Consider the following 144,179-nt stretch of genomic DNA (forward strand, 5'->3'; position numbering starts at 1 on the left):
AGTATTCTTGACATAGCCACAGACACCGGTATGAAATCTGATTTTAAGTAACGATGATACATTTTCTCAGAAGAGCACCGTATATCTTATAAATTTAATCGTTTTGTTTTGTAGTTATATTCTGCAAGTCTCAGTACTCCTCATAGTTAACGATCTAGTCTGAGAGTGGATACGGCTACACTATCCCCACATAGTAAAAATAAAAAAATAAAAAATAAAAAAATACGGAAATGGCAGAATGTAAGTTTTCGGATTGCCGATAAAATCGATCTCAATCAATAATTAATTACTTAGCTTCATTGACTGCTGGCAGATACCAACATACACACATTTTTTCAGTCAAGTCTTTTCCCTATTATGTACGAAGTTAATATAAAAGCGTCAGTAATAATATGGGAAACGCTTTTAAATGCAACGAATTTAATTACTACTCCGGGTTTTTCCTGTATTATCGTGTGGCGTTATGACTGTCACTAAGAAGCTTTGACTGTAAAACAGCAGACAATTACCTAGTTAAACGACGTTGCCGCCTTCTGTTTGCGTGTTGCACGGTGAGTCCGAAACAAGAGGAGGGATGAAAATGGAGGGAATGCAAACAAACTGAATGTGGGGGAACGAAATGGAGTTTATCACGCAAATCCAGCAGGCGGTTTACACCGCAGCGGTGCTGAAATAAGCAAGACAGCATTTCTGGATGCTTTGGGCTTTGTATTTACAAAGAAATGATTTAGTCCTACATTGCCAAACTTTTTCCGCATTCGTAGGCGCAGACTATTTTCCCAGAACCACAAGTTAAAAATTAACAGTAACTTTAACTTTCTCTTGTTGTGCTCTTTGGGTACTATGCGATCGCTATATTTTTTTGCACTTGACATCGATGTGATGGCATGATTTCGTTGTTAATTACTCCGCTATGATTGGTGGCGTAGACGGAAGTACTCTAGTGTACTATTACACATAAATTGTACTTCACTTGAGGAACTATTCGACGTCGGGAAACTACCACCACGGCCTGATATTTAAAAATAACACTAATAAACGTTTACTACGTGAAACTGGCGATGATTCGACTAAGGTCCTATCTGGTAAAGTTATTTTGATACTAATTTTGCTCAGTACAAAGTGAAAGGAAGGCTAGGAGCAAATTTAGAATGTTATTAAAACTATCTTCGTTTAGCGGAGTGACAAAAATGTACTTTGCTGTTAAGTTATATACATTTACTTTATACACATTTATTTTAAGCTTTTCTGAATGACTTGGATACCCGTTAAACTACCCCGAGAGAAAGAAATAGAGAAAACGGAAAATGAGGTTCAAATGGTTCAAATGGCTCTGAGGACTATGGGACTTAACTTCTGAGGTCATCAGTCCGCTAGAACTTAGAACTACTTAAACCTAACTAACTTAAGGACATCACACACATCCATGCCCGAGGCAGGATTCGAACCTGCGACCTTAGCGGTCGCGCGGTTCCAGACTGTAGCGCCTAGAACCGCTCGGCCGCCCCGGCCGGAGGAAAATGATGAAGGGAGATGCAAGAAGGGAATTAAAAATTAAAGTAAAAGAACAGAAAGAGGGAATACATGCGTACTGAGAAATATCCTCCCACAACTGTTAAAGAAGAGAGATAATGCTAAAATCTAGAGGTCTTCTTTTGATTAAAACACAGAAAAAAAGCTCTCCTGGTGCGACTAAGGACACCGATATCGATGTGTACAGTCTCGTCACCAGCAATGCAGGAGAAACTAATAAAATACGTTCCATACAAGTGAAACACAAGAATACTACCACTTTGGTGTCTGAGACTGATGAGATTATATCGGTTTCTGTCAGTGGGCTAGTTCTCCATGTCGATTCTATTCTATATTCTAATAATATTCTACGACTAACAGAACCATTACTGGGAATATATTTTCCCGTGTGTCAATTCAGAGATTACTCCGTGATAGGATCCTCTACAGGCAGAGAACTTACGGTCGTATGTTCAAGAACGTTTAGATCTCTGCTGAGAGAATAAATAATACACACCATATATTAAGGAACAGAAGAGTGTTCAGAATCCAAAAAAGACGAACAGTTTCACATCTGGTGCGAGGAAAACTGAATGATTATTGAGGATACATAATCTGTTGCTGCAAACTTCAAAATAAAATATTTTCAAATAATACGAGGGGCGTTAAGTAATTAATACAACAATTCCTTCTGGAAGAAGATTGGTTTTATTCAGGGTTTCAATACACCATACTAAGCCGACTCTTTTGGCTACTAAACCCTATTTTTCAAAATAATCTCCGTTTACTGCGAAAGCCTTAGGTCACCTATTGGTCGACGTCGGAGCCAACGTCTTCCTGCATCAATAACCTCCCCGTCAAGCTATGCACTGCTTCCGCCTTCTTTTGGAGGAACAGATGGAAGTCGGGAGGTGAGAGATACGGGCTGTAGAATGGATGAGAAAGTACAGCCCAGTGAAATTCTGTGAAATTCTGTGAAATGCTCTCGGGTGCGCAGACTTGTGTAAGACCTTGCGTCGTCATCGGGAAGGAGAAGTTCGTTTGCGTTTTTGTGGAGACGAACACGCTGAAGTTGTTTCTTCAATTTCCTTAAGATAGCGCAATACACTTCCGAGTTGATCGCTTCACTATCTACATCGATATCTACATGGATACTCTGCAAACCACATTTAAGTGCCTAGCAGAGGGTTCATCGAACCCCCTTCACAATTCTCTATTATTCCTATCTCGTATAGCGCGCGGAAAGAACAGACACCTATATCTTTCCATAAGAGCTCTGATTTCCCTTATTTTGCCGTGCTAATAGTTTCTCCCTATGTAGATCAGGATCGACAAAATATTTTCGCATTCGAAGGAGAAAGGAGGTGGTTAGAATTTCGTGAGAAGATTTCGTTGCAACGAAACACGCCTTTCTTTTAATGATGTACAGCGCAAATCCTGTATCATTACTGTGACACTCTCTCCCATACTTCGAGATAATACAAAACGTATTGCCTTTCTTTGAACTTTTTCGATGCACTCCGTCAGTCCCATATGTTAAGGATCCCACATCGCGCAGCAGTATTCTAAAAGAGGACGGACAAGCGTAGTGTAGGCAGTCTCTTTAGTAGGTCTGTTACATTTTCTAAGTGTCCTGCCAATAAAACGCAGTCTTTGGTTAGCCTTCCCCACAATATTTTCTGTGTGTTCCTTCCAATTTAAGTTGTTCGTAATTGTAATATCTAGGTATTTAGTTGATTTTACGGCTTTTAGACTAAACTGATTTATCGCGTAACCGAGTTTAACGAATTCCTGTTAGCACTCATGTGGATGACCTCATACTTTTCGTTATTAAGGGTCAACTGACAATTTTAGCACCATTCAGATATCTTTTCTAAATCGTTTTGCAGTTTGTTTTGATCTTATGATGACTTTATTAGTCGATAGACGATAGCGTCATCTGCAAACAACCGAAAACGTCTGCTCAGATTGTCTCTAAAATCGTTTAAATAGATAAGGAACAGCAAAGGGCCTACAACACTACCTTGGGGAACGCCAGAAATCACTTCTGTTTTATTCGATGACTTTCCGTCAATTGCTAAGAACTGTGACCTTTCTGACAGGAAATCACAAATCCAGTAACATAACTGAGACGATATTCTATAAGCATGCAATTTCACTGCAAGCCGCTTGTGTGGTACAGAGTCAAATGCCTTCCGGAAATCCAGAAATACGGAATCGATCTGAAATCCCTTGTCAATAGTACTCAACAATTCATATGAATAAAGAGCTAGTTGTGTTTCACAGGAACGATGTTTTCTAAAGCCGTGCTAACTGTGGGTCAGTAGACAGTTTTCTTCGAGGTAATTCATAATGTTTGAACACAATGTATGTTCCAAAATCCTGCTGCATATCGACGTTAACGATATGGGCCTGTAATTTAGTGGATTACTCCTACTACCTTTCTTGGATGTTTGTGTGACCTCTGCAACTTTCCAGTCTTTGGGTACGGATCTTTCATCGAGCGAAAGGTTGTATATGGTTGTTAAGTATGGAGCTAATGCATCAGCATACTCCGAAAGGAAGATAATTGGTATACAGTCTGGACCAGAAGACTTGCTTTTATTAAGTGATTCAAGTTGCTTCACTACTCGGAAGCCGGCAGATGTGACCGAACGGTTCTAGGCGCTTCAGTCTGGAACCGCGCGACCGCTACGGTCGCAAGTTCGAATCCTGCCTCGGACATGGATGTGTGTGACGTCCTTAGGTTGGTTAGGTTTAAGTAGTTCTTAGTTCTAGGGGACTGATGACCTCAGATGTTAAGTCCCACAGTGCTCAGAGCCATATTTTGAACTACTCGGAGGATATTTACTTCTACGTTACCCATGTTGGTAGCTGTTCTCGATTATAATTCTGTAATATTTACTTCGTCTTCTATTTTGAAGGCATATAGGATGGTTGTGTTTAGTAACTTTAGTTTGGCAGCAATGTCTGCGATAGTATCTCCATTGCTATCGCGCAGAGAAGGCATTGCACCCCCCATTGACTGTTTCTTGCCGCTAACGTACTTGAGGACAAGCATGAGGGAGGACAAGCAGAAAAGCCCATTCAGAGTCCCAGAAGATCATTGCCATTTTATCGGCTGAGAGTGCAGCCTTGAACTTTTTCTTCGGGCGAGAGGTGGTGCGGCGTCGGTCACGAATTGCCGTTTCGTCTCCGTTTCGTAGCGATGAACTGATGTTTCATCACCTGTGACAATATTCAGTAAAAACTTGTCACAATGAGCTTCGTAACGTACAAGCAATTCCTCACAGATGGTCCTTCGTTGCTCTTAATGGTCTTCTGTTAGGAGGCGGGGACACCAGATCACACACTGCCTCGAGTATCCCCAACTGGCAGACGAGTGTGTCAGCACTACCAACAGAGAAATCCAGTCGTGCAGCGCGGGGTTGACTGATCCGTAGATCATCTCGAATGAGAGTGTCCGCAGATTCGAACATTGCAGGGGTCTCATCCGTGTGTTGCCGGCTGGCCCGGCAGGACAGGTTTGCACGACCGTGTTGCGATGATTACAAATGTCTCGCCCAACGACTCACCGTGCTTTTGTTCACTGCAAAGTCTCCGTGAACATTTTGCAGGCGCCTATAGGTATCTCCAAAGCTCTGGATTTCCGCCAACAGAAAATGAATGGTAGCTCTCCGCGTGTAGCGCACCTACTTTTCAGACGCCATTTTAAAGGCTACTATAGGGCCGCCACCTATTCGCACTTCATAAACCTGAAGAGGTTGAAGCGGGAATATTCCACAAGGTTCCACAACAAATTCTGCATTTTTTAACCGAAAGTGGCCCAGAAAAAAAAGATGGTGTATTACTTGTTGAACGCCCCTTATATTCTTTCCAAACTCCAGAAAAACAAAAGTACAGCAAGTGTGTTGTCAGTTGCTGATAAGAAACGCACTATACAACCACATAACGGCATTTTTGGCCGATGGGTTGTCTAATTTAATTTTATATGATGAAGCGGATCATGTGATCAGAAGCTACCACTCTCAAGTTTCGGAAACTACGCACTTCTATATTTCTCTACGTAGTCAACATTACAAGATAGTAGTGAAGATACTTGCATCAGCCTGATATTTCTTCATAGGTATCTGTCTCACCTTAGAAACATTCGAAATAGTATCTTATATTCACTGTTAAGTCATCAATGTATTACATGAACAGTCATGGTTCTGTACATCTATTAAGGACGCACCAGCTATTACGTCAGAGTCTGCAGATGACTGTCTTTTCAGGATATAGTGCCACTGTCTTTTCGTTAAATTTTGAATCTAGCCACCAACCTGGTTGGATGTACCACAGGAAAATAGTTTATCCAGAGTTCCTCAATGTATAACAAATTTTAGAAGGTCTAAAAGCGACGTATCAACCTGGGTACCACTACTCCTAGCATTGACGATGTCTGAGAAAGTATGAGCTGGGTTTCACATTACTACGTTTCCCGAATGAATACCGACTTGCATACAGTTCAATTTACTCCTGTTAGGGCATAATGTTTGGTCTAGGATTATTCTACAAACAGAAGTGAGTGTTACAGGGCGGTTCTGCTGACTTTTCGTAGCTACGTTTTCAGATCACCGGGAATATTTTTCTGCTCATATAACGTACGGTAAATTATGACAAGAAATCCATGGGGTGCCGTGGCCTTGCTGAGTTTTAGTGATTTAAGTCCTTCAAACGCGCGTCCGGCCATCCTGATTTAGGTTTTCCGTGATTTCCCTACATCACTTGTGGCAAATGCCGCCATGGTTCCTTTGAAAGGACACTGCCGATTTCCTTCTCCATCCTTCCCTAATCCAATGGGACCGATGACTTCGCTGTTTGGTCCCCTCCTCCAGATCAACCAATCACTGATTACTATGGCGCGCATCTGTCCAGCAGGACGTATGTTGAAACAGTGTAACACTCCTTGATTTTTCTTTGTGAAAGAACATTCGAAGATAAATTTCAACATTTTTTTTATTTTTATTTGCTATTTCATTTTTAAATTTTCGGCCTTGTCTATTCTGCAAACCATTTGAGCAAAACATCTTTACATTTTTTGAGAGGTTCTGCAATAATATTTGGTCAGGATAATTACTGATGGCTACACACATTGCTCTTATTTTAAAGTCACATTAACCTATTATGTTATGTTTCGTATCTGTTGCATATTAGGCGTTTCATACTACATATTTACGGCGTGACTCAAAAGTTTTACTGAATCACCATAGATAAAAAAGACAGATGAGAGAGAATTCTTTCCCTATTGTTAGGAATACTTCAAACTTAAGTTATATCACGTGTTTTTTAAGTATATCTACAGTAGAAGAATACAGTACAATACCAGCAGCAAAAGACGATTTAGATATGTTCCATTAACGTGCATATGTTCTTCGTCTTATTCAGTTGAGTATCTCAGTACTTGTCCTAGGAATGCAGAGCCGGCCGCTGGTGGCCGAGCGGTTCTGGCGCTACAGTCTGGAACCGCGCGACCGCTACGGTCGCAGGTTCGAATCCTGCCTCGGGCGTGGATGTGTGTGTTGTCTTTAGGTTAGTTAGGTTTAAGTAGTTCTAAGTTCTAGGGGACTTATGACCTCAGCAGTTGAGTCCCATAGTGCTCAGAGCCATTTGAACCATTTATTTTAGGAATGCAGAGAAAATTTTTAGAGATAAATGATCTCTTTCCCCGCTCTTCTTGCACTAAACTGTTCGTTATATTCTAAAATTTTCACTGTTTTAATGAAATCTAATGGAATTCTTAGCATTCTTCTGCATGTTTACGGAGGTAGAATCGATGCTTTATTCTTTTAAGATTGTTAGTACAGATTAGCTGAAACCGAATGAGAAGCTTTGTCAGAAAAATAGAACACACTGCTCCGCTCTATAAATTCGGTGGTGAATTGCAAATGGCAAAATGCACTGAAACGAGCTGGATTAAGAAGAGGAACTGATCGTTGAGGGGATACGGAACAAAACGTCTAATGAACTTGTCCGAAAATGCATAGTTTGCATGCTAGAGACAATTTATTCAATCACACTTTTTACGAAGACTACGGTCTAATTCGCGTTTTACCATGCAGTCACAGTTACAGTATGCATGATTTCCTGTGAGAGGGTGGTTCTGTGCCTCATACGTCATGCCCTGGCGCCCTCTCCTACCATAGCTTAGGTAAATGTGTCCGATTCACTTCTCTTTCTGACTCACCTTTTAATAGATGTGGTACAGCGTTTTACACAATGGCTCCGTATTCGAAACGAGACCTTGTCGACATGGTGTTTACTTACGGAAACTCAAATGGCAACGGGTGGCGGGCAGCAAGGAGACCTGTCCCCGCCGACAAAAACCGCAGCATTCAATGATTGCAACAATGTTTCGCCGTTTGTCTGAGACAGGGTCGTTTCAGGACGCAAGGAAATAATGAAGGACGTACGAGAATTGATCAGACACCAGACTTGCAAGAAAATGTGATAACACTGTGGAAGGTGACAGCCGTGTCAGTACCAGGCAGTTGGCCCGCCAGTACAAGATAAACCAGATGACCGTGTGGCTCAAATGGCTCTGAGCACTATGGGACTTAACATCTGTGGTCATCAGTCCCCTAGACCTTAGAACTACTTAAACCTAACTAACCTAAGGACATCACACACATCCATGCCCGAGTCAGGATTCGAACCTGCGCCCGTAGCAGTCGCGCGGTTCCGGACTGAGTGCCTAGAACCGCTAGACCACCGCGGCCGGCAGATGACCGTGTGGAACATTCTTCATTACAATTGTTACCACCATTATCACCCTTACCAGCGTGTGCAGGGCGTACTAGCGACAGACTTTCTACACCGGGAGCAGTTTTCTCATTGGTTTCTTCATCAGGCAACCACGATTCCGGGATTTGTTTCATCTATCCTATTCACTGGTGAGGCAACCTTTACGCGGAGTGGTATCTTCAACTTTCATAACAGTCATCTGTGGGATAGTATGCAGCCGGTATGTGTGGGGCCGCGCCGGATTAGCCGAGCGGTCTTGGGCGCTGCAGTCGTGGATTGTGCGGCTGATCCCGACGGAGGTTCGAGTCCTCCCTCGGGCATGGGTGTGTGTGTTTGTCCTTAGGATAATTTAAGTTAAGTAGTGTGTAAGCTTAGGGACTGATGACCTTAGCAGTTAAGTCCCATAAGATTTCACACAAATTTGAATTTATTTATTTATTTTCTGTATGTGTGGGCCGGGATAATTGGCGACCGTATTTTGGGACCAGTCTTCGTTCCACGTCGTCTAACAGGCCGGAACTATCGGCGTTTGTTGCGGGTGACATTGCCTCCCATTCTGGTAGAAGTGCCATTGATGATTCGAATGGTTATGTGGCTGCTACATGATGGTACTCCAGCCCACTTCGCCGTTAACGTCTGGGCGCATCTCAATCGTGTCTTCCCTCGTCGATGGATCCGGACGAGGGGGGTCCAGTTGCAAGGATTGCTCGTTCACCGGTTCTCAACCAGTGCTATTTCTGGTTATGGGGCTATCTCAAAAGTACCGTGTATGCAAACGTGGAGACACTGCAGCGGCGTATTCGTGCTGCCCTTGACACCGTTCAAATAGAACCTGGCCGTTGTGAAAGTTCCCGGGTTCGATTCCCGGCGGGGTCAGGGATTTTCTCTGCCTCGTGATGACTGGGTGTTGTGTTCTGTCCTTAGGTTAGTTAGGTTTAAGTAGTTCTAAGTTCTAGGGGACTGATGACCATAGATGTTAAGTCCCATAGTGCTCAGAGCCATTTGAACGTTGTGAAAGCTTGAGACAGAACACGCTACGGCGCGTACACGCAATCGTTGAGGCACATGGAACCGTTTTCAACACATGCAGTAACCGTAGCTGCACGGTACAGTGCGTATTAGACCGCAGTCTCTGTGACAATGAACGACTGAATAAATGGTCTCTTAGCATGTAAACTATTCATTTCCGGACACAAGTTCACAGGACCTTTTTGTCCTTTATCCTCTCATCGATCAATTCCAAAAGTTTTTACACAGTGGAAACATATATATAACCAGCTTGTTTCTATTACAGAATAAAAGCCAATTCATTGTGGACGAAGAAACAACTGCGATTTAAATTTGTGTAGGCATGTTACGTCATCAGTCGTTTTTGGAATTTGGTGCACTACACTGTAACAAATTCCGAAAGTGTGTGGTTGCGTATCATACTCACGTAAACAACCAATTGAAATCCAATGTTTATTCTACACTCTTAGTCGTAATTTTAGCGAATACCGCGTACTCTAAACTAAATGGCTTCCGTAGCCAACGCACCTTTCAATAAAATAATTCTGATATTAGGCCACGTCATTATGAAACACTAAATCAACTAAAATTCTGTCGTTCTACCAACTTTGCACAGTTTCCTCCTGGGCGACTAACCCCAATCGCCACTTCACTTGTAGTGTTTGATAATGACACGTGCCACTAACCACAATGATTTTATTCAGGCTCTCTACTCTAGTTTTCCCTTTTTTAAGTGCGACTAGTTTCCCACGAAGTCGTCAAGCAGTCAGAATGATGTGTCGGATACAAAATGAGATGAATTAAATGCAGTGAAATGATATAAGTGGATCGATGGGAATGGAATTACTGAAGATGCAAAAAATGAAATTTTATCAGTGTAACGCTTTCAGATAACATGAAGAAGCAACGCAATGAATTTGTTGAACCCCTGTACACGATAACTCACGGTCCTCCACAAACCCCGTTTCCCCATTGGTGCCAGTCCAACATACTCCGTATGGGAACGTTTTCGGAAACCATAGTTGAAAATTTCAGTGACCAAGTTTGAGTAATGGCTGTAGGCGCTCTTTCGTAGAGGCTAATGCTCGGGATAAGCAAGAAATCCCTGTTCATAACCTCGTATGGCACAAATTCCCATTTGCCAGTACACGTTGAGATACTGTTAAAAATAAATTCGTTGCGGCTTTGGTGTACTCGAACCATCCTATTACGGAGACACTCTCCCGTCGGTCGTAGCATAAGGTTGGTCTCTGCTGGCAGTATTAAAGTGCATTTATGCCTCAACTATGCGCCGCTCCACTATGCTGAATGTGTCGCGTTTTAAGATAGAATTGCGAGCAGTCGTAAGTATTAAAACTATCAAATCCACCTCTGAATCTTGTTGCTCTTTATTTATTTACAAAGCCACCATCATTTCCCGTAACGGTGTAATATTTTAAGTGAAAAATATATAATGTTTAAAATGTAATAAAGAGTAAGAAGATAAGCATAAAATTCTAAGGTGCTCAAGCAAGTAAAAGGATAAAAAAGTCCCGGCAGTCAGTTATTTTACCTTGACGAAGGTGGCGATGGCACGTTTTTAAAGCTCGGCATGAAAAACCAAAGTGACACAACTTAGCAACCTAATGGAACTAAGAACAGTTAGGGTTTAACGTGATGAATTTTTATACGGTTGTTGAAGCATGCGTTGAGAAGCCTGTCCACTCCATGTGATATTTCATTTACTGGATATTTATTTTGTCAAAAAGATAATTTTGCCTGCGTACTTTAACACTGACACCTTTGTCTGATCCACTATCCTATTTACGCTTAGAATTTTGAATAGTTACCTGATAGATTTTAAAAGCCAAGCTTGTATCGAGTATACTTCCTTTCTTCCGCATTTTTGTTGTATTGTAGCGTTCGTTATAGACAAGTCTTACAGGTCCAGCAAAGAATTTCAGCCTGCCACGAAAGTTCAGTATTTGTTTCAGCGTGCAGTATTGGAGCAGATGTGACATCCTTTGAACGTCGTTTCCTGTTTATAGTGACCCATTCATGAATAGATTGAAATGACTAAGTTTTTAATTTATTTTGTGTTATTCTCATCTGCTGTGATCCGCACGTGATGAGCAGTCGCTCTCCTTGCATGTGACTATATTTTATTGCTCTGATGGCATGCTCCTTGTAAGAACACATAATCATCTTAACTGAAGACAGAAGCAGTATTCACGTATTGCATCTGCCTAAAAAAAAATCCTGTAAAGTTTTCGATGTAAATTTCAGTTGTTTAGATGGATATAGAGAATGAGTCTAGTATTCGATTCTCAGGAACTACCTAAAACCACTTAATCACTGACCGCTGATTGTATGTGCACTCTGTCACTGCCTGCCCCAAGCACGGAAGAGAAAGGTGTAGATGGGAGACTCCTTTTGCTTAGAGGTATGGCACTAACAATATCAAAACAGTACAAGTTATAAAGTCTTTCAATTGAACTGCGACAGATTAATCATCGAAAAGGTAAAAGGTTCTTAAGGGTTTTATCTTTGGGGAAGATATCATTCATAAAGGCAGGGGAACTTGTATGACTGCATAAAACGCGACATAAAACGGACGAAGCAGGCAATGTGCAATAGGAAAGTGTGGGAAAATGCAACAGTTCTTCACTATCAGTGTGGCTCACAAAAAAGACAAACTTTCAGACAAGGAAATTAATTATGAGTAGTCGGCTTTTACCTTTCCTCTTTACATAACTACAGCATATTAGTATTTAATTACACAACTCAAGTTATGGAAATTGACAGTAATAATTCCCAAATCTTGAAGTGTCACTTTTTAAAAAAATACGTGATTGTGGCCGATGAACGTAAGTGTAATATATATATATATATATATATATATATATATATATATATATATATATATATATACAGGGTGAGTCACCTAACATTACCGCCGGATATATTTCGTAAACTACATCAAATACTGACGAATCGATTCCACAGACCGAACGTGAGGAGAGGGGCTAGTGTAATTGGTTAATACAAACCATAAAAAATGTACAGAAGTATGTTTTTTAACGCAAACCTACGTTTTTTTAAAATGGAACCCCGTTAGTTTTGTTAGCATATCTGAACATATAAAGAAATACGTAATCAGTGCCGTTTGTTGCATTGTAAAATGTTAATTACCTCCGGTGATATTGTAACCTAAAGCTGACGCTTGAGTACCACTCCTCCGCTGGTTCAAATGGCTCTGAGCACTATGGGACTTAACATCTCAGGTCATCAGTCCCCTAGAACTTAGAACTACTTAAACCTAACTAACCTAAGGACATCACACACATCCATGTCCGAGGCAGGACTCGAACCTGCGACCGTAGCGGTCGTGCGGTTCCAGACTGTAGCGCCTTTAACCGCTCGGTCACTCCGGCCGGCGACATCACACACATCCATGCCAGAGGCAGGATTCTAACCTGCGACCGTAGCTGTCTCGCGGTTCCAGACCGAAGCGCCTAGAACCGCTCGGCCACCAGCTGCCGGCACTCCTCCGCTGTTCGATCGTGTGTATCGGAGAGCACCGAATTACGAAGGGATCCAAAGGGAACGGTGATGGACCTTAGGTACAGAAGAGACTGGAACAGCGCATTACGTCCACATGCTAACACCTTTTTATTGGTCTTTTTCACTGACGCACATGTACATTACCATGAGGGGTGAGGTACACGTACACACGTGATTTCCGTTATCAATTACGGAGTGGAATAGAGTGTGTCCCGACATGTCAGGCCAACAGATGTTCAATATGGTGGCAATCATTTGCTGCACACAATTGCAATCTATGGCGTAATGAATGTCGTACACGCCGCAGTACATCTGGTGTAATGTCGCCGCAGGCTGCCACAATACGTTGTTTCATATCCTCTGGGGTTGTAGGCACATCACGGTACACATTCTCCTTTAATGTACCCCACAGAAAGAAGTCCAGAGGTGTAAATCAGGAGAACGGGATGGCCAATTTATGCGTCCTCCACGTCATGGTAATGTACAGTCTTAGACACAGAGACTAAGTCCGAGTCGTTTACTTAAGGTGGCAAATAAAACTGACCGCCCCTGACAACTCCAAGTCCGGCCATCTGCACAATCTGGCAACACTGTAATATGCGGAAGTGTTAGGAGGAAGTGTTGTCTACTTCCGAGTTGATATGGATGGAGTGAGCCCGTGGTCTTGCGGTAATCGTCGTGCATTCTAAACTTAGAGTCGCATGTTCGCGTCCAACTGTTTTTTTTGTTTTTTTAACACATATCGGTCGAAAGTTATGAGTCTGATTGAACATCTAAGACAATTCGCTTAACATTCTACCCACCCGCAATAACAAGTATTCCAGAAACAATTCCGCAGGACAGCTCGTGGCTGCGTCGCGATCATAACAGCTTACGCTCCAGCGTTTCCTCGCGCTGCAGAGGATACCGGCCACTGGCCAGACGCCACCCGCCGCCTGAAATCCGGCGCCGCCCATGTGAAGGCGGCGCCACGCTGTCAGTGTATGTATCAATGCAATTTTCGAATTTGAAGTTCTAGTTATCATCTTGCAGTTAAGCTTTGAATTTTGCATACTTGAAAATCATGAAATACAGTTAAGCATTGTAAAATTGAGTCGCAAGTGGAAAAAGGTGTAACATCTGCAACAACGTTTACTTTTGGTATAGCAGAGGGGTGAATGTAGAGGAGCGAGTGCTTTTGGGAAAAATACGCCAGAAAAAGATATTCTTGTTTCAACAAAGACCGTTTTGGCATGAATGAATTTCAACATTAAGGAAGTCTCAACTACTGATATATGTGACATTTTACCATTTTACCATCATGCGACATTTGCATTCAACAGGCAAAGTTCAGAAGTGTGCTGTAGCAGTACTGCATGCTCTAATTCGAAACAACAAAAATCAACGGAGTGACTATTATTGAACGTCATTAGGTCGCTCATTGAGCATTCCTTTGGATTACTGTTACGGGTGACGTGTTATGATGCCTTTATCGCTGCCTTCCTAAGAAGAAATGAAAGGCTGAGCCCCACCGAAAGACGTAGACTAGAGCAAAGAGTAGTGTGAACATAATATTTTACATTTGATAGCTCCATAAGTGTGTTGTGGACTACGAATTCTGCCCCAAGGAGTGTGTGTAACACAGCTGGAATTTGTCGTCAACAACTGAGACACCTTTCGGTCGCAGTGTAAGAAAGTCGAGCAACAAAACTACATCACCTGTGCTACTGCATGATAACTCACTCTGTTGATCTGAGAAACAAAACTATCCAGGAGTTTGATAGGAAAGTCATCTCTCGGACACTTGTGTTGATAGGGAAGTCCTCTCTCAAGCACTTGTCCCTCTCGTCATATATTCGTAAAATTTTACCTTTCCCACTCTTGATTGATCAACCGTCAAGGCAATTCACTTCGAGAGGAAAGTACTCATAAAACTACACTGGTTTAATGACATCGTTAGAACCAGTGCTTTTCTACAAACGTAGAATTTGCTAACGACTTTAGCATAATTAGATTGTTGTAGACATCATGAAAGAAAATTCAGCTGATGATTAATTTCTCTTTAATGATCAATGTTGCGATTAGAAAACTAATGGAAAATGCAATTAAAATATTCACTGTGCCAATACAAATTAAATTCAGCTTACTACAGAAACATCACGACGGCAATCTATCTTAATAAAGCATTAAGTTCAAAAATGGTTCAAAGGTCTCTGAGAAGTATGGGACATAACTTCTGAGGTCATCAGTCCCCTAGAACTTAGAACTAGTTAAACCTAACTAACCTAAAGGCATCACACTCATCCAAGCCTGAGGCAGGATTCGAACCTGCAACCGTAGTGGTCGCACGATTCCAGACTGTAGCGAAGCATTAAGTGTCTGTAAGGCGATTGATCCTATTTTAACACGAATTAGTAGGATGTTACCGATTTTTGAGTTCGAAAAGATCTGTATGTACTTCATTTCCTGTATCACTCGCAAGTATTATGAAAATGTGGCATTTCATAGATAAAATTATGTATTCACAACAACAAAAAATATGTCGGCAGACAACAAAAGTGGTATTATGAAATTGGCAGTACCGTAAGGTTTCCGATCTGACACTAAGTATTACTGTAAGTAGCAAGCCGAATTTTGCTCGAGCGTTATCTTCCGATTTCCTTATTGAGTTTGTATCTGCCTGATTGTAGCTCTACTACAAAAGAATAAAAAATCTAGAAAGGCTTGCACCTGATAGCCAAGCATGTTGCCTGAGAAATGGTATTTTCCTATAGTGGGAACACATTCTTTTGTGGTTGAATTGTTGCCAATATCAGTCAGACGTGTGCCATTGGTCTAAGCGTTACGGTGTTGAATTTGTACCAATGATTTTTCTACAGGTTTTTTCTGTTCCAAATAGAGAGTTGAAGTCTCCCTTTAGTTTTATTACCTCATCTTGGTGAATTTTGCTCATAGTATTTTCGAGTGTGTTCCAGAATTTTTCGACATTTTTGGTGTTTTTCTTATTTTCGATCTTGGTGGGGCCATGTGCATTTATGAGTGTATTTTTTACTGGTGCTCTGAATGATCATAGTCATAAGTCGATTGTTGACGGGTGTGATTTCTTTGACAGAACTTATGACAGATCTGTGTTCGAGAAATGCCATGGCAAAGATTGTTACGCCTTTTGCTACCTTATGTTTCATTTCGCTCTTGAAGATGCAATGGTTTCCGTAATGCAAGGTTTCATTGTCAGTCGTGGTTCTTGAAGAGCAATGATGAGAATTTTTTTCGGTGTGAGATTATTTATTATGTGAGATTAATTAGGTTTCATATTTGGATCAATGTATCGATGTTTTGTTATAAAAAAAATTCTTATGTGTGTGAAATCATATGGGACTTAACTGCTAAGATCATCAGTCCCTAAGCTTACACCCTAGTTAACGTAAATTATCCTAAGGACAAACACACACACCCATGCCCTAGGGAGTACTCGAACCTCCGATGGGACCAGCCGAACAGTGCATCGCTCCTGCGCCTTAGACCACTCGGCTAATCCCGCGCGGCATGTAGTTTTCAAATGCATGTTTTCTGCTTGTAGGGAAATTTACAAGAGATCTTCAGTATCCTCTGCCGTGCTAACCTGGACTCCCCAGAATCCAAAATTCCAAACGCCGCCTGTCGACAGTTTGCACAGTTCATGTTTGCTTGTGTTTAATTGGTTTGGCCTCGGTGATTCCAGGACCGGACAGGACCAGAGGGTGTTGAAGCCTTTGGAAGCAAATAATTTCAGCCGAGCTAATTGAGCTAATAGACGGTGACCAGAGTAGCGGTAATTTTCACTCAGACGTGTGGATTTTGTGTTCAATTGATTGAGTAGACGTTGCGGATTGTGTTAGTATTTGGTTCACCCCAAGTACTTGATTTCCTCGGTACCACCCATATGGGGGAGGGTTTCCCCTATCGGCCCCACGGGATTATTATTATTATTATTGTCATTATGTCATCAGAAAATCCGATATGGTGCAGCTTCCCACCACTGAAATAGATGTGCATTGTTCGACTCAGTATTTCCATCACATAAATATGTGTTATAATTACGTTACATTGCTGCTAGTACCCATATATCTCACTTTTTCTTGGGCAGTTGCTACCTGTTACTCCATCATAGGAATTTATGTGCGCAGCATTGTTGCAATACAGAAGTTCAAATTATCCGATTTCTGTAATTTCATTTCGATACCAGATCGTTCTAATCGGATTCAGCCAGTCACGCTTAATGTGGATATCCGAATACGACTCTCATCATTTGATAGACTGGGTAAACCACATTCTTAATCGGACGGTTTAATCTAGATCACTTATTTATGACAGGGCATAAATTCTTAACCACTGTAGAAAATAGTAATACAATGTGCTTATCACTAAAATGTTATTTAAATATAAATATATGAACGAACGAGATAACAGTTTATTTACAGGAGCAGAGCCCCTGGGCTTCGAACCTGGACGTCCTGCTTACTAGACAGACATGCTGATCACTGCACTATTATTTTTTTTAAAGTTTGAGAAGACTTTCAGCACCAGGTAGGCGGAGGCGAAGAGGGCAGGGGTCGAAGATCCGAGGCCTGACAATGTCTCCCCCATACCTGTCACTGAGCAGCTGCATTATTCCCATGTATTCCATGTTTGCACCCATACATACCTTTAAATTGTGGAACAAAACTGAAGTAGAAATTAAGGTAAAATAAATTACAGATTACCGCCTCCAATGGCGTGCGTTCCATGTAGAACATAGCTTATAACAGTGAAAAGGGTGACGGAAAAATACATAACAAACATTCATTCAGAAATATATTCACAATTTAAGTTAATATGCTCTTAACCACAATCCGAGTTGGAGTCTCTCTTCAGTTACAGCTAACCAGTGCGCACCTATTGCGCTATTATAAGAACCGAGCTGCAGTATTTTGGATTTAAAATTTTGTAAATTGGTTTTCAGAACTTACGAGACCAAGCTGCTTAGGTCGTCGGTCTATAAGCTTACACACTACTTAATCTAACAAACTAAATTACGCTCTGGACAATACACACACGCATGCCGGAGGGAGGACTCGAACCTCGCCGGCCGGTGTGGTCGTGCGGTTAAAGGCGCTTCAGTCTGGAACCGCGTGACCGCTACGGTCGCAGGTTCGAATCCTGCCTCGGGCATGGATGTGTGTGATGTCCTTAGGTTATTTAGGTTTAAGTAGTTCTAAGTTCTAGGGGACTGATGACCACAGAAGTTAAGTCCCATAGTGCTCAGAGCCATTTTTTTGATTCGAACCTCCAACGGTGGGCACTGTCGGCACACAGCAGCGAACCTCTTTTCAGCACCTATCTACACACGCTCCTCGTCAGACGCGAATTCCCATCTTTGCCGCATACCACATGCGCGGTTCTTTCGGGAATGTCTGAAAGGGAAGACACTACGAATCCGGTTTAGAAGCTGGTCAGGCACAAATTTTCATCTGACGCCGTTGTTGTATTTTAATGCGCATGACAGCCTGGACATCTGTCCTTCAATCTTTAATTGATTAACAAGGCTGTCTATTTCGATTCTTAGTGTCTGTTCTTTTGGACATTCACACACACACACACACACACACACACACACACACACACACACACACACACATTTTTATCGTAAGTGCTATTCGGAAAATGTTTGGCAACTCAGTGATAGTGCTGGACTGGAGCTGCATCAACCTACTCATTTCACTAGATATTGTTGTAATTTTCTGAACAATTCCTGTTTAATAAGTGACAGCGACAGTGTCTCTCATCGTTTACTTTGTCGGAAACCTGCTTCTCTCTGCCCTAGCCTATACTATAGCAATGAGTGATTGCTCACATTCTTGATACCTCACTGGACGTGCTACTGCAACTGTAGCTAAAGATTCAAATCCCGCTGGAAAGGTATGTTTCAAGTCAGATGGTTTTGCTCCTCCCGTACTGTCATTGAAAAAGATCACAACGAAATTAAGTATAGGTATCCTATGAAACCCTTGAGTTCGTACTGTGGTGCTGTGAAGATGAAAAAGTAGTTTTTCACAATTATCAGATGACAGATGGAATTTGTCAGATTCCACTAATTATGATTGCATTATTAACTGTTGATTCACTGGCGCTTTTCTGCCGCTTATTGTAACTGTTATTTGAATGTCAGACCTGGAAGAATAGAAACATCAAATTTTCGCCATATGGAATGTTCGAATTCACCCTAAGTCTTCACGTTTCGAACAAAGGCACAATATCCGTCAGGAAAGCTGACATCAATAAGCCAGGCCATGCCTGTCTTCTGGTGGATGTGCCAATGACAGTGATCTCAATAACAATATTGTACAGCAGATATACATTGCCAACTCAACCACTGGAGAAGTTCCAAAACTGTGAATCGCGTCTGGTGAACACGCTTTCAAGGTTTCTGTCCGATTAAGTCAGTAAAACACAAATAAATACCGCAGTTATTTTTTATGCCATTTAGTTTGCATTCAGTGCAGCGATATATTACAAGTAATTGCACTCTAGCCCCTAAACCTAGCTACAGAAATGCGAATAAGACTCATTGACGTATAATGAGGATCTTGCGGCCCTTGCCACCCGCAACTTTGAAACGAAGCTGTAGCCAATTCCGAGGTCACTCACAGAACACATCAGTTGGTATTCTTCCTGGCGGTATAACTGAAACTTGGCAACAGCGCAGAATATGTTTGGCTACTCTGTGACCGACGAGTTACTTCCTTGATGGCACAGAACTATCCTGCTAAATTCACTTGATATTATCGTGCCATTTCAATTTAATACTGAGTGCTTCTCGCTTGAGACGTGACATAAGGATATCAGTTAATCCTTTTGAGTCTACGAAAGTCGTTCCACATGAGAAATAAAACTACTGTCGCCTCGTATGTTGCGGTTTATCTGCCATAGCGCTTACTGGGTCAATAAGTAAGTGGAAGACACCGCGCCTATTCGCTAGTTCGTAGGTAACGTGCTTGCCTGTCAGGTGCATGCTGCCTCTGTTCGCCTTTCGAGCCTCGCCGACAGCTAGATTTTTAATTGTTTTGTGGCAGAGCTACAAGCAGGCAGATACATATTCAATGAGGGAATCGTAAGACAATGCTCTAGCAAAATTCGTCTTGCTTCTTTTAATAACCCTTCGTGTCAAAGCGAAAACCTTGAGGTACTGCTAAATTCATAATGCCACGTTTTTGTTTTCTGCCGACACAATTTTATCTATGAACTGCCACATTTTCATAATACTTGCGAAGCAAATCATGTGAAGTAACACTTCACCAACTTCTTGGTAAAGTGGAAAAAGCAGTACCCTTTCTGGATGCTCTCTGTCTCTTCCTGGATGTCGAGTAATACGACCTTCGAGTAAATGGTTAGAGATGAAGAACCTAGTGGTGAATGAACTCATAGATGAGCTGAATGTGGGAGACAACTCTTGAAAAGAATAAGTAGGCGATCTATTCACAGTAAGACTCAGAAAATTTGCTAGTACTGTTAAACCTATGTGCACTGAACATTGTGAAAAAGTATTTAAAGACGAGCCCCACGAAAATTGGTGTAGTATTATTTATGGGGAAGCATGTCCAGCACACATACTGAAAAATTATGTTTCTCGATGAAACTTTAGATAGGGTTGTAGTGTATCTAGAGGTAGCCCTGGATGGAAAAGTATTATGAACACCTCACATAAAGAATATGTTCCACTGCGAAAGATAATCTTATAAGCACTAGAAGCTACTGTAGGGTGAACTGGGGTCGAAACCCAGTACGTACTGGATATACATCCCTGCAAAAAGACCAATGATAATTTATTGACCTATAATATGAACAAAGTCGAACAGAAGGTGGCTGCTAGGGAGCCTGGCAGAGTGCAGAGACTGGCCTGCTTTCACAAACAGATGCAATTAGCAGGACATCCACTCTTGGAATGGATATTATGCTAGACATGCCCGCCTTACATCTGTGGCTTAAAATGGAGGCATCGGCAGGGACATAAAGGCTAAAAATTGGCAATAACTGGATCTAGATAGAATATACGGAATCCCAAATCAGTAAGGCGATGGGTGGGGAAATTCCGAATAACTACACAATAACTTCCAGCTGTTTCAATAAACTTTGCCATGTAACAGTTGGAAGCAGGGAGCAGTGGAAAAACGAACCACAACACAGTGCAGGAGACATAATATAGTGGTTTACTGACAGGTCGAAAACAGATGAAAGTACCAGGTCTGGTGTACTGCCTAGAATCTCTTTAGGGAAGATGGCCACAGTATTACGTTTTATTTCTGTCCGCATGTGCACGGAGGAAAATTAGAGTAGACCCTACAAAAATCGTAGCATCTACTTTTATTCAGACAGCCAAGCAGCTCTGAAATCTGTATCAGCCCCTGCAACTAGATCGAAGGTCGTTGCAGAATGCCATGAAGCATTTTCTTTCGGGCATGTCCGAAAGAACAGACACCACACATATATCCATATACAGGGTGTTTCAGGAGGAATAGTACATATTTTAGCAGGTGGTAGTACAGACGAAAAAAATTCCATATAAATGCGACCACTTTTTATTGAGTACAGAGATACAGCTGTTAGTACGTAACGCTAACAAACTCAAGGCAAAGGCAAATGAGGACATTCAAAGCTGATTTTCAAAAATTCAACCAACCAACTTCAATGCACATTTGACTACTCTTGATAACACAACGTGTAGCCTTACTGAGGTCGTCTTTGCATTCTTTTATGAGGGCTGCGCTATTCATAACCCGAAAGATCAAATCGGCTCTTGGGTTTACTTTTTATTTGTAGACTTCGCCTTTAACCATTCCCGCAGGCAAAAATCCAAAGAGGTAAGGTCCGAGGACCTTGAAGGCCAAGAAAAGTGCCCGTATCTAATGATCCGCCTTTCGGGAAATGTTAGGTTTGGATAATCTGTCACCTGACGACTACAATGTGCAGGAGCCCCGTCATGCTGGAGGAACATACGCATTCTTGTAGCCAAATGAACATGCATCTCGGTTCTTACAATAGTGCAACAGATGCGCGCTGGTTGGATGTAACTGAAGAGAGACTCCGACTCGGCTTGAGGTTAAGGGCGAATCCCACGCGCATGGCCACGAGCAATTGGGAGCGGAAACTTAATGTTATCGGAACCTTGTTGAAGGACCATGACATGCGATTGTTAGACCAACTGCAGAAAGTTCACTTTATAAATACATACATACTTAGCAAAATATATCATGTCGCAGCAGTCTTACCGATACTGCAGGTCACTGCACATAAAATATTAGCTGTAGCCTTTTGGTATGTGGTGAAACAAAATATCTTAAAAGTATCCCTCCACACGGCGACTTTGCAGAGGCAAAATGGAGTACTTTGAATTAAAGACGCGCTTTTAAACTAATACATGTCACTAAGACAGGCATCAAGAAACTTCTGTTCCTCTCGTTAGATCCTGGGGATAGGAACGCTGCGGTCGCAGGTTCGAATCCTGCCTCGGGCATGGATGTGTTTGATGTCCTTGGGTTAGTTAGGTTTAAGTAGTTCTAAGTTCTAGGGGACTGATGACCACAGTAGTTAAGTCCCATAGTGCTCAGAGCCATTTTTTGATAGGAACGCTCCTGATAATGTAGCATGCCAGCCTAGATTACGTCCGAAAGCACAATGGCGATTGGAGCTGTATAAGACTTCCACCAACAATAGAACCGTCTATGATTATATTACCACACATAGTCTTTACAAAGCAATTCCGGTAAATTAACCTACAAAAAACTGGAGGAACGTCTGGAAAAATATCAACAATAAAATTCTACCAACTAGAGTCAGTGCCGTATGGCGCGACGTTGTAAACGAAACCATACCCTCAGCGGAACGATTATGGAAATTCAAAGTGAGACCAGCTCCATACTGCGACAAATGTCGGCTTGTAGAAACTGTAGCGCACATCTTCTTATGTGAAAATAGAATCAGAATTTGGAACTGGACTAGGAAGAAATTAGCACTATCAACAGAATCGCAGAAAGTCATATACCGATAACTGAAGCTTTACAACCCGACTGGAAATGTTACCCGTCCGTAAAGAATGACAGTTGATCGTGGCTTCTGGGACTGTGTGTTTTACGTCGTAACAAACAGAACTTACAAGAGTACATGTTTTATATTACAGAAGAACGTTTTACGCTGAAGAAGAATAACAAATATAAGGAATACTTTCAAATTTTTTTATCTATTGCTTTATGTGGACTACGAAGAGGTGGACAGTTTTTTTTATTAGAAGCAGAAAACTGTTCATTCACTTTCTTTTATCCTGGAATATTCTTTTACGTTGGTTCTAAAATCAGAACTGTTCTAATTTGGCAAAACCCCTCCGGCTCCAAAATTTTTTTCGTTTGTGGAAAAATATATGGCTTCCTTACAGACCTCACATGCATCCAGTACAAAATACCTTAAATTGTGAATATATTTCTGAATGAATGTTTGTTATGTATTTTTCCGTCACCCTTTTCTCTGTTATAAACCATGTTCTACAAGATACGCACGCCATTGGATGCGGTAATCTGTAATTTATTTTACCTTAATTACTACTTCATTTTTGTTCCACAATTTAAAGGTATATATGGGTGCAAACATGGAATGCATGGGAATAATGCAGCTGCTCAGTGACAGGTATGGTGGAGACATTGAGGCCAGGCCTCGGATCTTCGACCCCTGCCCTCTTTGCCTCCGCCTACCTGGTGCTGAAAGTCTTCTCAAACATAAAAAAAAATGATAGTGCAATGATCAGCATGTCTGTCTAGTAAGTAGGAGGTCCAGGTTCGAAGCCCAGTCGGTCACAAATATTCATCTGCCGTCTTAGCTGTATTTCAACGTGCTGTGACAGTGTGGACGTCCGTCCTTCGATATTTAAGATGCAATTGTTTTTTTTTAGGCAATAGAGGTGATTTGCGAACATTTGTCTTGCCATCAGTGTAAGGGGACTTCAACGGCATCCAACCCTTAGTCATTGCTTTGTGCCGTCGCTAACCCATGTCATATATATGCGAATCAGATTGTAGTTAATATTTAGTCAAATAACGAATGTACAGTATGCCGGCCGGGGTGGCCGAGCTGTTCTAGGCGCTACAGTCTAGAACCGCGCGACCACTACGGACGCAGGTTCGAATCTTGTCTCGGACATGGATGTGTCTGATGTCATTAGGTTAGTTAGGTTTAAGTAGTTCTAAGTTCTAGTGGACTGATGACCTCAGAAGTTAAGTCCCATGGTGCTCAGAGCCATTTGAACCTTTCATGAAGTATACAAGTATGCTTCACAACCTTAAACTGTTTGTTTTTTTTACTTCACACTTCATACTAAAATAAAAGTTATGATATGAGAAGAGGAAATGACTGATATGCTTTTCAGGAACTTAAGTTTTTCGTGTTTTTTTCTCACTTCATACCAAAACAAGAGCGCTACTTTGAGCAGAGAAAATGAAATATACGCTTCCAAGACATAATATTTCCTTGTGTGCTACTACTGCATACATGAAAGCCCTGCAGTTAATTTTTGTATGTTGGATAAATTTTGATTTCACCTCACATTCCTTTGTGAAAAGGTTCCTATTTTCTTGGGATTCAAATAGAGTGGACATTTCAGCGCTGGTTATATTCTGATGACTGATGACATGATACCCGTTACAATTGCTCCATGGCACCTGTGAGTGGAGTCTCACGTTGATTACTATAAGAACACGCAGGCAGTGATATCCGCTCACTGCAGTCAGAGCCAAGGTGATTTCTTTCTGTTTATGGCGAAGCGTCTGCTGCAGTGTCCACGCTCAGCCAACATAAACAGATCGCGGCGGCATTGGGCACTGCTAATCGCTGCACTTGTCGCGAGCCTCGACAACAAGAGCGCACTGTCTCTGCTAATGATACTATGGAGTTAATACATCTTACTTAACGTAACGTAATATGCAGGTCGTGGGTTGGGTAAAAATTCCGTTTGTAACTTCCCATCGTATTAAAATACTTTACAGTCATATTTGATGCAATATTTATTCTTGGTTGTCTCTCTAATGTTAATAGTATTGAATAAGATTGTGCGTGAACACACACACACACACACACACACACACACACACACACACACACAGTTATTTATTCCAGTGAGGGTGACAACTACTGTGTGTTGAACAATACATGCAGCAGTCAATTCCTCAGTTGGTGTCGAGTGGATGGGGTTTTTCAATTACCTTGCATAGCAAGAATTGTAAGGCGGAGACTGAAAGTAAATGGACTTGTATCTAAACAGCTGCGACAAAGCAAAGCTTGACCGACTATCAGATAATTGTCCACATGGGTTTTGTGGACGAGTATACTTTTAGCAACCAACCCACCCACGATCATTACGTAAGATTTCGCGAAGTCGTAGGGGCATTGATTTCATTAAGTCGTCGACAGTGTAGCGTGATGGTTTACTTCACACCATACGTTTTCTATATTCATCCAAAGGTCGCTTGCATTTGTAGGTCCACATGACAATGACCTTTTTACCTCTTCCCACATATTCTCTATCTGGTTGATGTAAGGTGGTCGTGGAACAAACGGCAACAGCTTTATGCTCTCTTGGCCCTGAAACCGATGTCGCACTGCTCTGCTATGTTGGATGGGGCTCTGCTCCTGTAAATAAACTGTTATCTCGTTCGTTCATATATTTATATTTAAATAACATATTAGTGATAAGCACATTGTATTACTATTTTCTACAGTGGTTAAGAATTTAGGCCCTGTCATAAATAAGTGATCTAGATTAAACCGTCCGATTAAGAATGTGGTTTACCCAGTCTATCAAATGATGAGAGTCGTATTCGGATATCCACATTAAGCATGACTGGCTGAATCCGATTAGAACGATCTGGTATCGAAATGAAATTACAGAAATCGGATAATTTGAACTTCTGTATTGCAACAATGCTGCGCACATAAATTCCTATGATGGAGTAACAGGTAGCAACTGCCCAAGAAAAAGTGAGATATATGGGTACTAGCAGCAATGTAACGTAATTATAACACATATTTATGTGATGGAAATACTGAGTCGAACAATGCACGTCTATTTCAGTGGTGGGAAGCTGCACCATATCGGATTTCCTGATGACATAATGACAATAATAATAATAATAATAATAATAATAATAATTCCCGTGGAGGCCCGGGAAAAGAATAGGCCTCCGGTATGTTCTGCCAGTCGTAAAAGGCGACGAAAAGAACAAACCACTAATAGGGCTAACCCCCCTTTTAGTGTGATTAGTTGGTTCAGGACAGAACTAATGAAGCCTCGGACAAGCGCCGTCATGGTCGGGGACGACGCTTGAACCCTATGCCCGCCCACAATGGTAACGACACTGCTAGCCAACTGGAAAATGATTTAAATCCAAATAGAGGTGTTTTGCAGGATATGCTTCCTGCAACCACCCTAGAAGGAAAACAAAGACAGAGAATGAGATGGTAAGATGAAGTTAATCGACACCTCATGTTCTGTTATTACCAAGCAACAAACCTAGGAACCAACACAACTGGATACAGATCACAAGTATACACAACATTTATTACCAGATACCCAGAATTAAAATTTTTAACAGAACAACGACTAGCTGATCAGATCCGTGTAATAATAAAAAATAACAGGATACCCCAGTCAGAATTAGATAACATCAAACAACAAGTACAACAAATACTGGAACAAAATAATGTGCAATCAGAAGAAGAAGAAAATACAGTAATGGACTCAAACATCCCAGAGCAAACAAACAAAGAACAACACGCACCAATTAAACAATCAGAGGAAAACGAAATCTTAAGGCAGCCACCAGAACAAGCACAAATAGAACACAAAGTGACACAGATATTAGATATAGAAGAAAAATTTCAGCTAACATATATAGAATACAAAGACACAAATACAGACATTAGACCATTCTTGCATAGACCACCAAATAACCCACAAGTCGAAACAACAATAAAAACTATCAACACAATCATACACAACAAAATAAATGAAAACACAACTATGGAAGAGTTACAACTACTGGTATATATAGGAGCACTCACTACACTAAATATACACACTAGGCAGAGATCAGAACCAACCAACACACAGAAGAAACCCACAAAACCAGCATGGCAACACAGGCTACAGATAAAAATAGAAAAACTGAGAAAAGACATCGGACAGCTAACAATTTATAAGAAATGAAATCTCGGGAAAAAAACGAAAAAGGTTAGGTAAAATCTCACAACAAGAAGCGACAGAGCAATTAGACGAAAAGAAGCAGAAATTACAAGCATTCGCCAAACGACTCAGAAGATACAAAAAAAGTGAAAATAGAAGGAAACAAAACCAAACATTCAACACAAACCAAAAGAAATTTTACCAGACAATAGATAACACACACATTGAAATAAACAATCCACCAAACATAACAGACATGGAACACTTCTGCAGCAACATATGGTCAAACCCGGTACAACATAACAGGCATGCACGGTGGATACAAGCAGAAACAGACACATACAAGATGATACCACAAATGCCTGAAGTGACAATTTTGCAACATGAAGCCACCCAAGCAATTAATTCTACTCACAATTGGAAAGCCCCTGGAAATGATAAAATAGCAAATTTCTGGTTAAAGAAGTTCACCTCAACACATTTACATCTAACTAAATTATTTAACAGTTACATTGCAGACCCATACACATTCCCTGATACACTTACACATGGAATAACTTATCTGAAACCTAAAGATCAAGCAGACACAGCGAACCCAGCTAAATATCGCCCCATAACATGCCTACCAACAATATACAAAATATTAACTTCAGTCATTAAACAGAAACTAGTGACACATACAACACAGAACAAAATTATAAATGAAGAACAAAAAGGCTGTTGCAAAGGAGCACGAGGATGTAAAGAGCAACTGATAATAGATGCAGAGGTGACATATTAAGCTAAAACTAAACAAAGGTCGCTACACTACTCATACATCGATTACCAAAAAGCTTTTGATAGTGTACCCCACTCATGGTTACTACAAATATTGGAAATATATAAAGTAGATCCTAAATTGATACAGTTCCTAAACATAGTAATGAAAAACTGGAAAACCACACTTAATATCCAAACAAATTCAAATAATATCACATCACAGCCAATACAGATTAAGCGTGGAATATACCAAGGAGACTCATTAAGTCCTTTCTGGTTCTGCCTTGCTCGGAACCCACTATCCAACATGCTAAATAATACAAATTATGGTTACAATATTACTGGAACATACCCACACAAAATCACACATTTGCTATACATGGATGATCTAAAACTACTGGCAGCAACAAATCAACAACTCAACCAATTACTAAAGATAACAGAAGTATTTAGCAATGATATAAATATGGCTTTTGGAACAGACAAATGTAAGAAAAATAGCATAGTCAAGGGAAAACACACTAAACAAGAAGATTACATATTGGATAACCACAGCAACTGCATAGAAGCGATGGAAAAAACAGATGCCTATAAATATCTAGGATACAGACAAAAAATAGGAATAGATGATAGAAATATTAAGGAAGAGCTAAAAGAAAAATATAGACAAAGACTAACAAAAATACTGAAAACAGAATTGACAGCAAGAAACAAGACAAAAGCTATAAATACCTATGCTATACCAATATTGACCTACTCATTTGGAGTAGTGAAACGGAGTAACACAGACCTAGAAGCACTCAATACACTTACACAATCACAATGCCACAAATATAGAATACATCACATACATTCAGCAACAGAAAGATTCACATTAAGCAGAAAGGAAGGAGGAAGGGGATTTATCGACATAAAAAACCTACATTATGGACAGGTAGACAATTTAAGAAAATTCTTTCTAGAACGAGCAGAAACTAGCAAAATACACAAAGCAATCACCCACATAAATACATCGGCTACACCACTACAATTTGATAACCACCTCTACAACCCTTTAGATCACATAACATCAACAGATACAAAGAAAGTAAATTGGAAAAAGAAAACACTACATGGCAAGCACCCGTATCATCTAACACAGCCACACATCGATTAAGACGCATCCAACACATGGCTAAGAAGAGGCAATATATACAGTGAGACAGAAGGATTCATGATTGCAATACAGGATCAAACAATAAACACCAGATATTACAGCAAGCATATTATTAAAGATCCCAATACCACAACAGGTAAATGCAGACTTTGCAAACAACAAATAGAAACAGTAGATCACATCACAAGCGGATGTACAATACTAGCAAATACAGAATACCCCAGAAGACATGACAACGTCGCAAAAATAATACATCAACAGCTTGCCTTACAACATAAACCTTTAAAAAAACACGTTCCTACATACAAGTATACACCACAAAATGTACTGGAGAATGATGAATACAAATTATACTGGAACAGAACCATTATAACAGATAAAACAACGCCACATAACAAACCTGACATCATACTCACCAATAAAAAGAAGTAATTAACACAACTAATCGAAATATCCATACCCAATACAGCAAATATACAGAAGAAAACAGGAGAAAAAATTGAAAAATACATCCAACTGGCTGAGGAAGTCAAGGACATGTGGCATCCGGATAAAGTTGACATTATACCAATTATACTTTCAGCTACAGGAGTCATACCACGCAATATCCACCAGTACATCAATGCAATACAGCTACATCCAAACTTATATATACAACTTCAGAAATCCGTAATTATTGATACATGTTCAATTACCCGAAAGTTCCTAAACGCAATGTAACATATACCGTACAGTTAAAAGGAAGTGACGCTTGATCAAGGTCCGCGTCACTTTCATTCCGAACCAGACCTAAGGTCTGAGAAAGGAAAGATAATAATAATAATAATCCCGTGGGGCCGATAGGGGAAACCCTCCCCCATATGGGTGGTACCGAGGAAATCAAATACCTGGGGTGAACCAAAATCTAACACAATCCTTAATGGTTACTCAATCCGTTGAACCCAAATTCCACGCACGTCTGAGTGAAAATCACCGCTACTCTGGTCACCGTCTGTTAGCTCAATGAGCTCTCCTGAAAATATTTGCTTCCAAAGGCTTCAACACCCTCTGGTCCTGTACGGTCCTGGTATCACGCAAGCCAAACCAACGAAACACAAGGAAACATGAACTGTGCAAGCAAAGTCAACTTTACCCCAGGTGGTACACAACCCGGCTGTCGACAGGCGGCAGTTGGATTTTCGGATTTTGGGGGGTCTAGGTTAGCACGGCAGAGAATATCGAAGATCTCTGGTAAATTTCCCTACAAGCAGAAATCATGCACGTGAAAACTAAACATCGGTACATTGATCCAAGCACGAAAACTAAATAACCACACAAAAGAAATCGACCAACAAAAAATTCTCATCCTTGCCCTTAAAGAACCACGACTAACTGACACTGAAACCTTGCATTATGGAAACCATTGCACCTTCAAGAGCAAAATACAGCAAAAGGTAGCGAAAGGCGTACCAATCTTCGGCATTGCTTTTCTCGAACACGGATCTATCATCAACTCTGTCAAAGAAATCACACACATCAACAATCGACTTATGACTGTGCTCATTGAGAGCACTAGTAAAAAATATACACTCATCAATGCACATGCCCCCACCAACATCGAAAATAAGATAAACACCAAAAATGTCAAATTCTGGAACACACTCGAAAATACTATGAGCAAAATTCACCAAGATGACGTGAAAATACTAATGGGAGACTTCAACTCTCTATTTGGAACAGAAAAAACCTGTAGAAAAATCATTGGTACAAATTCAACATACCGAAACGCTTAGACCAACGGCACACGTCTGACTGACTTTCACTAATAATTCAACTACAAAAGGATGTCTTCCCACTTTAGAACAAACCAGTTCCCAGGTAACATGCTTGGCTACCAGGTGCAAGCTGCTTTCGTTCGCCTTTCGAGACTCACTGAAAGCAAGATTTTTAATACTTCTGTAGGTGAGCTACAAGCAGGCAGATACAAACTCGAGAAAAAATTCGGCTTGCTACTTACAGTAATACTTAGTGTCAGATCGGAAACCTTACGGTACTGCCAATTTCATAATACCACTTTTGTTGTCTGCCGACATATTTTTTGTTGTTGTGAATACATAATTTTATCTATGAAATGCCACATTTTCATAATACTTGCGAGTGATACAGGAAATGAAGTACATACAGATCTTTTCGAACTCAAAAATCGGTAACATCCTACTAATTCGTGTTAAAATAGGATCAATCGTCTTACAGACACTTAATGCTTCGCTACAGTCTGGAATCGTGCGACCACTACGGTTGCAGGTTCGAATCCTGCCTCAGGCTTGGATGAGTGTGATGCCTTTAGGTTAGTTAGGTTTAACTAGTTCTAAGTTCTAGGGGACTGATGACCTCAGAAGTTATGTCCCATACTTCTCAGAGACCTTTGAACCATTTTTGAACTTAATGCTTTATTAAGATAGGTTGCCGTCGTGATGTTTCTGTAGTAAGCTGAATTTAATTTGTATTGGCACAGTGAATATTTTAATTGCATTTTCCATTAGTTTTCTAATCGCAACATTGATCATTAAAGAGAAATTAATCATCAGCTGAATTTTCTTTCATGATGTCTACAACAATCTAATTATGCTAAAGTTGTTAGCAAATTCTACGTTTGTAGAAAAGCACTGGTTCTAACGATGTCGTTAAACCAGTGTAGTTTTATGAGTACTTTCCTCTCGAAGTGAATTGCCTTGACGGTTGATCAATCAAGAGTGGGAAAGGTAAAATTTTACGAATATATGACGAGAGGGACAAGTGCTTGAGAGAGGACTTCCCTCTCAACACAAGTGTCCGAGAGACGACTTTCCTATCAAACTCCTGTATAGTTTTGTTTCTCAGATCAACAGAGTGAGTTATCATGCAGTAGCACAGGTGATGTAGTTTTGTTGCTCGACTTTCTTACACTGCGACCGAAAGGTGTCTCAGATGTTGACAACAAATTCCAGCTGTGTTACACACACTCCTTGGGGCAGAATTCGTAGTCCACAACACACTTATGGAGCTATCAAATGTAAAATATTATGTTCACACTACTCTTTGCTCTAGTCTACGTCTTTCGGTGGTAGTTAGCGATAAAGGCATCATAACACGTCACCAGTACAGTACTGCAAAGGAATGCTCAATGAGCGACCTAATGGCGTTCAATAATAGTCACTCCGTTGATTTTTGTTGTTTCGAATTAGAGCATGCAGTACTGCTACAGCACACTTCTGAACTTTGCCTGTTGAATGCAAATGTCGCATGATGGTAAAATGGTAAAATGTCACATATATCAGTAGTTGAGACTTCCTTAATGTTGAAATTCATTCATGCCAAAACGGTCTTTGTTGAAACAAGAATATCTTTTTCTGGCGTATTTTTCCCAAAAGCACTCGCTCCTCTACATTCACCCCTCTGCTATACCAAAAGTAAACGTTGTTGCAGATGTTACACCTTTTTCCACTTGCGACTCAATTTTACAATGCTTAACTGTATTTCATGATTTTCAAGTATGCAAAATTCAAAGCTTAACTGCAAGATGATAACTAGAACTTCAAATTCGAAAATTGCATTGATACATACACTGACAGCGTGGCGCCGCCTTCACATGGGCGGCGCCGGATTTCAGGCGGCGGGTGGCGTCTGGCCAGTGGCCGGTATCCTCTGCAGCGCGAGGAAACGCTGGAGCGTAAGCTGTTATGATCGCGACGCAGCCACGAGCTGTCCTGCGGAATTGTTTCTGGAATACTTGTTATTGCGGGTGGGTAGAATGTTAAGCGAATTGTCTTAGATGTTCAATCAGACTCATAACTTTCGACCGATATGTGTTAAAAAAACAAAAAAAACAGTTGGACGCGAACATGCGACTCTAAGTTTAGAATGCACGACGATTACCGCAAGACCACGGGCTCACTCCATCCATATCAACTCGGAAGTAGACAACACTTCCTCCTAACACTTCCGCATATTACAGTGTTGCCAGATTGTGCAGATGGCCGGACTTGGAGTTGTCAGGGGCGGTCAGTTTTATTTGCCACCTTAAGTGAACGACTCGGACTTAGTCCCTGTAGCGGCCGGCCAGCGGTCAGTTTTTATGTCTAAGACTGTACTTGTACGTCAGTGAAAAGAGCAATAAAAAGGTGTTAGCATGTGGACGTAATGTGCTGTTCCAGTCTCTTCTGTACCTAAGGTCCATCACCGTTCCCTTTGGATCCCTACGTAATTCGGTCCTCTGCGATACACACGATCGAACAGCGGAGGAGTGGTACTCAAGCGTCAACTTTAGGTTACAATGTCTCCGGATGTAATTAACATTTTACAATGCAACAAACGGCACTGATTATGTATTTGTTTATATGTTCAGATGTGCTAACAAAACTAACGTGGTTCCATTTAAAGAACGTGGTTTGTGTTAAAAAACACACTTCCGTGCATTTTTGTATGGTTTTTATTAAACAATTACACTAGTCCCTCGCCTCACGTTCGGTCTGTGGAATCGGTTCGTCAGTATTTGATGTGGTTTAGGAAATATATCCAGCGGTAACGTTAGATGACTCACCCTGTATATATAATATATATATATATATATATATATATATATATATATATATATATATATATATCAACAACTTGAAAAAATGAGAAATTTCTGAAAACTGGGTAAAAAGAGCTTTTAACTAAGAAGACGACCACGTTACAGCCCCCTGTCAAATCCAGACGTTCACGCCATGCGGCTTTTAGTACACAAAGTAACAATCGTAAGGATCACTGTTTTTCATAGGTATTCAGATTACCAGGTCCATCACTGCAATAATCTAGACAATTCTTGCTTTGTTTACATGCAAGGAAGCTATCATGTCAGTTTATTACCTTCACAAGATCACAATGGAAATGACAAAGCGGTGGTTAGCAACTGGACTGACTCGGCATACCAATTTGCAGAAGTGAAACCATTCATATATGCCGGAAGCAAGATTAGTTGGCCATCCATCGCCATTTATATTCATAGTGGTCATGGGTGAACACTGAAGCGGCGCCTCAAGAAGTCCCGGTCCTCTATTGTATGTTTTCATATGCCTCGCCACTAATAACCACGCATCACGAAACAGAAAGAAATGAAGGCCCTTAAAATTGTACAGGTATCTGTTGCAGACGGTTTCGAATCACTTTAGTTTGATCTCTTAATAGATATCAGATCTGTGGAGAGTACAATACGAAGTATGTGGAATGCAGAAGTAGATACAGCAAAGAGCTTGTAGATGCTCTATAGCATCTCACAGTGTTTGACTTTCGTACTACGAGTGTAATACATTTTAAACCATGAAATGAATTATTCATTTTTTAAAAGAATTCCTTCAGTAGTCAAATAACACCATTGTGAGAAGTCGTCTCGGAAACTGTAGATTACCATGTGTCACTTATCACTTAAGTGAACGTAGACTACGGTTTAATACATTGGGACAGCTCACCACTCAAAAAAGACTTGTATAACAGTTTAGCGAACATTTCAATGTGTGGGGTACAAAAGCAGACACACGTTGTCTGCACACGTTCTGTTGAAGGTGCATCAACTGAACGGGCAATAATTCGAAACTGCCAGGCACGTTAAAATTGTTTGCGTGACTGGGACGAAGCTTTAATTACCAGTTATACTTGGCGTATCATCGAACATTAGCTAAGAACGCGAAATACAGTAGCTCGGAGCATAGAAGTTTTTAGTGATTTCGGTATGCATATCTAGTCGCATCCACCAACAGCCACACGTCAAGAATCAAGGAATTAGGAATTACGCCACGACCAAATATAATTGTTTATTTGGCTGAGAAAGGGTCAGTGATGCTCTTGCAGATCAATGTGACAGACACTGCGCTGCACATATATAAAAAATGCAAACTGCGGTAATGGTGCGCGCACCAAGTGGACATGTACAATGGTTGGAAATAAATACTATTGAAGATAGAGCAAAATTCTGTTCCGACAAGAGTTTAATCAGAATCGTTTGAAATGCAGTGTTGAAAGACACTGTTGAAGATCAGATAAACTGTAGTGTACGAGAAACAAAGGGACTAATCAAGTATGTAAAGAACTGAAGAGACAACGTTTCGTAATATTTTAAGATACATTATCCGGATATCCTATACAATGCGTAACTGACCACTAGATGTCACTATAGGCGGATCTGCCAGCGTAGGAGGCAGGAAGTATTGTGTTGGTAGTAGGATTGTAGTAATAGCGGAATGGGTCTATCAGGAGAGTTCAGTGACCTCGAATGTGGACTAATCATTGGAGGTCACCTGAGTGACTTATCCATCAGGGACATTTCAACCCTTATAAAACTGCACAGGTTGGTGATGTGACTAAAGTGGAAACTCTACGGAATTTTTTTTGGTCATCAGTCTACTGACTGGTTTGATGCGGCCCGCCACGAATTCCTTTCCTGTGCTAACCTCTTCATCTCAGAGTAGCACTTGCAACCTACGTCCTCAATTATTTGCTTGACATATTCCAATCTCTGTCTTCCTCTACAGTTTTTGCCCTCTACAGCTCCCTCTAGTACCATGGAAGTCATTCCCTCATGTCTTAGCAGATGTCCTATCATCCTGTCCCTTCTCCATATCAGTGTTTTCCACATATTCCTTTCCTCTCCGATTCTGCGTAGAACCTCCTCATTCCTTATCTTATCAGTCCATCTAATTTTCAACAATCGTCTATAGCACCACATCTCAAATGCTTCGATTCTCTTCTGTTCCGTTTTTCCCACAGTCCATGCTGTACTCCAGACGTACATCCTCAGAAATTTCTTCCTCAAATTAAGGCCGGTATTTGATATTAGTAGACTTCTCTTGGCCAGAAATGCCTTTTTGCCATAGCGAGTCTACTTTTGATGTCCTCCTTGCTCCGTCCGTCATTGGTTATTTTACTGCCTAGGTAGCAGAATTCATTGACTTCGTGACCATCAATCCTGATGTTAGGTTTCACGCTGTTCTCATTTCTACTACTTCTCATTACCTTCGTCTTTCTCCGATTTACTCTCAAACCATACTGTGTACTCATTAGACTGTTCATTCCGTTCAGCAGATCATTTAATTCTTCTTCGCTTTCACTCAGGATAGCAATGTCATCAGCGAATCGTATCATTGATATTCTTTCGCCTTGTATTTTAATTCCACTCCTGAACCTTTCTTTTATTTCCATCATTGCTTCCTCGATGTACAGATTGAAGAGTAGGGGCGAAAGGCTACAGCCTTGTCTTACACCCTTCTTAATACGAGCACTTCGTTCTTGATCGTCCACTCTTATTATTCCCTCTTTGTTGTTGTACATATTGTATATGACCCGTCTCTCCCTGTAGCTTACCCCTACTTTTTTCAGAATCTCGAACAGCTTGCACCATTTTATATTGTCGAACGCTTTTTCCAGGTCGACAAATCCTACGAAGATGTCTTCATTTTTTCTTTAGCCTTGCTTCCATAATTAGCCGTAACGTCAGAATTGCCTCTCTCGTCCCTTTACTTTTCCTTAAACCAAACTGATCGTCACCTAGCGCATTCTCAATTTTCTTTTCCACTCTACGGAATAACAACAGCTAAACAAAGACCAGGCAGACGTAATGTAATGACGATCAGGGACTGTCGAGCATTGCGAAGGATGGTTGTAAAAAAGTCGCATGAAATCAGCGGAAGAAAGCACCAGTGAGTTAAAAAATACTACCAGCAGTCCAGATAGTACAATGACTGTGCTTAAGGAGTTAAATAGAATTGCTCGTAACTGTCGAGCAGCTCGTCATAAGCCATACGTTTTTGTATTCAATGGTAAGCACGGCTTGAAGCGCTGTAAATAGAGGCACACATGCGCAATGGATGGAAATGAGCGTTTGGAGTCACTGGCCGTAAGGCCCCATACGGTGCAGGTCCGGCCGCCTTGGTGCAGGTCTTATTGCATTCGACGCGACATTGGGCGACCAGCGCGCCGGATGGGGATGAAATGATGAGGAAGACAACACAACACCCAGTCCCTGAACGCGGAAAATCCCCGACCCAGCCGAGAATCGAACCCGGGCCCGTAGGACAGCATCCGTCACGCTGACTACTCATCTATCGGGGCGGACTGCACAGTGGATGATGACTGGAAACGAGTGATTTGGAGTGATGAGTCATGCTGTACCCTGTGGCAACCTGGTGGAGTGGTTTAGGCCTGGCAAATGGCTGGAGAACGTCACCTGTCGTGTAAAGAGCCACCAGTGTAGTCCGGAGGAGATGGTGTTAAGATATTGGTTGTTTTTCATGGTTAAGGTGTGGTCTTATTGCGCTTAAGGCAACGCTAAACGTGGAAGGCTATAAATTCATTTTACTTCATCGTGTACTGTCTACGCAGAGGAACACCTTGGAGACGATGACGGTTTGTGCGACAATCCTGTCAAAGCAGCATCTGTGAGGCAATCTTGCATAGGAGAATACGGTTCTTGAAATGGTCTGGCCTCAGAGCCCCGATCTGAACTCAATGGAACGCGTTCTGGATGAGTTAGAACGACGACTTCCCTCAAGAGCCCAGCGTCCAAAATCAGAAACTACTCTGGTTTTGGCTCTTGAATGCGCTGCCACTACTCTACGGGCATTCAGAGACGTCATTGAAAGTGTCCCCAACAGAGTTCAACACGTCATAAGGGCGAAGGGTAGGCCTCATGGGATAAAGGACGTCTATGAAACTATCCTTTTGCTTTGGACGTTGATTCTCACACATATTGTCGTTGAAAATGATGGTACGCTGTGATGTGGAAAAAAGATGCTCTTGAGAACTGTTGCCACTTTTGCCACCTCCTGGGCGATTCAACAACCCCACTGGATGGACATATGAGGCTGCAAACTCATTGAACATGGTCTCATTTATATGGAGTGCAGTGCGACAATTTTTTCTCTGGTACTAGGGACCGCTAAAAACCATTCGACGAAATTTTAACGTGATTAGAAGCAGCAAAGAGTCTTTATGAAACTTCCTGGCAGATTAAAACTGTGTGCTGGACCGAGACTCGAACTCGGGACCTTTGCCTTTCGCGGGCAAGTGCTCTACCATCTGAGCTACAGAAGCACGACTCAAAAGCCGTCCTCGCAGCTTCAATTCTGCCAGTACCTCGTTTCACACAGTTTTAATGTGCCAGGAAGTTTCGTATCAGCGCACACTCCGCTGCAGAGTGAAAATTTCATTCTGAAAGGGTCTTTCTACTTTTCCAGCGGTCCTGTTTCACGTCTTCTTGTGGCGTAATCTGAGGAACAGCCTACGAAAGTGACATGTGAGAAGACCCTTCCCCTCTTCAGTTTTCAAAACCCTCAGTAACACAGACTCACATTTATTAAGAATTTTAAAAATATACCTTTACAGAGAAAACCTGTAAAGTAGCCCAAGATGCCTGCAACCATTTTATACACCTCCGAGGCCAGCTGCCCGCCTGCAGGCACCTATGACTAGTTCACACCTTTTCTCAGTAAAGACATTTTTAGAATTTCCAATAAATATGGACGGGTACTACCGGAGGTAGTGCCAAAAAGGGGCAGACTTAGAGGGACCCTTTGCCATTGCGTTCAGACGTGTCAATCTGATTCCCTTCGTCACAAGAGAGCATGAAACAGAGACACTGGAAACTAAGGAGCCTTTGCTGCTTCAGATCACTTTCAAATTTCGTTGAATACTTCTGAACGCTCCATAGTAGTACTACAAAATACACCAGAGCAAAAATTGTGCTCGTACTGCACTTCAAAGGGGTGATATCACGTTCAATGGGGTTGCAGCTCCGTGATGCCGAGAAGTTGTCAACAGCGCCGAAGTTGTCAATAACATCTTCCTGTTGCTCATCGCTCGCGATCGTTTCTGAAAGTGGCGATTTGATTGACACGATTTAAACCACTCCATGAGGCCTTTTTGATTCTGAGGGGCGATGTGTACTAAACGTTTTCGACAGTCACTCTTAAGAACCCTTTGTGATTTCCAGACTGGGCGTCGCAGTTCTGACCTCTAGCACAGAGGCTTCGAAAGGAGTGGAATATGGGTAGAGAGGCTATGACGACTTTCCTATCACGTGACACGCCCTTAGTCGTGTTGGGCGGAATTCTAAAATTTGGTGCCAATTTGACAATACTAACCAACTTTACACGTCACTTGAACTTCTGGGCTGTAGCCATTTTTTTACATGTGGCGACACCTTGCCGTCTGAAGCGTCGTCGAGCATGAGGGTGGCGTCATAGGGAGCCACGCATTTGCAGCGTTACAGAGGTTTGTATGCCTTTAAGGCAAATTTCAAACATATGCGTCGGAATGGAAGACAATTATGGTTCTAGAATGAAATTTTCACTCTACAGCGGAGAGTGCGCTGATATGAAACTTCCTGGCAGATTAAAACTGTGTGCCGGACCGAAACTCGAACTCGGAACCTTTGCCTTTCGCGGGAAAGTGCTCTACCAACTGACCTACCCAAGCACGACTCACGCCCCGTCCTCACAGCTCTAATTCCGCCAGTACCTCGTCTCCTACCTTCCAAACTTCACAGAAGCTCTCGTGCGAACCTTGCGGAACTAGCACTCCTGGAAGAAAGGGTATTGTGGAGACATGGCTTAGCCACAGCCTAGGAGATGTTTCTAGAATGAAATTTTCACTCTACAGCGCCTCGAGTTCGAGTCTCGGTCCGGCACACAGTTTTAATTTGCCAGGAAGTTTCGACAAATATGGAGTTCCGCAAAATGTATTCTGTAATTCTGTTGCACATACTGGCATCAAATTCGGTGTTTCTCATGGAAATAGAATAATCTTAGGTACTAGTATCGTAGACCTGAAACAGACGAATAGAAAGAACTCCAGCACCCTAACAATTTTGCCCCCAACAGGCACGGTACCTTACAGACTGTCACTGTAGCCTGTGGCCTAGCGTTTGTGAGAGGTGGCAGCTAGAATGAAAGCAGTCGTCCAGCCGCCAGCCCTGGCCGCCGCCGTCGCTTCCGCCGCCCCCTCACCGCTCTCCGCCGCCAGCCCTGCCTGCAGCGACTGCTCGCGCCGCCTGGCACCGCCGCCTGGCTGTGGCGGCGACGGTCAAGGGCGCGCGCCCTGCGGCTCATCACGTGCCGCGACGCCTGCAGCCCGTCTGCGCGTCTGTACCTCCGCAAGCCGTCGTCACACGTGACGAGTTAGCTAACGCTGACGTGGCGCTCTACGAGTTTTGTGACGTCACATTCTACTACTTCACGTTCAGCAGCGATTCCGAAACGTTAAACGAGATAAATTCTACGATATTTCGGAAACGTATCACGTAATGTGGAACCAATAAGGTGCAGGGACGTTCTCTGTGTCACAAGCAGAAGTTCTCAGACGCTATATTGTTCACTGAGGTGGCTAAAGTCATGGGATATCTCCTAATATCGTGTCTGACCTCGTTTTGCCTGGCGTAGGATCTACGTGCAATGGACTCAACAAGTCGTTGGAAGTCCCCCGCAGAAATATTCAGCCATGCTGCCTCTGTAGCCGTCCATAACTGTGAAAGTGTTGCCAGAACAGGATTTTGTGCACGAACAGGCTTCTCGATCATGTCCCACGAATGTTCGATGTGATTCATGTCGGGCAAAGTGGGTGGCCAAATCATTCGCTCAAACCGTCCGGAATGTTTTTCAGACCAATCGCAAAGAGCTGCAGCCCCATGAAAAGCCACATTGTCATCCATAAAAATTCCATCGTTGTTTGGGAACATTGAGTCCATAAATGGCTGCCAAACGTCTCCAAGTAACCGAACATAGCCAAATGCAATCGATACAATCAATGGTCGGTTCAAATATCCCACACCATTATGGGGCTACCATCAGATTACTCAGTATCTTGTTACCAACTTGGATCCGTGAGCTCTGCGCCACTCTCGGCCCCTACCATCAGCTCTTACCACGCGAAATCTGAACTCCCCTGATCAGACCACGGTTTTCCAGCCGTCTAGGGTCAAACCGATGTAGTCATGAACCCAGGAGACGACTTGCGTCGGTCATCTGTTGTCATAGCCCGTTAACGCAAAATTTCGCCGCACTGTCCTAATGAATACGTTAGTCGTAGTCCCACATTGATATTTTCCGTTATTTCACGCAGTTTTACTTGTCTGTTAGCATTGACAATTATATGCAAGCGCTGCTGCTCTTGGTCGTTAAGTGAAGACTGTCTGCCACTGCGTTATCCGTCGTGAAAAGAAATGCCTGAAATTTGGTATTCTCGGCACTCTCTTCAAACTGTGGATTTCGGAATACTGAATTCCCTCACGATTTTCGAAACTGAATGTCCCATGCGTCTAGTTGAAACTACAATTTCACGTACAAAGTCCATCATAATCACGTTGCAAACATTTTTGATAGGTGATTGCAGAGCAGATAACTGCGGGAGTAGGAGGACCAGACCCATTTCAGGATACAATATGACAAACTACTTCCATTATTTACCACAACATAATAGGATAACAGCATGGCTCATTGGCATCAGCACAGGTATTTGAACTACAATAAACGGTTCTTAGGCGGTAAAAATAGGCCCGAGAAATACAATATACAATAATTAAAAGTGTAAATTCTTAAGGAAAATATATTTCTATAGGAATGCCTCAATCTAAAACAAAATCATTCTTGTAACGTCAACAAATAGGCATAGCTAGTGAAATTATACCGCAACTGAATTTGAATTACAGTTCCCTGAAAAAAAAAATGATCACAAGGATACAACCAGTTTCTTGTCAAGAGGACTTTATGCATGATAATTTCACAGAATTTAAATCAACTTATCTTAGAGAAATAGAAAAACAACCTTCAAACAGCAATTTTAGCTTGTCTACTCTGCAGCTTGATGAGCCCAGTAGAATCAGTGCCCTGTACTTCCCCTTTCTGAAAACTGCACGATTTAAGTAAAACCTTTGCTTAAGGGAGGCGCTTTCTCATCAACATTGTGTCGTTGCACTACAATCCTTGTAGAGCGAAGGCCCAACTGACTGTGCCCGACGGCAGCAGCAAAACCTAAGGCAGCCTCGAACATGACACAGACAAAGAAGCTGCACTCTACAACATATGGAAGACCCATAAATTTATGGGTCTTGTGAAGCCGTCAGACTTTTACTCAACGCTAATCTAAGACAGTAAACATTCAATGAACATATTTGTTTCGGTAAATACCACACACACATTGTGGCTCACACAGACAAACTTTCAGACACGGAGGTGAAAATTAATTGTGACTAGACGGTTCCTGCCTTTCGCCTTTACACAACCACAGTGAAAAATGGACAGAATGTTAGTATTTAATTAGAAAGCTCAAGTTACAGAAGCAATGGGCGACTAAGAGGTTTAACTGAACTAAGTAACAGCCAATACCAGTAACGTGCAGCAAACAGATTTGAAATTTACAGTTTTTATAATGACACTTCCCAGATTGACTGTAGTTCAGCAATCACTAACAGTAGGAGCTTAGCGTTTTTATCTGGCTTGACGTTAAAACATTTTAAATGGTACATGCCTGGCGTGACCATAGAAAACTCATTTTAAAGGCACACCAACCTGATATGAATACACATAGCAGGATAGAAAGGGTAGAACTCGGGCACTGCTCAGCCAGAAAGTAAATTAGCGCAATCACAACATGGAACGCTTACCTGCAGAACAATAACTGCCAATAACATGGTATTTCGGAGCACAGAACATAAAACGGGTCACCCGCTAGAAAGGTCGCCGTTTGTTGGCAGCAGCATGGGGATTGGAGACACTGCGAGATGCCACAGGACAGGACACAGCCGCACGCAGACCCAACCGCCCACGGACAGCAACGGCTTCCACTGCGGATGCCGACAACCCCAGTTCCGCTACGCCGAAATGGCCTCGCCGTGCCAACTCAGTGGTGGCGCTCCAAACCAACAGCGGCGCCGCACTGCTCCGGGGCTGACTGCTCGCTGCGACCGCCGTAGCCGCACCTCGCTCGGTACTCGGGAGTACTGCCCTCCCTCGAATGTGTTCATACCTGCCTTCAACCTCGCGGGAAACCGACCTGTCAGCCCGTCTTAGACTGCTCCTTTTAAACTTCACGTGGCCAATCACGACACGGAAAAAAAAAACTGAGGCTGAGAGCCGACACACGACTCGCGCCAAAGAGACGGAGAAGGCGCCACGGTCCACTTTTCGCATTAACCACTTGAGTACAAATAACGGGTCCGCCAACGCACTCTGTCCTTTTATACCTGTTTCTGTGCATATCGCTATCCCATGACTTGGCAACTCAGTGTATTTGCTCTGTTCAGTTGAAATACGTATTCGCTTTTTACGCCCTATGAATATACAGGGTGTTACAAAAAGATAAGGCCAAACTTTCAGGAAACATTCCTCACACACAAATAAAGAAAAGATGTTATGCGGACATGTGTCCGGAAACGCTTAATTTCCATGTTAGAGCTCATTTTAGTTTCGTCAGTATGTACTGCACTTCCTCGATTCACCGCCAGTTGGCCCAATTGAAGGAAGGTAATGGTGACTTCGGTGCTTGTGTTGACGTGCGACTCATTGCTATACAGATTTTCTGTGAACGTTTGGGCAGGCATTGTTGGTGATGTCTTGATTTGGCCCCATGTTCTTCCACCTACGCTCAATGGACCACGTTATCATGATTTCATACGGGATACTCTACCTGTGCTGCTAGAACATGTGCCTTTACAAGTACGACACAACATGTGGTTCATGCACGATGGAGCTCCTGCACATTTCAGTCGAAGTCTTCGTACGCTTCTCAACAACAGATTCGGTGACCGATGGATTGGTAGAGGCGGACCAATTCCATGGCCTCCACGCTCTCCTGACCTCAACCCTCTTGACTTTCATTTATGGGGGCATTTGAAAGCTCTTGTCTACGCAACCCCGCTAACAAATGTAAAGACTTTTCGTGCTCGTATTGTGGACAGCTGTGATACAATACCCCAAGACTCTTCGTGCTCGTATTGTGGACGGCTGTGATACAATACCCCAAGACTTTTCGTGCTCGTATTGTGGACGGCTGTGATACAATACGCCATTCTCCAGGGCTGCACCAGGGATTCCATGCGACAGAGGGTGGATGCATGTATCCTCGCTAACGGAGGACATTTTGAACATTTCCTGTAACAAAGTGTTTGAAGTCACGCTGGTACGTTCTTTTGCTGTGTGTTTCCATTCCATGATTAATGTGATTTGAAGAGAAGTAATAAAATGAGCTCTAACATGCAAAGTAAGCGTTTCCGGACACATAACATATTTTCTTTCTTTGTGTGTGAGGAATGTTTCCTGAAAGTTTGGCCGTACCTTTTTGTAACACCCTGTATGCTGTTTCTAAGCATCAGCACACTGAATCTCTCAAGAAAGCGTCGTTATAGGTACGATTTGTAGCAGTAATTTGGCGGGAAACTCGTATTGGTGGTCATGGAATTTCGTATTAAGTTCTCGTTTTAGCCCGCATGTTATGAAAGTACGACGTTTTCGGGTAATACGCCGTTTGAAGGCAACGACACATCGAATATTCGTCAAAAACGTGTCGTTCTTGGTAGGATCTGTTATCATTAAACGCCAATTAATATTTCCGATCCCGGCGGAGGTTCGAGTCCTCCCTCGGGCATGGGTGTGTGTGTTTGTCCTTCGGATAATTTAGGTTAAGTGGAGTGTAAGCTTAGGGACTGATGACAATGGCAGCTAAGTCCCATAAGACTTCACAAACATTCGAACATTTGAATATTTCGGAGATTAAAGTCTTCAGAACACTGTAGCATAAAAGGTCGCTCACTGCAGAATTTCAGCGTAGCGTAGTTGACAGGGGCGCCTCGTTACAAAATTAGTCGCGGGTTACCATTTCATTGTATCCATTTTTTTCACCTCTGCGTTTTATAAAAAAGGTTGTGGAATTTCCTCATACAATAAATAGAAATAACTTCTGTAATATTTGATGTTTTGTAAATGTGTGTGAGTTTGTCCGAGTTTTTACATTTTTATAAGCTTATGTCCTTATTGACTGGACATGTGCCAGTATCTTTCCTTTTTGCCTTATTACATGTTCATGTACATTTAAGTTTTTATTTATACATGTTACTGACCGAACAACATGACTAGCATATGGGCAACGTACGTTTTAAGAGAGCTAACGTGGGGATTTCACACGCGTCCATTTTGGAAAACGTACCGTACGATTTGCTAGCCAGATGAAGCTGATAACTGCCGGGTAGTTGTCAGAGAGCGGTAAACAGGTTGCCCCGTGTGCCGACGGCGCTGTGTCGGGGTGTTACGTTGGATTTCTTTACATGTTGTGATAAATAAAACTGTCAATATATTCGTGAAACTAACATTGTGGCACTTAATGTGAGGATCCGTCGTGCCTTGCATCAGGTGGATGCCAAGATTGAATCACACTAGAATTATCGTATAGAACTAACCTTCATGCACTTTTGATAAATAATACAATTTGGACATGGAAATAACATTGTGGGAGTTAATTTAACAGACCTTCATAGTCTGCACCAAACAGGTACAAAGATCACGCCACAGTCGTGTTTTGATGCTAAGAGTATCTTAACATGTAACTTACAACAGTAGTGACAATAAACTGAGCCACGTATGTTTAGCAATGTTGTAGAACAAATTTAGACGTATTTGGATAAATAATGCAGACGATTTTCTATTTCTTTAAATTGTTATTTTACTTGGAAACAAAGATAGAACCACAGTCAGATCTGTGCGCCAGATGAAGTAAAGAGAACAAGATGCTGGCTCTGGCAGATAATGATTGATTGTTTCGTTTTTAATGGCGGTAAAATACTTGGTTGTGATTAGGAGAACATATGCGTATGTTTGTTTAGAATCTTTCTGATCGATCTTTTTCTAAGAAAAGGGTGTTACTTAGGAGAGGGGAGGGAAGGCGCTGGACAGAGGAGAGGAGAGGGTAGGGAGAGAGAGAATTAGAAAATTTCGAGGTAAAATTTTAGCCAAAGAATAGATTTCTCTCCTATTACGAGATAGATGGAAAGGGTACATATAGGCCTTTACAAGATGGAGAACTTGTCTGTGGCATGATAGGAGAAGAAAGTACTATCGATATACAAGGCATACGGGACACATAATTAATACAGCTTTGGAAGTGTTCCGAGGAAGTAATGGAGAAGGGAGATAGGCAGGAGGAAGGTAGGTGCTAAAATTAGTACACAGTTTTACTAGCTTAGTCTTAGATCTGAGATAACATACAGTTTCCTAAAAAAAGAGTATATCCACATTTAATCATAAAAGAACCTTTAATTCAAGTCAACCGAGGTTAATAAACAATAAAAGGCTTTTACTGCGGGAGTAAATCAAACAAATTTTACTTCTAAAACTCAGTTATATGCTTCTGGTTCACTGGTATTGACAAAACCAGTCCACTGGAGCCTTGTAATGGTAATAGCAGTTAGACAGAATAACAACTAATACAGAACTATAACACAGAAAAATAAACACCACTAAAATTAGTATTTAAAATATGAAAACACCAATTTAAACAGGTACTGAAAACTGGCTACCAAAAAGCGAAAGTTGCCAATTATATACTTTGAAACGTTTAACGTTTACGGAAAATATACACAAAAGATTTATAATTAAGTGCTTAAGAAACTATGTGTTGCACTGCACTGACACACTAGAAATTATCATACAGCCTAAGAAAACCAGCTGAGGTAGTAAAAGATCAAGAGACAGTCATAGGGTATACCAACTTAGTAAAAGCGTTTGACAATGTAAGAAATACAATCGATATTCTGAGAAAAATAGGAATTAGCTATTGGGAAAACACACAACATATAATGTGTACAGAAGCGAAGAATGGAAGACCAAAACGATGTGCTCGGATTAAAAATTATAAGTCAGGAATGCAGTCTTTCAACTCTAACGTTGAATCAGTACATCAAAGAAGCAATGATGGAAACAAAACAAATGTTCAAGTGTGGGCTTAAAATTCAGGAGGAAAAACTATCAATGATAAGATTCGCTGATGATATTACTGTCAGCAAGAGAAGAATTACAGACCTAGAAAATGGATGAATAATGAGTACAGACTATGGTTTGAGAGTAAAACTGAGAAATATGAATGTGATCAGGAGTGACAAATGAGATTATGAATAAAGCTGGTGGCTACAGAGCAAATGAAGTCCGCAGCTCGTGGTTGTGCGGTAGCGTTCTCGCTTCCCACGCCCGGGTTCCTGGGTTCGATTCCCGGCGGGGTCAGGGATTTTCTGTGCCTCGTGATGACTGGGTGATGTGTGATGTCCTTAGGTTAGTTAGGTTTAAGTAGTTCTAAGTGCTAGGGGACTGATGACCGTAGCTGTTAAGTCCCATAGTGCTCAGAGCCATTTGAACCATTTTGAGTAAATGAACTGAAGCTATTCTGGTACTTTAGAAGCAAAATAAGGCAAAGAGGCCACTTCTGACCATAAATGTCTAGTAATATCAAACATCGGTCTTAATCTGAGGAAGAAATTTATGAGAATCAACGTCTGGAGCACAGCATTTTATAGTAGTGAATCATGGATTGTAGAATAGTCGTAAAAGAAGAGAATCGAAATATTTGACATATGGTGCTATACAGAAGGAAGTTTAAAAATACATGGACTGATAAAAGACTAAGGAGTTCCAATATTGAATCTATGAAGAATGGAATACACTTTCTCTACGTTACGTCAGTGTCTATCGGTGAGCTGGAACCAAGTAGTGTCGATTCAAGTCGGAATGACTTATTGTATTCCATTAATGAGCGGAAATAAAGTTCACTTATTCTTGCTTGCTGGGGTACGTTAGTTGGCGTTGATATGTGGCCGCGACACAAAATTGTGGAAAATACAAGGATAAGGGACAACATGGTAGGACATGCGTTACGAAATCAGCGAATAATTTACATGGTGCTAGAGGGAGCTGTAGACGGTATAAACTGTTGGAGAACACAGAGATTGGATTACATTAAAAAATAACTGAGGATTTAGAATTTAATGGTACTTCTGAGATAAAGAGGTTGCAGAGGAAAGCGGGACGGGCCACGTCAAACACTTGAGAAGAATGGTGCCCAAAAGAAAAATGACAATAACCACAAAAAAGTCTATCTTTCGCAGTTCTGGGAGCCGGGGTGATGCAAACCTTTTTTTGATGTGTGTAGTTAACAACAACGTCGTTAGGTATAGATACTACCGGACGTGATGTCACTTCCACCTAGACCATCACTTTAAAAGTTAATGTTTTTACGACCGTTACAAATTCATATCACGCGAGATAGCTCGTTTGTTGTGTCTTAGCTTTTTACTTTTGCAGTACGGGAGATTGACTATCTAAGCAGGCGCGGTGCCTCATGGCTCCACGAAAATAGCCTGCCTGCACGAATTGCTGGGAACTGGGTTAAACCGCCTGAGAATCGAAAGTGTACGCGTCCTTGGTCCCAATGCATGCAGTATAAAGAAGCAGAGCCCGTTTATCCTATGTTAATGAGGAAAGCTTGATACCAAGAAATAGTGGACGTCTTGTAGTGATACTATCTCTTATCAATAAAATTAGTTTCACACTAACGGTGCGATGTGCTGTAGCTGTACAGGATGGGACGTCAAACATTTCAAATCAGAAAAGCACTGTGGTACTGAAGAATCCATCCCATCTTGATCGTCCACTCTTATTATTCCCTCTTGGTTGTTGTACATATTGTATATGACCCGTCTCTCCCTATAGCTTACCCCTACTTTTTTCAGAATCTCGAACAGTTTGCACCATTTTATATTGTCGAACGCTTTTTCCAGGTCGACAAATCCTACGAAGGTGTCTTGATTTTTCTTTAGCCTTGCTTCCATTATTAGCCGTAACGTCAGAATTGCCTCTCTCGTCCCTTTACTTTTCCTAAAGCCAAACTGATCGACACCTAGCGCATTCTCAATTTTCTTTTCCATTCTTCTGTATATTATTCTTGTAAGAAGCTTCGATGCATGAGCTGTTAAGCTGATTGTGCGATAATTCTCGCACTTGTCAGCTCTTGCCGTCTTCGGAATTGTGTGGATGATGCTTTTCCGAAAGTCAGATGGTATATCGCCAGACTCATATATTCTACACACCAACGTGAATAGTTGTTTTGTTGCCACTTCTCCCAATGATTTTAGAAATTCTGATGGAATGTTATCTATCCCTTCTGCCTTATTTGACCGTAAGTCCTCCAAAGCTATTTTAAATTCCGATTCTAATACTGGATCCCCTATCTCTTCTAAATCGACTCCTGTGTCTTCTTCTATTACATCAGGCAAATCTTCACCCTCCTAGAGGCTTTCAATGTATTCTTTCCACCTATCTGCTCTCTCCTCTTCATTTAACAGTGGAATTCCCGTTGCACTCTTAATGTTACCACCTTTGCTTTTAATGTCACCAAAGGTTATTTTGACTTTCCTGTATGCTGAGTCTGCCCTTCCGACAATCATATCTTTTTCGATGTCTTCACATTTTTCCTGCAGCCATTTCGTCTTAGCTTCCCTGCACTTTCTACTTATTTCATTCCTCAGCGAATTGTATTTCTGTATTCCTGATTTTCCCGGAACATGTTTGTACTTCCTCCTTTCATCAGTCAACTGAAGTATTTCTTCTGTTACCCATGGTTTCTTCGCAGCTACCTTCTTTGTACCTATGTTTTCCTTCCCAACTTCTGTGATGGAACTTTTTAGAGATGTCCATTCCTCTTCAACTGTACTGCCTACTGCACTATTCCTTATTGCTGTATCTATAGCGTTAGAGAACTTCAAACGTATCTCGTCATTCCTTAGTACTTCAAATGGTTCAAATGGCTCTGAGCACTATGGGACTTAACATCTGTGGTCATCAGTCCCCTAGAACTTAGAACTACTTAAACCTAACTAACCTAAGAACATCACACACATCCATGCCCGAGGCAGGATTCGAACCTGCGACCGTAGCGGTCACGCGTTTCCAAACTGAAGTGCCTAGAACCGCACGGCCACACCGGCCGGCCCTTAGTACTTCCGTATCCCACTTCTTCGCGTATTGATTCTTCCTGACTAATGTCTTGCACTTCAGCCTACTCTTCATCACTACTGTATTGTGATCTGAATCTATATCTGCTCCTGGGTTCGCCTTACAATCCAGTATCTGATTTCGGAATCTCTGTCTGACCATGATGTAATCTAATTGAAATCTTCCCGTATCTCCCGGCCCTTTCCAAGTATACCTCCTCCTCTTGTGATTCTTGAACAGGGTATTCGCTATTACTAGCTGAAACTTGTTACAGAACTCAATTAGTCTTTCTCCTCTTTCGTTCCTTGTCCCAAGCCCATATTCTCCGGTAACCTTTTCTTCTACTCCTTCCCCTACAACTGCATTCCAGTAGCCCATGACTATTAGATTTTCGTCCCCCTTTACATACTGCATTACCCTTTCAATATCCTCATACACTTTCTCTATCTGTTCATCTTCAGCTTGCTAAGTCGGCAAATATACCTGAACTATCGTTGTCGGTGTTGGTCTGCTGTCGATTCTGATTAGAACAACCCGGTCACAGAACTGTTCACAGTAACACACCCTCTGCCCTACCTTCCTATTCATAACGAATCCTACACCTGTTATACCATTTTCTGCTGCTGTTGATATTACCCGATACTCATCTGACCAGAAATCCTTGTCTCCTTCCACTTCACTTCACTGACCCCTACTATATCTAGATTGAGCCTTTGCATTTCCCTTTTCAGATTTTCTTGTTTCCCTACCACGTTCAAGCTTCTGACATTCCACGCCCCGACTCGGAGAACGTTATCCTTTCGTTGATTATTCAATCTTTTTCTCATGGTAACCTCCCCCTTGGCAGTCCCCTCCTGGAGATCCGAATGGGGGACTATTCCGGAATCTTTTGCCAATGGAGAGATCATCATGACACTTCTTCAATTACAGGCCACATGTCCTGTGGATGCACGTTACGTGTCTTTAATGCAGTGGTTTCCATTGCCATCTGCATCCTCATGTCGTTGATCATTGCTGATTCTTCCGCCTTTAGGGGCAATTTCCCACCCCTAGGACAAGAGAGTGCCATAAACCTCTATCCGCTCCTCCGCCATCTTTGACAAGGCCGTTGGTAGAATGAGGCCGACTTCTTATGCCGGAAGTCTTCGGCCGCCAATGCTGATTATTTATCTAAATTTAGGCAGTGGCGGGGATCGAACCCGGGACCGAAGACGTTTTGACTATGAATCAAAGATGCTACCCCTAGACCACGGGTAAGACTTGAAGGCAAGCTCCTGCTTGCCACATGGGCGTGGGGGCGGAGTGGGTAGGAGTGAGCATGCGAGGCCTGCTAGCGCTGTACCCGGAACCACAACCGGGCAGAAGCGCACGAAAGGAGGGCGGAGTTCAAGGAGCAGGATATAGTAAAAGTGGATGAATGCTCGGTTCGGTCTGGTATAGTGCATAATGGGATTGTGCACACGTCCATGCGCCTACCCCGCTCTGGGGTACGATACGGAAATGTCGCGTGGGGAACGTCAGTCGTCAAGAGAGGGGCGGGAGTGCCGACCGCGTGTGGCACCACCCAGCTGAGCGGGGGGTGACGTGAGAATCGCGCCAAGGTAAATGGCGAAGAAGGTGCAGTAACGAAGTAGGTGCTCGATTTCGTTGTGGGTGGTTTGAGAGTACTGCCAGAAGTCAGGGCGTGACTTATTTCCGTCACTATACAGGGAAGTTATAGTCCATCCCTTGACCCGTACAACAGCATGATATTTGGTGCTGAGGTAGAAGGCAACGAACTGTGCACCCAGTTCCGAGACGTCGCTAGTGGCAGAGCAAATCAGGTTGTGGGCATCGTCGTCCACGAGGTGGCAAATTGCGCAAAGCTAGTGTCCGACAATCCGACTACATGAAGGCGTTGATCTGTGGCGAATTTTCCTCATATGACATGGTACCATGTAGCCCGCGCATTGGAGCGGATGAAAGACTGGTGGAGAAGACGCTAAACCATAGCCACCGTGTCGACGGAAGTTTGAATTCGACGTTGTTGTGGGATATGCACCGAAGTAGTGAGTGAATAAGTCTTTGGTTCGAGGAAGGCACATGCTTGGTGAGTGTGATCATACCTGCAGCCAACAACGAAATCAGAAATGTGCTCCAGGTGGGACGTGACGTGGCCTACTTGCACCGGTGGGGATAGGGTCGCAGGCGTAAGAATGTCCAGTAAGCCGCGCGTAAGGGAGGCGTCCCCGTTCCACTGCTTGTGCATGGTGCCCATGTGCGAAGACACCGCTGCCTGGAGGCTGCGTCCAGTAGTTTATGGCAGTGGGAGTACCTGTGCGATGTGGACCGTCTAGGACATCACACGTTGATTGAGGTATTCGACACATTGTAAAGAACAGAGTCGGCTGAGGAAATTTTGTCGCACTGCCGTGCGGATTAGTTTGAGAGTACGCCTAAATTGATGGCAGCGGAACGGCGCACTATGGAGGAGCAAATAATATCAAGGTATCTTAGGTTCTGTACGCACGGGAGGGGCCGCGTCCAATGGGCATCGCAAAGGATTTAGCCATATTCATGATACTGCCCTCTACAGTTCCTATGTTGATATTAAATAGAGTATCACCTGGTTTATGTCCGCTATCGGACCAAGAGGCGGACATCGTCTGTGGATGCACGACAACGAAAAGTGTACTGTCGAAACCTGAGACCAGAAAGGTGGATCGTCACGCCCCCAATGAATAGCTCCAGGATCATGGCATATTGTCAAAAGTGGGAAACCTTGTCCTTGTCGAATGCACTGTCAAAGTCCATGGCAACCACCGTGGCTCGGAGTCTAGCTCAGAAGGATCTATAACAAATGATTTAAAAATCCTTCACAATGCACGCAAAGGGTTGTTACTTAACAGTAATAGTCGGTAGTGTGCCGACGCTTAGTATGCCGGCGCTACGCATCTACTTCCTCGCCGTACGCAATCAAGGTATGTTGAACGGCAGGTTTGGCTCATTTAAGCCGCCAAGACAACGTTGTGCAGTAGTAGGTAACGCATTGAAGACATTCAGGATCGTGGAGGTGGCAGGGACGATTGCGCCAGACCATTTGTTGCAGGAAATGAACACTGCAATGTAGGTACAGAGGTGCGAAAAGGCCATGGGCCAAGGAGTGCAGTAATGAATTCCCGACGGACCCCGGAGCTGCAGTGTGCGGGTGTACTAAAGTTCTAAAATTCATGCACAAGCCCCATTTTGAATGTTTACCTGTTGAGTGGTATTTACAGACTTTCATAGCGGCCAGTGCTCGACGTCTTCTGAATAGACTTTGTACTGAAAAGTGACAGATTCATAAATATTTTGTATCTGTATATATTTCTACATTCAGATCCACTGTTAGCAACTGATGCTGCAAATACAGCAACAAAGCTATGAATTATTTTTACTATTTGATATTAAATGTAGAATAAATTAATATTTGAATTGATTGTACTGTTCTCGGGTCTCCAGCCGGGTGCAGTCATTTTCAAACCACGATATTTCGTCTGCGTTCCTTACCGTCATCTTCAGGTGATACCTGCAGACTGAGAGTCCGCTGAATCTCCTCCCCTTTATACACTGATCGCTCACCACCCCTTACCCCGTGTTCTGGGGCACGTGGCGCTGCGTGAGGGGTTGTGGGGAGGGGCGGGCTACTAGCTGCGAACTGTGGCCTTCGTCGGGCGCGGAAGTCGCTTTGGGTCGGCGCTGTGCTTTTAGTTGGCTGAGTGCTGGGTCCCAGACTTTGCTGAGGTTGAACCCGGCGTCTCTGTTGATCAGCCCATCAGCTACACGTATTTCAATCGCCTCCTTCAGAACACAGTCCCAAAAAGACGAGGTCTGCCGCAAAAGTTCCGTTTTCGCGTACTCCGTAGTGTCTCTAGTATCCATGCAATGCTCCGCAACCGCAGATTTTGTAGACTGCTTCAGTTCAGTGTGCCTTCTGTGTTCTTGACATCTTTCTTCGATTGTCCGTACAGTTTGCCCGATGTATGCCTTACCGCATTTACACGGAATACGGTAAACACCCGGTTTGCGGAGCCCCAGGTCATCTTTTACTGTACCTAGCAGGGCACGGGTTTTCGGAGGTGGGCAGAAGACACATCAAATGTGTGACAATGTAGAGGCAAGCTCCTCCTTCAGATGTATATCGTGGTGATGCCTCCTTAGAAGAGAGTATGTGTACAATATAGAGGACAAATACCCAAGAGAGGAAATTAGAGTAATTCGCTGATTTAAGACACGTATCATTAACGTCAGTTTCCAGTATAGATTTGGGAACGTATAGGGGTGTTAGAACGATACGAATTACCTCGAATAAAACGATTCATTGACAAATAGCCAACAAAGATTCAGACGGTATCGTTCTTGCGAAACGTATTTATGTCTTTAATCTCACGAAATAATTGGTGCTATCAATAGGCGATGTCAGATTGATTCCATATTTTTAAGTTTCCAAAGGCTTTTGATTCCGTTCCTCACAAGCGACTTGTAATCAAATTGCGTGAGTATGGAGTATCATCTCGCTGCGCGACTGGATTCGTGATTTCCTGTCAGTAAGGTCACAGTTGATGTTCCCCAAGAAAGTGTTATAGGCCCTCTGCAGATTATGCTGTCATTTACGTTGTTATAAAGTCATCGCACAATCAAAACCGACTGCAAAATATTTTAGACAAGACATGTTTATGGTGCAAAAAGTGGCAGTTGACTCTAATAATCAGAAATGCGAAGTCATTCAAGTGGGTACTAAAAGAAAACTGCTAAATTTCAGTTACACAATAAAGATGTCAGTTCAAATAAAGACTTAGGTTTACAGTTAAGAATAACTTAAACTGGAACGACCGCATCGATAATGTAGGGGAGAGAGCAAATTACAGACTGCAATTTATGGGCAGAACACTTAGAAAACGCAACAGGTTTGCTAAAGAGATTGCTTGTACTACGCTTAGAGACTGCTTATACTACGCTTTTCCGCTCTCTTCTGGAGTATTGCTGTGTGGTGTGGGATTGGAATCAGATAGGATTGACGGAGGACATCAAAAATGTTCAAAGAAGGACAGCTTGTTTTGTAGCATCACAAAATAGGAGAGAGTGCCATGGACATTGGGGTGGCAATCATTAAAACAGAGATGTTTTTCATTGCGGCAGGATCTTCTCATCAAATTTCAATCACCAACTTTCTCCTCAGAGTTTGAAAAATGTTTCGTTAGCACCCTCCCACATAAGGAGAATTGGTGATCCTCATAATAAAGTAAGAGAAATCATAGCTCACGCGGAAAGCTTTACTTACTCGTTTTCCCCGCGCTGTGTTCGACAGTGGGACGGTAGAGAAATAGCTTGAAGGTGGTTCGATCAACCCCCTGCCGAGTTATCAAGTAAATATATATATATATATATATATATATATATATATATATATATGTAAAGGGGCATGGTTCAGTGACAGGAAGGGGTAGACGTCGTGGTTTCGATCCCTGCCCATCCTGTCTCCACTGGCTCCAAGCTGATCACTCTACTTCCTGGAAAAAAAAAAAGCTATGGCACCCGGGAAATAAAAAAGGTGGTAGAGCACTTTCCTGATAGAAGCCTAGGAATAAAGGTCTCGAGTTGGAGCCTCAAAAAGAAAAAAAAATCACCTAGCATCTTCTATTAGTGATCAAAAAGTCCTTGGTTGCAGATTCGAACGCCGCCATTGATTAAATTTTGAATAGGAATCGTCAGCAAAGGCAGACGAAGACTTCCGGCAGAAGAAGTCATACTGGTTCCTCCAACGACCTCGACAAAGAGGGCGGGCGAGCAGACAGCTATTCAGGGCACTCGTTTGTCCTTGGTGTAGGAAACTGGCACTAAAAGGCGGAAGACTCAGCATTGATCAACAGCATGAGGATGCAGAAGGCCATGTAAATCACTGCCCATGTAAATCACTGCATTAAAGGCAAGTGGCCTATAAACAAAATTTCATGATGATCTCTCCACTAGAAAAGATTTCAGACTAGGCCCCCGTTCGAATCTCCGGGAGAGGATTGCTAAGTGGGAAGTGACCACGAGAAAAGACGATAATGTTCTAAGAGTTGGGGCGTGGAATGTAAGGAGTTTTAACGCGGTAAGGAAACAAGAATATCTGCAAGGCACTCGATAACGCTGAATCTACATATAGTGGGGGTTAGCGAAGTGAAATGGGGAGACAAGTATTTCTGATCGGATGAGTGTACGGTAATATCAACAGCAGCAGGAAATGTTGTAACAAGTAGGATTCGTTATGAACAGGAAGGTCGGTCATAGTGTATGGGTCAGTAGTACTCATAAATCACTTCAGTGACGCGACAAATATTTACATGCCTTTTTGGAAAGGCATTTTTAAGAACGATTCCCTGCACGACAGACCGTCAGTTGACTGGGACTGGTGCGCTACTGCATCGTCCTACAGGACCCCCTTACCTAGAGACGGATATGTTCTTCCAACATGACAAATTCCTAGTTGTTAGGTGATACATCATCTAAACCTAAGATTACCCAGAAGATGGATCGGCAGAAATGGTCATGTTGCTTGGTCGCAAATGTCACCTCACCCCTTTAGATGTTTTGCTTAGGAGGTTGGTTGAAGGCGAAATCTAAAGAGAAAAGTCTTCTTCTCCTCACTTCGCATATTAGGCAAATTGCCTGTAATGGTACTCTATCTCTTGTCTGGTCTTCCTGCATTTCTTCTTCATAATTTAGAGCCCTTACTGAGATTCTTTCTCCACCCTTACTGCCTACACGTTCCTTCCATTTTCTTCTGCTTTTCCTCTATTGTTTCATTTAGGGTATATATTCTTAAATCTTTCTTTATATCTTCTTTTTCGATGTTCTATTGTACATCCTTCCACTCTTCTTAGAAATTTCATTTCTGGAGCATGTATTATACTGTCTTGGTGTCTTACCGTTGCCTATGCTTCACTTCCATAAGTTGGTACTGCTACTGCTTTACAAAATATTGGCTCTCAGCCTGTTTTTTGGTACCTTCTTATTTCTCCAACGTTCATTAAATAGGAAAAGAAGTGTTACATGTAGGAGTAACCATATTTCCACAGTTCTACATTAATGCAGTTTAATCCAGTGGCTTTCATATCTTTTGTAGCTTTTAGAGCTCCATCAGTTCTCTTACATCAGTACCCTCCAGGCATTTTGTGCCATTCAGTTCAGGTGAAGTCGGAATTAAAGTACATCATACCACAATATTTTATAATGAGCTATCCATTCGTCCTCTCCTATATTAACAGCAAGAATATCATCATTGTATTATCTGTTTAGTGATTTCGTCACTTCATATGCCAAGTATGCCAAGTACATCATGCTCTATATTGCTAACAAAGTGTTCCCATGATTCTGCGTACACATTCTGAGCTGTAATTCACATTATTTCTCTTATCTTTATAATCATTACACTTTTAATTTTTGGGATTACTTAATTAGGTCTTGAAAGCTTCTTGTTTTTCTTTAATTGCTGGCGTTTAACTCCTTCCTCCTCTGCGATTCCTGTATTGCCTCTTTTCCACAGAATCTCGTCATCTATGTTCAATATGGCTGTTTTTAAGTTTCTCCAATGTTTTTACAAGTTTTCTACCATTTCTAATTTTGCTAATGGTTTCGCCATCCGCTTTTGGTAGAGATCACTTATGCTGCCATCTCCTAAAAGGTAAACTTCAAAAACCTGTTCTTCCTTTTGCTTCTTAATTGATCTCCTCGGTCTTCTCCATTTTCCGTAGATGTAAATTATTGACACCAGTAAGAAGTGATTTGATCCTATATCTTCTCCTTAATAAACTCTGTTATCTTAAATCTGCCCAAGAAGTCCCTCATTCATTATTATATAAGCTATAATAGATCTATGTCCTCTTGCTGACCAGGTAAATTTGTGTACATATTCCCTCCTAAAGATACTATTGATAATTTTTAAAGGATTAAAGGTAGCAAAATCTCTATTTTTCATTACATACATTTTTTCCAAATGTTCCTACTATTTTTGGAATTTATATCTTTCCAGTTGTGACACAGAGATCTCCCATAAGCAAAATTGATTTTTATTGTATCTGTCTAAGATCACTTCTAATTTTTGTGAAAGGCCTACGACTCGTCAGTTTTTCCTTCTTCTAGGCCGTAAGTTGCTATTGGTCTTAGGATTTCTCTTGGACTTCTAATTCCTACTAGTACAATGCGTTCATTTACATATTTTTACATATTCATAGTTCAGTATTTTATCTTCCGATTTTTCATGAATGTAGATGGCACACCTTTGCTTGCTCTTTGTTCATGCTTCACTCCGCTGTAAACTATAACACAGTCGTCTACATATTTAGCTCCAGTTGTTTTCTATTTTGTTTCTGTAATTGCTGCAAAATGTAATTCCTTTTCTTTCAAATACTTAGCTAATTCGACTTCCTTAAGAGCCATTTCTAGGTGGAAACGTCCCAAGCTTCATTAAATTGATAATTTGTCCTGTTTCAAAGGCTATAATGAGTACTGCAAGTACCTTTATTGAGCATCTGAATGGGGTACGGGCCCATCGCAGGTAATACTTGTGATGAGACTGCCATCTCTGAGCTTTGTCAGCCACAGCTCCTAAATCGCATGCCACCAACATAAGAATCAAATTGATCGTTAGGATTATGAATAGTGTGCTGCCGCCGTAGAGGAATACCAACACGAATTCAGAACAGATGGACGTGATATTGTCTCGAGAATTCGAAAGTGTATTGAAGCCAGGGGCGGTAGTTATGATAATCAACTTTGAAACTAATCATTTGCCTTTGCTTAACACCCTCCATGAGTATTTGTTTGGAATCCATTTTGTTGGCTGTATTCCTGTAACCAATCAGAAGTGGACACTTGTTAAATGGATTGTTTTATTCGAATTAGTTTCCATGATCATCTTCTAAAAATTTTACTACTGCTGCTGAAACGTTATATATATACAACCACACGTAATTCTTAGACAATAAACAAGTCCGTTACTACACCGAATTATAGCTCACAGTTAACATTACTCACACATAACCCTCCTTCCAAAATGTGAACGACACCTTTTTCACCAATAATGAAGTGAATAACTGGATACACAGTACTCAACATAATGTAATAAATATGATGACTCTCAAGACTAAATACAATAACCAAGATGCGTACCAATAACGTACTTCACTACAACCAAGTCATTCAATCGTCTGAGCAGTGAATGAGCCTTTACGAGCTGTAACGACCACGCGAATCCACATGGTCTAACAGTTGCAAACGACCATCTCGACCAACATCACGTTTTTATGTGGCTGTTTAATGTCGCTCAGAGTTCACAATTCTGCGGAATGGCGGTACGGAGCACTTCCAGCGGGCCCCTTCATAAAATTCTTCATGCACACTCGATCCAACAACGGCTTGAAACCTCCAGTTGGCTGGCTATGTGCCCCGACCATTCCAACGAACCACCTGGGCAAAAACTGTAGCGACTCTTCATCTGACGTGTCTGTTGTAGCGAGAAGTTTTTGATGTCCCACTCCGGAAGATTCTGCACGTACGCTGCCAGCAGCACGGGCGCGACCTATCTCGGAGTGCCCTCTGTCACCGCGGCCGCCAGAGGCACCACTCGGCGGGAATTCAACCTGGCGGCCACTGGCGCCGAAATCGAACCGTCACAATTTATTCTACCTAGCTAAGGTTCAAGTTTTACGTGAGCAGCTATTCAACAGCCGGCACGTGGTAGCCTACTTCTTACATTCTCTAGGCTGTTCTTTGGTCAGTTCCACGACTAACAGCAGCGGTGGGTCCTCTGCCAACGCAGAGAATGGGAAGCGAAAGAAAAGTGAGTGAACCTTGTGGCTATCACGCACGGCCGAGCAGGTCGATAGGGGCCCACGGCCTGAGCTCAGCTCACCCCTGCCACGCTAGGCCGGCCCGCGTCACGCTGCCGGCTGCCTCACACGCCGTGACCCGCCGCACTGCCCAGAGGCACGCGACGCGGCCGCCACTCAGCACCGCAGCAGCTGCTGCCAAAGTTCGCCCGTATCTTTCCTGTTTACAGGCAGGCAGTCACAGTGGCAGCTGGTATGGCTGTGATACTACAGATCGAGAGTATGGAGAAAGCCGTACTTGTATCCAGAAGTTCAGCACGATTAGAGGATAGGAAGAAAATAGAGCGACAATAGATGAGCACAGTCACTGTATTTAACCGTCAAGGTGAAAGGATACCGTATCTTCCGGTGGACACATTCATAGAAAAATACACATTAATGGGTCATTCCCGTGTTGACAATGCTTGTTGTTCGACCAGAGGGCGTGTGAATTTTGAAAAAGTTGAGAGTCAACGCAATGGTGTGAGTGAGCCAGTAGAACTCGTCACAAGAAGATAGGCTGAATCAGAGTGGAACGAAGATATGTTGAAACAATCTCGAAATACACACAACAGAAATATCTAAGCTCACAACGATTTTCTCAATAAATTATGTGCAAATGGTTCAAATGTCTCTGAGCACTATGGGACTTAACATCTGAGGTCATTAGTCACCTAGAACTTAGAACTACTTAAACCTAACTAACCTAAGGACATCACACACATCCATGCCCGAGGCAGTATTCGAACTTGCGACCGTAGCAGTCACGCGGTTCCAGACTGAAGCGCCTAGAACCGCACGGCCACACAGACCGGCTAATAAATTATGTAATAGTAGATCTAAGTTAGTACGCTACGCTTTATTAATTAAAGAGTCGCAAGAGTTTCTCTTTTAAAAGACCTTGAAATTAATCGACACCAAAGAATTTTGACGAACGGGCATCCATCCATATGGCAAGCAGGATATCCACTTTAAACTAATTATCAATCAGGTTTAGAAGGCAAATTGGGATGTAGACTGGAAATTAATGGCAAAAGCCTCAAAGCATTTAGCAAAAACCCATATGATCAAACGGGAAATAGGACGCCCACTTCAATAAGCAATAAATTGAATATATTAATTAAAAACACCAAAAATTTTAATAAGCGCACATGCACTCGCACAGAAAATAGGGTGCACACTGTACTATAAAACAAGGTTTTAGAGACTGCAATTAAATAACCAATGCATTGGCGCTCAAAAAAAATACACGCTTCGAATTAGATAAAAACAACTTCCTTAACAAATGGCCTAAAGCAGAGCACATCGTGCATGCCAAACTAGTAAACAAGAAATTAAATACACACACAGTGAACAACACTTGAGCCCCACAGTACAGGGAATTACTACACCAAGTAAGGGTGACAGTGCCCGGAAAGATACATGGAAACGAATGAAAGTATGTTCACTCAATTTTGCAAGAGACCAGATTGAATACTCAATTCAGAGTTAGTTACGAATCTCAAGTAAGGAGTTCATTACACCCAATTGTTTTATAACGCACAAGACTTGAAGGAAAATAATTCTTAAAAGCCTAAATAGTTAAGGAAACTAGAAAAACAGAGCTGCGGCATACACAAAAGTGACAATTTTAAATCTCGCTCGTCCGGCTCTGGGAAACAGAATTTACGCTGTCAGTAACACGACGAGCAGAATGCGTAGCACAGTCTATTAACACTTCTTGAAGGATTGAAGGAATTGGTCACACACAAAATGTTCTTGTACCAAGCTGCAGCGTGCGACGCAACGAAGTTACCACTAAGGAGAGTTCCAAAATGTGCTCAGTCGTAATAAGCGTCCGGCAAGCTGCCAGAGATGACACGTGACCATGGTATGACTGCCGCTTTCCTACAGAGGTGCGAATCCACTGTGCTGGCCGGTGCTCACTGGAACATTGTGCCATGGCGGTGAACGTCAGGCGGTGCGGCGGCGGGGTTTCTTCCGTCCATTACCTGCACCTACTTGTGATCTCGTTGCAGCAGATCGCCGGTAGGAAAGCCGAGCAGAAACCTACTGACTGCAACTCGCACAAGGCTGCATGCAACATAACAATTCCAAGAATCTGGAAAAAGTCTTAATTTTGAATGAAAGGTGGAAATACTGGCAAAACTTCGGTATATTCTGAACTTTCACTGCCAGGCCCGTGCTAATCTTAACACAGTCATGCACAAACCCTTTCATTCACGTTAGCAAGTTTATGGTAACTTACTTCCAGTAAACTGAGCAGCTACTAAACACGGATTGTTCTTAGACGAAAATGCTCGCCATTCTATTAAGTATATCAGTGTCTAATGCACTCAAGTTTTTAGTCATCGATCTGCTAAGTATGCCACACGGAATTACTGTTTATTCTCATACAGAAAATTAGTTAAAAATCCGTGATTCCTGAAAAACACAACGGAATAAATATACCTTCACTTTCAAACACTTGTGAATTATGTAGCACAACTAAAACCGGAAATTAAAGCTTCCTTCGGAGATCATGCTACACACGAACGTACCATTGTAAGGCTGGGCTCCGACCTCCTTAGACTGCTGTAAGCATTCTACATCTCCAAGAGAAAAGACGTGCATAGAATACTCCATTCTGATTGGTCAGTTTTCGTCAAGGCCAATAGAAAAACATTATTCTCCCGCGTTAGTCCGCGCTTTTCATATCCAACCAATGAACAAATTATACACTTTTCAACTGTACTTTTTCCAAAAATAAATATTTAACATTCTGATATTTTGTTTATACTTAACGTTATTAACTATTTTCATTTGCATTCGAATTAGCTTTCCTTTTACCATAAACTTACTTAACATATTATGATACAAAATTCCCTGTCACTCAACGTTCATCAATAGAACATTGATCTACATATTTACTTCAGACTACATTCACGCATCATTCACACTACTAAAAGCATACACAAAACTGTACAAACGTAAATAAATAGAAAAGCCTTCAAGAAATAAACAGAACAATTCACAAAAACATTCTCTTGGGCTCTTTCGTGAGTGCCTCTGTGCACCACTGTCCACTCACAGATGAATATTAGAACTACATATTCAACTGAACCCGCTTCAGACCATCTGTCACTGTGCACGCATGAGTCATTCTCCCAATACTGATGTTCTAGTCAGGAGAAATATAAGGCTCACACCCTCTATGATTATAAAGTTTTTTTCAAAAATTTTTGAATTGTACATATTATCGATCCTGGCTTCAAATTTTAAATCTTTCAAAAAATTCTCATTCTTAAGAACTAAAATTACAGATTTCTTACTCTGGACTTCGCAGACTACAACTAACCTAGCCTAATCTTTTAATTTTTCTACAAAAAATCATTTCTTTCTTCACAAAAGTGATGCAAATTTTCAAAACAAATTTTCAACATTTTAATAAATTTTTCAACATTCTTAAATTCATATTTCATGAAAGTCTTTTGAAGTTAACTACTTGTTCAATTTTTTAAAGTCACTGCAATTTGTGTCCATCCATTTAATAATGGTATTTTATCCTACCTTAGCACCAGCATGTCATTATAGTCTTTTGTCACATACATTTTCCTGGTTTTTGATTATGGCACCTTTACACTGTAGCGTCCATAACATTCCTCCATTCTCCACATATCTATCCTTCCCATGTTTACATGCAAAGTTGTCCCTGAAACCATACTTCTGTCTAAGACTACTTTCTTTACATAATCCTAATACACAATCACTTATTATTACAAGAAATTGTTTACAAATTTTATTTTTCGTTCCACTTGACTTCAAATGAAAGTAAATTAAGAGAGTATTTGCTTCTTTATTTTGCTTTAATCAGAAAGACCAAATGTAATAGAAAATTTTTTTCAAGAATTTATTTTCTTTAGAATACATAATGGTTTTTTTAAAAGAAACTAGTTGCTATTGAAAGCAAAACTTAAACTTTTTCTTTACTTTAACTCAACTTGAGAACATTTAATTTTGAAAAACACATTTCATACAAAGCAATTATTTACAAACATTTTCTAATACATAGTTACCACTTTTACACAGTAGATCCCTTTGTATCACTTCTTCTTCCTATTTTTTACCACTATTGAACACAAATCAAAACTTTTTATTTACAGTATATATATAATCTTCATATTCATTCATATTCCATTCATTATAAATATTCTTCAGCTTTATCCATGTGTATTTTTCGTTATATTTGTTAATCTTCCCTTAACTATGTGGCCACAGTACATCCCTTTTCATCATTATAACATGCCTTTTCCTGACCAATACACTTTAGTGTTTATCATCAACATCTCCTTTATTAACTGCACTTGTCACACAAGGTTACTTTCATTTTCCTACATTTCACTCGTCTCTAATTTATTTTTGCATATTCCAACAAGGTATTCCTTCCCATCTGCCATTATTTTAACTGATACATTAATGCTTCGTACACTTCCACATACCATGGAATAACTTCTCATATTACTAAAGTCAGTCCTTACTGTCAGCTTACAGCAAGATAATGCACCTTTTTTCTACTTCCCCTTTATGTCATCACCTTCATACCTTAATTATTTTCCTCATACCTATGTCGTCACTTCGCTCCATTACAATTTGACCCCCATTTCTCTCACCATAAATCTTATTTCGTCATAAGACACCATAAAGCCCTCTAATGCTTTCAAACACTTTACCTTCACTGATAGAAAATTAAAGATTATAGATTCAGCTCAGAATGACAGAAGAGGAAGATTGACAATACAAAAAGACCCTGAAATAGCATTTACAATAACTCGAGGACCTGGTGTTCGTCAAGCACCTAGCATTGCAAAGGTTGCAACGCCTCTGAGGCCTCCAAGCTTAACTCACATCTAACTCTGGACTGATGTATCTTTTGAAGCCCAATGGTTTCACCAATTTCCAGTACATTAATCTATACACATTTAGGTGTGGTTTTTCAGTAATCCTAAATGGGCCCATATATTCATCCGCACGTGAATAGCATTTGTATTCCTTGACTAAGCCTGGTTGATCAGAGAAAACATTTTTGTGATCTAGTAGAACTTGTTTTAGTTTGTCCCTTTGATGCTCCTCTAAGTCTGGCACCTCTTTCACTTTTTGTTCTATTTCATTTCCTCAGGGTCCACTCCCATATCATCCCCATACTCATTGTAGCACTCAAAATCTTCATTCCTTCTACAATACCTAATTGGTATACTGGCTACTTCTTCTTGGGTCAAATTATTTTTTCCGAAAAACTGGTACAACCACATCTTTCCCATTTATTTCAAAAATTACTACATTTTCATTAAAATTTAATCTCCCTTTGTATTGGTTAAAGAAATCTACACCAATTAGCATTTTTATACATAGATCTGGGATTAGTAGGAAGTTATGAAGTACTTGCACACATTTATTGTTACTGGCAACAGGACTTCGTATTTAACAGATTTTTTAACTTTTCCTGTAGCTACAATTATCTGCACCTCCATTACTGGCATTATTAGAAGCTCATTTCTATTTGGAAAAGTTTCTAACTAACTTTACTCGCAGCACATAAATCACTGCCACTACTTGCTAAACACTGTACTTCTTCGTTACACACTTGCAGATTAATTGCTGGCTGACTCAACTCCTTCCTTTCATTGCTAGTGCCAGAACCCTCCTCCAACAAATCGTTCACAACCTCCCTTCTGTCGAAACCTTCCCTTTTTCCAGAAATTACATAGATTTTTGCACAATTGCCCTCATCACTTTCGGTTCTAGGCGCTCAGTCCGGAACCACGCGACTGCTATGGCCGCAGGTTGGAATCCTGCCTCGGGCATGGATGTGTGTGATGTCCTTAGGTTAGTTAGGTTTAAGTAGTTCTAAGTTCTAGGGGACTGATGACCACAGATGTTAAGTCCCATAGTGCTCAGAGCCATATGAACCATTTTAACCTCATCACTTTTCTCCCCCATACTAACTATACGTAAACGATAAAAACGGAAGAATATGAACACACATGAAGCTTTTGAGCACTTCTGGAAGAGATGATTATACGCAAATGTGGCGTAGCGACAGCTTGGAGGTGTTTCCAGGAACGTTCGCCCTGAAAGTTTTACAGGTGAACATCTGTGAAGTTTGGATGGTGGGAGACGTATTGGCGAGAGTAGAGCTGTGAGAACTGGTCGTGAGTTGTGCTAGGGCAGCTCAGTTGCTAGAACGCTTGCCTGCGAAAGGCAAAGGTCCCAATTTTTAATGCCGGTCTGGCACCAGCTTTAATATGCGAAGAAGTTTCATGGTTTACTAATTATCCTTTGAAACAAACCATTTTTATTACGAATCCATCTTCTGTCGCCTCCTACAGGCTTCCTTGTTTTCCTGCTGGGGCTTCGTTTTGTATCGTTACTAGCTTTGTGCAGTGCTGTATACTTCTGTGTGAAGAATTCGTTGGCTATTGGTTGTTGTTTAATTTATGAACCTTGTAACTGTACTACAGACACGTTACTCAATATGTCTATTTTTGACAAGATGGCGAAGAGAAAAGCAATTTCTACTATATGAACAATATTTGTCTGTTCCTGAATAACTTTTTTAATTAATTGTGTAATGCAACTACAGTGTAATTATTTACAATTTTGCAGGTAAGCTGGAAGCATCATCTTCAAATGGAACGTGCCTAGGGAAAAAAAAAAAGGGCCAGGAACTTTTTCCACGTACCTAACAACGTCTGTAAACTGTAGAAATCAACATAAGGTAAGCGTCCGCATTTTATTAAATTCCGGCGAATACTTCCTTCTGTCGTGAAGAGCTGATTGCTACGAATGAGTATCTACTGTTACTAAATGGTTATTTACTGCATTTCTCATGGAATCATTATTATAAATACTGGCGTAACTGTTTTGTAGCATAGCTATTAATGTATTTCCCCTTTATTCCTTTATTATTGATATGGATTTATCTCCTTTGGCGTTATCAATTATTCTCTGTGAGATTAATTTACAATTTGATAGGATTGATTTTCAGATTATTATACACTCTAAGACAAAAAGAAGGACTCACCACGAAGGAATTATCTGAATGGGACGGAAATCGACAGATGTGGGGTACGTGTACAGACAAGGAATTGGTTACACTTTCAGAAAAACTGAATGATTTAGTCAAGAGAAATAGCTTCACAGACTGAGCATTGTATTCATTTGTTTGTATAGCTACATTACATCTACTGAGTGAGTGCGCCTAGTTTCTGTCACTTCCGACAGATAGTATAGCTTTAGCAGAGTTTCAAAATGGCGTCTGTAGGTGATTTACGTTACAAGCAATGTGTCATCATTGAATTTCTCACTGCACAGAAAGAAACTGTTGGGAATATTCACAAACGCTTGTGAAAGTCTGTGGAGCATCTGCTGTCGACAGAAGTACATTTAGTCGCTGGGCACGGAGGGTGAGGTCAACAGAAGGCGGTTCGGCGGAGCTCCGCGATTTGCAGAGGTCGGGGTGACTATCCACACCTGTCACACCTGACACACCTGACCTAGCCCCCTCGAACTTCCAATTGTTTGGACCATTAGAGGATGTCATTCGTGGAAGACATTTTGAGGACGATGAGGAGGTGATTCACACACAGTGAAGTACTCGCTCCGCCACCAGGACAAGGACTAGTACTGACAAGGCATACACGCACTTGTTTCGCTCTGGATGAAGGCCATAGAACGGCATGGAGATTAAGTGGAAAAATAGGGTGTGTAGATGAAACACCATTCTTTCGTGTGTGTAATTTTCGTCATGCTCGAATGTGGTGCATTACTTTCTGGGCAACACTCGTGCATATATATAGTTCTCACCTCACGTACACAAGCCAACAAGCCATGAGGCTATGGAAACCATTATATATATATATATATATATATATATATATATATATATATATATATGTAATGAGGCTATGGAAATAATTTTATATATATGTGTATATATTGCTTCCATAGCCTCATGGTTTGTGTACGTGAGGTGAGAACAATGTGACTTTGGGCAATACAAGATTATTGTCACAAATGAAAATTGTTGTGTTGTGGTCTTCAGTCCTGAGACTGGTTTGATGCAGCCTTCCATGCTACTCTATCCTGTGCAAGCCTTTTCATCTCTCAGTACCTACTGCAACCCACATCCTTCTGAATCTGCTTAGTGTATTCATCTCTTGGTCTCCCTCTACGATTTATACCCTCCACGCTGCCCTCCAATACTAAATTGGTGATCCCTTGATGCCTCAGAACATGTCCTACCAACCGATCCCTTCTTCTGGTCAAGTTGTGCCACAAACTTCTCTTCTCCCCAATCCTGTTCAATACTTCCTCATTAGTTATGTGATCTACCCATCTAATCTTCAGCATTCTTCTGTAGCACCACATTTCGAAAGCTTCTATTCTCTTCTTGTCCAAACTATTTATCGTCCATGTTTCACTTCCATACATGGCTACACTCCATACGAATACTTTCAGAAATGACTTCCTGACACTTAAATCAATACTGGATGTTAACAAAATTCTCTTCTTCAGAAACGCTTTCCTTGCCATTGCCAGCCTACATTTTATATCCTCTCTACTTCGACCATCATCAGTTATTTTGCTCCCCAAATAGCAAAACTCCTTTACTACTTTAAGTTTCTCATTTCCTAATCTAATTCCCTCAGCAGCACCTGATTTAATTCGACTACATTCCATTATCCTTGTTTTGCTTTTGTTGATGTTCATCTTATATCCTCCTCTCAAACACTGTCCATTCCGTTCAACTGCTCTTACAAGTCCTTTGCTGTCTCTGACCGAATTACAATGTCATCGGCGAACCTCAAAGTTTTTATTTCTTCTCCATGAATTTTAATACCTACTCCGAATTTTTCTTTTGTTTCCTTTACTGCTTGCTCAATATACAGATTGAACAACATCGGGGAGAGGCTACAACCCTGTCTTACTCCCTTCCCAACCACTGCTTCTCTTTCATGTCCCGCGACTCTTATAACTGCCATCTGGTTTCTGTACAAATTGTAAATAGCCTTTCGCTCCCTGTATTTTACCCCTGCCACCTTTAGAATTTGAAAGAGAGTATTCCAGTCAACATTGTCAAAAGCTTTCTCTAAGTCTACAAATGCTAGAAACGTAGGTTTGCCTTTCCTTAATCTTTCTTCTAAGATAAGTCGTAAGGTCAGTATTGCCTCACGTGTTCCAGTGTTTCTACGGAATCCAAACTGATCTTCCCCGAGGTTGGCTTCTACTAGTTTTTCCATTCGTCTGTAAAGAATTCGTGTTAGTATTTTGCAGCTGTGACTTATTAAGCTGATAGTTCGGTAATTTTCACATCTGTCAACACCTGCTTTCTTTGGGATTGGAATTATTATATTCTTCTTGAAGTCTGAGGGTATTTCGCCTGTTTCATACATCTTGCTCACCAGATGGTAGAGTTTTGTCAGGACTGGCTCTCCCACGGCCGTCAGTAGTTCCAATGGAATATTGTCTACTCCGGGGGCCTTGTTTCGACTCAGGTCTTTCAGTGCTCTGTCAAACTCTTCACGCAGTATCATATCTCCCATTTCATCTTCATCTACATCCTCTTCCATTTCCATAATATTGTCCTCAAGTACATCGCCCTTGTATAGACCCTCTATATACTCCTTCCACCTTTCTGCTTTCCCTTCATTGCTTAGAACTGGGTTTCCATCTGAGCTCTTGATATTCATACAAGTGGTTCTCTTCTCTGCAAAGGTCTCTTTAATTTGCCTGTAGGCGGTATCTATCTTACCCCTAGTGAGATAAGCCTCTACATCCTTACATTTGTCCTCTAGCCGTCCCTGCTTAGCCATTTTGCACTTCCTGTCGATCTCATTTTTGAGACGTTTTTATTCCTTTTTGCCTGTTTCACTTACTGCATTTTTATATTTTCTCCTTTCATCAGTTAAATTCAGTATTTCTTCTGTGACCCAAGGATTTCTACTAGCCCTCGTCTTTTTACCTACTTGATCCTTCTCTGCCTTCACTACTTCATCCCTCAAAGCTATCTATTCTTCTTCTACTGTATTTATTTCCCCCATTCCTGTCAATTGCTGCCTTATGCTCTCCCTGAATCTCTGTACAACCTCTGGTTCTTTTAGTTTATCCAGGTCCCATCTCCTTAAATTCCCACCTTTTTGCAGTTTCTTCAGTTTTAATCTACAGGTCATAACCAATAGATTGTGGTCAGAGTCCACATCTGCCCCTGGAAATGTCTTACAATTTAAAACCTGGTTCTTAGATCTCTGTCTTACCATTATATAATCTATCTGATACCTTTTAGTATCTCCAGGTTCTTCCATGTATACAACCTTCTTTCATGATTCTTAAACCAAGTGTTAGTTATGATTATGTTGTGCTCTGTGCAAAATTCTACCAGGCGGCTTCCTCTTTCATTTCTTAGCCCCAATCCATATTCACCTACTACGTTTCCTTCTATCCCTTTTCCTACACTCGAATTCGTCACCCATGACTATTAAATTTTCGTCTGCCTTCACAATCTGAATAATTTCTTTTATTTCATCATACATTTCTTCAATTTCTTCGTCTTCTGCAGAGCTAGTTGGCATATAAACTTGTACTACTGTAGTAGGTGTGGGCTTCGTATCTATCTTGGCCACAATAATGCGTTCACTATGCTGTTTGTAGTAGCTTACCCGCATTCCTATTTTCCTATTCATTATTAAACCTACTCCTGCATTACCCCTATTTGATTTTGTGTTCATAACCCTGTAGTCACCTGACCAGAAGTCTTGTTCCTCCTGTCACCGAACTTCACTAATTCCCACTATATCTAACTTTAACCTATCCATTTCCCTTTTTAAATTTTCTAACCTACCTGCCCGATTAAGGGATCTGACATTCCACGCTCCGATCCGTAGAACGCCAGTTTTCTTTCTCCTGATAACGACATCCTCTTGAGTAGTCCTCGCCCGGAGATCCGAATGGGGGACTATTTTACTTCCGGAATATTTTACCCAAGAGGATGCCATCATCATGTAATCATACAGTAAAGCTGCATGCCCTCGGGAAAAATTACGGCTGTAGTTTCCCCTTGCTTTCAGCCGTTCGCAGTACCAGCACAGCAAGGCCGTTTATTTATTGTTACAAGGCCAGATCAGTCAATCACCGAGACTGTTGCCCTTGCAACTACTGAAAAGGCTGCTGCCCCTCTTCAGGAACCACACGTTTGTCTGGCCTCTAAACAGATACCCCTCCGTTGTGGTTGCGCCTACGGTACGGCTATCTGTATCGCTGAGGCACGCAAGCCTCCCCACCAACGGCAAGGTCCATGGTTCACGGGGGGGAAAACTGGTTGACGCAAATTATGCCATATTTTGAAACATATGCAGTAGAATGACGTAGTCGATGTTATGCAGAAGTTGTAGATGCAGTACGGATGTTATGGATCTTGACATATGTATTCTAGATTGCAGTGGTAGGTAGTGGTGAATAGGCCAACATCTCGTCGGATAGGTTGCATGAAACATTCGGAAATACGGACGAATAACACCCAAAGTCTAAATCTACCGTGGGCATAAACGTTGTTGGTACACATAAGCTGGAGTAGGTGTTTCAATCAATTAAATATTGTAACTGAAATGACAATACATTAGAGTCAGAGCACACAGGCTTCGACGTACGGCTCAACACGAATATATATATTTTTTATCTTTAATATCGTCTTGTTAAACAGGCAGATCACTGTATTTCCTCTACTAATTTATGACGTTTTTTGTTTTTACTTCATAACAGTGCATAAATATCACATTCGCATTCTTTTAGAGTCGTTGTCGAACAAAGTTATACATCATATACATTGTTCGTTTTAAATCAGCAGCTGGTACCATCCATGTAGCTGGGCGTTAATAATGAGTCTAGACTAGTAGTCACCGAACTTATGAAACTTATGAGCTACCTTACCGTTTTTAAATCCAATTGTGAGCTACCTGTAGAAACTATAAACTCACATCTGTAGTAAATGTGGAATGAATATTATTTAAACTGTACATAAGAAAATGAACCTCAAATTGAGTTGTGCATAAGAAGTAAACTGAATTGTAGTTAGTAACACTTTACAAATGAAAACGCACTTATTAACTTTCATGAGAAGAATGGCACTTTTTATGTCTCAACGAATTGTTTAATGTTGGATGAGTAGGTAGTGACTGCCTCTCGAATACAGCTGCCCAAGTGTTCATTAGTCTTTTTTTAAACTTGTTTTTTTATATGAATTTCGTACCCGAAAGAAACCTGAAACAGACAATTAGACATGAACATTGCTTCATTTCGAGATCAACCTGGACCATAATTGGTGATTTTCTTTAGGAACAAGGGGCCAAATATTTTGAAAGTTTGATGTAATCATTATTGAAGATAAATAGTTTTGAAACAGTTCCAGCTCCACTATAGCATTTTCTTCTTGAAAATCAAAATTCCCCTTGACACAAGTACAAGTAGGATCTATAACATCAGTCTCCACAAAAGGCTGTCTGACAAACTATGAAAAAATTGAAATATTGGAAGCGTTTGTTGAAATGATTCTCAAATATGAAGAACAATTTGAAAGTATTGTTTGCTTTTGTTAGGACGTGTTGAAGGGCCTTAGTTGCCAAGTATTTATTTCAAACAAACAAGTGTTTGTATTCACCCTGGATGAGACTTTTTCTCACAGTTCCAGCATGTTTGAGAATAAAGCAACATCTGAAAGTGTTACCCCAATGCCTTTATTCTTACCCGAATGTGCCAGTTAAGAATATTTAACTTAACGGTGATATGTGCAAGAGAATTAAAATCCTGTATGCAAACCGGATCTTCTTGTTCACGGAAGAATTCGCCTACTCATTAAAAAAAATTCTACTAAGGCAGGCAGCACCTCTTTATAACGTTGTAAACCTCTGCCTCTACTAAGACGACGAAATGCTGTATGAAGCAGTAGATCACCGTTCTGGCAATCAAGTTAATGAGACAGTGCTCTGAACAAACATCTCTGAATTGCATCTGCTCTAAGTTCATTCACTACTTTTACGACTGTTTTCATTACATAGTTCTTGTATAAAAACTTCTCACACAGTGACTGATGGTATATTACATGATAGCAAGACGGAAATTTATTAAATCTATTGTGTTTACGACACAGTGCTGAGAGTCCCTGACCTCCGCCTACGATCAGTTGCTAAGCCCACCAACTTCTTTACAGGAACGTATTAACAGCTGACACGGTCCTTAACTTCTAAAAATATGTCCAGTCCTGTAGTTCACCCTGTTAGTGGCATATTCTTTACCAGATCCTCTCTCAGTTAAATGATCAAATGCCAAATTGCAAAAAACCGTCAACTGAGCTGTATAAACTAAAGGTATCAGTTGCTTTGTCGAACTGTGGGGAAAAATAGCTGCAGCAATGAAAATGAGTTTTAAGTTAGGAAATAACGTCGGAAACGTTAGAACTCATAACCTAATTACTGTATTTGCAGACAGCTGTACAGATGTAACGGCAGTCATTATCTCAGTTTTATTTCTGAAACTATCAAATAATAAATCTGCAGCTAATAAAAACGCAAATTCGGTTAATTCATTGTCTTCGTACGGTTTCTTATTCAGTGCAATAATTTCTGAATCTCGGTATGGCGTCTCAGCTGCTGCTTTACCTTTGACTAACGGTTAAAAAAAATAAAAGAGTGAAGTATGAGACGTAACGGCCGTCTTGCATTCGAAATTTTAAATTGTCTTCTCAACACTGTTTGTTAACTTGAACTGCCTTACGCGATTCGATTCTACATCATTTTGAAATGATAATTGCGTTTGAAAATAGTGTACAATTGAAACGTGCAAGGCGGTTGCGATCAATAAGCGACGTGGCTAAGAAAATTTAAAATTTTATGTTAAAAAATTGATTGTCGAGCATTAAGTTTCGATTTTAGCTGCTTTACCTTTTCTTTGTTTGAAGTAAAACGCAATGGGAAATCCTATCCAACCCCTGAGTGAACGGTTTTGAAGTTCTCTTCTTCCAAACTCATGCATTTGCACAACAACAGTAAACACACATATGGTAATACACCAGGTGTGATAGATACAATTGCTTATTTCCATAATAGTTACCAGTGCTTGCATTTACGCTCGAAATAACGCCAAGGGTAAATAACATGGAAAAATTGAATAAAGTAAGAACTCTCACACTGCAAAATCCTTCATACATACGAAATAGATTTTGCTCAATCTAATTTATTCAAAGCTTATAGTTCATTATCAAAAAATGGTTCAAATGGCTCTGAGCACTATGGGACTCAACTGCTGAGGTCATTAGTCCCCTAGAACGTAGAACTAGTTAAACCTAACTAACCTAAGATGGCCGCCGAGTAAGTGACGCCAGAAACCATTTCCAGAAAGTTAAGTGATTCAGACATGACTATAATTTAGTTTAACGCCGACAACAAATTAAATACGTGCATTAGTGTATCGTTTAGTCTTGCCGTTAAAGGTTTGACTTTTCTTTGCGTATTTTTTCAGAAAACACGAAAAGATCGTAACTTCGCGAAGTCGCGCTTAGGCTTAAATTTTGTAAACGTGTTTGTTTCTTGTTTCACGGTAATTTAACTAGTTTCTCGGTAACAAATAAGTAAACTACCGTAAATAGCGTATAACTTCATTGTTTTAATACAGATTTCAGAAAAACAGCGTAACTTTATATCAGAAACTTGCCTATATACATTTGTTTATAGGCCTAATTATCGTAACGTTTTTGGAGAATCAAAGTTAAAGTATCTCGTTTAATTGTCCTTTTTTTCCATTCCATCGAGTGAAATACATAATAAATAGCGTATACCTTCGTTGTTTTAATACAGTTCTCAGAAAAACAGCGGAATTTTAAACCAGAAACTTGCTTATATACATTTGTGAATAGGCTTAATTCTTGTAACGTCATTTTTGATTTTCGGTAATTTAATTGATTTATTCTAGCTAAAGTATTAATTTTGCCATGAGTGAGAAGTGCCTGACATGCCGTAGAATTGTTAGTTCCGGGGTTTGGTGTGATGGATGCAGTAGTTTTTTTCACTGGGGGGACTGCAGTGGCGTGGGTGTTGGGAAAGTGGATCAGGCTCATCAGTGGTTATGTAGGATTTGCAGCAGAGATAGGAAGATAGTGGAACAGGAGGGGAAAATTGCTGCCCTTCAGGCTGAGCTAGATCAGGCTAGGGAAGATCTGGACAGTTAAGGAGGGAGAAGGGCAAAGAGAGGTGGGAAGTGGCAACAGGTAGCAGAAGGAACAGGCCTAGAACTAAGTCTGACAGTTTTGTGGTGAATGTCAAAAATAAGTTTGACCTGTTGCTTCAGTTAGAAACTGATGAGCCTCAAGCAGAGGTAGGTGTAGACAGGACACAACAAACTTTCAATAGGAAATTGAAAAAGAATGTAGGAAAGTTATCGAAAAGGAAGAAAGTTTTGTTGTTAGGCAGTTCTCATGCCAGAGGTGTAGGCCAACTTCTGCAGGAGGAATTAGGACCAGAATACCAGGTCACAAATTTTTTCAAACCAAGTGCTAGTCTGGATCAGGTGACAGAGGATTTAGGTTCACTCTGTAAAGGATTTACCAGGGAAGACACCGTGGTTATTGTGGGAGGGCCAGGGAACAGCATCGACAGAGATCCTGGGTACAGTATAGAGTGTGACCTGGTAAAGATTGCGTCGGCATCGAGACACACCAATGTTGAATTTGTATCTGTCCTGAGACGCCATGACCAGCCTCATTTGAACTCTTCTGTTGGGAGAGTTAATTTGGAGTTGGAACGGCTGCTTGGGTCGGGTGCGGGGGCTCATATTGGTGTGATTCCTGTTGATTATCTCAATAGGTGGGACTATACCAGGCACGGCCTACATCTCAACAGGAAAGGGAAGGGGAAACTGGCTGGGGTAATAGCAGGAAATTTAAGGGGGGGAGGCACTGCCATGAATGGTAAAATACCAGTGGTTACAGGTGTTGGAGCAGCACCTTTTTTAGGATAGGTAAGACAGAAAGATGTCAAGTTCAACGAGAGGTCAGGATTGAAACAAATGTTCAGTTTAGGAAAGAAATTAAACAGCACAATTCTAGCACATTGGATCACCAATCGCAGCTATCAATTATAAATTTTCACCAATCACCAGAAATTTTATCTCCACCAAGTTGTATCTCAGTCCCAGGTAATTGCATTGATGAATTAAAGTCACCCAACCCAGTTGACATAATCTGCCTCTCTGAACACCATGTGACCACTGGTATAGGAACTAGGCCTAAGCACAATGAGAAACTCAGACAGGAGAGTACTGCAAATGTTAGAATAAGGAAAGGTTCTCATAAAAGTATAATTAAAAATAATGTAAGTATATTTCATCAAAATATTGGGAGCTTAAAGAATAAAGTAGATGAGCTTCTGGTTTGTTTAGAAGATTTACAAGCTGAGAATGAAATAGATATACTATGCCTGTCTGAGCATCACATTGTTACTGATATGGATAAGGTAAATGTAAGTGGTTATAAGCTCTCTGCACATGTAATGAGAGAAAATATGAAAAAGGAGGAGTTGCCATATATGTCAAAAGTTATCATTGTGCAAAAAGTATAGAAACAAAAAAGTTTTGTGTAGAGAAACATATAGAAGCATGTGCCTGTGAGCTTAAATTAAATAAAAGCACATTTATAATTGTAACTGTATATAGGTCCCCATCAGGAAATTTTCATCTATTTCTGAAAAATTTGGACTCCTTGTTGTGCTATCTGTCAGACAGGGGGAAGCAAATTATTATTTGTGGGGACTTCAATGTAGATTCTCTGAAAGAGGGTAATAGGAAAAATGACCTTGAAGTATTACTCGGTTCTTTCAATTTGACACCCGTTATTGATTTTCCTACTCGGGTGGTAAAGGATAGCAGCTCACTGATAGATAACTTCTTTATAGACCAAGATAAGTTTAACCAGATAAATGCTCAGCCTGTTGAGAATGGTCTTTCTGATGATGGTGCACAGCTAGTCACAATATATGACATAGCTCCATTCAGCAATACTAAACAGTCCTCCAAAGTAGTACGTTCAGTCAACGATTTAACAATTGCAAATTTCAGGGAAAGCCTACAGCAGTTAGACTGGGATGAGGTGTACCGTGAACCTGATGCCAATTTAAAATATAATTTATTTCATGACATTTTTGTAAATGCATTTGAAAACTGCTTCCCCAAGAAAATAGTTAAATATACTCGTAAGAAACCTTGTAACAAACAATGGCTTACTAAGGGTATAAAAATATCTTGTAACCGGAAAAGGGAACTGTATCTGACAGCAAGAAAGAGTAGTGACCCAGAAACTATCAAAAATTATAAAAACTACTGTGTTATATTAAGAAAAGTTATTAAAAAATCCAGGAGTATGTGTATCATGTCCGAAATCAGCAACTCTGATAATAAAATTAAAACAATTTGGAATATTATTAAAAGAGAAACAGGTCAACCAAGAGCAGAGGAAGACAGTATTACCATCAAATTGAATGAAAACTTTACGAACAAAAAGTCAGAAGTTGAAAATATTTTTAATAATCATTTTCTAAATGTTGTGGATATAGTAGGATCCAGGTGTTCATTAGAAGATGCTAGGCTGTTAATGGAAGAGGCCATACCTATGCAATTTGATACAATTGAAATCTCACCCACTTCTCCCTCAGAAATTAGGAAAATAATAAACTTGCTTAAAAGCAAAAACTCACATGGAATTGATGGCATTTCCAGCAAAATACTAAAAGCTTGTTCTCAACAGGTAAGTAAGATTCTCAGCCACCTGTGTAATAGCTCTCTGGAACAGGGCATTTTCCCTGATAGACTGAAATATGCTATTGTTATACCTTTGCATAAAAAGGGAGATAGATCTGATGTCAACAATTACCGTCCAATCTCCCTTCTAACAGCTTTATCCAAAATTTTTGAGAAAGTAATGTATTCAAGAGTAACTTCACATATCTGTAAAAATGAAGTACTAACAAAATGTCAGTTTGGTTTCCAGAAAGGTTTTTCAACAGAAAATGCCATATATGCTTTCACCAGTCAAATTTTGAATGCTCTGAATAACCGAACACCACCCATTGGGATTTTTTGTGATCTCTCAAAGGCTTTTGATTGTGTAAATCATGAAATTCTGCTAGACAAGCTCAAGTATTGTGGCATGAGTGGGACAGTGCACAAATGGTTTAATTCGTACCTAACTGGAAGAGTGCAGAAAGTTGAAATAAGTAGTTCTCGCAACATGCAAAGATCAGCACATTCCTCAAACTGGGGAACTATCAAGAATGGGGTTCCACAAGGGTCAGTCTTGGGTCCTTTGTTGTTCTTAATATATATTAATGACTTGCCATTCTATATTCATGAAGAGGCAAAGTTAGTTCTCTTCGCTGATGATACAAGTATAGTAATCACACCTGAGTAACAAGAATTAACTGAGGAAATTGTCAATACTGTCTTTCAGAAAATTACTAAGTGGTTCCTTGTAAACGGACTCTCACTGAATTTTGATAAGACACAGTACATACAGTTCCATACAGTGAATGGTATGACGCCATTAATAAATATAGACCTTAATCAGAAGCATATAGCTAAGGTAGAATATTCCAAATTTTTAGGTATGTCCATTGATGAGAGATTAAATTGGAAGAAACACATTGATATCTGCTGAAACGTTTGAGTTCAGCTACTTATGCAATAAGGGTCATTGCAAATTTTGGTGATAAACATCTTAGTAAATTAGCTTACTACACCTATTTTCACTCATTGCTTTCATATGGCATCATATTTTGGGGTAATTCATCACTGAGGAATAAAGTATTTATTGCACAAAACCGTGTAATGAGAATAATAGCTGGAGTCCACCCAAGATCATCCTGCAGACATTTATTTAAGGATCTAGGGATATTCACAGTAGCTTCTCAGTATATATACTCTCTTATGAAATTTGTTATTAACAACCAAACCCAATTCAAAAGTAATAGCAGTGTGCATAACTACAATACTAGGAGAAAGGACGATCTTCACTATTCAAGATTAAATCTAACTTTGGCACAGAAAGGGGTGAATTATAGTGGCACTAAAGTCTTTGGTCACTTACCAAATAGTATCAAAAGTCTGACAGATAACCAACAAGTATTTAAGAAGAAATTAAAAGAATTTCTGAATGACAACTCCTTCTACTCCATAGAGGAATTTTTAGATATAAATTAAGAAAAAAAACCAAAAATATTTAAAAAAAAATAAAAAATAAAATAAAAAAATAAAAAAAATAAAGAAAAACAAAAAAATAAAGTTGTTATATTAACTTAAGTATGTTGTTAAATTAACCTAATTATATCATGTATTGGAAAATTCGACTCGTTCCACATCATTACGAAATGTCGTATTCATGATCCATGGAACTAGTATTAATCTAATCTAATCTAATCTAATCTAAACATCCATGCCCGAGGCAGGATTCGAACCTGCGACCGTAGCGGTCTCGCGGTTCCAGACTGCAGGGCCTTTAACCGCACGGCCACTTCGGCCGGCAGTTCATTATCACTAAGTCTCAGAACATAAGCACTGGAAACTTCAAGAGAGAATATAATCATATATGTCAGTACTTCTTTAAGCAGTGTTCTCAGTTCAGGACGAAAGTGATGAGTTTTTTGCTTGAATACGACATTATTACAAGAACCGTAGCTTAGCATGAATGCTTAAGTCGAACTATCAAACTATCCACGTTAGCAGATGTCTTATGTGTCCAAGAAAAACGTAACTAGCACAACTTCACGCGTATCATTGTACTATGAGCCTAACTGAGTAGTTTTCTTGACATAATGGCAGCTTCGCGGGAAAAACAAGCAGTACATGTCATGAGCGAAGTCTCAGCTCAGTGGAACAATCCAGGTGAATCAACCGGAACGTCACCACAATGTACCGAAAATGTCCCTGCGGGACGGTTTGGACGTCACTGGTCTAGACGGAGTTTGTATAGTTGTTATCCCGGTCGATTAAGTAAAAGCTGCCATGTGTCCAGGCTGACTAGCGACGGGAGAACAGTGCTTGCGCGTGGCTCACACGACATTTGTTGTGTATGCTCCTGTAGTATTCTGGACGTCACACGCACAGGGAGGTTCCATTTTATTACTGGAGAGTACTGGTACAACGTAAGTGGTAAAATATAGTTCTCAGCAGGTGCAAATTAACTCTGTTCCTTTCAGTATCATTTGAATTTGCGTAAGTATTGCCTATCACTCGAACGAACTTTCAATTATTTACGTTCTCATTCAGAGAAATTGTCCGTAGCACAACAGTTTTGTTGTTATTATTATTGCGTTTTAAGACTACCACCCAGGCTCAGATACCTAACGACATTAATAACGATGAAACTTCCTGGCAGATTAAAACTGTGTGCCGGACCGAGATTCGAACTCGGGACCTTTGCCTTTTGCGGGCAAGTGCTCTACCAAATGAGCTACCCAAGCACGACTCACGCCCCGTCCTCACAGCTTTACTTCTGCCAGTACTTCGTCTCCTACCTTGCAAACTTAACAGAAGCTCTCCTGCGAACATTGCAGAACTAGCACTCCAGAAAGAAAGGATATTGCGGAGACATGGCTTAGCCACAGCCTGGGGGATGTTTCCAGAATGAGATTTTCACTCTGCAGCGGAGTGTGCGCTAATATGAAACTTCCTGGCAGATTAAAACTGTGTGCCGGACCGAGACTCGACTCGTGAGTCGTGCTTGGGTAACTCAGTTGGTAGAGCACTTGCCCGCGAAAGGCAAAGGTCCCGAGTTCGAGACTCGGTCCGGCACACAGTTTTAATCTGCCAGGAAGTTTCATATCAGCACACACTCCGCTGCAGAGTGAAAATCTCATTCTGGATTAATAATGATCGTGCAACATTTCCAATAAATCCTCTACACACGTCTATTTGAAAATACACTCCTGGAAATGGAAAAAAGAACACATTGACACCGGTGTGTCAGACCCACCATACTTGCTCCGGACACTGCGAGAGGGCTGTACAAGCAATGATCACACGCACGGCACAGCGGACACACCAGGAACCGCGGTGTTGGCCGTCGAATGGCGCTAGCTGCGCAGCATTTGTGCACCGCCGCCGTCAGTGTCAGCCAGTTTGCCGTGGCATACGGAGCTCCATCGCAGTCTTTAACACTGGTAGCATGCCGCGACAGAGTGGACGTGAACCGTATGTACAGTTGACGGACTTTGAGCGAGGGCGTATAGTGGGCATGCGGGAGGCCGGGTGGACGTACCGCCGAATTGCTCAACACGTGGGGCGTGAGGTCTCCACAGTACATCGATGTTGTCGCCAGTGGTCGGCGGAAGGTGCACGTGCCCGTCGACCTGGGACCGGACCGCAGCGACGCACGGATGCACGCCAAGACCGTAGGATCCTACGCAGTGCCGTAGGGGACCGCACCGCCACTTCCCAGCAAATTAGGGACACTGTTGCTCCTGGAGTATCGGCGAGGACCATTCGCAACCGTCTCCATGAAGCTGGGCTACGGTCCCGCACACCGTTAGGCCGTCTTCCGCTCACGCTCCAACATCGTGCAGCCCGCCTCCAGTGGTGTCGCGACAGGCGTGAATGGAGGGACGAATGGAGACGTGTCCTCTTCAGCGATGAGAGTCGCTTCTGCCTTGGTGCCAATGGTGGTCGTATGCGTGTTTGGCGCCGTGCAGGTGAGCGCCACAATCAGGACTGCATACGACCGAGGCACACAGAGCCAACACCCGGCATCATGGTGTGGGGAGCGATCTCCTACACTGGCCGTACACCACTGGTGATCGTCGAGGGGACACTGAATAGTGCACGGTACATCCAAACCGTCATCGAACCCATCGTTCTACCATTCCTAGACCGGCAAGGCAACTTGCTGTTCCAACAGGACAATGCACGTCCGCATGTATCCCGTGCCACCCAACGTGCTCTAGAAGGTGTAAGTCAACTACCCTGGCCAGCAAGATCTCCGGATCTCTCCCCCATTGAGCATGTTTGGGACTGGATGAAGCGTCGTCTCACGCGGTCTGCACGTCCAGCACGAACGCTGGTCCAACTGAGGCGCCAGGTGGAAATGGCATGGCAAGCCGTTCCACAGGACTACATCCAGCATCTCTACGATCGTCTCGATGGGGGAATAGCAGCCTGCATTGCTGCGAAAGGTGGATGTACACTGTACTAGTGCCGACATTGTGCATGCTCTGTTGCCTGTGTCTATGTGCCTGTGGTTCTGTCAGTGTGATCATGTGATGTATCTGACCCCAGGAATGTGTCAATAAAGTTTCCCCTTCCTGGGACAATGAATTCACGGTGTTCTTATTTCAATTTCCAGGAGTGTATTTGAACACCTTGTACCTTCTCCACGCTTCAATTGTCATTCACAGCTTTGCCTGTCATCCTCAGGGACACGTGTCCTACATGGCACAGGCACAATCAGGTGTGATTGATACCATTGCTTATTTCCATAATAGTTACCAGGACTTGCATTTATGTTCGAAATAACGCTGAGGCTAAAAAAACATGGAAAAATAAACAAACCTAAATAAATAAAACAAGAACTCTCACTCTGGAAAATCCAGCGTACAAACGAAATAGATTTCGCTTGATCTAATGTATTCAAAGCTTATAGCTAAACAGTTATTATCACTATGTCTCAGAATATCAACAATAGAAACTTCAAGACAAAATCTGATCAGATACACCAATGACCACAGTAATGTCATATAATGTTCTTAACAAGTGCATTATTTATCCATTTACTCAAAGTCTTTGGAACATTTTGTTATATTTGAACACAAACCTTTCCTGTCCATGACACTTAAAAGATTAAAATTCAGAACAGAAACAGATCTTAAGAACAACATTCTCCAACGCGTAACATATATGTAGATACACACAAATGAAATAATTCCATTTACTTCATTTTCTCAGAATAGTGCGAAATGTATCTTGACATTAGAATTCGTTAACAGGCGTACATATGAAACGTCTTCCAGTACAAATCAAATCAGACGGTCACCAGCCATATGTCCTTTAGTAAAATGTCTTTGACCGTCATTTGTGCCTAACGTTTCAGTCAGCATTCTTGAATGCGTCAGATATACAGTCAAAAGTTATACAGTTAGAAATGTTTACTCAAATTAACTTTTGTACACATTATTGCTTACCATGTTTTGCTGGGAGAAAAAATAATGGTTAGTTCGTACACCTTAATTATACCATAGTAAATACGGGTATCTTGAACATCTAAATGTGTATAAAATTTCACTAAAACATTTCTTACATCCAGGTCCATTCTGACGCTGCCCCCTGCCTTAGCGACCGCTACCAATGGACTACAGTAGGGGTATACGGAGGGTCCTATTTTCCATATTTCACGATCACGGAGATGTAAATTCAATTTTGTCAAGTCTACTCTAATATTCATCTCTTCTACTTTCAACTGACATTGTCCTGGGAGAGATCTATTTTTGCATTCCTCTCCCTATAGAACTCGATACCAAGGATACATTCGATTACCAAATTATCTACCACCGAGAACGTGCCTTTAGACGTTACATTTTCTGGTATGATTGGAAGACAGACTTGTATTTTAACATTTTGAGACCTGGCCTCAACGGCTCCGAGGATACTACAGTTCTATACCGTCAATGTTGGCACTTAAATTACGTCGCAAACCCTTTTGTGATAATTAGTTGACACAACATTCACAACCACACATGTATCTATCATAATGTTAATAGGTATATTCGCTATTGTTGCATTAGTAGATGATTGGAATACAGCAACAGGCTCCTTCTTGATATATATTCTGCCATTATATCTTAGTAAATGCACTAGTGGATTACAGTGATCGCCCCACTTCATTCTGTAGCCGTCACCATGGCTGAAGATGTGATCGCTTTTGGTTTTCCGGGTGACACGGTGAGGCTGAGTGATTTTCATTGGTCACTCGAGCCATACCGATTATCGGGTGCTGTTCTCACCAGTTCTGATCATTCTGTCTCATTTGTTATTGCTTTTGATTATATCAGTGGTTGTTTGTGTTTACACACCACTGGTTTCCCAGACCTCTTTGCCTGTGGTTACCATGGTTATTTGCCAATTACTTCCATGGGTACTGTAGTTATTTTACCAGTGGTTGTCGATGTTATTATTTAGGTATCTGGTATTACATCTCCTGTCTGTTCACTTTCTTTTCTTTCATGTGACAGAATCCATTTCATTGTGCCCGGACGATTCACTTGTCAGAGCGGCTTGTGTGGACACAAAATACACAAGTGACTCATTCCTTCCGTTGTTACTACGGGTTTTACTGTAAGTGAGTGGTGATGGGCCTGCCACACTGGCAGCTTTTGCTTTTGCCTACTCAAGAATGACGTCAATTGAATCTAGCAGTGACATAAAGCGATCCAGATATGTTTGCGGTATATAAGTTTTTCGCGAATGTCTGTAGGCAACTTGAAGATTCACAGGACGTCTATATGAGATATGGGTTCATCCTAATATCTTGTTTTATTTATGCACTACTTACAGTACTTTGAAGGCTTCCTTGTTCCGTAGAAAGACTTCCGATTGAATACTTATTTGTAGAATGTTTCCCGAATCCCCACGGACCAGTATTTTGAGAGAAATGACCCGTCAAATTGTTCCTAAGTGTGGCAGTATCCAGCGGCTTCTATTGCGCACAGGGTTGGGACATCGAGGATAAGATCCCTTACTAATGGGTTTTCTGCATATCCGTCCAGGTACATGGTAATACATCATGAAAGGATTTAACAAAAATAACAGGATAAATAGTTTTTTTATAGGTCACGAACACCTGAAATTGCTGTGTTTCAGTAAACGTTTCTCTAGAATAATTGATGAAGTAAGTGCAGCCCCCACCACATAAAATGTGTCAGTGAAAAGTGATTTTATCGGCGCGACCTAATCTTCCTGTAGCCTACTTGATTGTGGAGCGTCATCTGGCACTGCATCCGAGCAATGTGCAACTGATGGAACTTTCTGTACCACTCTTTTCGCTTCCACTGTTTCTTGTTTCGTATCTTTTACTTGGGTGGCAATAGAATCACGGTAGTCAATTAAGTCTTTTCGTTAATTCTGGTTGGTTATTTTCATTGAACTATTTCGTCCAGATATCGTACTTGTACTGATTTGTTGCATAGCATCATTTACTTGTGATTCGACTAATTTGCGATGTGATAGTATTAATTTTCAGGTTGTTATATTATGTTTCATTAATGGGATAACATTTTGACACTCAATGGGGAGAATTTCGCTAATCTTTCCTGAATTAATCAAAATAATGGAACACTGGTCTTTACTGAGCAAAATTCAGTTTCAAGTAACGTAGTAAATTTAGTGACCATTCTACTTATGACCTTTTACCAATGGTAGTATAGATGCTGCATGCGTGTATTATCAGCAATGTAGATATGTTTATTTATGTAAGAAGTTTGAATTTTATTTATGAGTCAACAAATAAATGCAGGTGTTAATTAAAACCTCCTTAATAATGGAGCTGCAGTAATGCTCGATAGTTTGGCCATCAGAGAGTACACATTACATTTCTGAAACAACTGTTTCGAAGATCGCTGTATAACAGAAAAATGCTTTGATCACATTGTGTGATTAATTATTTCTATGACTAATAACAAGTAGATAATTAATGGAGACACTATCGGTTCGGTGCATTTGTTTCACAAAAAATACAAACATCACGGGTCTGTGTGGCAAAACGTTACATGAATTCTTCTTAGCTGGAAACAACAAAGGAAGAGGGAAGAATGCAGAGCATACTGTACTTCTCTAACAAACTCATAGTTACAATGTTCTGTACAGTATGAATGTAGTATATATTGTCACAGATAAAAGTATGAAAAATATAATATGATGATTTTTCATACATAAATACAGTTTGATAATTTTTGGAAGTATATTACAATATCAGTAAACGCAAAACTATTGCTCCATAGAAATTTCAGAAATATTTCAATGAAGTTTACTTACCGTAAATAAGCCGGAAATTGAGTTTAATAGATGTTTTATTGTCTTAGCTAACCATGTTTGAAATACTGTATTGAGATCGTAAGCATGAAATTTGATACAAGTTTTGCGGATGAAACATAAGCAGTTGTTCTACCCTTTGAATACCATAGCTACTGCCTGTAGCCGCCATTTTATTAATTTTGTTTTGAAGTGTGGCTGTCTTTAGCATGAAACCATCGATGCTGCTGCAAGACAGACATTTAGTGGTACACCGAGATACTTCTACGAGTATAGAACTATGCAGCAGTCAGTAATAGCGTTCAAGGCAACAGTCTGCAAGGAGATCGTGCTATATTAGTATAGGAGATTGTGACGTGCTGTTTTTTCCCCCAAAGGCATTAAAACGTAAGTTTGAGTTTATACTACTGCCGTTATGAGTGGTTTTGAAACTAGGGCAGTAAGTAGATTTGATACATTGCTTGTTATTTAGATTTATAATTTGATTTAGGTATTATAAGTTCATCGAAGTTTCAAGATGTGGGATTGTATACAAGAAAAACACGAATTTGTTTTCAAATATATCACATGCAGTGAAGGTTGATTGAAAACTACACGTCCTAATGCTTCCAGAATGAAACCACAATCTTAAAACAATCGTTTGCTAACTTTGTGGCAATTTCTTCTTGTATTCGTTCCTTACTACGATAAAAAAGTTAATTTTGTGAAAAATTTTAAAATTAGATTCCATAGTAAAAACAAGTGTTTACTTTTTTCAGATTTCTTGTATATATTGTTTACTATGATAATAAACGTTAATTTTGTGAAAAATATTAATACTATATTTTGTCATATCGTTGGGCCTCAAAGGATTGAGATTAGAGTTTCATCTCCTGTTGACGTCCGGTATCTAACGAAAGCAAAGAGAAGAAAATAGACACAGGACTTCTTTTTCCGAGCCCAACAGTCTAGGCCTGGGTATGACCCTTGGTTAGATTTTCGATATTTGGTTTTCTTGCTTTGTCATTTCATTTTCGATTTCTAGTTTATTAGCCATTTCATACACTACTAAAGGGACCCATAGTGAATAGCACAATGTCAAACAGTTCATAAAAAAAGTGAGAGTTCGAAACTGGAAGTAGCTAACATCTGATACGGCTTTGCCAATATTCATGGTCCGTCATGCTGCACTGGGAACAGATGATATGGAGCACGAAACTGTGTTATACCCAATTATTTATATATAGTGCAAGACACGGGAGTGTCTTGGAGTTGAAGTACGAGGGTAAAGTGGAATAACCCAATAAGAAGACATGAAGAATCCCTTACGTATCATAAGAAACAATGGATGTAAATCTTCCGAAATATGAGATGGTGAAGATACTTTTTTTGCTTGTGCGCCATCAGCTTCCATCTACTGCTTCTCGGATTTATTATTTGTCATCCAGGGATGGAGCCACATTTAATCCACAGTAACAAATCGGCTCTAAAAGTCACTAAGAAATGTCGGGGTAGTACTTTTGGAAAAGGAACGACCGATATCCGTTTACAGTCCGGGCTTGTGCTCTGGCTCTAGTGCCCCCGCTGTCGATGGGATGTTAAACCGTAATATTTATTCCTTTCCTCTAAAAGTTGCTTGAAGTCTTACTGAGAAACCACCAACCAACCTGTCATAGTTCAGGTGTTGTGACATCATAAACACTGAGATACGACAAAAACTGTCGCATAATGCTTGACGTAAGATTTATTACTCCTTTGCTACTAAGTCCATTCACAAAGTATTTTGCTGACAGTATCCGTGTATTCCGCTTAACGTACCTATACAAATACATCAATGTACGGCACATAGTTCTAAAGATAAGAGATCATAAACAAAGAGATGCGTGAGAAATTATTGCATCATGCATGAAGTTTTGATACTGTACATTTATTCTTTACTACTAAGACGTTTCTGCAGTCGAGTCAGCTTAAGGAAGTCCTTGACACTGGAAGCGCTTTTGACAGCTTTCAACTGCGAATTGCAAACAGCTGTAGGTGAAAGCGACACACGTCTATAGAGCCATGAAGAGTCACTGCCGTAGATAGTTATAACATCGCGTTGTAGATACGCGAAGCAGCTGCGCCCAAATTACTTAAGATGTACGTTTCTGATAGAAAATTGCCAAAATGAATTCCCCGACAATGACGGGTTTGTCAGCTAGTTATCAATTAGTCACCTAAAAGTGTGCTATAAGAAGACATGAAAATTAGGATTTAGCGTCTATATAAAATGATCGCCTTTAATCATTCTCGGTTTGGGAACGGATAGTGAAGCATTATGTCGGTGTTCCCATCAAAGGATCCATGCTCTCATTTGCCTTAAGCGGTTTAGGGAAAGCACGGGAGGCTGAATCTGAATAGACAGACGGGGAACTGATCCGACTCCCGCCAGAATGCGCGTCCAGTGTCTCAATGATTCGCTGCTATATTACACGTTACCCTTTTAATCAAACCACACAAAGATTGATTCTTCTAAAATAAACATGGTAAGACAGTGACGGTATAAAAATGCAGATTCATTCCTATAAAACAGTAATCAACCACTGTTAATGATATTGTTTATTAACAACAAATAGGCCAGTTACTGGTCTAGAACCTAAGCCTTAATCGTCAGACGTCTTTTGACGTTTAAAATTTCATTTACCTAATGCTGCACGTGCGAAGTTCCTGATTATCGTTGAGGCAAAAGTTAAATGCAGTCTTTAACGTGAAAAGCCGTCCCACAATGGACCTGTTGTTCTTATAAATTAGTCTCTGGTGTAAACAACTTGTTACGGTACTTTTTGCAAAATATTCCACGACTTTCGTAATCTTCACACACCTTCTTTTTAATTACCGGTACGTTTTATACAATATCTCTGATTTCATATAGTATGGAAACATTGTCTATAAGGATTTCTCATCAGCATGAATAAGGAATGATGTAATCTCTTTTTCACGTCGCTAAACATTACCTTGCAGGTCATTGCCAGGAGAGATTTATATATTAAGGGTATCACTGGTGTCAAGCGCGCTGTAAATCTCGTATTTGACGCTATGTTCGCCAAGAGGTGAAACCTCGATCAGTGCTGCCACCGCACAGACGGCGCAGCAAATACGTACCAGGTTGGTCGCTGCTGCCACCGTCGTTCCTTGCGGACGGTCTGTCAACTACTTGGTGGAACCAACAGCAGCAAGCTACGGGTCGACCGGTGTTTGTATATCTTAGCCTTTATAATTTGATAAACAGTTCAAACAGCAAACGCACAGAAAAAAATTGAATTTTCCAGTTTTAAAAGCACACTAGTGAGCTTTATACAGTGCTTGCTAATGTCATAACTGAGGCCGACTGTGAACGAAAAGTAGAAAGCACCGTCATCTTGCTCACAGTGGATACGCTATTCACTAACAGGAAATGAGAAAGTTCAGATAGGAGTGCCGAGATGAATTCTGAATGGAAAATTTTCCCCAAATTTCGGTGTTATGCGTAAATATGACGAAGATATTACAAAAATTAGGAAACACGATAAAAAAAGGGAGGATTTAAGGTTGAGGCAAGACAAAACTCCAAATGCTGTACTTTGAATGTGCACTGCTTAGAATTTTTGGAGCTCTTGATTTCTGTTCACTTCATGTGAAATTTTTGAAACGAGAATGCTAATGAATATCCATAACTTTGCCGAATATTTAACGAATATAGTAGTAATACCGAATTTTCAAGACAAATTCCAGAATTTTCGAATTCCTGTAATATTTTCCGTTGCTAACATACAAATTACACACACTTACGGAGCTTATCAGACGAGTTACTCAATGTTGTTAAACGTGAGTCCGATGCAAGTTAATACTTCGTGAACCAAACCATATACAGGAGAATTTGCACATTCTGATTGAGCTTTTCGTAAGGAGCTTACTACAACGTTAAAACAATAAATATAGCTTTGATGCAGTTTAATATTTTGTGACCAAACCAGCTACACAGTAGAATTTGGCGTGAAAGAGGAAGTTCTGTAGCTGTTGAGCAGCTTACCCGACAGCGAGCAAATTTACCTGAGTTATCTTCTCGAAACATTCTTTGGATCACCGACGCCCGATGGTCCGTTGCCTTATGCTTGCACCGTGTCTTACACGAGATTCCCAAGAAACTGAACGTACTGCTAGCTGTACGAGACAGTTTGACTGAAGCCGGTCTGTTTTCTAGCCTAAACACTGGATTTGAATACTGGTTGAAGAACGCATAACCAAAGCATGGAGTTAATGCCGCATATTTTCTCCGCGGCCTAGTTATATTAATCTGAAATACAACATTGGAGAATATTACGGTAGCGAGTTAATAGAGAATAGGACTCACTGTTTTGCCTCAAAATTGCAAGAAGCTAGGAGTTTTTTCATAACAAATGTGTTCGATGTTCTTGTGTGTAAGAGATGTGATGCTCACACGTTCAACTCTTTAAAAATGTTGGACATTGGCTTAGTTTGATCAACATATTTAAGACGTTAGATGGTTGAACGAAAGAATATGTTCCTCTGTGTTGCAGGCTGCCGTATTAACGCTACCGGCTCTTTAACATCCTTTATTTGGCGAGTTGCGAAAATACAGTTATAAAACAACCATGAGACTTGAATACACGATCCAGTACAGCTGTTTCAATGTAAGTAACGAAGTTTCTGTTGTCAGCCAGAAACCAGCATTTATTCATCCATACATTCTTGAGATATCAGTACCAAATATTCAGGTGAAGTTTAGTGGTTTCCTTGCAGATATAGTAGTGAAGAGGCGACTTCAGGTTGGTGTTTACTATTCGTTGTGCGTGTGTTCCATAATGATGAACTTTTACACAAAAAATATGACCGGTACTGTGAGTCTAGTTTAGTTCATTTTCTGCACTCACTGTACGGACTTAAGTGACACCGAAACCTAAAATGGATTTCATAAATAAGGGAAAATTACCAAGTCAATCATGCCAGTGTTTCTTCTACGTACAGATGATCGGATTAAGGGGTCACTGATTTGCTTCTGGTATCTACCTCACCCTCCGAAAACCAGCTAACGGTGTGGGGCGGAGTGTACTTCTGGAACCACTAACTGATCCCCCTTCCCTTTTACACTCGCAAAAGGCGAGTGGGAAGAATGATTGTCGGTAAGCCTCTGTATGGCTCTGATACCTCGAACTTTCTCCTTGTTGTCATTTCGCAAGATGTATGTGGGTTCAAATGGTTCAAATGGCTCTGAGCGCTATGGGACTTAACATCTGCGGGCATCAGTCCCCTGGAACTTAGAGCTACTTAAACCTAACTAACCTAAGGACATCACACAACACCCAGTCATCACGAGGCAGAGAAAATCCCTGACCCCGCCGGGAATCGAACCCGGGAACCCGGGCGCGGGAAGCGAGAACGCTACCGCACGACCACGAGCTGCGGACTATGTATGCGGGAGGAATTAATATGTTATTCGACTCTTCCCAGTAAGTGCTCTCTCAGAATTGAAATAGTAAACATGTCGATGATGCACAACACCTCTCTTGTAACTTCTGCCAATGGAGTTTATGGAGCATCTCCGTAACGCTCTCGCGCCTGCTAAACGATCGCGTAACGAAGCGCGACGCTCTTCGTTGGATCTTCTCCAGTCCCACCTCGTAAGGGTCCCAGAGTGAAGAACAATACCCAAAAATCGGTCGAACATGCGTTTTATAACTCACTTCCTTCGTGGATTAGTTACATTTCCTCAAGAAATGGCTCAAATGGCTCTGAGCACTATGGGACTTGGTTCAAATGGTTCAAATGGCTCTGAGCACTATGGGACTTAACATCTCTGGTCATCAGTCCCCTAGAACTTAGAACTACTTAAACCTAACTAACCTAAGGACATCACACACATCCATGCCCGAGGCAGGATTCGAACCTGCGACCGTAGCAGTCGCGCGGTTCCGGACTGCGCGCCTAGAACCGCTAGACCACCGCGGCCGGCCTATGGGACTTCTGAGGTCATCAGTCCCCTAGAACTTAGAGCTACTTAAACCTAACTAACCTAAGGACATCACACATATCCATGCCCGAGGCAGAATTCGAACCTGCGACCGTAGCAGTCACGCGGTTCTAGACTCTAGCGCCTAGAACCGCTCGGCCACTCCGGCCGGCTTTCCTCAAGATTCTTCCTATGAATTTCAGTGCGGCAGCTGCTTTTCCCAACATTTGCTTTATGTGGTTCTTCCATCTAAGGTCGGGATGGTATTTCACGGAAAATAATGTAGCCAGCGGTTTACCATCAACAGTGCTGTTGTATAATAGTGGATTTCTTTTCCTATGCGTGTGGAGTATCTTACATTTACCGAAGTTCAGGGTCAACTGCCAGAGCCTGCACCGTTCATCGATCCTCCGCAGGTCATGCCACCAATCGATAGTGTCTTCTGGCGTTGCTGTTCTATTATAGACTATCACGTCGTCTTCTAACAGTCTTAAGAGCTCCCGACCCTTTCTACTAGACGATTTCTTTACACGGTAAACAGGACCGGTGCTGTCACATTTGGGTTACTGTGGAAATTACATTTACATCCCTCGATTTTGTTCCGTTAAGGACTGCATGTTGAGTTATATCCGCAAGTAAGTCTTCAATCCAGTCGCAAATCTGGCCCGATATTCGATAAGCTCGCATTTTTTTTTCCCTCTGTCAGTATGGGACAGTGTCAAATGCCTGCCTGATGTCAAACAACACGGTATATAACTGAGCGCCTTTGCCTACAGCACTATGGATCTCACGGAGGAACAGATTGAGCTGAGTTTCACGTGATCTCTGTTTATGGAATCCATGTTGAATTTTATAGAGGAGATTTTCGTTCTCAAAAAACGTCACAGTTCTTGAGCATAAATCATCTTCCATAATTCTACAACACATTGACGTCATTTTGCGCGAGACAGCTGTAGTAAATACAAAGTGAGGAACACTCCAAGCGCTAAGAAAAATGTATAATATAAATTTAAACAGATATAGGTTTCAAGACAACGAAAGGGCTTAGGGAACTATTACATACAGTATTTCTATGCGTGTGGGATGTATTGATTAGAATTTTATCCTAATTAGAGTTTATTTTCAGTGTTTTCAGTGCAGAATAAGAATGAAGAATGGTGTGGGTACACGACGGCAAATACATGAAGCATTTATCGATTGAAATTTCATGAGAAGATGTTGCAGCAACGAAAGATGCCTTTTTTAATGTCATCATCTTCGTGAATTCTCGCTCCTATTTCGCGATAGCGCAAAACGAGTTGCTCCCCTTTGACCATTTCAAATGTCCTCCGTCAGTACTATCTGATAAGGGTCCCTCACTGCGCAGCAGTATTCCAGAAGAGGACAGACAACTGTAATGTAGGCGGTCTCCTTAGGAGACCTGCTGCATTTTCTAAGCGTTCCATCAATAAATCGCAGTCTTTGGTTCGCTTTCACCACAACATTGTCTACGTGATCGTTCCAATTTGAGTTATTTGTAATTGTAATCCGTAAGTATTTAGTTGAATTCAGAGCCATTAATTTATGTGGCTTAGTGAATTTCTTGTAGTATTTATCTCGATGACTTCACACTTTTCACTACTTAGTCAATCGTCACTGCTTGCACCATACGGATATCTTGTCTAAATCATTTTGCAATTGGTTTTGGTCATTTGATAACGTTACGAGATGGTAAATGACAGTGCCAACTGCAAACAATCTGAGAGGGCTGATCTCTGAAGTCGTTACGTACATCAGGAACAGCAGAGAGCCTGTAACACTTCTTTCCCGAACGCCACATATTACTTCTGTTTTACTCGATGACTTTCCCTCATTTAGAACGTACTTACGACGGTACTGGGCACTACGCACTGTAAAAATTCTTTGAAAATTATGAACATATTTACATAGGTCCGCAGTTCGTGGTCGTGCGGTAGCGTTTTCGCTTCCCACGCCCGGGTTCGATTCCCGGCGGGGTCAGGGATTTTCTCTGCCTCGTGATGACGGTGTTGTGTGATGTCCTTAGGTTAGTTAGGTTTAAGTAGTTCTAAGTTCTAGGGGATTGATGACCATAGATGTTAAGTCCCATAGTACTCAGAGCCATTTATATAGTTGGTGGTGGTGCTCTTTGCCGATTTTTGATAAAAAAGTTGATTTAGATTGAATAGTTAGCTTGAGCCCCCACGTGCTATGGTACGAATATATATGTTACACGCAACACTCAGCTTAACTGAGCGGCCCCAGAGATGTGGCTACGTTTTGCGTCATAGGGTGCCAGCTCACACCTGCCGTCAACTCAGTTTTCAAGTTTAAATAAAATGTATAAAAAGAACCATGCAGGCAGGTATTGCGGTGAAATTTAAAATGTTGAGTCACTCACGTTGATTTATAATTCGAACAAGCAGTTTATTTCTATTTTTCCACGAATAGTCTTCAATATATTGACTAAATATTCAAAATGCTGTCTGAGGGGCTTTTACGTAAGCGAGGTCATTAATAACTGATGCCAGAACACTTCACTATAAAATTCATATGTCACGATCACGGCACTCGACAATCTGTTCACGGTTCACAAAATACACTGTTGTCTGCTGTCCAAAACCACTACATTGCGCTCAGCTTGATCGCTTTCGAACGTCGCTACATACATACTAGTCTCCGACCATGGCTACCAACCCAATACTACCGCCTGATGGGCACTCAGATCAATGCTTAATTCGCACCTCAGTGTCACTCTTAGCTCCGTTTTTATCAATTGTTCTCTGGTATATAAATTCCTCCAAGCGCACCATACGCTCCCCTGCCAAGCTTCTGCTCTGTTTTTCCAAGGTCGCGTAATCGCTAGCTGCTCGCCACGGCTCCGTAATAAACGCCAGCCACTTGCTCTGCGGCGGAAAACTGTCGCTCTAATCTTCCCCCACAGCTTGTACGCTCACAAACTGTGACCTTCCTGACAGGAAATAACGAATCCAGGCACACAACTGAGACGATAGTACGAAAGCACGCAATTTGATTAGAAGTCGATTGTGAGGAACAGTGTCAAAAACCTTCTGGAATCCAAAAGTATGAGGTCAGTTTGTTATGCCCTGTCGGTAGAACTCATTACTTCGTGAGAATCATGAGCTATTTGTGTTTCACAAGAACGCTATTTTCCAAGTCCATGTTGACTATTTGTCAATAAATCGTTTTGTTCGAGGTAATTCATTATGTTTGAACACAATGTGTGTTCCAAAATCCAACTGCAAATTGACGTTATTGATACGGGCTCTTAATCAGGGGATTACTGCTATTTGTTTTTTTGGATATTGGTGTGACCTGTGTAGCTTTTCAGTCTCTAGATAAGGGTATGTCAGCAAGAAAGCGATTGTATATGATTGCAAGGTATGCAGCTATTGGAGGCCTTACCTTGCCTTCGCCGAACCGAGGATATCTACTTCTAAGTTGCTCATTATGGCAGTTGTTATTGCTTCCTATTCTGGAATATTTACTTCTTTGCGAAAAGAATTTCTGAAAACCGTGTAAAGTAACTCCAGTTTGGTGGCACTGTCATGGTCACCAGTAACGTTACCATTGCTGTGGCGCAGTGATGGTATTGATTTCATCTTGGCGCTGATATACTTAACATACGACCAGAATTAGAATGTATGGAGGCTTAATGCTCGCCAGTGTGTGACTAGAATGTAAACTAGTAGTTGAAAACTTCACGACCAGGTTATCAAATGGCGTATTCCAGCAGGATAGCGCAATATCCGACACTACAGTTAACATCACAAACGTCTTCACGAGTGTTTGCACGGTCTACAATGAACAGATGCTCTAACTTTAGAAGATATTTCTAATTACAAGCTAAACGTCCCTGAAAAAATCTGAATGAGTGACACCAGGACGAAAATGTCCAGTAAAATCTGAAAATACTGTCGATTGAAAATCACCTTAACTTAATACTATCTGGCCATCTTCGAGACAGACTTAGCCTAAAATGTAACCAGGATCCAAAATAGTTGGCGGATAATAATAAAATCTTTACAGGAAAGAGAAACAGCGTGCGTTTATACAGTAGTTTGCAACCTTGAAATGTGTCTCATACCTGATATGAACCAATTCAGCTAACGGAATAAAAATTTGAAACATAAGAATTCTTGAATTATATACTAAATAACGTCTAAGCGAGTAGGTCACGTTGTAACAATATGAAGGACAGAAAAAGCAAGACACCCTGCAGTATTTACTATATTGTATCGAAGTAATGAAAAACAGTGTATCAGCACACCGTGCAAGCGATGAAGTGACGAAAACTGTGAAGAGTTCTTACACTGGCAACAGTTGCGCTTGGCCGGCCGGAGTGGCCGTGCGGTTCTAGGCGCTACAGTCTGGAAGCGACCGCTACGGTTGCAGGTTCGAATCCTGCCTCGGGCATGGATGTTTGTGATGTCCTTAGGTTAGTTAGGTTTAATTAGTTCTAAGTTCTAGGCGACTGATGACCTCAGAAGTTAAGTCGCATAGTGCTCAGAGCCATTGTACTGTTACGGTTGATTATTTCAAATGAAAGGCAGGCAGACGGCGAAAGCTGTTGCACGCAAATAGCCTCCTCCCATACAATTACGCCACTCGATTCTTCGATGTAGCAGCATTTGGCAACTGTTATAAATAGGTGCATTATGGAGTATAATACCATTCGGGCAACAAAAGTTTAACATTATGTCTTCACTCCAGATGGAACAATTTCTTAAGAGGAGCCAAAACGAAAATATGCGCGTCATTTGATAGTATGTAGGGACTGGTGAGGAAGGGAGAGAATGTTCTTTATTGACTGTAGCATAAAGCGCCCTACACACGAGTGATAAATTGCAGTCACTGGCAATATCGTCTGCAGTTGATCACTCGCTTCGACCACACCACACACAAGAGATTTTACCAAGCAGATTCACCCAGTATTTCTAACACCATCTTTGAACGGCGTTGTGTCACTTAAGTTCTTCCACGGTAAATGATAAGCGACGTGATGTCCAAATATTTACAAATATTTCCAAAAATAAAAAGGGATTGGAGTTTATTAAACTTGCTATGATATGCTTTCTTGGGAACAATATGATACTTTTAGAGTTCGTTGCATTTTACATCTGCGCTAGGTGTGTTGTACAAATCATCTCAGTCTATATTTTGCAAATACCCTTTAAAGTCTTTAATTCCTATTGCATTTCTTAGTCTTACAGTTTAACTTCAGTTATGCAACGGCTTTGCAATCACGTTGCGTTAGTGGAAGTGTTATCGATGACATTGTTGGTTTCCAGAAAATTGTAAATTCTGTGTTGATGAGTTAGATTATATGAATAGACGAGGACTTTAGTATATCTCTGGAATAAGTGGGCTACAAAATTTTAACTTACCTAATTGTTTCACAAATAATTGAGAATCAGCATCTGGACCCAGTAGATTGTGACTAATATTACGAACTTCCCATGAGTTTCTAGTTCTACGATTGAATTCTCAAAATACTGCTCCCTGGAAAGTCCAGAGGTATCATTGTTTCTAAAATTGTATTCTTTCTAACTATAAGTGGCACTTCCGTCTTCACCTTCTCTTTTCTGGGTGGTTTATGTTCGCTAACTCTAACACCAGGACCCTACTCCATAAGGCACAGTGAATCAAAACGTAACTAGGCAACTTATGTGTCAACTACGTAATAATGCTTAATGAGTGGTAAAACGAGTTGCAGTAAAACAGCCATATGGTCAGGCATGGCGATCTGCGATGTGTCTGCAATAGCGCGATCTACGGTCCGATCAAGCAACATGGCTATGAACTGCTGCGATCCATTGTTCGTGTGTCTAGCCTTTGAGACGGAATTCTCATGGCTCAACTGGCAAATAAGGAAGGAGCTACTTTTGTTACGTGGTGCCCGGTGGCTGTTAATGTAGGTCAGTACCAGAGTTCTGTTTTCTTATTAGGTGGTTTAAAGTTTTCGATATCTTGTTTTGATTTCGTTCAAAACCGAAACTAGTGTGATAGCAATGTGTTTCTTATAACGACGTCGTGTGTGTATTTCACTTTTAGACTTGTATTGTACGTTGTTTGTATTCTGTTTGATTTTTGTTCGCATCCGTAATATTTGGTAGAGTGAATGATTCCATATTTGTTGACTGGTTGGTTTATTTTGGGGAGCGGATCAAACAACGAGGCCATCGGACCTATTGGATTAGGGAAGTATGGGGAAGGTAGTAGGCCGTTCTCTTTCAAAGGAACCATCCCGGAATTTGCCTGAAGCGATTTAGGAAAATCAGAGGAAACCTAAATTCGGATGGTCGGACGCGGTTTCGAACCGACGTCCTCCCGAATGCGAGTCCTGTGTGCTGACCACTGCGCCACCTCGCTCGGTGCCAGATTTGTTTCTGTTTCATATCCAATAGAAGTTGGATTCCTTATATAGTGTTCTGTGAAAATTTGTTCCTGCCTACTAATCCATGTGTACACATCTCAGTTTAATAAGTATATTGCTCAGATTCTACTTTATATTTGTTCACAATTGTTGTTCGTACTTTCTCAGATTTAACTGAGAACGCCATGTTAGCAGCTTCTGACAGAATTGGTATCCAAGTTTAATGCATCTTGTCACAGTATGAGTATGTATTTTTGCTTTGAATGGTGTTACTTCTTGCTATTAAGTATGCTTTGTAGTATGTGACATAGTGCCCAGTTATTTCGAAAGGTACTATCATGCAGCAAAAATATTCTACATCAGGAATGCGACGGAAGAAAAGTATCCAGGAGGCACAGAGGTCAACCCTCTATGGGACGTATGTATTGTACTTCACAAAATGGAAATCGTTGAAATTCAAGAAATGTTCAAAAGACACATCTTGCACCATGAACATCGAATGACAAACGGCGTGCCACAATGATCACAAAGGTTCGCACAATCAAGACCGAAGCTGAACTCCCTGGGAGTTACAGAACGTGCAGGACGCTCAGCTAGGTACCCGCTTTTAAAGAATGCATACAAAATCATATAAGTGGAACGAGTTGGTGAGGACTGATGGAATGCGATGAAATGTAGCCGAATGCGAAACTGTCTATCGTGGAGCTTGTAACGTCTAGAGAAACAAAAACAATATATTATGTAGTAATTGGAGAATTAGATGTATCATATTGTGTCATGGTATAAAATTATGTATTTTTTTTATTATTTATTTCTGAAAAAGTCTGCGTCGGCGAGTAATAAAACCGACACAGAAGATAAATGTTAAACAGAGATTAAAAAAGGAACTAGTATATAATACGTGTTGAATATGAATGTCTTTGTCGTCTTAACTTGGAAGTTGTGCGAGTAAGATCTCCTGTTGTTGTCGTAGAGAACGCCAATGTAGCATTCTTTTGTCGAGACTAAGCAATGTACGCCATTACGTGTGAATTCACACAGGTCTGTAATCACTGAGATATTTAAAGGTTTTAATAGAGTTGTTTAAATGAAAACTTGTATTATTTATTGTTAAGCTTGCTTGCATATTATCCCATCCTGTTGAGACATTTTTCAGTTATATAAATATTATCTGTGGTGCTGAGCTGCGTGGAGAACGAAGAGCCGCTGCCGCGGCGTATTTAAACGACTTACAATATAGTCGAGCATACCGCAAGGAAGCGGTAAAATAATAGTAAAATAATATTATTTCTTTTAGCTCCCAGACTGGCAGTGAAGATCAGCAGATTTTATGATGTGTTGCAGATTGACGCGGGCTGCTGATAGGATATAATTTACAGTGCAAATAATTTAATGTACCTTCAGAATCTGATAGGAATCTTGCTGTGCTCCGTTCTGATCTGGCAAACTTTATAGTGACAACGTATTTTTTAATGAGAGTCTCATGTTCTTGGGCTAGTCGTGGTATGAAATAGCATTTTAACGAGAAATAAAATCCACTGCGAACTTGTGTTTTTGAACGATCATACGAACTGTAACATCAGTGTTCATAACAAAGTAATTTCAACTTTTAATCACTATGAAGTAGGGAAGATATATTGATTCTTAGCATGAGTTGCAGTTACGAAAAATCGTTCCTTGAATTGTAGGCCAGATCCAGAACAATCAGACTTCCACATATACATTTTATTCCGCTAAAAGGTAATGATGATAAAGAAAAGCAAAGCACAGCATTGCTAAAAGTATTTCACGTAACTCTTCTCGTAAATGTGTTGTTACAAAGAGAATAAATAAACCAAAGAGCAACAATTTTACAATCCGCGAGAGAGTGGCGCGCCACAATGATCACAAAGGTTCGCACAATCAAGACCGAAGCTGAACTCCCTGGGAGTTACAGAACGTGCAGGACGCTCAGCTAGGTACCCGCTTTTAAAGAATGCATACAAAATCATATAAGTGGAACGAGTTGGTGAGGACTGATGGAATGCGATGAAATGTAGCCGAATGCGAAACTGTCTATCGTGGAGCTTATCGTGAAATTGGTGTCCTTGAAGGCGTTGCTGCCGATGCTGTGACAACGTGTTTTATAGCCACAGTAAAAAAAAAAAAAAAATCTAGAGGGTGAATTTGCCCGTGGGTTTCAGATGATGGGAACTGCAATGTTACCGCTTTGAGTTCTGTGCTTTAGCTGCTCGAATTAATGTGTTAAGAAGGGATAGTTTGCTTTAAAGGAGTGTGATTTTTATACACAGGCCAGGAGTCAAGCAAAAGCAACTTATTTTGACCAGCTATTGACCAAAAGCAGTGCTCATACCACATTGTACGTCTCTTACACCCGTTGCTGTAAAGTAAATATTCCCTGCTGCCCTTGGAAGATGACGCACACGAGAAAGACTCATGAGGGGCAGAGCACCTCCAACTTCTCGCAGCTCATTAAATAACGTTCTAGCCAGTTTCCCATCCAGATTAACAGTCGGCATAATATTATACTAATGCGTTAAGGTATTGATGTCAGTTGATATTGATACAGTTGCCTTGGTACCCCTAATTTCCAGTGTTCCTTTCCTATGCATTTCCTCTTCAAATCCCCATTGGTCGCAGCTGAACACAAATTCCTTGTTGAACGATGGTATAAGCTTGTTTATCCCATTTACGAGTTTTCGGGCCAATCCTGCAGTTTTCTGTGCTGAATAAAATTAACAATTTCTTTTTATTTCATTATCTTACGTCTTCCAGTTCTTTTGCAGTGTTTGAAGTTATGCAGCCATCCATTGCGTCCCTTGAAATCGCTGTAACCTATGTAGCATGCAGTTTGATATGCATAACGTAGTAGGTTACTATCATGCACAATCTGTAAATTGTATTGCGCATCCTTGAAACGCACAAACATCAGTTTTTGTAACAAGTGCGCCTTGTCCTTCCTTGAATATCCGTAGATTTTCTTATGCACTACACGGTTACAGTACTGCGGACATATTCGAAATCTGTTCATAATTGTTTTTGTACTATGCTGCGGATGATCTTCCATGTACGTAATTTTGTTTAGCAACTGCTCCTAGAGTAACGATAGTCCTTTACTACGTTTCACTGGAGACGGGATTTGTAGGTCCCTGTCAGACAAGGATGATGACCTACTTTGCTCGACATCTGTTTTAGTATCATTTTCACTTGTTAAGCACGTATCGTCATCATTGTACTCCTCACGTACATTGTCCGCACAGTCGAGCGTGAACGCATTCCACTGAATCATCTTGCAGAAACACTAATATTTCATCTGCCACTTACTGCTCTCTTTGCGAAATTCCTTGGGTTCCTTTCTGAGGAAATGTTAACTTCAGCATCTGTTGTTGTGAATAAAGTCCATTGCTTTCTTTTTTTAATTTATTAGGTTCAGGCTTTGCTTTGTTTATTATCGCCATTGCTCTGGTTCCTTAGCCTACTGTTGTGCTCGCAGTTAGATACATCCAGTCCACCTGCTGCTGTCATTCACAACCAATATTATGGTTGCGTGGTAGAAAGTATTGGTCTTTTGCTGCCTGGGTTCCTTGTCAGTGGAAGTAGCAACGCCATTCAAAGCATAGATGCATACTCATTCCGTGATAAGATCTAATAAAATTGAATACCTGTTCCGTCGAAAGTTGCTAACATGCAGTTCTGCATTAAATGGGAGAAGGTACGAAAACGGGTACAAACTAAAATAGAGTATGAACAATATACTTATAACACATTAAATAGCGCAGTTCAAACACGGATTTGCAAGCAGGAGCTTACATGAACTCATAGAACGTTATGCAACGAATGCAGCATTTGTTTTACATGAAACAGGAAACAAATATGAAATCTTTTACTGCACACAATATTAAGGATGCACGCAAAAATAAAGCGGAGTAAAAGCAACATATTCACAATGCAATTCAGAGAATGCAATACAGATAAGAAGTCGTAGTCAGGAACATATTGCCATGGAACGATCTTCTGTGTAATGGCGTATCAGATGACTTGTAGGTTTTGACATGGGCTAAGGCGTATTTATTTGCACTTGATACAGAAGAATGCTGAAGATTAGATGGGTAGATCACATAACTAATGAGGAAGCATTGAATAGGATTGGGGAGAAGAGAAGTTTGTGGCACAACTTGACCAGAAGAAGGGATCGGTTGGTAGGACATGTTCTGAGGCATCAAGGGATCACCAATTTAGTATTGGAGGGCAGTGTGGAGGGTAAAAATCGTAGAGGGAGACCAAGAGATGAATACACTAAGCAGATTCAGAAGGATGTAGGTTGCAGTAGGTACTGGGAGATGAAAAAGCTTGCACAGGATAGAGTAGCATGGAGAGCTGCATCAAACCAGTCTCAGGACTGAAGACCCCAACAAAAACAACAGTGGATTCACATTCTAAATTGCAATATTGAGCTTTACTCAAACAAATAAATAATTTTACAGTCAAAAGGCGACCACGACGTCATTTACAAAATTTTACATTATTGTGAATTCCAGCTAAGAGATATTAATTTTCGTTTTCGTTTTGCATTGAGATTTCTGGCACATATTAAGAAGATGTGCTGAAAACTAATAACTCCGAATTTTTATGTGAAAACTCTTGAAGTATTTTAAACAAAACAAACATTATTAACATTCTAAATCGTTATTTTTCATGTCTACATATTTGCAGCCTTCCATCGCTAGAGGGTAGTGTGTTAACATGGTGGTGTGTAGCATAATTACGTCGATGCGTTAGCAAAACAGTGCTGTAATCGAGTTTCGAATTCTAAGAGTTCTTCCACACATGGAGCAATCTTTCCTTCAGCATGACAATACCAGACAACTTACGAGTGCTGCGACATCTGCAACAATCCCACGCCTTGCGTTTATTGTCATCGATCATCTTCCACACAGTCACGACACGGCCCATCCGATTTTAATATGTTTCCAAACTTTAAGAACAGCAGAGATGACGTTGTGGCTCCGTCAGTAAAGCCAAACTTTCTACAGTGATGATATCCAGAAACTGGTTTCCCGTTGGGATAAATGTCTTCGTCACCAGGGTGACGATGTTGAGAAACAGATATGTTCACATGAAGATTAGAGGTGTACAATATTAATAACGTTTGTTTTATTTAAATGTTTGAGAGTAATCACACAAAAAATTCCGAGGCGTTAGTTTTCAGCTCGCCCTCGTACACTGCCAGGTCACAAGAACCTTCCGGTTTCCAGGCACGCAGCATACTACTATACTACGAGGCTCCTGTGTGAGCCTTTTCATCTCCGAATAACTACTGCAGCCTACATCTTTCTGAATCTGCTTACTATATTCATTTCTTGGTCTCCCTCTACGATTTTTACCTCTCACATTTCCCTCCAGCACTAAATCAGTGACACTTTATGTCTCAGAATGTATCCTGTCAATCACTCCCTTCTTCTAGTCAGGTTTCAGCACAAATTTCTTTTCTTCCCAATTCTGTTCAGTACCTTCTCATTGGTTACGTGATCCACCCAACTAATCTTCAGCATTCTTCTGTAACACCACGTTTCGAAAGTTTCTATTCTCTTTTTATCTAAACTGCTTATCGTCCATGTTTCACTTCCATACATGGCAACACTCCAGACAAATACCTTCAGAAAAGACTTCCTAACACTTAAATCTATATTCAATGTTAAAGAATTTCTCTTCTTCAGAAATTTTTTTCTTGCCATTGCCAGTTTAATTTTATATCCTCTCTACTTAGACCATCATCAGATATTTTGCTGCCCAAACAGCAAAACTCCTCTGCTATTTTAAGTGTCTCATTTCCTAATCTAATTCCCTCAGCATCACCTGATTTATTTCGCCTACATTTCATTACCTTCTTTTTGCTTTTGTTGATATTCATCTCATACCCTCCTTTCAAGACACTGTCCATTCCATTCAGCTGCTCTTCCAATTGCAATGCTGTCTCTGACAGAATCACAGTGTCACAGGCAAACACTAAGGTTTCTATTTCTTCTCCCTGAACTTTAATTCGTACCAAAAATATTTTTTGGTTTCTTTTATTGTTTGTTCAATGTACATACTGAATAACATCGGGATAGGCTACATCATCATCTTACTTCCTTCTCAACCACTGACTCGCTTTCGTGCCCCCCGACTCTTATAACGTTTTTGTTAACGAATACCATGACTCGTTACACAACCCCTGAAGGTTTTTCTTTTGATGGAATCTACGAAACACGATGAATGAATGGATGAATGAATGAAGATCATGTCCTCTTAAAAGGACGCGCGTCATAGTGAGCTGTTACTTCGGACTGGAGTAATAGCTGAAACCGCAAGCGTAAACAAGTAAATGTACAAACAACCGAGGCATGAAAGTCATTTACTGTAAATGTGAATGTTCTAATAAACTTTTCAGTAACAAAATAACTTTACCTAAGGAAACTTCATTAACTGATGAACCACTTCCATAAACGAGACTAATACTATTTCGCTTTAAATTTAGTGTAACATTGTAACTTTCACAAGTGAGAAGACAAACTTTTTCGGCTAGGAACGTATTGCATTTTTGTACAAGCCTGCTCCAACTCTTTTCGTAGTTGTCGAATGGGATGCTTGTAACTGAAGCGTTAAGCCGCACGACGTAGCTGCAGTTGGTTCCACTCTTTTTATCCTGAAGTACTGCTGATTGTGTGTGGCACACAAATGTTAATAACGTGTGAGCATATATCCGCACATAGCCGAATGCTTTGCTACTTTGAAATGGCTTCTAGTATGGGCTTGTTGACTGTCGTATTGCATTTAATTAGAAACATATCAGAGATCATGAAAGTAAAAATATCCATCGGAAAACATACGTTTGAGACTAAACCAACATTGAGAAACTGTCATAAACCGAGAGTACTACAACACTATTTGGGATAACCAATTCCAAAAAAACAGTAGGATTAAATCACATATCAGCAGTAACATAGTTGCGGCTCCCCACGGTCGGAGGTTCGAGTCCTCCCTCGGGCATGGGTGTGTGTGTTGACCTTATAGTAAGTTAGTTTAAGTTAGATTAAGTAGTGTGTAAGCCTAGGGACCGTTGACCTCAGCAGTTTGGTCCCATATTCCTTACCACAAATTTCCAATTTTTCCAATAATACAGCTGGTAAGAACAAAGATATGACCTACAGAATACCACAGAAACAAATAGCCTGTAACCATATAACATCGCTGACTAAACCGTCAATACAGCTGTCAGTTAACGTCATTATGAAATAAACTTTCATAACTGGAAAACTGTTGCAGCTATAGTTCAATACCTACTACAGCTCAGCCAGCATCAAAGGACACTAGTAGAAGAAATTAAGACAGCGATATGATATAGACATCAAGAGAATCTTATGTAAGTAACAAAGCATAATTCTGTAATACGATAAATTACCTACTTCAAAATCTGAAATATTGTACCCTATTATATGTTTCCACAAATAACCTGACGATGGCTATTGTAATAAAAATATAATCGAACGCAGCAGCTTATTGCTCTCATAGCAGAATATACACTCCTGGAAATGGAAAAAAGAACACATTGACACCGGTGTGTCAGACCCACCATACTTGGTCCGGACACTGCGAGAGGGCTGTACAAGCAATGATCACACGCACGGCACAGCGGACACACCAGGAACCGCGGTGTTGGCCGTCGAATGGCGCTAGCTGCGCAGCATTTGTGCACCGCCGCCGTCAGTGTCAGCCAGTTTGCCGTGGCATACGGAGCTCCATCGCAGTCTTTAACACTGGTAGCATGCCGCGACAGCGTGGACGTGAACCGTATGTGCAGTTGACGGACTTTGAGCGAGGGCGTATAGTGGGCATGCGGGAGGCCGGGTGGACGTACCGCCGAATTGCTCAACACGTGGGGCGTGAGGTCTCCACAGTACATCGATGTTGTCGCCAATGGTCGGTGGAAGGTGCACGTGGCCGTCGACCTGGGACCGGACCGCAGCGACGCACGGATGCACGCCAAGACCGTAGGATCCTACGCAGTGCCGTAGGGGACCGCACCGCCACTGCCCAGCAAATTAGGGACACTGTTGCTCCTGGGGTATCGGCGAGGACCATTCGCAACCGTCTCCATGAAGCTGGGCTACGGTCCCGCACACCGTTAGGCCGTCTTCCGCTCACGCCCCAACATCGTGCAGCCCGCCTCCAGTGGTGTCGCGACAGGCGTGAATGGAGGGACGAATGGAGACGTGTCGTCTTCAGCGATGAGAGTCGCTTCTGCCTTGGTGCCAATGATGGTCGTATGCGTGTTTGGCGCCGTGCAGGTGAGCGCCACAATCAGGATTGCATACGACCGAGGCACACGGGGCCAACACCCGGCATCATGGTGTGGGGAGCGATCTCCTACACTGGCCGTACACCACTGGTGATCGTCGAGGGGACACTGAATAGTGCACGGTACATCCAAACCGTCATCGAACCCATCGTTCTACCATTCCTAGACTGGCAAGGGAACTTGCTGTTCCAACAGCACAATGCACGTCCGCATGTATCCCGTGCCACCCAACGTGCTCTAGAAGGTGTAAGTCAACTACCCTGGCCAGCGAGATCTCCGGATCTGTCCCCATTGAGCATGTTTGGGACTGGATGAAGCGTCGTCTCACGCGGTCTGCACGTCCAGCACGAACGCTGGTCCAACTGAGGCGCCAGGTGGAAATGGCATGGCAAGCCGTTCCACAGGACTACATCCAGCATCTCTACGATCGTCTCCATGGGAGAATAGCAGCCTGCATTGCTGCGAAAGGTGGATATACACTGTACTAGTGCCGACATTGTGCATGCTCTGTTGCCTGTGTCTATGTGCCTGTGGTTCTGTCAGTGTGATCATGTGATGTATCTGACCCCAGGAATGTGTCAATAAAGTTTCCCCTTCCTGGGACAATGAATTCACGGTGTTCTTATTTCAATTTCCAGGAGTGTATAATTTTCGAATGTGTGACCACACCATTTCAATCGTCTTCGTGGGACTGCAACACTGAAGGATTTTAGTTATTATTAGCAGTAATAATTAGTAATTTCGTTGAGTAAAGAATAAGACCAAGGTGAATTCATTAAATCAGATTTTGTCTCTTGTGTTTACATTGCATCTGTGTTTTCATTCAGTAAATAGAGAGAACATGTTCTGCAGAAATGCTGACGAGCGTATAACTGTGATTATTTCCGAGCATGGAGTTTGGTTGGATACATAAACAACATCACAGTAAATACGTAAATAATGTCGTTTATTATACCACCTTTTGCGACTGTAATAAAAGGTTACTTAACCTATATGCGTTTCCCTTTACTTCTAAGCATCTTCACTGGTCACTGTAACAATATAGTTTTCATTAGAAATCTAACCACCAAGATTGTAAGCAGTTCTCATATTTAAATTACTACTATCAAACGGTATTAAATGGCTGTTGTTTCTCATTATTGTTTTGTTTCCTGCTTTATTTCTAATGTTCTTCGACACACAGGCATTCGCATTTAGTACACTGCTCTTTCACTGACTCTGATTACACTGGTCAACACTCATTTTCTTGCCAAGGATATTTGAGTGGCTTTAGGATGGGTTAGTGGTGCTGAGGACGAATATAGCAACAAGTTATGCAGTTTGGCTCTAGTTTTTGAGATAATGCATGATTTATTCAAAAAATTAGAAAAAATTGCTAATACTGAACTCCAGCGCTACAAACTACAATGAAAAAAGAAAATAATCTTTATAAATAGCTTCTATGAAAACCTGATAGGCATTTGTCCACGTATAAAACATAATTGAAAAGTTTCTCTATAAGTATATCATTTTCCGTCCATGACGAACCGCTTCCTGCACGCTTTCCTTTTATAGGTCTCTTCAGAACAGTCACGTTGCAGATTCCAGCAATAATCTGCCATCATATGCCTGTCCCATCTTCCTTTATATCTTTCCTCTATTCCTTTCATATCTTGATGGAACCGCTCTCCTTGTTCCTCACTGAAATCACCTAGACTACGAGGAAATCGATCCAAGTGGCAGTGAAGGAAGTGCAATTTTATGCTCATGTTAGCTCCTAAGTTTTGAAAGTTAGTGAGCATGTTTTTGACCAGTTCCTCGTAATTGGGAGCTTTATGATTGCCCAAAAAACATTTTACAACAGCGACAAAACTGTTCCAGGCCGATGCTTCAGTGACAGTCATGACACTTGTAAAATTGGTATCGTTGATGAGCCTGCGAATTTGAGGGCCATCAAATATTCCTGCCTTAAGTTTTTCACTACTGAGTCCAGGGAACGTATTGCAGATGTATGTGAAGCAATTACCATTTCTGTCTAAAGCTTTGGTGAATTGCTTCATTAGTCCTAACTTAATATGTAATGGTGGAAGAACAATCTTGTCCCTACTAACCAGAGGTTCATTAATGATGTTTGCTTCACCAACAGCCATATGTTCCCTTGGAGGCCATGTTTTCTGCTTCCAATGTTCGTGCTTTGCCCTACTATCCCACATGCAGATAAAACATGGGTGCTTTGTGTATCCACTTTGTTGTCCAAGCAAGAAGTTCACCATTTTCAAATCAACACAAATCAACCACTGGTGCTGCATATACTGAATTTTCTGCAGAACCATCTTGATGTTAGCATATGCTTCACAAAGCTTTGTTGAGTGGGCAATTGGAATAGATGCGTAACGATTGTCATTGTGTAAGAGAACACATTTTAAACTTCTAGTGGAACTGTCTATGAAGAGACGCCAGTCCTCTGGTCTATATTCCGGCAGCCCCAATTCAAGTAAAAGTCCAGGTATATTGCTGCAATACACTATAACCTTTTCTTGGTTGAAGTATGGAAGAAGGTTTTCTTCTCTCGTCCGGTAAGCTGTTATTTTAACACTTGAATGAAGACAGTTCTTTTCCTTAAGCCTGGATGCTAAGAGTTCTGATGCTTGCTTTGAAAGATTGAGTTCTCGTATCAAGTCACTGAGCTCCTTCTGGTTGAACTGCTGGGGTTGTGTCTCACGTCCTTCGTATTCCGAACCACTACTTGTACATTCCTCGCCGTGCACATCGTCATCTGATGATGTTAGCGTGGGTAATGTTGTGAAGGTTGGTACAGGAACATCGTTGCTGTGCACCACCGGTCTTCTTGCTGACTCCAAATCGGGATATTCCCACTTTCGTTTTTTGAACCTATTAAAACCTTTTACATTAACAATGCAAAAATAGCAATCATCTGTATGGTTCTTCTGCTCTCGCCATACCATAGGCACTCCGAAGTTTAAGCTTTTTCTTTTTCGTTTTGTCCACTGCCGTAAGCACTCCACACAGCATTTACAAACTTTATGGGGTGCCCACGCCTTGTCTTGATCTCAAAGTTTAATTCCGAAATATGCCAGATACGCTTCCTTCACAAAAGGAGTGATATTCTTCCTGTTCTTTTGAAGAACGTATTCACCACAAATGTAGCAGAACTCATCTGGATGGTTCACGCAAAGACGGCGTGAAGAACTCATGTTTTCCTAAAACAAAATTGCACAAATACTACATATTATGCAGAACTTTCTTGTATTTGCATGTCAATCACATCCAACAAACATCATTAATTGTTTTGTGTGAAATGAATACTCACCTCTTATTTGCTACGTCACGATGAAAAGGTTCTATCTCCTTGAAGCTGCACTGTACATGTGTGTGACTTTCGGCCATCGCCATTTTTCTTGTTTACACTGAACGCTACCTATCGGCTGTTGGGGGGATTACCTCGGCCAACAAATGAATGTCGAGTACCGCCGAATTCAAATCTGCACAACCCTCAATATCTTCAACACACGCACCGCACAACAGGACTGAATACATGCTGACAGTGTGATGTTTGCAAGATGTAATCCTCAACCACACAGATGCACTCCCTGAGCACAATTGTTTAATAAAGATAGTACAATATCACTAGTTAAAAAACAGGTAGCAAATACATTACACCATATATGGACCCTGCAGTCGATATTATCCACATGAAACTCTCATTTCCACAAATAACCTATATCTCAAAAACCAGAGCCAATTTGGAAAAAGTACAAATATACTCGGAATGAGTATCATAACAATATCCCATTTTCGTTCAAACTTCCCTGGCAACGAAAAAAAAATTTTATTTTGTAGAGCTGTGTTATATTTTCGTTTTCCTGTTGTATATCTCCACTTATATCCACTTATTTCTCATTTTCTTTGTTTAGCTGTTGCGGGATGCTATCGTCTTTTGTTTTGTATTGGTTATTGCGGAAGCGACTGCTATTCCTCTTGGGTGTATGTTCATATTTTTCGACTGGAGTGTGTGATGTATACATATGCTAGCTGACAAACCTGGCATTGTCCGGGTATTCATTTTGCCAATTATCTGTTAGAAAAGAAAACAAAAAATGAATGATTTTCTTTGTGGACTACAGAAAAAAATCCATTCCTATGTGTTCGTGAAAACATCGTTGAAATTATAAAATAGTCATACAAAGGAATATGCATGACGTACAAATGTGTACGTACAGTATCCAAAAAGCTATGAAAAATTAAAAAAAAGTTCAAATGTGAGTGAATTTCTAAGGGACCAAACTGCTGAGGTCATCAGTCCCTTGACTTATACACTACTTAAACTAACTTATGCTAAGAACACACACACACACACACACACACACACACACACACACGCCCGGGGGAGGACTCGAACCTCCGGCGGGAGGGGCTGCGCAGTACGTGACATGGCGCCTCAAACCCCGCGGGTAAAAATTGAATAATGAGTCCTGGTCTGGATGCGACTCATGGTTCCACGCTCATTCGTGTTTTCTTGATTTCGGCCTTCTGCCGAGTCTTGAAAGTTTAACATTGAACTCACTCAGGATTTAGATTTTTCCGCATCAGCGATCGGTAGTCATGAAGATGATAATGTCTGCGGCTCGCAGTCACAACAGCCCGTCCCACACCGGCCACAACTAACAGCCACTGTAGTACGGCTCAGGGCGACCCGTCAGCAGCCATCTCAGTCTCAGCCATGGTAAGACCGCGACTGCAATGCGCTCATCAAACCTCGGAAGTCGCGACAGAGTGAGGGGAGCGAAGTTCATTTCCCACTGATGTACTCAGCCCTACGCACTTCACACACTCGTATGCCTGTGTTGCACAATTTTCTGTTTCAAGGGGATCTTTTTTGCGTATTGAGATAACCACACGTTTCGATTCGTCGTTGAGTTGGTTCCTGTGATCTTTCTAATCCTTTCATTATTTCTTAATCTGTTGTGCGCTTTGTTCTGATTCTTACAGTTTCTTTTTCGTTTGTAATTTTTTTATTATAAAATTTTATATCACATTCTGAACTCACAACTTGCGTCCTTTGTGTCTGGGCACCACTTCGGCTGTAATTGTCCAGCATCATGCAAGGGTCGACCGGAACAAGTTTTTTTTATTATTTTACTCTGTTGCAGTAATTACAAAGTTCTTTCTAATCTCACCTTTAATGTGTTCTGCTTAATTTATATGTTTTCTGAATAAATCTTATATCTGTCTCATCAAACTATGATTCCTTAAGCCGGCCGGGGTGGCCGTGCGGTTCTAGGCGCTACAGTCTGGAACCGCGCGACCGCTACGGTCGCAGGTTCGAATCCTGCCTCGGGCATGGCTGTGTGTGATGTCCTTAGGTTAGTTAGGTTTAAGTAGTTCTAAGTACTAGGGGACCGATGACCTCAGAATTCAAGTCCCATAGTTCTCAGAGCCATTTGAACCATTTTTTTTTTTATAATTCCTTAGCTAACAAAGTAATTCATTCAAGTGAATGCCAAGTCTTCCAACCGTAGCAGCAGGTGAAGCCCTTGATAAGTTCAGGAACTTTCACTATGTGATCAAAAGTATCCGGACACGTGGCTGAAAATGACTTAGAAAATCGTGGCGCACTCCATCGGTAATGCTGGAATTCAGTATGGTCTGCGGCCACCCTTAGTCTTGTGACAGCTTCCATTCTCGCAGGCGTACATTAGATCAAGCGCTGGAAGGTTTAGTGGGGAATGGCAGCCCATTCTTCACGGAGTGCTGCACTGAGGAGAGGTATCGACGGCGGTCGGTGAGGCCTGGCACGAAGTCGTGGTTCCAAAACGTCCCAAAGATTTTCTATAGGATTCAGGTCAGGACTCTGTGCCGGCCAGTCTATTACAGGGATGTTATTGGCGTGTAAGCACTCCGCCACAGGCCGTGCATTATGAACAGGTGCTCGATCGTGCTGAAAGATGCAATCGCCATCCCTGAATTGTTCAACAGGGGAAGCAAGAAGGTGCTTAAAACATCAATGTAGGCCTGTGCTGTGATAGTGCCACGTAAAACAACAAGGGGTGCGAGTCCCCTCCATGGAAAACATTACCACACCATAACACCACCGCCTCCAAATTTCACTGTTGACACTACACACATCGTCACATTGCGTACGGTGATTCGTCACTTCACACAACGCTTCTCCCCTCTTGAATCGTCTGATGTTTACGCTGCTTACACCAAGCGAGGCGTCTTTTGGCATTTACCGGCATGATGTGTGGCTTATTAGCAGCCGCTCGACCATGAAATCCGTGTCCCTTCACGTTTCCACTTTACTTATCACATCTGAAACAGTGGACCTACGGATGTTCAGAAGCGTGGAAATCTCGCGACACAATTGACACACAATCACTTGATCCTGTTCTAAGTCCGTGAGTTATGCGGGGCGTGCCATTCTGCTCTCTCACAATGTCTAATGACTACGGAGGTCGCTGATATAGCGTAGCTGGCAGCACAATGCACCTAATATGAAAAACGTAAGTTTTAGGGGGTGTCCGGATACTTTTGATCACATATTGTATATTACGGCGTTTACAGTGTGCACCGAAGTTGATTTTTCAGGTACCCTATCATTTTGTATGACACTGGATGACAGAACTGATATTAAATCTAATTTGTATACCCAAGGAGCACCTGATAAGCTAGAGGTTGTTTTCACAGCATAAAGGGCTTCTGGCAGTTGCCGCAGAAGTTCATTACTTTGCATTATTCGTGCCATAATTTATTGCCATTATAGTTTATGATAATTTTTTAAGTTATGAGAGCATAATGATAACATTTGGTTGTCTGCTTTGCATAAATACCTGTCAGTTTTGTCCATATTCCAATTGAATTTTCTTAATGTTGCCCCTTTTTTATTGGAGCATAGGTTTATTCATCACTCAGTCTTCCTACAAACCTTAGTTATTATCTTCAGATCGCCAGAAACGCACACACCGTCTTCTATGATTCCATGCTTTCCTACTACCTCATTAACAATACCTGTCAATTATTGGATACAAGGTCAACCTGTTAAGCAAAACACTGATTTTCCATTTGACCCAAATATATTTCGGCACCTCTGTGCCATCTTCAGTGGCTTTTCCTTTATTCAGGCCGTAATTCTACATTATACAATTACGCAGGACCTTTTGAGGTCTATGGAAAAACAATGTTTTACATAACAGGCGGACCTTACGTGGAACAATGTTAAGTGCAAACGCAGAGAATGCAAGAGTAGTAAATCCGAATGATGAATACTTGCTTACAATTACCTTGGTTTCTGCACCAAAGACAAATATTACCTACATTTACAGTATTCTTACAGTTTAGATATAGTACTTCCGTTTACTTGTTAACGCTAATACAGGAAATATAAACAGAAAATAATATTCCATATTTATAATAATCATCAGTAAGATACTTAGATAATCATGACCGTTGATACCAAATTTTACATATCAGTATTATTACGTTATACTTTTATTCCTGCTTGCTCAGTCTATGGTGCTTGCACTACCTATCGGTACTTCTCTCCATGTTAAGACGAAAATACAAATCTGCCTCTCACTGTGTCATACTTTCTACAAACATTCAGGTTTTGGATATATTTTCGTTCCTAGAAGACGAGATATTAACAGAATTGGGAAGTATTTTACTCCAAATTATTTGAAATTTTAAAATACTCTAGAAATTTCTTGCATTCTCTCATTTTACGTTACTGAAGAAAGTTCAGCACAGTTTCGTGCAAAAGCGCTAGTATTGCTAAAGTTAGGTCTGACAATTCCTTTCGCCATTTCTGTAATGTTAGCGTTATTTAACAACATACGAAAGAGTTTCAACAGTTGCAATTTACAAAGTAATTAAATAGCGTATGCGGTTAAGGCTATTAGCACAGAAATACTGAAACGAAAGGCTACTCTTCAGACCATTATCCAGATACTGACTGTAGCCAATGGACGAATTAATTAATTAGGATGCTGATGGAAGTCTCTGAAGATGTGCATACTACCAACAAAAAAAGAAGAAAAATATATTTCGGTAAACCTGAAAAGAATTTAATTTTCTCCAAAAATGTAACTTACATTACATTTTAAGCAAAACTTGTTGCTTTTTTTCGGTTCATACTCGTCTGATTATTCACGGATATTTATTTCTTATTTCTGTCGTTTGGAATAACGCAGCTACATGAACAAGAAGGAGGCGGCCGAGAAATGGAAGAAAGCGCAACAAATATTCTACGACGTGAAGAAGAAAGCGTCAGCAGTGTGTTCCACACAGTGCACAAATTGGTGACATTGTGTCTACAGTTGCGGAGTAACATATAGCTTTTCTGGGCCACTGCCATTGTGTCCCTTCTCCAACTACAACTGTAAGAACAATGTTAGTGGATAAAAATATCCGGACACCCATATGTAATGCGGAATCGACCACTAGACAGTATAAGAGGATGCAGGGAGTAATGTATTGTCAGTAGAAAAGCATAACTAGTCGGTCAGGGAGTTCGGTGATATCAAGCGTGAACTAGCCACGGAATGTCACCAACAGAAACATTTCAACCCTTCTAAAACTACACAAGTCGACTACAGGTGATGTGATTATGAAGTGGAAACACGAAGAAAGAACCACAGCTAAATTAAAACCGAGCAGACCTCAAGTACTGACCTACAAGGACCCTCGAGCACAATCACATGAAATCAACGCAACAAAGTTCTAAAATGCTAGTAGCAGTGCACCTACCACAATGACTGTTCGCAGTGGCACAGTGGTCGAGAGTCAATGGTAAGCAAGGCTTGAGGAGGTGTAAAGAGCAACGCCACTGGACCGGAAACGAGTGATTTGGACTGACGAATCGCACTGTATGCTGTGGCAATCAGTTACAAGGGTTTGGGTTTGGTGAATGCCTGGAGAACCTTACTTCCCTTCATTTTTAGTGCCGACAGTGAGGTACGGATGAGGTGACGTTACGACATGGAAGTACATTTCGTGAGTAGGGTTTGGAAACACTGTTGTGCTTAGTAAAACACTATGTGCGGAAGGACATGAAAAAATTTTACAGCATTGTTTACTGCGTACAGGTAGAGGAACACTTCGGAGACAGTGACTATTTGTATCAGCGTGACAATGCGCCCTATCATAAAGCAGCATCTGTCCAACAGTGGTTTGTAGACAATAAGATTCCAACAATCCAAACGTCAACCCAGTGAATCACCTTCGGTATGAGTTACAACGTCGACTCAGCTTCAGACCCCAACGTCCAGAACAGAACTCAGACAGTATATTCTCTGATTTCGGCTCTTGGAGAAGGATTGGGTTGCCGTTTTTCAACAGACATTCAGACACCGGCTTAAAATTATCTCCAGCAGAGTTCAAGGTGATTCTGTATTGATACTGTGAATTGTGAAGGGCAAGTACAATACAGTAGTACTTATCAAAAGCGCCTATGTAGGGCAAATGTCACCATACTTATAAAGTGACAGTTTGCATAAAGATGACTAGAAGGCATCATCATGTGAGATAGGCTGTTTTTTGAGTTACACCTCAAAAAATAAAAAAAATCATCACTGCTGCTGGGAAACTAGGTAAACAACTACTTCAGGAGAAAAGCAGATGAAAATGACTAGTTGTCAAAGCAGATAAAAGTGTATAGTAGTCAAGCTGAGTGAGTACAAGAGAGAACACTGACTATTTTTAGAAGTAGAAATTAAACAGCAACGTACATGTAAATTCCTATATTTTATCTTCCAAAGTCAGAATGGAGTCAATATCTGTCGCAATATTTTTTTTTCTTTCATACAGAAGGTATTACGCAATTTATTAATGCCTTGGTGCTTGATAGGGGGTATTTTACGTATTACTTATATCGTAGATTATTCTATTCGTTGTAAGGAGTGGGCAAGAAATGACCACCTATATGCATCCTTCCAAATCTCTCAATTCTCACAACCCCTAAGCGACCTAAGATGCACTCAAGATTTGTGGGTGTCTGCCAGGAATAACCGTTCGCTAAATTTAGTCAACAGAGCTTCCCAAGAAAAGTGTTATCTGTCTTACTACGATTCTCATCTGTCTATGCTGAGAATATGTGTGATTCTTTCATTAGAACTATACCTACCTGGTATCATCCTACAGGGGTATCTTCTAATTCCTTCAGGTCTCCATGATAAAGAAGTAAAGTATTGGAGTAAAACTCAGGGAGAGGTAGAATTAAAAATATGTCATCTCCTTAACATACACACTACACTCAACGATTGTGTTTCTTTGTTTGCTTGCTTATTTCGGTCAACATAGTGTCTATAAAACCCGTAAAAATACTTCGGGAAATGAGCGTAGTTAAATATATAAAATAAAGACGCGCAAATAGCTGGGTAAAAACACATTTCTTCTACTCCCTCCTTTCGCATTAGCACACAGCTACCTTTAAACACACAAAACTAGAAGCTCTTGACACCGTCTGTCCCTTAATAACTCCTAATAAAATATAAAATGCAGATGAGAAAAGACACAAAAGAGCCCGTACAGATATTCTGGTTGGTTGACCACTTACACAATAGCGTGACATGTCTGTCATCGTCTGCACACATCTCCTGCTCAATGGAACAGGCAAAACCTCTTGCCCAATGGAACAGGAAAAATCTCAAACAAACAGGATATAAATCACAGTTAAACATGGAGAACTGTAATTTGTACACTACAAGTACCACAAACGAGTCGACATTCACTTCCGAGGAAGTTTTACGTCAGGGGGCTGTATTCAATTCGAAGATATGGTAAGCAAATTTTACCGCCTTTGTTTGGCTTGAAGGAGGTACCCCACATTCTTACAGTTGCTTCTATTGATTGCAACTTGTTATTCAGCATTTACCACGACCCTTTTATTCGACACCAGATCGGCAAAAGAATAACTGAAAATATCAAGCTTCTTGTGGTGGCCATTTTCGCAGCAGCTGTATACAAATTGCAGTAGTTTAAAAGGAAAACGCCTTTTGCTTGTCGAACATTAAGTTTTTTATTTAACTTGTGTACCCAGATGCGTTTCCTCTTATTCACAAACCATGTATCTGAGTGCTGACTGTTTCTGTAAGTGTGGGTGATTTGAAGTTGTATGACTGTGTCAGTTGTTGTAGGTTTACAGTAAATTTCAATGCTATGCTAATTGTTTTCTTTTTTAATGACTACACACATCTAAGAAGTTCATTCGGTTATCACATTCTTTTTGTTTTATGAATCTTATTTTCATCTGCGATCTGTTTATATCTGCATGGAACTGGTCGATTTTTACGGGAGGTTCGTATATTAAACGAAGGATATCACCCATATATCTGATCCAATACAGTATGTTGTAAATCATTGTGATAGCGTTTCTAAATATCAGGTTTTCTTTACGGATTATGTAAATGTTGGCTACATGGTTAAGCTAGATTTAATAAAATTCAAGCACATTTTTATAATAAAATGGAAAGATACTTACGGATCAGTGTCTACTTCAATGAACTGTTGTTAAATCTATAACATAAATTGCAGACGGTAGCACATATGAGCAGACGGAAAAGGACACCCACTGAAGATCCCTTGTAAACAAGGTGCAACACATCTGGGTGCACAAGTTAAATGATAATCTTAATGTGCAGCAAGGAAAAATGTTTTTCTTTTAAACTACTTCGGTCTGTGTACAGCTGTTGCCACCAGAAGTTACTTGTTATGCAAGCCCTACCAGGCATTTCGAGTCGGCCTCTTCCACAGATTTAGAATCGGTCCAGTAATGTTGTACTTGACTACATGAATGTAAAGATTAAAAACAGTGCGTCTAGTGTTAAAAAAGCGAAGAAAGCAGTTCAGAAAGTATGAGTAAAATATGAAATCAAATCTTTGTACTGAAAAAACCAAACTTCATCTCAAAATCTATAAAACTCACATGCAGCTTGCAAGTAATGTTAACGGTGCTGCTGTTTTCTCTTGTCTGGCCAACAAGGTTGAAATTTACGCAGACACTGTCATGAATGAAACTGAATGAAAAGATAAGAAAAAGATTACACAGCTCATGGGACAACCAACAAAACACACAAACATAAACCATAAATAACCAAAACACACCAATTTTACCCTAGACTGAGGAATTTCACAGCCACACGATTAAACAATGAAGGAAAAAAGTATTTAAAAAAGGGATTGAAATATAGTGCAAATATAAAAGCAGAAGAAGAATTCATAAAAAACTCCATAGCACAGTCAGAAAGTGTTCTAAGATGAGAGGAGAAAAGTGAAGATAGCATTATGAACATTGGGCTAACAAGAGAACTGATAACAAAAGATGTATTTAAGCTATAACATACAGAAAAGTAGAATTACAAGGCAATAAAAAGACAGACTCCATAACAGTAAAAAATTCAGAAAGAAACTCCAAAGTGAACACATCGTTATTTCCAAAGCAGACAAAGGGAATACAGTTCTTCTTGTAGACAAAAAACAATACATTGACAAAATACAGGAGTTCCTTTCACAAAATTATATTAAATAATTGAAATCAGAGACAACAAACAGATTTCAGGCTAAGGTAAAAAAAAAAAACTTTAAAAATAGAGCCTACTAACGTGATGAAAGAGAAAAAGGAAAATTAATATAGTATAATACCATTGCAGCCACCCTCTGATGCCAAGCAAAGGATCAATAAATCAAATATTCCATTAATACCCATTGTTAACTTCAAGAAAACTCCCACTTGCAGGAAACAAGTTTACATTACTTCCTAAACGTATAAAACAAATAATGACAGAACTATAAGGATCACCTCACAATTAATAGACTAATGAAAGATCAAAAAAATCCTAGATACAGGTATCCTACTCTCATTTGGCATAGAAAATAAGTACTCTGACATACCAGCGGCAGAAAATAAACTTTATAGGACAAAACCAGACGGATGATAGTCAACTACCAAGTGGACACATCAAAGAAATACACAAGCTGCTGGAATTGATAACTGAACAGAAATACTTTCAGTTTAATGATGATTACTGTTTACAAGAAGATGGACTGCCAGTGAAATCCCCAGTGTCAGGTGCTCTAGTAAATATTTTCATAAACCTGGTAGAAAAACTGATATGTACAAATGTTGCTAGAAGGAATTACAACCTACTTTATTTGGTCAGATACCTGGTAGATATACTTTGCTTAAAAGATGAACCTCAAGCAATAATCGAACAGTTGCATGCAGATATAAACATAATGCACAAAAAATAAAATTCGCAATGGAAAAAGAACATGATAACCAAATTATCTTCTTAAATACAAGAATTAAAAAACGAGCAGCATAACATCGAAATTTACCCTAAGCCTACAGCAACTGACACATTCACACATTGTCACAACAAACACCCACAAAAACCACACACAGGTCAGAACAACAATGAGATGAAGAATACATGACAACAAGGCGAAGATAAATGATTGTACACAATGACATACAAGCACAAACTTATGCATAAGATACAAACATTTTCAAAATAGAAGGCATAGATATATCATTCAAAACAAGTAATTAAATCTGAAAGTACAATCCAAAAATAAAAAAAGACGGACATCCACCAGAAAGCAGAAATATACCAACTGCAATGCAACATATGTGATGGAAGTTACATAGGATAATTCAACATAACATTTGACACATACAAAGGATGTATTGTAGAACTGAAATGTGGGATAGGCCTCTCAAATTTTGCAGAACGTTTAAGAGAAAATAATCATAAACTTACTACAAGAGAGAGAGAGAGAGAGAGAGAGAGAGAGACATGTAGTCAGAATAAATAATGAAAGATGTCTCTTACAATTACAACAAAATTATCATATATACAAAACAAAAGCTGCAAAGACGCTACTACTGAATGGACAAGTGAATATGACTAAACATTCATTGCTTACACTGGTGATCAATACACAGAAACATATAGATGATCCCAAAGTCCATTCCTCTCCTAATTATACAAATGAAAAATAAACAGAAAAAAGAAATAATAAATAAAAATGAACAAAATTTTGAAAAGAACAAAAATAAATAATAAAATGAAAATTAAAAAAGTACACACACACACACACACACACACACACACACACACACACGCACGCACGCATAAAAAACTTACATCAACACACATATAGTCAAACAAAAAACAGCTGAAAGCAAAAACTGTGAAAGCAACACATACAGAAACAGATGACCCTTTAGGCAGCAGGCACAGAAAATGGCAGTTACAGCGCTGTATTTTGAAAAAAGATGTGACTGTATGGAAAATTGCAAGCTTTCAACCAGTTTGCCACTTGAGAGGAAGCTGTTCGGCTCATAAACAATGAATTAGATGTTGATATGTAAATGCCTTTTCATTTTATTATAATAGCTCCAATAAACTGCTTTAAATCCTTTATGTAGAAATAAAATTTCTTTGAACTTTCTGCTATATATTTCGACAGTTTGAGATGTAAATTTTTATTAGCGTCATTAGCAGGTTCTTAAAAATACACTAGATTGTTTTAGTTTCCTCTCTCTAATGAAAGAGCCATAATGGTCTCGTATATTCTTCTAAATGGTAGCATTTTGGTGACTTTAAATATATTCAAAAAAGAAGCACCACGAAGGCATTTCTTGAACGGGACGAAAATCAGTAGATGTGACTTACATGTCTAGACCAACAAATGATTACAATTTCGGAAAAATTGCATGATTTATCCAAGGTAGGGGTTTCACAAATAGAGCAGCCTAGTAATGCGTTGGTCCACCTCTGATCTTTGTGCAAGCAGTTATTCGGCTTGGCATTGATTTCCAGAGTTGCTGGATGTGCTCCTGACGTATGTCGAGCCCAATTCAGTCAAACTGGTGCGCTAGATCTTTCTGTCTAGACGATATTCGACGCTCCATTTTGCTCCTCTTCATGGCATGCCATCCAAGGTTTATATTTCAGCGAGATAATGCCCGCCCATACACAGTGAGAGTTTCTACGCTTGTCTTTATGCTTTATAAAACCTACCTTGCCCATTAAGTCGGCGCATCTCTCCACAGATGACAGGGTTTGGAGCATTTGCGCAGGGCTATCCAACCAGCTCGCGATTTTGACGATCCAACGCGCCAATTGGACAGAATCTGGCACGATATCCCTCAGAAGTACATCCAACAATTATATCAAACAATGCCAAGCTGGACAGCTGCTTGCATATTGGCCAGAGGTATACCAAGGCGTTATTGACTTGCTCAATTTGTGAAGCTGTTGCTTTTGTATAAATAATCCACTTTTGTGAAGTTGTAATCATTTGTTTGTGTGCACATTTACATCACACCTGCAGATTTCCGTCACACTTGCATAACTCCTTAGCATTGGGTAATTCTATTGTTTTAGAGTGCACATTTAGTTACATTTTTAGCATCATTCTACTTTTGTTAGTTTAAACTACACTGTCTAAAATAAGAGGTAAGTGACTGTCAGTCTTACTAAACATAAATACTCACCTAGCCACCACGTCAAATATTCTGCCTTCAGTGATTGCTGGCGCTCTAGTAGCATCATCTTCAATATCTGTCACCCTGAAAAGTGTTTGTAACTACGAAATCTTGCATCTGTGATGTCGGATTAGTTACAACCATTAGGCTAATACTATGTACGAAGTGTTGATAATAGTTGCCCCGATGCAGAGACCTTATCGTGCATACTGTAAGGAAAATGAATACAACACTAATCTCTGAAGTTATAAATGAGGGAGGGACATATTCTAGTAAAACAGTATACTTAGTAGCTGATAACAAACAATAAAACGTACTTTAATATCACGGCCCTCTAAAATCCAGATTAAATTCTGTTTGCTATAACACAACAAAGTAACAAATTGAGAGTGATTTCATCATATGGAGAGATGTTCATGTGGGTCCTTCGACCAATTATTCTGTATCTATAAAATGCTCATTGATGAAAGATTGTACAATAAATAATGAAATGGTGATTGCTCAATTGGTTTAACATCCAGGGAAGTTTAGGAACAGGGGAATTAACTGCCGGACGTTTAAAGTGTTACACAATGAGACGTAGCAGTGGTATGTCATCCCGATCGACTACACAATATCAGATAGGTTTATTTTTCTGTCAATCGCAGTTTTTATTTCAAAATGACCGGTTTCGGACAATGGCGCCCCTCTTGAGAGTAATCAGTCTTAACGGCCACTATCAGTAAGTTACAGACTAGTCAGTGTTAACGGAATAGTTTTACTTTCATGTAGCACAGAGGACCTGATAGGTGGATTAAGAGTGGTTACTGTGTAACTACGATATATGATCTGAAGGTGAGTGCCATTGCTCGAAACCGCTGATTTAGAAATAAGAAGTACTATCCACGGAGGGAAATAAGCCCATTTTGTACAAGGAGGCGCATGAATAACAGACTGCCCGCCAGTTACGTACGAATTGTTTTCCGCCACGAGCAGATAATAACAAATAGATAAACATGTAATCATTTAAATAATAAAGAAATAACAAATAAGCTGAGGCGAAGGTCTATCTTCGCTTAACAACATAACAACAAATAGATAAACATGTAATAATAAAATAATAAAGAAATAACAAATAAGCTGAGTCAAAAGTCTATCTTGTCTTGTGCATTAGATTACAATAGGTGCTGAAAATGACCTCCTTGTGAATCAGCACACTTTTATGCGCGCTCCAACATGTTAATACACACTATTCACATCTCTGCCACGTCAATTCTCAGAATTTCATTACGAAAAAAAAAATGGCTCTGAGCACTATGGGACTCAACTGCTGTTGTCATCAGTCCCCTAGAACTTAGAACTACTTAAACCTAACTAACCTAAGGACACCACACACATCCATGCCCGAGGCAGGATTCGAACCTGCGACCGTAGCAGTCGCACGGTTCCGGACTGCGCGCCTAGAACCGCGAGACCACCGCGGCCGGCCTTTCATTACGAATATTGTCTTTCAAGCCTTCTATCTTTATTGAGTTATTTGCGTAGACTTTTCTGTTCAGACTGCTCCATGACTAAAAGTCCCAAGTTGCTGGGTCCGTCGACGGCAGTGGCCACAATCGTTTGGTGACGACGGACTTTTCTTCTGAGAATCTTTCATGAATTCGTGAGACTGACTCGCCTGACGTGTGACAGGTCGCCCCATACTGCGGACGTTCACGAGGGGACAACTGTGCGTAAAATTCCTGAATGCATTACACAGCAGTGTTTACTGTTGTTGTTTGGAAAAGACTGGAGCAAAAATCCGACTTATTAACACGGCACGCCACATTTCGCTTTTCTTCACCGTGCTTCCTCATTAATCGAATAGGGATTGTATGTTGAGCACTGTGTAGCGTTCTGGGAGTCCACATGTCCTGTCAGATGGAACCATGTTTCATTACTCACGTAACACAGCAGTGGATCCAACATTCCACTCACGATTATTTTACATAGCCACGAACAGTTACGCACTCGCTTTACCTTGTCTTCCTTCTCCAGTTCTTGGACACACGTCATTTTGTAGTATTTCATCCCTCATTTTCCACCTAAAATACGTTGACAAGACCTACGCGAAACGTTCAATTGTCGCGACAATTTACGTGTCTACTTCTTTTGACTCTGGAACATTCGTGCTCGAATATCCGGTATCACAGCACCTGTACGAACGGACGGAGCTCGATACATTTTTGCGTTTGCAACTGATCCTGTAGTATGCCACTTTGTCGCCAAATCCTGTATACTGTTCGTTCCTGGTAAGGAAATGCCGGGGAACTTGTTTGTAAAAATGTCCCGCGTTTATTTAAATGAACCGGTAGAGACGTACGCCTCCACTATTCCGATTATTTCTTGAAGAGAGTGCATCTCACTGAGATATTTACTTCAAACGAGTTAGCCAAGTTGCAAAGACACTGGACTCGCATTCGGGAGGACGACGGTTCAATATCGCGTCCGGCCATCCTGATTTAGGTTCTCCGTGATTTCCCTAAATCACTCCCGGCAAATTCCGGGATGGTTCCTTTGAAAGGGCACGGCCGACTTCCTTCCCTAACCCGATGAGACCGATGACCTCGCAGTTTGGTCTTTTCCCCCAAACAACGCAACCCAAGTTCAAAGGTTTTCGTTCTGGCAATACAACCCGTGGCCGCAACAGCTTCGAAGCAATATATGGCAATTAGCGGGCGACAATGAGCAATCTAGTACTCGGGATCGCAAATAGCTCACTATGACAAGTATGTTGGTTTTCATAAAATAATACGATTTTTGATTAGATGACTGTATAAGATTACAGGTTTTTTCTCTTTTTTGTGTATGTGGCTTTCATAAAATTGAGTTTCCCTCTTTTTACTACAGCATTTAATTTTTACACTGCTGTACAGCGAAAAGGCGAGAGACACTATTTCGTACTGGGCAAGCGGAATTCAGTTAGCTACTGTTGTTGTCTCGCCGTCCATAAACGGAGAACAGCATTTCAGTCGGTGATTGAAGTTACTCGCAGTTAGGCCCCGCTAATGGAAACAATGAATAAACATTGCGGGCCGCCCGCAGTGCCGCGCCGGCTGGAGAAACTCTTTAGGTTGTCGCCGGCGGCTGGAGCCGTGCGGCAGGAACGCGGCGCGCATTCTCCGCTGTGAATTGCGAATTCCTGCGGCTGCGCGGGTACCCGGCACACAGCTCGCTAGGGGCGGCGCGGCTGCCCACCCGCCCAAGTCTCAGGATGAACAGGCGCAAAAAAGAAACCGTGGCTGCAAATCGCACTACGGCAGCGCCGGCGACTGCAGCGGGTGGCTTTCGTGCGAAAACGGGAAGAAAAATAAGCCAAGAAAATCGATATGCGGAAAGGCTGCTCGTTGAAAAACAACTGAATACAACAAGAATCACCACATTATCATGCAATAATTAATGAACAGGTTCATCAGAGAAAACTACGTCACAACGTGGTGCAACATTTTTCTCGGTATAGTCTCATCATCATGCAATAGTGGCAATACAAAATATTTAACACAAATGGTAGAAGCTGTGAAGCAATGGTAAGGTGCAGGGCTAAAATGAATTAAGACATTCTTTAAAACAAATTTATTATCAACAGCTCTTACCCAACAGTCATTAGGAAACATTGTCTTTAAACCCAAAGCAATTATAACGTCAATTAAAAGTTTAAACTCAAGTTCGATAACTATTTGTGATAAAAAGTTTGAAATGCCCAAGGCTATTTCAAAATACATGTAATAGCCTTTAAGGGGCTCCGGAACGCCCTATACTTGCAATGTTAAAATAACGCTTATAAATTACATCTTTCCTCACAAAGTATTTGAGGTAGGAAGTTGAACTTTTTACAGATTATTTATTGGAATATGGGCTACAACTTGACACAGGGATTTTACAAAATTTTAGTTCAGTTATTAAAGATGATTTTTTTTCAATTGTAATGAAAATTCACAACGTTTTTTTGCAATTTTTTATTTATATATTCAAAAATATACAGTCTTTTGGAAAAAGGCTGTGTTAAATTATGCAGACGGTACTGTGTAACATTTACTGAAAGTTTGAAACAAATATATTTGGAAGATCCTTAGAAAACATGTAATTAGTATGAGAAAATAAAAGTTTTGGGAATCGAGTGACAAAGATTGGATTAACTTTTTTTTGCATTCCAGGTCCATAGGATGGATTATCTTCATCCTCTGCAAACTCCTCCTCCAGCTTCCTCTTGTTCCTCCTCCTGTTTACTCTTGCTTGTATTTCTAGACTCTTTACAGCCCTGTCTGCAGCCCGAAGGCGTTCCTTGTCTAAAGCAAGCATCGCTCGTTGTTGTGTTCGTAGATTTTGCTACCATTTTCTTCAGTTGCAGTTACTGCAACACTGTTCCAAAAGGTGGTCATGTATGAACACTTATGACATTTCAGTTGTATTTCACTAGCAAGTCCTACGTGCTTTATTATGGAGAGTTCCAGACCAACTTCACTACAATGAATACATCTTACACAGTTTGAAAAAATTCCTTTGAGAACCGACATATCAAATATTTCATTCACATCCGATTCGCCCATAAAACATTCATAGTTTTCACTCATTGAACCAAGCTTCTTCTGTGAAGTATTTTCTTTTCCACTTTGACTGCTTTGGGCAGGTGTACTTGAGAGGTTAGGTTCACTCACTTGGTTATCGTCTTTATTGTTTACAGTAATAACACATACCTTTGGCTTTCCAACATTTCTCCTTTTCTTAAAAGCCTTCAGAGGATTTCTAATAACTTTACTTTTACTCATTATTATACTTCAACAAAACAGAGACTCAAGAAACAGAATTAATTACGAATATTTTCGAGATAACGACAGAGTAAATAAACATGAAACAATCGACAATCACACCAGCGATATATATTGAACCATCACAGGTTAGCCACAACACATACTTTATCTCACATCACTAAAATGTACCTGATGAACACGGACGTTAATAATAACACCATTTGACAGCAGTTTAACAGCGCCACAGTGGGTCACGCCCATGTAGAACACATTTCAAAAAAAATTGAAAAATAGTTGTAGTCTTCGGAATTGAATAAATTATATATCTATTAAAAGGTAATAGTATGCAGATTCAGAAAACGCAAAAAAGTAAAAATTGAACTTTTCATGATTTTGAGCCTTTCCGGAGCCCCTTAAGTAAATTTACAATAACAAATTGACAGCAGTTCAAACCTGAGAACGGTGTTAAGATAAATTTAACCAAAGCACTTGAAATACACAACAAATTACATCGGGACCTCCTTATCACAAGTCTTGTACACGCTCTTTTTTGTGCCACAGTTTAAAAAAATCAAATGTGTGTGAGATCTTATTGGACATAACTGCTAAGGTCATCAGTCCCTAAGCTTGCACACTACTTAACCTAAATTACCCTAAGGACAGACACACACACCCATGCCCGAGGGAGGACTCGAACCTCCGCCGGTACCAGCCGCACAGTCCATGACTGCAGCGCCCTAGACCGCTCGACTAATCCCGCGCGCCCGCATCTCGTGGTCGTGCGGTAGCGTTCTCGCTTCCCACGCCCGGGTTCTCGGGTTCGATTCCCGGCGCGGTCGGGGATTTTCTCTGCCTCGTGATGGCTGGGTGTTGTGTGCTGTCCTTAGGTTAGTTAGGTTTAAGTAGTTCTAAGTTCTAGGGGACTTATGACCACAGCAGTTGAGTCCCATAGTGCTCAGAGCCATTTGAACCATTTTTTTTAATCCCGCGCGGCGCTACAGTTTAAAATTTGCTCATTTGCTGTACAGGAGTACCGCACAATTTGAAATGAGTTTAGGTGCAAACTTCTTCAGATTAACTCCCAATTATGGTGCGTGAACAATCCAATTACAAAGATAATTACTTAACTCATGAACAAATCTGCAGCATTAGAATTCATCCGTTGCTGCCTCAGTGAGCTTACAGAGCCGTAGTCTTGCCATCTTATTTTATTTCACGCGTCAGTTCTGGACACACTTCCTGGCAAAAGATTACACACATAAATTGGCGTGAAAAGACCTGAAACATAAATCATTTACCATCGGTCCTATACATGCATACAGACAATGAGACACACCAGGGAAAACTCTATGACAGCCTTGTAACATGAACATTTAAGATAAATAAATAGCCAGACACGAAATAGCGGCCGGCCGCGGTGGTCTTGCGGTTCTAGGCGCTCAGTCCGGAACCGCGGGACTGCTACGGTCGCAGGTTCGAATCCAGCCTCGGGCATGGATGTGTGTGATGTCCTTAGGTTAGTTAGGTTTAAGTAGTTCTAAGTTATAGGGGACTGATGACCACAGATGTTAAGTCCCATAGTGCTCAGAGCCATTTGAACCATTTTTTGAACGAAATAGTGGAATCAATGGCGCCCCACAAGAGCAGACACAATTACAATTTTGCAAAATGAACAACTAAAACACACAGATGGGCAAGTACTCGATAATAAGGTTACTCCGCTTCACGTGGAGTTATCAGTACTCGTGTGTCAATGCAACCAGGCCACAGCGACAACGGCTGTGCGGACCTCCAACCGTTGCTTTAACTTTCGATCTCCTTCAGGCAAACATCAATACTACCTGTACTGTACATGCAAAAGGGAAGCTCCTTTCCAAATTACAGCTTCCCAAGCAACGGCTTTCCACTACAACTAGGCCACGCTGTCACTCCTGGTGCGGCCAAGTCGTTTTCCAGCACATGATGATGATGATGATGTTTGGTTTGTGGGGCGCTCTACTGCGTGGTCATCAGCGCCCGTACAAAGTCCCAATTTGTTCACAGGCCAATTTTTTTGTCAGTCCAATCTAGCCACTGTCACGAATGATGATGATGATGATGATGAAATGATGAGGACAGCACAAACACCTAGTCCCCGGGCAGAGAAAATTCCCAATCCGGTAACAAATCGAACCCAGAGCCCGTGATCCAGAGGCAGCAACGCTAGCCACTTACCACGAGCTGCAGACATTTCCAGCACATACATGGACTGCTCCCCAGCACGTGCCCGGCTCGTCAACTTCCTCGTGCGGCTGTTAACTCGAGACTCCTTCGCTGTCCGAACCACGCCACCTCGAGGACTACGTTCGCACCACAAGGCGCCCTGGCAAAGAGATTCAACACAACCAGCGATTCCACCAGAGAGACAAAAAGTTGACAAATACCAAACTCTGCGGAATGTTTCAACGCACGGCACAACAAATACACGTACATCTTAAATCAGTTTCCAATTTTGGTATATTTTGCGCCCTACCTATGGAACAAAATAAGCATAACTCATATGAGAGCGAGTTTGCTTCGTATGCTAGCCTGTTGCAAATACAAAAATGTCAACAATCAGTCACTCTGTTCATCAGAAATCGGAGTCTTCTTGTGATGCACTTTCTTTGGTACATTACTGTGGCTCACTAGATTTTGTTTTCCACTTTGTACAGACTTGTAAAGAAACTTACAGCCGGCCGAAGTGGCCGTGCGGTTAAAGGCGCTGCAGTCTGGAACCGCAAGGCCGCTACGGTCGCAGGTTCGAATCCTGCCTCGGGCATGGATGTTTGTGCTGTCCTTAGGTTAGTTAGGTTTAACTAGTTCTAAGTTCTAGGGGACTAATGACCTCAGCAGTTGAGTCCCATAGTGCTCAGAGCCATTTGAAACTTGCACCATGTTCTTACAATCGATTTCGCTATCGATGTGTCGATTCTGATATGATATGTCGCATTGCAACGTCTTTTGAACTCTTTGGGGAAGCACATTAGTAGACGAAATATTTGATAATAAGATGGAATAAAATAATCTAATGTTACTAATGACAACATAAAAAATTACAAAGATATAGTTATTGAACATACAGATTGTTAGTTAATACTGATTATTATGTATTTTCAAATTTAACTGTACTGAGTTTAAGTTGGTGAAGATCATGAGTTCTTGAAATCTGTAATTTATTTCAGAATATTATTTTCCAAATTTTGATAAATGTTTCCTTTTCCAGCCACCGTCGAATAACTGCCAGTATGGCTTCAAAATGCATGAAGTGCAATGATGATTGTTAATTATTCATATACAACGGTGAAAAATATTATTTTTTGATAAGAGTGAACATAAAGGATCACTGTCAGAGCATTTAGAATGACTAATTATAAATTTGTATTTGAATGATATTTAGGAGGGTCCTTCCGAAATATTGTCTCCTATTTATTATGGAACACAGCACGATAACATAGGTAGAGCAAGATGTCAGCTCTCTTTTGCCACTACCATTCATGACAGATTTTTTGCCAATCTTGAACAAGAGCGTGCATGCTGCGCTTGTAAAATCCAGAACCTACTGCGCTTAGCCACTGCCATGTAGCTTTGACAGCAGCATCGTAATTGGGAAAACGTTGGCCACGTAGTCTATCTCTCATAGGCCCAAAGAGATGGAAGCTTCATGGTACGAAATCAGGTCTGTATAGCAGAAGTGGTAGGATAGTCCATTCAAATTTTTCAAAGACTTCCATTGTTGAAAAACTGTTGTCGGGCCTGTCGTTACCGCATTGCAAGCGAATTACTTTTCTGGCCTGACTGCAGTTTCCAGCTTCAGCCTAGTGAGTGTTGTTCTGTACCGTTGTCAGTTGACAGTTGCTTTAGGCTCCGGGACTCCCAAATATCCTCCACTTCGTCTCTACTGCACACATAATTCTACCAGGAAATGCCTCTGACCTGAACATCCTTTTTATTGGATCTACTACTCCATAAACTGCGTTTTGGATTCTAGTTCATAATAGTGACACCACTTCTAATCTCCTGTGATGATTACGCTCAGCAAATTGCCTGAGTATTGATGTATTATGTATATATTTTTCCTTCATCTTTTTCAAGCGTCCGCGAGGCCCATTTCACACACATTTGGTAGTAAGCGACGTTACGAAATATCTTGTCAAAGGCATTACAACAGATATTGAGGTGTATATACAACGTTTTAGTCGTAATTCGTCCATCACACGGATGAGTTGATATATGGCATCACTTTACTCACGTCTATTATATCATCGCCGTACACCGTTAGCAAGTATCGACGCATTTCAACTGGCACGACTTGCTCATCAGCGAGGACTTAAATGACGTCCTTCTGTTTTATACGCATCTCGATGTCAGATGCTATTTTGCAACGCTCCTCTGCCGTTATTATCCGTCGCAGGGCATCGAAATCAACAGGACACTTATAGGAAAATTTAAAAAAAAGTGCTTACACCGTAGCTGACTTGGCCATTCTAAGTCAGGATAAACAGTAGAAGGCATTGTTGTTCAGTAAGAAAATACGAGTATAGTACACTGTAATGTTTTCTTTCAAATGTGTGTCTTGTACAGTACAATTTCTCTCATCAAAATAACATCCATTAGGAAAGAGAAATGCGCTTGAAAACTATGGTATACCCTTCAGAATGGTAAACTGTAGCAGTGGGTCCTCACGTCTGTTCTAGCTTTATTATAACAGATCCAGATTTCGCCAAGTAACTAGCCATTATGAGTGCAGTATTTCGGAATTGTTATACATGCTCTAGTACTTTTACACCTGTTGTTCAGGTTCTTGTCACAGTTCATTAATGACTAGTCTTTAATGAAATGTGACAAGAGCCTGCACAACAGGAGGAGACGTAATAGAGCATGTATAACAATTCCGAAATACTGAAGTTATAATGGCTAGTGACTGCCCTAAATCTGGATCTGCTATAATAAAGCTAGAACGGAAGCAACAAGTGATTGCTGCACTTTGCCATTTGACAATTTCTCTATTTTTTGTAGTTGTGAGGAGGTACAAGAAAGAGGCTTCTCGCGCATTTACAAAAAGGGTTACTTAAAAAAAAGAAAAAACCACGCTTATATATTTCCCGCAAACTCCCTCACTACGAGGTCCTCCTCCATCTTTAAAGTCCTTGTGTTAAGACTTTACCTTGCTTGCTTCCTTATGAATAGCACATGTTCCTCTTACAATCACTAGATTATTAAATTACACGGCAGAACGGTCGTTCTTATAGTTGTTCTATGCAACAGATTTTTGAGGGCAAAGGACATCCACGACTGTCAGTAACATTTCTACTGAATCACAGCACCAATTTCACCAAAATTTCTCTACTATCTGTTCTGACCCTTAGGCCGTTTTCAAATGGCCATAATTGAGCAACAGGAGCCCATCTGTCAGTTGGCTCAGACTGATATTCGGGAAGGAGAAACCAATGATCCCCATGTGGTACTAAGAGCTTTTGTAGAAGGTATTCGTGGTTCGAAGTTTAGTGGTGGTCTTCGTTAAATATTGCATATAATAAATTTAAAGTTCTAACCAAGGTCACACCGAGGTTATGTTGGAGTTTCATTGCAGAGGAGAACAATCTTTTAACACGAACTAGAAACTATTAAAGCTAGTTCACCTCCTCGTGGTGCACCCTTGGTATCCCGTATCGTGAACTAAATGAGCCGGCACAGTACTGGCGGAAAGATTATCCTTGCATCACAATGGTTAATGAAGTAATATGAAGGCAATTATGCTTCATTATTATCACTTGTAAATATATTTACGTCAGTTTTAATCTGAATAAGTAGTTCTATTCCTTTAAAGTTGTACGTTTCAAGATTCAGTGATATTTCTTGAAACCCATTGGTTTTGATTTGAACTGCATTGATGAACAGTGTGACAGCGGAAACATAAGCACCACAATCTCTCATTCACCAATAGTAATTTAAGAAAATAATTAATCCCAATTTGTAATTTCTACCTCTTGGATGCAAACGTTAAACAGAACTGGCGCTAAATTTCATTCCTGCGCTGAGTTACATTTAAAGTCTGACGTTTTATAGATTTTCCCTTTAATTATTCCAACCGATTTTGAGATTCAAATTTATAACTAGAAGGGTAAACATTTTTATCTTCTGAAGGTGGAAGTTCAGAACACTAGCATAAGTTAGAGTATTCCGTTTCTTTCTTTTTTTTTCATTTGCAGTGGTGTTGCAAGCCTTATTTCTCATAGTTAAATTTTTGTTTGGTAGTCCTAAACCGATGTATGAGCACTAGTCTCAATTAGATGTTGCCCAAGAAAGGTGTAAGTCAGAGCTGCAAGTTTTATTGCTGATCAGCATCCGTACTATTCACTGCTTTCTCGCTGAACATGGATTGTGGAAATGGTTGTGCCTGGAATTGTATGGTGAACATTTAAAGAAAAATTTTTGATAACAATAGTCTTATATTCATTTTGATACGGAGACTGGATTGAGGCAGGAGGTTATTGCCAAACCCCTTCCTCCAGTTACGTAGTTGGTTGCAGAAGCGCCGCGCGCCATTGTCAGGATGTACTGCTCCGGCAGACAGCACGCTGTAGTTGTGACGGGTGCTGGCGTCAGCAAGACCGCCGAAGGCTACTGCGTGCTGCCATTGATGTTTATAGGCGCAGTTTTTGGTAGTCTGCCTGCATCATGGTAGCAGAGTATCACACCGGGAAGGACTGTTTTAATCTGTAGTACCCTACATGTCCGAAATCGAAAGCGTATGCCCACACTGGGCGGTGATCAGCAACGATCAGGAGCTACAGGAACAGAGAACAGTGACAGTGTAACCAGACCATTCCCGAACGTGCGACTCATCATGAAGTTGGTCACCAGCAGAAGATAGTCAGCTGCCAGGTAACCCCAGTGGTGCAGAGGTGCCAAGTTGTCTGTATACTGTCCTCAGTTCATACAGACACCTGCCGCTACTGGATACGAAGCCCAGGAAGGTGACTGGATGATTCGGCCGGCAGTGCAGTTGTTTTCACATCGAATTTAACGCCTAGAGAAAATGGTGGTTTTCGGTATCATCTACGCGTCGGAGACCATCTGAGAACGTCTCTTAGAGGGTGGGTGTTTTTGAGATTGGGCTGCCCGACCCAGGATGGACAGCAGCCCGGGACATCCAGGCGTCACCATTAGCTGGTAATGGCTTCATTCGTTATGTTTTCCTTTTTTAGCCAGCACATACAGCAGCCTTGCCACATCTGTGCTACTGCCCAACTTCACCCTTCAGAGAAGCTGTCTAACTTTGTCAGTGTCCTGAAGAAGCGCTTGTGTGGACTTTACACTGACGCTTGCTTCCCTCTGTGTGAGATTTTGCTGAGCATCACAGGAACGGTTCATCGCTCCTGATGGAATCAAGGTGCAACATTCATCCCTCCTTGAAGAACCAGCTCTTCGGATTGTGATCTCTTTAGATTTCTAGACCACAAATATCTTAACATGTTATAAATTGACATAAAAATACAATACTTTTCTCTTCCTCTTACTCAGTTGTCAGCGCAAACCACATGATTCACTGGCTGTTCCTCAATTTAAATGATATTTCCTACGGCTAGCTTCATCTGTGCGCTACTTGTGCACTGGAGGCTCGATAGTTTCGGCGGCTTCCCGTTTGAAGTAATGTTACATAAAGCAGGCTCAGAACCACAACAGTATCAGAAAACAGAACATAGTGATAAACGTATTGCGCCGTTCATCTTGATACAGCCACACACGCCACAACATCTGTTCTACGGAAATGCTACATTTCTGCGCGGCTATCAGTTCATCCAGCGAATGGAGAGCTGATTTTAGGATGTCATTGAAATGGTTTCAACTTAGGATTAAACAGCCAGCCGGTTGCACATAAATGGTAGGTACATTGACCTAGGTTTCTACACTTACTAGGGGTGTCTACATCAGTATAAAATAGAATTTGGAGCAGCTATGCTCAAGTCAAAAGTACAATAAAATGTTCTAGCTTTTGCCACGTGTGCCCAGCTGGGGACAACGTTTAAGTAGGTTAGGTTCTGAATCGGCAACGCATCTAATAGGTTTTCTGACCAATACAAAGACATCTGCATTAGATTCATTATAGTCGTCTCAGCTGGACGACAGAATGTAGTTCCCGCTACATCGCAGGCTGTACCATTAATTAATATACCTCTACCCTGCAATAACAGCCTCGTCACACCCTGTTTGCAACTGTTTAAAGTCACAGAGGTAACGCAGTGTATTCCAATCCCTTGGAAGTACAGGAACCACATGTGTTTTGCATAAGAATAACTGCATCTCATATACTTGCGTGTCGTTGTAATCTATCTTGGTTGGGCATATTGCACGTATTCCTCCTTGGCATAATCGAAGCTCGCTTTAACATCAACATATAGCTCCCTTTCTCCTTTGAAAAAAAAAAAAAAATACTTCCTGCATCCTTCACCCGTATGTATCTGCTCACAGCTCCCCATCTTACCATGTAGTGGTAAATCGTAACACACTCGTAATGTGGATCAACACTTGCGACATATATTAAATCTGACTCTATCAGTGTTAACTTCAACCGTTGACACATGATAAAACGATTGATTTCACTATATGCTGTAGGGATCTTGCTACGACAATTATCAGTTCTAGTAAATTTAGTCAGATTTGTATCGTGTTTATATCTTGTTTGACGCAGCCCATGGTCGTCTTCCTTTATCCTCTTAGCTTAGTAGTTAATTCCCGTAACAACCAAGTAATGTTCAATACGCATTGCCCTAGATTTGACTGGTGTCATACGCCAGTCCATATCCGCTTTGTCTGTGTCGTTATTTCTTACACTTGTCCCAATCTTCTATCCAATTCCCTGAGATCATAAGTATCTACCGTTCAATAATTCCTAACCTGTATCTAGCCATCCCCTCTTTTGACGCAGCAGTATGTGCGGTGCTAATTCCATCACTTGGCGCAACTGCTCCCATAGCCGTTCATGTGGGAGCCGCAACTCCTGCATCTCTTCTAATATTCCTTTCCTTTCGGCTTCATAATGCAATTCGGAGAACATCTCCTCCTGTCCCTCTACCTCATTCCTCACTTTCCACGCTTAAATTAACTTCAGCGTCCACTGATGTCTAGTTAACACTATGTCCTCTGGCCAGGACAATAACACTCCTCCTTGGAGTTCCTGATTCCATAGTGCATCCACTGTTCGTCCCCGGAAGAAGTGTACACTCATAAGAATTACTGGACACGTTATTGTTCTCCTAACTGGTAGCGCCACATGGGACAAAGGAATCCATTTCAATTTCCCTCCCTCTTTTGCAAGAGAGGATGTGCATGCTTCATCATTACACAGTGCACCCCATTACCAGAACATGGCTCAATTTCAGTTATACACTATGCTGTCTAGCAACCGCATTACAAGAAATAGTGAAACCAATGTAAAATAAATTATCCTGTACTAACAAGTTATAACAACTCCATTTAACTAGGACAATTATATGGCCATAACATGTTTCACCACAAAGCTGTTCTACATACCCTGTGAAACACGATACTCACCTGCACATCCTGAATGGCTATAGCACCTCGCACATATCATATGATCTAGCTCCTGTCTTTTCCCTCTTTCTTTCCTTTTGATTTTTTCGCAGGTAACAGCACTGCAAGTTATTGTAAAACATCCAAGGCACCTGTAAATGGTTTAATGCATCCTAAGTGAGCAATGTAAGTTCATATCAGTGAAAGCAACTTCACATTCACAGATGCTGCCATCTCGATGACTTGGTATGGCCCCTGGTAATGCGTAATAAGTTTCTTCGTTTTCCCTTTGGCTTGCAGGGACTTGCTAACATGGCTCTGGGCCTGTCCTATACTCAGGTAATTTAACAGCAAATCACTGCCTTCATTCTCGCTGACTGATGCTTTTAGAAATGCTTTCCTCACCTGCTTCCACACACCTTTTAACATTTTTGCAAAATTTCGTATTGATTACATATTTTTCCTAATTTTAGGTTTATTAACTTCGAAAGGTGATGCCATGTTGCGAACATATTCCGTCTTCTTTGGTGAGAATCCAACACTGTCATGCTCTTTTGAGTGGTATGTTGCTACCAATGGAATGGGTAAACGTCCCAGTCATTGAGATGACTATCCACATAACTTAACGGTTTTCCGTGGTACAGAGAACATAATCAGTCCTCTCCTTTGCCTGAGGATGTAAGGCACTAGTTCTTAGTTTGCAAATTCGCAGAAGATGGCATAGTTGTTTAATTAGTTCATATATGATCTGCATTTATTGTGTCATATTCACCATACTTCAGTAACCAGCTGTTCACAATTGCTTGTGTTACTGCACTCACTTGTTGATTTGGGATGCTAATTTTTTTTGTCATCAGTCTACTGACTGGTTTGATGCGGCTCGCCACGAATTCCTTTCCTGTGCCAACCTCTTCATCTCAGAGTAGCACTTGCAACCTACGTCCTCAATTATTTGCTTGACGTATTCCAATCTCTGTCTTCCTCTACAGCTTTTGCCCTCTACAGCTGCCTCTAGTACCATGGAAGTCATTCCCTCATGTCTTAGCAGATGTCCTATCATCCTGTCCCTTCTCCTTATCAGTGTTTTCCACATATTCCTTTCCTCTCCGATTCTGCGTAGAACCTCCTCATTCCTTACCTTATCAGTCCACCTAATTTTCAACATTCGTCTATAGCACCACATCTCAAATGCTTCGATTCTCTTCTGTTCCGGTTTTCCCACAGTCCATGTTTCACTACCATACAATGCTGTACTCCAGACGTACAACCTCAGAAATTTCTTCCTCAAATTAAGGCCGGTATTTGATATTAGTAGACTTCTCTTGGCCAGAAATGCCATTTTTGCCATAGCGAGTCTGCTTTTGATGTCCTCCTTGCTCCGTCCGTCGTTGGTTATTTTACTGCCTAGGTAGCAGAATTCCTTAACTTCATTGACTTCGTGACCATCAATCCTGATGTTAAGTTTCTCGCTGTTCTCATTTCTACTACTTCTCATTACCTTCGTCTTTCTCCGATTTACTCTCCAACCATACTGTGTACTCATTAGACTGTTCATTCCGATCAGCAGATCATTTAATTCTTCTTCACTTTCACTCAGGATAGCAATGTCATCAGCGAATCGTATCATTGATATCCTTTCACCTTGTATTTTAATTCCACTCCTGAACCTTTGTTTTATTTCCATCATTGCTTCCTCGATGTACAGATTGAAGAGTAGGGGGCGAAAGGCTACAGCCTTGTCTTACACCCTTCTTAACACGAGCACTTCGTTGTTGATCGTCCACTCTTATTATTCCCTCTTGGTTGTTGTACATATTGTATATGACCCGTCTCTCCCTATAGCTTACCCCTACTTTTTTCAGAATCTCGAACAGCTTGCACCATTTTATATTGTCGAACGCTTTTTCCAGGTCGACAAATCCTATGAAAGTGTCTTGATTTTTCTTTAGCCTTGCTTCCATTATTAGGCGTAACGTCAGAATTGCCTCTCTCGTCCCTTTACTTTTCCTAAAGCCAAACTGATCGTCACCTAGCGCATTCTCAATTTTCTTTTCCATTCCTCTGTATATTATTTCTGTAAGCAGCTTCGATGCATGAGCTGTTAAGGTCATTGAGCGATAATTCTCGCACTTGTCAGCTCTTGCCGTCTTCGGAATTGTGTGGATGATGCTTTTCCGAAAGTCAGATGGTATATTGCCAGACTCATATATTCTACACACCAACGTGAATAGTCGTTTTGCTGCCACTTCCCCCAATGATTTTAGAAATTCTGATGGAATGTTATCTATCCCTTCTGACTTATTTGACCGTAAGTCCTCCAAAGCTCTTTTAAATTCCGATTCTAATACTGGATCCCCTATCTCTTCTAAATCGACTCCTGTTTCTTCTTCTATCACATCAGACAAATCTTCACCCTCATAGAGGCTTTCAATGTATTCTTTCCACCTATCTGCTCTCTCCTCTGCATTTCACAATGGAATGCACGTTGCACTCTTAATGTTACCACCGTTGCTTTTAATGTCACCAAAGGTTGTTTTGACTTTCCTGTATGCTGAACCTGTCCTTCCGACAATCATATCTTTTTCGATGTCTTCACATTTTTCCTGCAGCCATTTACTCTTAGCTTCCCTGCACTTCCTATTTATTTCACTCCTCAGCTACTTGTATTTCTGTATTCCTGATTTTCCCGAAACATGTTTGTGCTCTCTCCTTTCATCAATCAATTGAAGTATTTCTTCTGTTACTCATGGTTTCTTCGCAGCTACCTTCTTTGTACCTATGTTTTCCTTCCCAACTTCTGTGATGGCCCTTTTTAGAGATGTCCATTCCTCTTCAACTGTACTGCCTACTGCGCTATTCCTTATTGCTGTATCTATAGCGTTAGAGAACTTCAAACGTATCTCGTCATTCTTTAGTACTTCCGTATCCCACTTCTTTGCGTATTGATTCTTCCTGACTAATGTCTTGAACTTCAGCCTATTCTTCATCACTACTATATGTGATCTGAGTCTATATCTGCTCCTGGGTACGCCTTACAATCCAGTATCTTATTTCGGAATCTCTCTCTGACCATGATGTAATCTAATTGAAATCTTCCCGTATCTCCCGGCCTTTTCCAAGTATACCTCCTCCTCTTGTGATTCTTGAACAGTGTATTCGCTATTACTAGCTGAAACTTGTTACAGAACTCAATTAGTCTTCCTCCTCTTTCATTCCTTGTCCCAAGTCCATATTCTCCTGTAATCTTTTCTTCTGCTCCTTCCCCTACAACTGCATTCCAGTCGCCCATGACTATTAGATTTTCGTCCCCCTTTACATACTGCATTACCCTTTCAATATCCTCATACACATTCTCTATCTGTTCATCTTCAGCTTGCGACGTCGGCATGTATACCTGAACTATCGTTGTCAGTGTTGGTCTGCTGTCGATTCTGATTAGAACAACCTGGTCACTGAACTGTTCACAGTAACACACCCTCTGCCCTACCTTCCTATTCATAACGAATCCTACACCTGTTATACCATTTTCTGCTGCTGTTGATATTACCCGATAGTCATCTGACCAGAAATCCTTGTCTTCCTTCCACTTCACTTCACTGACCCCTACTATATCTAGATTGAGCCTTTGCATTTCCCTTTTCAGATTTTCTAGTTTCCCTACCACGTTCAAGCTTCTGACATTCCACGCCCCGACTCGTAGAACGTTATCCTTTCGTTGATTATTCAATCTTTTTCTCATGGTAACCTCCCCCTTGGCAGTCCCCTCCCGGAGATCCGAATGGGGACTATTCCGGAATCTTTTGCCAATGGAGAGATCATCATGACACTTCTTCAATTACAGGTCACATGTCCTGTGGATACACGTTACGTGTCTTTAATGCAGTGGTTTCCATTGCCTTCTGCATCCTCATGTCGTTGATCATTGCTGATTCTTCCGCCTTTAGGGGCAATTTCCCACCCATAGGACAAGAGAGTGCCCTGAACCTCTATCCGCTCCCCCGCCCTCTTTGACAAGGCGGTTGGCAGATTGAGGCTGACTTCTCATGCTGGAAGTTATGGCAACATAATATAAAAAGTGATCTATGGTGGTTAAAACATAGCGGTTACCCACCAGTGTTTCATTAAATTGACCCAAAATTTCCATCCCCATTATTTGAAATAGCTTAGAAGCCTCTGGTATTTTTGAAATAGTATTCATTGGTGGTCCAAATTAGCACATTATGCTCAAGGCACGCAATTCTTCACATAGTGGTCAACTTACTATCTGTGTCTCCTCCACCAAAACTGTCCATCTATGTTCATAGAATGAAGGCTTCCACGATAGATGACAGAGCTGCTGGTAAACGTTTCGGGATGTGAGGTCATGGTCCACGCAGCTCTTTTCTTCCATTGTCGACATGGTGTATATAAAATTCTGTTTATGTGTGGTGAAGTTTATGTTGGAACTACCAAGAGGAGCATAAATACATGAATAAAAGAGCACAAAGGTCTTTGCCGACTAGGAACAATAGAGAAATCAGCTGTAGCAGAGCATGCTCTTCAGCCAGGAAACCACCAAGTGAAGTTTTCTGAAGAAGAAATTTTATCCACAACGTCAAATTATTAAATGGCTCTGAGCACTATGGGACTTAACATCTATGGTCATCAGTCCCCTAGAACTTAGAACTACTTAAACCTAACTAACCTAAGGACAGCACACAACACCCAGCCATCACGAGGCAGAGAAAATCCCTGACCCCGCCGGGAATCGAATCCGGGAACCCGGGCGTGGGAAGCGAGAACGCTACCGCACGACCACGAGATGCGGGCGTCAAATTATTGTCCAAGACTATGCAGAGAAGCCATTGGAATTTATAAGCATCAGGATAATTTTAATACGAAAGAGGAGGCAATGAAACTTAGCGACATATGGACAGTAGCTCTGAAGAATCGCTAGATTGTTTTATCTTTGACAAGACGACAATCGATCGTTAAGTTTTACCTCTGAGAAGGATTATCTCTGCTCATCAGTATTTATGTCACTCTCGGACGTCAGACCAGTCAGTCGGCAAGATTCATGGGACGAGCGACTCTGAGGATATCCAGTGCAGTCCTGGACGAAACGTCGGGAACAGAAGAGTTTCTTGGACCACGACCTCACATCCTGAAAGATTTACCAGCAACTAAGTCCATATATTCTCGAATCCATTGTTCTTTGTCTTTCGTGTCCTACCAACATGTGATGATGTTTTAATACTTCTTCCCTTACTGCTGCAAGTGCTACCCAGTATGGCCCAAACTTCATTGTACTATATAGTACTATACACACTGTAGAGCCAAAGAAACTGGTAAACATGCCTATTATCCTGCGGCGCCCACGTGAGACGAGGGATGATTCCATTCACCCTCTTTACGCTACCTTCTGAGGGAGCAGTGGTGTGTCCGAAATGTTTTTCTGGGTAACCCATAAGAAAACTGAGTGATTTCAACGCTGTGGGGTTCTGAGCACTTTTGTAGAGGCGTTAAGAAATGTAGGTGAACGAGGTGACACGTATATACCGGCTGTGGGCAAAATTATGGTTAAATCAGGTGCCACTGTGACGTCATTAATCCACTTTACACTTTACATGAGCATCTGATCTCTAGCTCTTTCTTGTATTATCTGTATATAGTTGTGCTTAATTTATTGACAGAATACTCTGTTTTGTTTCTACTTCATTTCTTGCTCATTGTATTGCAGTATTTATTGAGGAACTTCGTCATCTTATTATTTGGTGAGTAGATATATAAATTCTAAGGGTTTCCCACTCCAGAACCAGTTACATATGCTACATTGCCACAATATCTTAATAGCTGTGGTGGTGATAAGTTCCTTTGGGACCAAATCTTAATAGTTGTCCTTGCGCGTTATAAAGTGACACTAAATGCTAATCGTACTGGAAATAGCAGTCTTTCGAATTGAAATCGCAGTTCGGTGTATGCGAGTGGATGCCTTGGTATGAATTGTGTTTTTATGCTTCTCTTTTATCTATTCCTGACATTGTATTTGATTCTGTTATGTTGTTTGGTAACTGTTTCAGAGCCATTCTTGTTATATAACCAAGGTGAATCAAATTTTTCTCAACAAAATATTTCGTGATCCTCCTCTTAATCTGAAAACATGTAACCATATCCCTGACGTATCGAATCAGAAATTCGTTGCGAAAATTCACATTTTCATTTGCATCGCCCATTGAATCGATTGATATATATATTTCGTCGCCAGGAATCGACTTTTGATTTTTAAGTTAAAATCGTGAAATACTTTGTTTCTTATTGCTAAAATGGCTTTTTCAAATAATCAATTTGAATTTGTGTAATTTTCAACAATGTTCGGCTAAGATTTACCTAAATCATATACCAGTTACACAGTCAATTGTGTGAGTGCCCTCACCACCAGTTTATAAATGTTTTTCAGCAAAATGTCTTGCTTCTTTGTCACTGGAAAGTTGAATTCTCATATTTCTTCTTAACTGCACTTTCTTCACTCGAGGCCAGAGAAATGATTGCTTCAAACATGCACTGGTTTCATCTGCCGGAGTTGATTTTCGAAAAACTGGAAGAATTTGGCGAGACTCTCCAGAACGTATGACTAATGCGCCTCCCGCTCTTGACGTATCGGCACTTTAATTCTTCTTAGCTTTTCAATACTTTTCCATTTAGTGCCATGCTGTGTGGGCATTGGAACGGCATATCCGAGGCTCAGTGAAGCTATGTCTTCCACGAGAGCCTCCTCACTCTAGAAGGTGTTGCTCGAACCAGTGCCAAACTCCAACTACTACTGTGCCCGTTGTGCCGTGCAGTGCCCGCGCACATTTTCCCGCGCTCGCCTGCCATCCACCTTTTACCGCTCCCTGACAGACCGGGTATTCCCCCGAGGTTTTGCATTCTACATATCCTAACACATTGCCTACATATGGACCAAACGCACAGTTACAATTTTAAACATCTTAAAACAGTTTCAACATTTGTTGCAATTCAATTCTATTACAATATTACTTGACATTTGACATAAACATTAATATTCACATTGAAACTTATTTACAGTTTTCTTAACATAATGGCATGAAACAAAAAGAAATGAAATCTGAACATCAATTACACAAGTTTATCCTAAAATCAGATGAAAAGAATTACTTATATGTACAATAGTACAGAGTTGTTACAACCGGTCTACACAAGTAGAATATGCAGCGTTGCCAGATCTCTCACAGTGTTCTCAGTCCCTTACTTGTCTCATACACCTCATATTTTTAAAAGAAGTGTGGTGTCACCGCCAGACACCACATTTGCTAGGTGGTAGTTTTTAAATCGGCCGCGGTCCATTAGTATACGTCGGACCCCCGTGTCGCCACTGTCAGTGATAGCAGACCGAGCGCCACCACACGGCAGGTCTAGAAAGACGTACTAGCACTCGGCCCAGTTGTACAGACGACTTTGCCAGAAGGGGATCACTGACAATTACGCTCTCAATTGCCGAGACGATTGTTAGCCTAGCCTTCAGCTACATTTGCTACGACCTAGCAAGGCGCCGTATTCAATTGCTAATTAATATTATGAAGCATGTATCATCAAGAGCGATGTTCTACAATTATGGATTAAAGTTAAGTATTCCAGAAGCTACGTAATTTTCTTTATAGCATTCATTAAGTATCCTGTTTCAGACCTCACGCCAGCCTGCGTGAGTTTAAGCGCGTGCCTTTCGGTTT

Source organism: Schistocerca piceifrons, chromosome 2 (assembly GCF_021461385.2).
Source record: "Schistocerca piceifrons isolate TAMUIC-IGC-003096 chromosome 2, iqSchPice1.1, whole genome shotgun sequence".
Lineage (NCBI taxonomy): Eukaryota > Metazoa > Arthropoda > Insecta > Orthoptera > Acrididae > Schistocerca > Schistocerca piceifrons.